Genomic DNA, 144,179 nt, shown 5'->3' with positions numbered 1-144,179 from the left:
AGACTAATTGAAATAGAAATAGTGTTACAAAGTAAAAAGTAATTGCAAACTCAGGTGGAATGTGTAGATGATACCAGAGTTATCAAAATACCTAAGGAGATGTAGCCCATACATTAACCACAAAAATGAGTATCAAGTGGTCTGCCATGGGATCGCTTCTGAAATGTCTTTTGGAGGACTTGGTGGCTTTCTCAGGACGTCTCCTCAAAGCTGGTCTGGGTCTCAAGGCTCTCAGGGTGGCTCTGAGCCCCCTCACACAAGTTCCAGTTGGCCACTGAGCTGGAAGCCCCCCAGTGCCCCTCAATGGGCACAGGGCAGACCTCTGGGGCTGGAACAACTGGAAAGGGCAGAGGGCTCCTTGTTCAGGTGGTGATTTTCCCTACTGGAGCAACAATTACACTGTAGGGAAACTGAGGAGAGGGATTGCTGGAAGATGGTTTTCACTGTGAGTTTTCACTGCTCGGATGTCGCCGCATTTCACAGAGAAAAGCAAGGCACAACTTCCCAGAAAATTTCTGGGATTCACATTCTCTAAACCTCAGAGAAAGGAAAAACAATTCTTATCTCATTTGCTGCCCCTGTATTTGTTCACAAGTGGAATGCATTGTGGAAGATTGTTTACCTGAGGGGAATTGATAATTGGATTCTGGTGTGAGTGTTTTGATTCACTGACCAATTGAATCCAGGTGTGTGTGTCAGGACTGTCACTGTGCAGGGGAGTGCAGTTGAGTGCTTGGCAGATCCACTTTAGATGTAATGTAATATAATGTAATATAGTATAGAATAATACAGTATAAGAAAGTAATTAATTAGTATTCTGGTAAGATGGAGTTCTCCTCATCATTTCTCCCTGCCACAGGGGTTGTCCTGTTTGGATACTCGAGCTGGCAAGGTGTAGGACAGAGGTGCAGCCTTGAAGGGTGGGCAAGCCCTGCATTGACCCAAGACTGCAGCAAGTGCAGTTACAGCCAGATGCACAAGAGCTGTGCTCGTGCAACACCACACATCCAGTAAAATTCACAGCATCTAACTGAGCTTGGACTGGGGGAGGTGCCAGGACAAGATCTGTAAGGGTCTCACCTTCAGCTGCAACTAAGGAGCAGCTTCCTCCTCCACGACCTGAGCAGTAGCTCTCCATCTGTGCTGTCTTGCTATTTGGCAGGAACTCTTAGGAAAAAATAGAACATAAGCACTCCAACAACACAGAACAACACACTCTTTGGCAGACCCCTTCTTAACCAGACATGTCTAGGTCTGCAGCAGTGGGTCTTCTGTGGCCAGTGGACATTTTGGAGAGTTGGAGCATGCACCTGGAACAGCCCCAGCCCGCTTGCTGCATTAGCAGAGATTCAATCCATCATCACTTGGAAATAACAACAATGGAGAAGTGGCTGGAAGCACAGGTGCAGATTGAGGGCTGACAGGAACTTCCACCACAGTCATAAATCTGGGGGGAGAAGCAGATGCTCACACCATCCCCAAAACTGATTTTCCCTAATGTGAATCAAGCCAGGCTTGAATTGCCCACAGACAGGTTATCTGGTGGGAGCTGCCTGGACACTGAAAGCGATGACAGGGAAAAGTAGTGTGAAGATGCAATTTTCCAGAAAACCTCTTGTGCTTCTGAATTCTCCTCCCAAATACCATTCCTTTGTCTCTACTTCTTCTGCACTCCCTCTTTCCACCTCTTTATTGGCAGGGGGCCCTGAAGTGGGAACAGCAGAAGGAGTTGGTGGAAGAGCTGTGGTCTGACCTCTTCTGCAGGAAGGTGTCCCACCAAAATGGTTGTTCATCTACTGCTCCTTTCCTCTTTTCATAAATTTGAAGACATGAACAAAGACCCTTCCCCAGTCATCATCATTCAGTAGGAAACAGAAAGGATGGGAAAGGAAAACAAGATGAACACTGCACACATAATTTGAAATTTATTTGCACTGTTTAGAGGATTTGGGAGATTTGAAGGCCACCAGTCTCAGCATCTCTGCATGCTTTGGGATCACAGCCACACAACAGGGCACTCTCCCTGCTCAGGGCAGGGTCAGTGCTGCTGTTAGGGCACATGCAAGGTCTCTGCAAACCCAGGAGAGTTCTGGCAATGGTGCCAGGGTCTCTGCACTGCAGAGTGTGGGCTACATTAGCCAGGATTGCTGTGCATGCACTGCTGATCTCATCTAAGTCTCATCTGCCCCTCTCCAGACAAATGTGGCAGCCTGTGCAAGGGAAGTGGTGGAGGGTGCATTGAAACACATCTTAGTTTCCTGGTTTCCTGGCTCATTGAGACAGATCTGGCTGGAGCGTTCAGATTTTGGCCACAAAGTTTGGGCCTTGGCCTGTGCAGATTTGGGATGTGAAAAATGTGCACACCTATGTGTCAGAGTTCAAAAGGGGTTCTGCATATTCCCTGAGCCAAACACAACCCGAAAGCCTGGTCCCCAGGAAGAATCAGGGAAGATACTGAAGCCTGAGCTCAGGAATAAAAGGAAATTAAACCTGTCTGGGTTTCTTTAGTGGGAATGCAGTGCAATTCCAGTGCATTAGCTCTAATCCCATCTACAAGGCAATGTTACACACTCAGGAGAGCCAAGAAAATGCTCTCAGCAGCAGCAGCAGCAGCAATGTGAGTCTGAAATTTAGTATTTATATTCTTCTGACAACTCAGATTACTCAGTATATCAATTAATGTCCCTGTGGTCCAATGATGACTCTCTAACTGTGTTAGCATGTTTATGGGAACAAAGTACATTTTGTGGCATGTTAATATATGTGAAGTATTTCACATGCTGGGCCTTAAAATTAGACCAAGCACGGTATCAATCACCCAAGAGCTATAGTCTCTTATTAATTTATGTTAAATAGGAAGAATAAAATCATATTTTGAAGACAATTTGGTAGACTATGAAAGGCATATCAAAGGAAAGACAGCATTCAGGACTTCTGGCCCCTATCACTGAGTTATTCTCTCATACATTTTAACACTAATATTTTCTAAATAATTAGACCTGTGCCACATAGCTAGTTATCTCCACATCAGACAGGCACAACACAGTCACTACTTCAGAAAGCATAACATTTTATTATGTACATGTGAGCCAAAGAAAGGTGTTTGAATAAGCTTAACTTCTGATTAAGTCTCAGATTCCAAAATAAAAATCCATCTTGAGCCTTTTCAGCTAGGAGAAAAAAAAATTAACATGGTTTGGACACAGTTAAAGTTCAGTGTAACCTTTCCTAAGGAAAGCTGAAAGCCACTAGAACAGCATTGCAGACAACCTTGTACCCTTGCAGACATTTTTCCAAAGGGCCTGGTTTACTGTGCCCAAAGCACAGTAAACTGAAGTTTACTGAAGTCCAGGGAAAATAAAGTAACAACCCACGTGAGACACCATCAGTCTCTGACTCCAGAAGATTCATGCAGCCCATGGAGATTACACTGAAAACTGCTGCGACTGAGAAAACAAGGTCATGTTTCAAGAGTGTTTGACTGGAATAGCTGATCAGACATTGGCTTTGGCCTTTCCCCCAGGAACTGCAGCAGATTTATTTGGGTTTTTGTTTATGTAAAGCAATAGGCTGAAATAGGACCTGTTTTCAAAGAGTGTAACATAACACTTGTTGTCAGAAGATGAACTAACATCTCTGGTCACTGAGGAGCTGCTGCAGCAGTGCAGGGTAGGTAGTGAGGGGCTGGGTATGTCCAGTGCAGCACTCCTGTCTGCTGACTTTCCTGATTTATATTGAGGCATAATAGTATGAGCAGCATCAGCAGGAAATCAAGCAGTTGAAGATTCATTTTTTGCAATGGGAAAATCTCTGATCCCATCAGTTTTTACTTTGGAACAAATTAAGAAAGCTAATTGCCTTTCTTTGCAGAGCAATAAGTAAGATAAATCATTCCACTGGGATACACACTCCAGAAACAAAAAGCTGCCTAAACTATTCCTGATTCCTGTTTGCAATGATGAACCAGATTTAAGTAGCCCATATCTAGGGCTCAAAAAAGGCAAAACTAATAATACAAGAATCAGTTACCTCAGCAAAGGTAATGGCAAATGAGGGCAGTGATTTTCAAACCAGACTGTGAACTGGATGCTGATTTCCCAGGATTTGGGTGAAAAGGATCACATGATAAGAGAGATGAAGATTAGCATTTAACCTTTGTGTATTATCTGACCCAAGGACCCTCCTTTTAAAACAGGGTAGGTGGTATGTGGTTCATATTACACCAAAGTAATCTTCCTGAAAAAGTTGTTTCTTTCTCATCCCCACTTGAGCCCAAGAGTTGTTCTGACACACAAAAGGTGTGCAGGGGCTCACTTACCTGCTGTGCAGAAGAGGAAGTAAAAGACAGCACTCAGTTCTTTCTATGTGGTTTTTTATCATATATTTCATGTGCATAAATACATGACAAAAGATTGTGAGATGTTCAGATACACATTTTCATGGGGTGCAACAGAGCTTTAGTCAGATATAAGCAGTCCTGAGACTGCTTTCCAGGTTACCTCATTCCTTCTAAAGGACTTCAGTCCCTTAACTATTCAAAATATGCTAGGATAAACCAGATTTTACCCCTCATTCATATTCTTTAAACTGCTTGGATGTCAGGGTGTAGTTTTAAAGACCAGACAGAGGTGAACTGTGCCTACACCATTACCAGAAACAGTGAGCTCGCTCTTTACCCATGCCCTGCTCCAAGCTCCTGCTCTTCCCTCTCAGCCTCCACGGCCATACAGAGAGGAAGGTGTGCACTGAAACACCTGAGTACCAACCCATCCCACCCCCAAAACCCATAAAAATAACCCCCTGAAGCTGGTGTTAAGGCATTGTCCCCTGTTTGTCCCTGGGTCAGCCTTGCAGCCCGGGAGCTCCTGTTGATCCTGTGCCAGTGGGCACACGGAGCTGTGGGAGCAGCGCTCCAGAGACCAGGACACAAACACACAGCAGGTGGAAATGGATGAGAATATCCATCACACCAGACTCAGAGAGCTGAGAAAAGAAAGAAGGAGAGATCAAAAGGCAAACTGAGAGCTGTGCGGGAGACAGCAAGAACAGGTGAGGACAGGAACACAAAATAAAGGCAAATAATCTGCCCTGAGGACAGACAGGGAGCTATGCACCACATGCACAGAAATTCAGTTTGCTGGATGCACAAGAAGCAGAAATGGAGAAAACAGTCAGCGTAGCTCCTCACAACAGAAGAAGTGAGGATGAGCCAGAAAAAGCCATTTGCGGCAGATACAATTTACTAGTTAATAAAAGAAATGAGAATGTGCTGAATATTGAGTAATGCACTCTATACCTGTTAAATTTATTTATAGGCAGAGAGCTATATTCTCTGTGCTTCCTCAAAAGAATACACTGAAACATACTCTGCAAGGCTTAGTGCTCAAATTTTTAGTTTTGTGCAGAAGAAAAGATGGTCCTGCGTATTTTGCTAATTAAGATTATGACCTGACTGAGCCAATGAGATTGAAGTCAACAGGATTTTTGTCATTGAATACGCCTCATTGTTTGCTTTTGCTTTTGAAGACTGATGGCCAACAAAACCTTTTAGAAAAATACAGGAATATAAATAAAGTGGTGCTGAAAGGAGAGGTTCTACCTCCAGGTTATTGATTTTAGGAAATAAGAGAATATAATTTGTATTATTAAGAGATAAAAAAGATACTGCCACTCAGACTAAATTCTTTCTCCTTTTCCCTTAATTCATATTCACCATTTGGGACAAGTAACATCATAGCTAAGAAAAAACTTCTGGTACTCAACACACTCAAGCGTGAAAAGTGTTGCCAGACCATACCTCCCATGGAAAACAGAGGAAGCAGAACAGTTGTAGAAAGGCTGAAAAAAGAATTTAAAAAAAGGTCTCTGCTATGCCTCGGAAGATTTTTTGTGAGTTTATTTCCCCCATGAACTGACTTGTTTGTACCATTTGTGTGATTCTGTGAAGAAAGAGCACATTCTGTTTAGTAACATTCAAATCTGGAAGAGAATTGACTGTGCCATTGTCACACTAAGTGTGTGTTTCCTAAAAAAACATTTATAATATTTTAAGATGTCACAAGACCTCCCTATCCTGCATTTTATTAATGCAATCACTTATTCCCAAATCAGAATATATTATTTCATTCCTTTTGGGTTTTTCCCCCCTCTGTCCACATCAAGAAAGTGCATTAATAGCAATATAAGTGTAGCCTGTAGGATTCCAAGCGGGAACATAGAAAATCATAATGGATTAGAAACTTACACCTAAATGCCTGCTTTTCACTGTGACACCCAAGGACCCAGATTATTTAATGAGGTATTTTGCATAACTGAAGAGAGGAAGTAATTGCTCTAAAAATGGATACAAAAGATCCATGTGGACCAGGTGGATAGAACAAGTGATAGCCTATTGAGAAAACATCTAAGAAAAATCAAAAATTAGGAATGATCAGATTCTACAGGTTCTGTGGGTCAGCTCTGCACAGGAGGCAGACTAAAAGGATTCAGGCAGACTTGGACAAACGAAAAATAAAATTAACCTGAAACTGACTTTAAGGAAAGTCAAGTGCCACAGAAAGACACATGTACATCTAAACATTATTCTATCTACATGTTTAAGATAGATTTTGATACTTGTTTGGTAATATTTTTTAAGAATTAACTAAGAAATTGCTCTCTAGCTACAGCCACTTTTTATCAGTCATATGTTGCTTAATTTGCAGATCTTCCAAAAATAAGAAAAATATTATTAAAAGCTGAAATAAAATATTTTTGAATTATATTTCAATAAGCTAAGAAAAGATACCCAGGGCCAAATTAATCTCTGTTGCCATCACACTGACCACAACAGAATCACATTTGGAAACTTCTGCTTTAGCCTTGCCAGCCATGTATCCACATCTTGCAAAACTAGGAACCAATCCAACAGGACACATTTGTGGTGCTATTCACTATCCTGAAAGTTCACTTTCTGTCACAGCCACTCAGAAGGAAACTTTGCATTTCAGTTCTGTCACTGCGTGGGTCAGAACTGCCAGTTGTCAGAAGAGAACAGAGCTGGGGCAGGGTGTGGATGGGGCAGAAGTGCTGTGAGGGGCAGCTGAGGGAACTGGGAGTGTTTACCTGGAGAAAAGGAGGCTCGGGAGAGGCCTGATCACTCTGCAGCTCCCTGACAGGAGGGCGTAGCCAGGCGGGAATTTACCTGAGTTCCTAGGGAACGAGTGACAGGACAAGGGGAGAGGGCCTTGAGTTGCACCAGGAGAGGTTTCGACTGCACATCAGGAAAAGTTTCTCCACAGAAGGAGTTGTCAAGCACTGGAACAGGCTGCCCACAGAAATGGCTGAGTCACCATCCCTGGAGACATTTAAAAGACATGCAGATAAGGCACTTAGGGACAGGATTTTGGGGCGGGTTTGGCAGTGCTGGAGTCAAAGGTTTTTTCCAGCCTTAACAACTCTGTGATTTTTACATATGAGGACCATGTCTCTGTGCTTCACTAATGAGTGAAAATGTGAGACAGGATCTGTAAGAGCCCTGACTCTTATAAAACTGCCCTTGAGCCAGACCAATGGTCCATTTTAGTCCACTTTTACATATCTGGCAGTAACAAATGAGACACATGGCCTCATGAGAATGGTACTTCCCGCTGTCCATTCCTCTGTCCTTTCCCAGTGTCCAGAACCAGGGATGTTAGTGAGTACATTTCTCCTCGGTTTCTCCCAGATTCCCTTTATGCTCATGCCTTTGTCGCATCCATGGAACCTGCCTCCACCATCCCCTGTTACAATAGGTTCCCAACGTGTTTTCCTTTTCCTAAAACTGTCTCCAGCTAGCTTCCTCCAGTGCCACCTACTTCTTGTGTTGTGGGAGTTGTGAGAACAGCAATCCCTCATTTAATTTAACCACTGCCTAAGTGTTTCCTAAACGAAGTTGCAAATCTCCTCAGCCCCCTCCCCATGGTCTGGACAGTCCCAGTGTTTGCTGGAGTCTCACACAGGTATGGATCTATCCAGTTGTCCAATTGTCTGCCTCTGAATTAAGCTAGTGGTCTTCTTAGTTTATGGCAAAAAGAAGTAGGCAGGAATTACCATTTATTTAGTAAATATATACTCAGGATGTAACCCAGATAGAGAGTAAGGTTTGAAAGGTAAATATTCAAGATTCCATTCAGTTTTTGAAATATTTTTTCTACTAGCATACAAAGGAATCCATCACTCATGTTTAGGGACTCATACTAAAGGTACCAGTATTGCTCTTAAGCACAGACAAGATGGATTTAGCTAAAATAGGAGGGTAAAGCACCTCCCATAGAAACTCTGTGAAGCTTGTGACCACAAAACTGCCAGCAGTGGTAGATTAGAATGCCTACCTGGAGCTGAATTATGCTCTCAAAGAAGATGAAGCCCAAATAATAGCCTTGCCCTGGGAACAATCAAAGTGTACTAAAGATCTCTGTCATCACCTTGTCACATTAGGCCTTTGCAGCTGGGTCTAACAAGGCACTCAGAATGTCAGGCTCTGCTAGGTAAAGTAAGCACAGTAAAATGAAGTATATAAAGGTCCTCTAGCTGCAATTACTATTTAGAAATTGTCAGTGAGACTCATGTGTACATTATAGGCACTGCCAAGGAATGAAGTCCACAGTAATTGTAAAACACATCACAAAGTTCTCATAGGCTCTGTGGTCAGCAAAAATCTAGTTGATATTATTGACAAGCCTAAACAACATTCTCCACCTAGTTTTTCTAGTATGAAATACTATATTGTAAAACAAAGGGGAAACCAGCTGATATGTTTTCCCCTTCCAGCTGCCCTGCAAAGCCAAGCATCTAAACAAATTGCACTCACATTTCAGAAGTAATCAGCCTTCCAGGCTGAGCTCTCATCCGCTAGATTTTAGCCTGAAAGATACTGAGGGATGGGGGAAAAGATACCAAGTGTAAATTCCTCTGGGCTTTATAACAGAAGCACTGAGAGCAGAACAATATAAATATAACTCTGTCAACCCTGGGTGCCCCACAAGACCAGCTCACTCTCAGTTCCTGATTCAAGATGGGAACTGCTGGGATGTGTCATTTCCAGCTATTCCTTGTGTTATTTGCACTCAGTGTAAACTCCTCCTGAGGACTCGGGGCCTCATTCCTGCAAGTTGATTCTTGTGAGCCTGCACAAAATCCTGTTATCTTCAACAGGGCTTTGTGTGGGTGTAAGGGTTTGCCTCAACAGATCAGTTTGCAAAATCAAAGCCTAAGAGACCTCACTGAAGTGCATTTTCATCTCTCTCTGCTGCCTGCAGCTGGGCCTTAGCTATCTCTCCTCCTAAGACATCCCTTCTCTCCAGCCCAGTCAGTCAAGGCTCATATCCCGAGTTTCTCTGTGCTGAAGTCCAGACATTCTTGCACTCCATCTCTTTACCCCAAGGGCAATATACCCCACTCCTCATTTTTTATTTTCCTCATTACCAGCCACCCCTTTACTCCCCATTAAAACAGACCAGCCTAGAGTCAGCCTCAGCTCATGATAACTTCACTCACAAAGACAGGTCAGAATCATAGCTGGCATTTTCTTGAACTAGAGGACACTCATGATAACAGATTCCCCAGACCAGGACCTGACTCTTGGGAGACATATATTTATGGTCAAATTCTATTCCAGAATAAACTTATTTAGGAGTTGTTTTTGAACTTAAAAAATGCTTGTTTGTACTAAATCCTATAAAATGCATTTCTAAAGAAAAGCTATTTGATTTTCTCTCCTTTGAAGCCTTGTATATTAGACTTAATTTTGAATATTTTATTCCAAGACCAAACTTGAAAAACTGCTGTCAGTATTGAGGATTGTACTGGGTCTCCATGGTTTCTGGGCCTACTTTTCACTTCATTTGCTATTGATTGTGATCATAAGATTCAGGCTGGTTTGTTCTGATTCAAAAGACCTGCTGTTGGAAACAATTTATTATGCAGACATTTATATTTGTTTAATCTTTCATAAGGACCAGTATTTTCTGAAACCTTACACTGGATGTGAGGTCTCCCTTTGTATCACAAAATTCTGTACAGGCTGAAAAGCCTGAAACATTTCACAGTCGCTGGGTTTTAAATGTGAGGAGAGACTATTTTATTTCTTCACATTTCACTGTAAAAAGATAGACAAATTTTTTGACCTAAAATCTCTGTTGGTCAGTAAAAGTATTAGCACAATTATTCTCAGCAATTACCACATGTAAAACTCCTAACTACAGAGAATACTCCTTCTATGAAATGCATCTTTCACATAGTCCCACGTATAATGGGCAGTTAAAGTTGGCTACTCGAGTCCCCCTTCATAGTAAAAAATAACTTCAGCAGCAGATTTATTAATGAAACATGCCTTCCCACTTGTACTATGGGAATCCTATCACCTGGCCTCTGCATTTATTCTACAACAAGCCTTTCCCTGAAGTTTCTATAAGTGCACATGGTAAGAGGTACGCTCATTAAGGTGGACTCCTACAGGGAATTTTCAACAAATCCAAACAACAAAACCAAAACAACCCTTTTCGCTCATTTTTCCTGTCTTCGATCCTACAGAACCCAAGAATCACTGTAATTCCAGTAAACCCGGTGTGCTGGTTTTGGCTGGGGCAGAGTTAGTTTTCTTCACACCGGCTGATGTGTGGCTGCGTTTTGGCTTTGTGCTGAGCCCAGTGATGCTAACACAGAGATGTTTCAGTTGCTGCTGAGCAGAACTCACACAGAGCCAAAGCCTCTTCTGCTTCTCCCCTGCCACGCGGGCTGGGGGTGCTCGGGAGAGTGGGAGGAGACACAGCCGGGAAAGGTGACCCCGACTGACCAAAGGCACATTCCAGACCGTGGAACATCACCTTCAGGGTAGAAAGGGGAGGGAAGAGGAGGGAAGGGGGCATGCTGGCCATGATGACATTTGTCTTCCCAAGTGACACCTAGATGTGGTGGGCACTGCTCTCCTGGAGATGGCTGAACTCCCGCCTGCCCATGGGAAGGGATGAATTAACTCCTTGTTTTGTTTTGCTTGCCTGTGTGGCTTCTGCTTTCTCTACTAAACTGTCTTCATCCCAACCCTCGAGTTTTCCAGCTTTTACCCTTCCAGTTCTCTCCCAGTCCCACTGATGGGGGTGTGAGCAAGCGGCTGCCTGGGGCTTGGCTGCTGGCTGCAGTTAAACCATGACAACCATTTATCACTCACTAAACAGAGGTACTTTGAGACCCTACAAACAAACAGGACCACAATTCACCCAAAGAGAGGCCCCACCTGGGGCATCCCAACTCCCTTCTGTCAATTTGCTGTGCCCAGGAACATGGTCCACATGCACCTACCACAAAAAATGGAGTAGCTGCTTTTACCATTCCTTGGTTCTGTGCAATCCTGCACCCCAAAGAAAGGTGTTATTCACCATAACTTCTGAGACATATAAGTGATTTAACAAAGTCAGGGACAGTGGGACTTCCAGACTGGCAGGATTTAAAGTTCAGAGCTCAGGATGTTTAAGTTCAGGATGGGCACTCTCAGCTTTGGAAAAATGCTGAAGGGAAAGTACCTGCTCACCCTCCATGCAGGGTAGATTCATTCCTTCATGCATATTCATATTCTCCACCTTTCCACCTAACAAACTGATAAAACTAAAAAGATCTTGAAGTGTTTTACAGCTTAACAAGATTGAAAAATTCTGATTTTCCCCATCATTTAGTTGGTCAAAGTTGAACAAATTGTAACCCACACTTTGCCATTTTTCAGTGTTAGTTTTTTTTATTCTCTCTTCTCTTCCCAAAATAACACAAATCATATTGAAAGAAAATGCTGGTGGTTTTTTAATTACTTCTTGGGCTAAGACCAAGTTTTTAAGTGGAAGCAAATTTTTATGTCCAAGTTATAACCTCTGAAAAACAACTTCTAATGAGAATGCTGACACAATTTTCAGTGGAGTGACATGAATGGCACCAATATAATGCAGTCCAAACCTGTGGGAAATAAAGCATTTAGTTCCAGGGGGATATGAATTTCCCAACTCAGAATAAAGTTTACGTCTGGTATTTACTGCATTCTAGCAAACATAACAATTTTGCAAACATGCAAGAACTTCAGGGAGTATAGAATTCAATCACAACTCAAAACCTCCTCGTATCAGACACATTTGAGACAAAGAGATCCATAACCCATGGGGGCTAACTTCTTTTCCTCCTCCAGAAAGTCAAGTGTGATTTACCCCAAGTGAATAATAGTAAGAGATAAAATAGGAATTCAGCAAGACCTATACCTAGAAGAAATGTTCAAAAGCCTACAGAAAACCAAAAATGTTATAAAGCGCCTAAAATTATGCACTGCATAGTAACCATGCAGCATGGGAACCACAGAACACACCAAAAAGGATGAGAACGTGAATTTATATGTCCTTTGTGAGTCAGCAGATGTAGTTTCAATGCTGACACGAAGCAGAGCCTGAAATGAGCTATTATCATGTTATTCTTTATTAGTTGTTAAGCACTGACATTTTATTCAGCTCTTCACCAGAGAGCCCTTGTCCTATTGGATTTACAGTTGCAGGCCCTCTGCCATTTGTTAACTCCTCTTAACTCCTCTCAAACTCCTAATGTCAAGATGGATAAAGAGATCTGCCAAGACAAACCCAATGACTGCACAAAAAGCTACATTGAAGCAACAATACAAGGCTTGAAATGGAGAAAGAGTTAACTGCACTTCTACAAATTACTTACTGTGGGAAATAGAGAAAAAGGAAATGTTTAAGAGTGATGTGAATGGGAAGAGATGGATTAGTAAAACAATGGATTAGTCCTCTCTTGAGGACAGGAAAATTGGCACAGAGAACTGCAGAGAACACTCAAGCTTTACCCAGGAAATAGGAAGGAATAGCTGTCAAAGCAAAAGGAGCACGAGGATGGAAACTGAGTCTACAGGACAGGTAGATATTGTGCCTCCCAGGCAAAGAATGCAAACAGAAAATAGGAGAAAACCTGATGACTCACATTTGTCACAGGGCTGTCCCTCTGCCTTTCTTTAATCTTGCCCCCAGCTGCACAGTCTCACCCTTGGGCTGACACAGGCACTCGTGTGATGAGAGAGGGATCATCTTCCCAAAAGAAAGCTACTTGCTTGTTCCTGTTGGCTTATTTTCTATCAAATTAGCCACTTGAAGAGCAATGGAGAGAATATAAAAACATCTCTATATCTTGCCTACACCAGTGAGTCACTAAATCAGTTTAGCCAGCTTCCCCCCAAATGTGGGGGCAGCCCTAATGTGCACACAGAAGTTCTCCAGCCCTTCCATGGGGGCTCCATGGTGTAAAAGATTTTTTTCTGACAGGGAGCTGCCTCATTCACTCCATTGACAGACTCACACTTGAATGCAAGCACAATTGAACTTCAGAAGTCTCATTATGAAATCTTTGTTCTCACCCATTTTAGAAGGTACTGGTGTCTTTTTCACAATGTCTAAAAATGTGGGAAGTAATTACTAAGATTCACCCTGGTATGCTGCGAGCCACACAGGTGTCACTGAGCATTTCATAAATATGAAAGCCTGTAGCCTCTAGGCACTGGTCACCAAGTCTCATCAACTTCACATCAGCACATTTTAAGCAGGAATGGCAATAGGTAGCACAGCTGTTTATTTTTAAAATAATGCTGACATCTAGTGGCTGGCAGCACTCACAGAGGTCTGTGCAGGTCTGAAAGATTCATGAGTGTCATCAGCCACACTTTGGAGACAAGAGGCTCCAGCTGGAAATGTCACATCTATCCCAACTATCCAAACTGTGCACTATTCAAACAAAGAAAATGCATAGTGCTGCAGAGAACATAAGCTAAATTTAAAAAAAAATACAGGCACGGAAAAAAAGAATTCTCCCTCTTTTGTTCTTGCAAATTACTGTGTAATAAAAGAAATTAGAAGCTGGATGATTAAAAGATAATGTGTCGAAGTGAGGGAGTGACCACCTTTTGTTGTTTTTTCGCATCTGACTCCGGTTTATTCATCAATCAGGCACTTTTTATAACCGTGTTAATTAAGTTCATGCATATTGCAAAATCTGAGCTCCTGACAGGCTGTAGAGAAAACTTCAGCTCCTCCTTTTGTTTACAATACCTGAAGTTAGTTTACTGAAACCAAGATCAGTGTTCCCACCATAATATGAAAGGTTCTCAAAACCTTCATATCTATTCCCAGATTGACTGTTTGTTCCCAGTAGCAGCCAAGGACAGAACGGTTTGAGAATCTTGTTGTTTATATAGAAGGTAGCTGAGAACCTAATTATTTACAGGATCAAGCCTGGGAAAGGCTGCTTTTACAGCAGGCTTCTATATTTCTTTAAGGCACCTATCGTTCTTGAACCAGGCTCTCCACAATAATGGAGTCAAAACTGCTGTCAGCTGAAGCTGAAGAAAAATGAAGAAGAGACCAGACTTTCCCAGAAATATCAGCTGTCTGAAAATAGTGAGATTTGATGATCTGGAGAGAGGCACATTGAATACTAATCCTACCCCATCCTCACTGTCCCCTGAGAGCACGGCTGCTCCTCCTCTGGCCAGGGAGGAGATTCCTGGGCTGAAGTGTCTGAAGTGACCCGCACACAAAGAGAACACAGGCAGGAGAAACCAGACTTTGAGAAACACCAAAGACAGCCAAAGAGAAACCTGAAACATGGCCTGGGCCAAGATTAACAGTGTCTTCTCCTGTCTTATCTGTACAGTGAGCTTTCTGTTGAGAGACCTATAGGCTGCAAATGAAATAAAATTATACAAGGTTGAATCTCTTTCTTATGAAGTCCTGCAAAGAAAAACTGTACATATCTCATTTTGGCCTCATACAGCATCTCTGATCACTTTAACTGCCAGAAAATTGTAAAAATCTTATAGATATATCTCCTACAAATGATGATCACTGCTTGTACACCTCTCCCTCACTGCATTTGCCTTCTGATCAGAAAGCAAGATGTATCTTGCTTATGCAGCACATTTAACAATAACTGAAACATCTGGTCTTTGAAGAAAAGACTGGAAATATTTGTATATTCACATGCTGACTAAACTGTGAGGCAGTTCCCTCTCTTCAGAGTTATGCAAAGCACGTCTGAGATTTTAAATAAATATTAGTTTTTAAGAAGAGCATAGGATGATCCCGCCTCTCTCCTGGTGCAGAGCAAAACAGACAACCCAGAAATGAGCAAGCCAGCCTTCCTCATGCCCAAATTGCAACTGTGCCATTTTCTTATGGCAGGATGTGCATGTTTGTGCGAGGGTGTACTGAGCCTGGAATCCGGCTAGCTAGTGAGGGGCGAAGGCCAGCACTCTTGCACATCTGAAGCTAGCTTTTCTCGGCGTCTTGGCCTCGGGCTGAGCTGGGAGGTAGCTCGGAGCGGCACGAGTGTGAGACGAATTAGGAGGCGACCACTTGCTGGAGGTAGGCTGTCGGTTTTATTACAGAAGCACTAACAAATATGGAGACCACTAGCAAATGGCCCCGAACAGGGGGCGAGACAGGGTTTTAAGGGAAAAAGGGGGGAAAAGGTAGGGAAACCCAGCTAACTAATAATAATACATATTTGGAGGTCTTAAACATAATTGACATACTTAAATAACTAACTAATATTAAGCAAAGGAGGGGCTCCGGGGCAGCAGCCAACCATAACTCCCAGAGAGAAGAAGGTTCTCAAAACCTGGGAGGAGAAAGGGGGTGATTGACTGGACCTAGGGAGGAAACAACTTTCACTTATAAGGGAAACCAGGGGAGGAGCAATTACATATGAATAGCGGTTACTATAGCAACTTAGCTGGCAGGCTAGCAGTGGCGGGAAAAACTGGGGGAACGAAACCATTTTACACATAATAGGGGAGAACAATACATAAATTGGGAGAATAACACAAGAAACTTAACAACACACTACAACACATGTTCATCTGCAAACAAGTTACTGGAGTAGGAAACGGACACCCATCTGGAGTACTGTGCTCAGCTCTGAGGTGAACAACATGTGAATGTCTTGGATCTGTTAGAGTCCAAAGGGGACGTGAAGATCAAGAGAGGTGTAGCACCCCTCCTATGCAGACCAGCTGAGAGAGCTGGGGTGGGTCATGCTGAAGCAAAGAAGCACCAGGGAGACATTACAGCACTTTACAGTACCTAAAAGAGCTACAAGAGAGCTGGAGAGGCACTTGTTACAAGGACAAGTAGAGATAGAACAAGGGTAAATGGCTTTAAACTGAGAGATGGCAGGTTTAGATTAGGTGTTAGCAATAAGCTCTTTACCCTGTGGGTGGTAAGACACTGGAACAAGTTGTCCAGAGAAGCTGTGGATTCCCCATCCCTGGAATTGTTCCAGGCCAGGCTCCACAGGGCTCTGAAAAACCTGGTCTACTGGAAGGTGTCCATGGCAGGGGAGTTGGAATCTTTAAGGTTCCTTCCAACCCAAATCATTCGGTGATTCTATGAAATACACTTCATACACCTGTTGCACTACTTTCTTCCCCATCAAGAAAAGTCCAAAGAGGCTTGCTGTACTTTGCAATAGTACCTGGTTTCCTTTCAGATCAGACTTTGCCTTTAGGAAGGCTTGTGTCTGCTTCTTCCAGGTGCCAGGGAGTGCTGGAAGGAACAGGCAGCAAAGCAGAAAGCAGGCACCCACAGGTGCCATTGCTCCTGCTATCCCAGCAAGTATGCAGACTGGCCCTGAAAAGCTGACTGGGATGAAAGATAGTTCAGGGAGAATCCCAAGAAGTAGGACTATACCAAGGTTACTGATCATTCAGGAAAGCCAGCACAGAGTAGAGACATGAATTCACACTTCATGGCACAAAAAAATACTGTATTTCAATACTAGAAAAACAGATACAAGTTGAGCCCATCTCATCAGATGACAAGCCAAGAAGTCCAGATGTAGCCATCCACCTTCATCAAAATGGAACATTTCATAAATCTAAGAGCAGTAAATGCTTAGTGTTATATGAAATAGCAAAGCCCTAAGACAACAGAGGCACTATGTGATCTGTGTGAAATGTGCTGGTTTTCATCTCATTGCTCAGACAGCTTTCCTACAGGTTGAAACAGAATTCTTAGCTACAGTAGACACTTTATTCTAAATATCTTGAACAATGAACATTGTCTTAAGAAATTGCATAACAAGACAAAAATATATGTACAAAACATTGGGCCATTAACTCAACTCAAGGAATTGACACAGGAACTTTTTTCCTGAGCACTAGCAAGAACTGCTCTCTAAATCCCCAGTTCCATCATTATCACGGTAAGAAGGTGTTATTTAAGACAATGTTTTTCATTTAAACTCTCATTACTTTGAAAACAATGACTCAAATCCCTGTCCAACCAAATTCAAAGTATTTACTGAAGATTCATGTCTCAAGAAGTGGAAAAAAGTTCTCCCACAGATGTTTCATTTCTGAGTGCTGCAGGTGCCTCAGCACTACTGGCAGCCAACAGCACAGAGAACTCAACTAGCTTTATTCACAACTATTGGCCATCCTTACCCAATACTCCCTATAAAGGTGACTATAATGTTTTCTCAACAAAGTCCTCCACAGAACATGGAGGATGCTGACTAAAAGAAAAGAAAGTATCTGGAATGTTGAGAAAGATTTTCCTACACAGTAATGCAGTGTTACTATAGTGTTACCATACACAAGCAGCTGTCCAGTTCTACAATACATACTTGCAGTGACATTTTCTACTCTACAACTCCACAGCCAAGAAATCCAAGTGCATGGAGTGACACCCAGGTATCACTGGTGATTTATCAAGTCAGTGTTGAGTTGTTAACGAAAATAATTTGATTAATTATTTAATTACGATCAAATGATAAGTAATTGATGATTGACTAGAAATTAGATACTAATCAAATGGTGATAAAGTGATCACTTGAGAGTAATTAATGGGTGATCTGACAAAGACCTAGATGATGACTCAGCAATTCAGACAGCTCACTTGTCTGAACTGTTACACACACTGCTGAAGGTTTGCCAACAGTTGTCATGCTCTTTCATATGAAGGATTTCAATTCAGATCTTGCATGCATTGAAGTGAAAAGCAGTGATATGAGTTATTTCATTCTGCTTCTCTACCCTTTCCATACATCCTGCATTCAAAAGATCCGTAATGAAAAAAAAATCTGTTTGGAAATAGAAAAGTATTTCCCTACCTTGCATGAGGACTTCCATCCTAAATGCTGTATGGATTGATGATGCCAATGAAAGTACATCACCAATGACTCAAGCAGAAACCAAATGCAAAATATATCTGAACATTATCTAAACTATACTATCAATTGCAGAATTAGGAATTTCTTGATTAGGTGCTAATCTCAATCCTCTTGAAGACAAAACCACAAGAAAAAAGAATGCTAAATATATGTGCAAATTTTACTTTGGTGGAATACAGAAAAAATTCTTAAAACAAGTCTATTCTATCCTTCATTTGATACACCAGACCAATAGTACCAAGGCTTTGACCTAAAGCAGATCAAACTCCTTGCCCAGAGCTCTCAGCAGCCCCTTTGTCCCAAACCTTCCACACAAGAAGTTAACAGGTCTCTTCCTTCAACCAAGGATGTGACATCCACTTGTGGAATGCTTCAAAGTTCTCACAAAGCTTCCTAGAAATTTACCTATTTAGTTAAGATAATTGTTTCAAAGTGTCAAAACCACAAAATCAGTTTAAAGTTATATCTTGGTATAAATTCACTTAGCTTTAACAATTTTGTATTGGTAGATGTAGTGTTTATCTATGAAGACCTCTTCTAACATTACTATTAGGTTTTTCAATAGCAATTCATAAAAAGGACACGTTTGATGAATTTGTGTTTGAACACAAGTTCCAAAGCAGTTTCAAAGTTAAATGGAATGCTTTTTAGTGGTTTTAGAGTTATTTTGCCTTTTGCCACTCTATTTTGCCTTCCAAATGCAAACATACTGTTTCCAGATCGCATTCTGAAAAGGTTCTAATTTAGATAACTAATTTATCTATAAATTTTCCTCTCCTCACCTTCTCACAAGGCATTACCACAAGCTTGCAGTTTAAGACTCTTTTCAACAGTTACTCAGACTACAAAGCAAACAGTCGTAGATAACAATCTAGTAGTCTAGCAGAAAATGCACCCAAGCATGACCTCTGCAAGCTGGTTTTCAAAATCCAGAACTGTAGTACTTAGTTAAAAATAAAGATTTTCATCGCTCCTTAAGGATCACAAGGACAGAAGTTCAATTTCCCAAAATAAAGTGCCAAAAAATCAAAACACCAAGGCACAAACACATTTATAGGAGTGATGGAAATACCTAGGTAACTCATTTTTTGGGTTATGTAGAAAGAGGCCTATGGCAAATTAATATTGTTAAAAGGTTTCTTTGGACAGGAGGCCAGTCTTTATATCATCATAAAAGATATCCATGTACTACTGGTCACTTTAGGAACTTTTCAGGCAACACACACACACAGGTTTTCTTTCCATTGACTAAACCATTGCAATTAGAATCACCCTTGCTGACGAGGATATCCATCCATGTGACAGCTCTCATCACTTTTTCTCCAGGAACTATCTCATTGGTATTCTCCAAGCTGCTCATGATCACTTCGTGGGGAAAAGCATTTGTCCAGTACTTTCACTGCAGACAGTAATCCAAGTATGAAGAAAATTACTTCCATTGGGAAGTATGCATGTTGGCATGAGTAGTTCAACTATTTTAAGAACACTTTATCACAGTGCTAAAATTTATACAGACACACATTGAACTTTATTAGCAATAGCAGCTTTATCTGCCAATTACCACTAGGATACAGTCTTGGAGATACTCCTTGTCCTGTGATAGCATGAGTTTAGCCAGAGATATCTGTCTTCTAAGAGGCAGATGGATGATTCCAGTCAGAATATAAAGAGCAGAGGAAATACAAAAGGAGCTGCAGATCTCAGTAAGTCATGGCAAATGTAAAGTAGAGGAAACAGCAATGCCATTTCACATTAATATAGCTAGCAAAAACCTTAAAATGTTACATAAAACCAATGCCACAAACACACTGAAAACTACATTGCAATATACACTGCCTAGCTTTAATTTCAAGCAGCTAGTTGTTACTGTAATGACAATCTCAAATTTGTTCTTAATATACCATCATTCACCTCTCTCTCAGATCTGGGGTGTGAGGCTATTTTGGTGAATAGATAAACTGAGGTTTAAGATGAACTAAGATGAAATGAGCTTTGTTTTCAATAGTGTAAAATCATCCTGACACATTAGGTTATTAGTGAAAGCATAAAGCAATTAATTTCTTAAGGTGTGAAACAGCTTTTTTAGATAACACAAACAGGGTTATGTAAAATCTTACCATTTCTTTCTGATGAAAACTTCAACGGTTTTCATTTCATTAATTCCTCCCCAAGTGAGTGCTGATAACAGCAGTCTACGAGGCATGCTGATCAAGCAGGCATGTTCTTCTTTTTTAGCCTTATCAAATACAGCTAGGGATTTCCTGGAACAGTCTGCTAATTGCACCAGCTTGCCATTCTACAGTAAGCTCCTTTAACCTTTAAGATGGAGAGCTCATCTCCTTCAAACAGATAACTTTTAAAAACCTGAGTCCTCAACACAGCCTCAATCCCTAGCTCATTAGACATCTGATCAATGATGAGCATATGAAATCACTGAAACCAGAATGGAAGTTAAAAAAAAAAAAAAATCAGGCAGATCTTATAAAAAATTACTACATTTTTGTTATACCAAGTGCAATAATACCAAGGGCACAGACGCCAGGCTCTTAGAGTACCCCCATGACTGGCAGCATGTCCTTCAGCTCACATGGCAGCAGAATTAAGCTTCCTTGATAAAGCATCATTAAGCCAAGGACGATCTACCTCTGTTTCCCTGGAGATGTTTTCACACTTGTACGTAACTGCAAGCAGGAGACGCACAGCCTTGATTCACCAGAGGACAAGCAGTGCCTACTGGAATGCTCTTCCGTGCAGGCACTGGAGCTAGAGAAGAGCCCCACCAGTAAGGGGACTGCAGTGAATGCACATTAGGGAGGACATGATGACCCTCCTTTGAGTTCCTCAAACCATTTCTTCCCTTTGAGCCAGAGTTACTTCTGTTTCTCTGGCTAAATTATGCAAAATTACTTGAAGAAAAGTCTGATAGGTTGTTGCCTTCTGATACAAGGCAGGCGGCCTGGTTTCAGGAAACAGCACGGCGACCCCCTTTCCCAGGGTCGCTCGGGCCTAAGAAACACGCGGACACCAATATGGTGGAGGATCAAAGGCCTTTATTCTCTCTTCTCATGGGGTTTTATAGTCTAGGGGGCTTCTACGTCAGGTGAGGGTCTGTCCTTACCATCTATGGTTAGTAGGGAATGGAAAGTTGCTGGGCAAGTGGAAAGTTACTGGCATCTGGTTCAGGGGGCTACATTCCTATGTTAATTTTCTTATCTAAGGGGGCAGGGGCCCTGTCTTCCCATAACATCACGAGATCTTCCGAACACCAGGCCCTATCTGCTACATCTCCCCCCGCTTTTTCACAAATGAATGAGGTAGTCATATACTGAAATGAGGTATAAGGTTGCAGTTCGATAGGAGAAAGGGGGTTTGGTAAATCTGAATAAGTTTTCGCCAGTCAAGGTTAGGACTTGTGGCTGGCAGTGTTCCCTGGTTGGATTCACCGGCCGATGAACAGGATGTTGGCCCGTTCCAGGCGGGCCTGAATGAATGAGACCAGCTTGTTCAGCAGGCAAGGTCCGAAGGTAACCGCTAGAAGCAGCAATGCCAATGGACCTACTAGGGTAGAAATCAGAGTGGTTAGCCATGGTGATTGATTGAACCAGGACTCGAACCAGCCCTGTTGGGCTTCCCTGTCCTTCTGCCTCTGAGCCAGTCTGTTTCTGAGTTCTGCCATGGAGTCTCTTACGACTCCTGTGCGGTCTGCATAGAAGCAGCACTCCTCTCTCAAGGCGGCACACAGGCCTCCTTGCTGCATGAACAGGAGGTCTAGACCTCGCCTGTTCTGCAAGACCACTTCCAAGAGAGAGGAGACTGACTTCTCCAGGAAGGAGATGGATTTCTCGATCCTTTGCAGGTCCTCATCGATTGTCATTTGCAGCTGGGACAGTCCTTGGTGCTGTGTCGCTAGGGCTGAGACACCTGTTGCCGTTCCTGCTGCTCCCAAACCGAGCAACATCACGATAGTTACACCTGTTATTATTTCTCTTTTGTGGAGCCGGCTGGGTTCCTCAAAAAGGTGGTACACTTCTTCGTCTGAGTGGTACAGGACCCTAGGAACAATCAGAACTTGGACACAAAAGTCGTTGGAGTCATCAAATTTGGCAAGGGACACACAGGGACTCACTCCAGATCACTGGCAAACCCACATCCCAGGTGTGGATGGGACTACCCACTTATTGTTTTTCCTGTTAGGCTTGACAACTTTGGTGCAGACGTTGCCTCTCCGCCTAGCTAGGGTTGCATTGCCAAAGCATCTTCCCTGGCCTGTGACTTGACTCAGGATGATTCCTTTGCGGGGGGTTTCCCATCTGCACTGGTGAGGGGCATCGGCTGTGGAGAAACTGAAGGGAGTGTTTAAAGCGATTCCTTCATAAAAGGGAGGTTTGACATCGTAGCAAAGCCAGCAGGATTCGGTTAGGTTAGGGTTGGATTTATTCAGGGATATAAAGGTAGCTTCTAACATACGAAGGATTGGGTCTGAGTCGGACCTGGCTGCGCGGTCTGTCTGAAAGACTTCCGCATGGCCAGTTGGGACTTTGCTAACTCTAGTGGGTAGGGTTTTAGGGTAGGTTGCATTTTTCCCTTTCGGCACGCTTTTAATCACTTTGTTTGGTCCGACTGCTCGGGGCGCCGACAGTTGGAGCCTGATAATTTGCACATTTACTCTTTCTTTTGACCCTTGAAGGATAACTGTCTACGTTCGGCCTATGGCCCAACTGGGGTGATGTGGCTGCAAGACTGTTAAAAGCTTCCCTGGAGGAAGACGGGTGTTTTGCAGCCACTGGGTGCCCAGGTGAACTGTAAGAATTTGTCGGGCTCTTGTGGATCCCACCCAGGCCCCGACGGTCTGGCATCTGTAACAATGGTTTCGCAGCCCCAGTGCCCACAATATTCCCCTTGGCGTGGTGGAGCAGTTGCTGATGGGCGCCTTGGCTGGGGGCAGTTCGCTGAGTTGCTGCCTTTCCCCAGAAGCCCGGGCTAACGCGGTCGTCCCGCCACTGCTTTTTAAATAGAATCCGCCCCGCCCCATCAAAAACCATGCGGCTTATTTGCGTAATATCAAAAGTGCGCAGATCATTATTGTTAAAAAGGTCGTCCACAAGAGTGGGTACTACGGCTGAATTGGCCCCTCTTTCTGAAATCGCTTTGACTTCCCCTGGGTTAACTGGGGTATATGTCCCCCGTTGGTTTCCCTGCGCTCCGGCAACCCTCACCGGGAAAGCGTTCATGGAGGCTGCCGGTTCTCGGTCCCTACAAGCTGTCTTTGTTTTTCCCCAATCGGTGAGTTTGTGTTGCGACCGTTTCCCGATATTGTTTAAAGCTTTATTCGGTTTCGCTCGAAACCGTATTAATTCTGCTCTCTCGGTTTCCGAGTCCCAGCCGGGCTCGGTCAGCTCTCCCGAGCTGTCTGAGCAGCTGTTACTTGACTCTGAGGCGGAAGCTGAATGCCGGCACATTTCCGGCGCTCCGTGCCGTTTTGTGCGGCTCCGACCCCGCTCCTCCCTTCGGGGGTGGTGCCGTTCCCTCCCCCTGGGCTCCCCCTGCCTGCTGCTGGGGGAGGTCCTTGCCCTATAAGGACTTTATTTGAATAGAGCACTCTGATTGGTCTCCCGCTCCACCGCGGGGGCCGCCCCTTCTCCCTCCTCGCCCGTGCATGCGTTGTCAAGCAGACTGACTGCATCTCCGTCCCCCGCCTCTTCCCTTCCGCCCTTGCCATGCGGTTCGGCGCCATATTCAAACGCAAACGGCGGTGATGAGTCCCCGCCGGTCCCGGCGAGGTCCGACAATCTGGCCGCACTCCGCGCCCCCTCTGCCTGTCCCCAGCAGAAGAACTGCGCGTGCCGCTCTGCCTCCCGCGCTGGGCTGGCAACCAGCACGGAAGGGACACATAGAGAAACCGTGGATTTTTCGGAAGGTTCCGCGGGGGGGCTGGGACCCGGCGGGCTCCGCGAGAGGGTCGGGGGGTCCCATGGGGGCTCCGGGGGGTCTGGGCTCGGGCTCGGGTGGAACGCTCCCGGCCCTGGCATATTCCCGCATTCAATCCGATCGCTCTCAGACACTGTGTGCGTCGCGGCCCCCGCCCCCCGCTTTACTGCAAGAAATAAACTTATATGCGCGACTTTCCACGTCTCCTGTTCTTCTAATGCCTTGCGTAGGGCCTCTTCTCCTTTCCCCCACACTCTGAGGCTTTTACCACTGTCTGAGGACTTAGTATCCTGTGCTAAGGCGGCAGTGCGCTTCTCCCACACTTCCGAATATAATATATTTACCGGACGTTCGATCGTCCCGAGCTCTAGGAGCCTTGCAATAGCAAGATTAGAATTCCTGAGCTCACACTTAATTCCCCATTGCTCATGAGCCTGACTTACGACCTTCGCTGCGGGATCCCATGGTCCGTGCTGGTCCGGGGGCATCCCCCCCGCTGTGGTCGGACCGGCCGCCACAGCTGCTGCTTCCCGTCCAGGTGAATCCCCGTTCCCCCGGGCGCTGATCAGCTTCCCAGGTTTCGGCACCAGATGCTGCCTTCTGATACAAGGCAGGCGGCCTGGTTTCAGGAAACAGCACGGCGACCCCCTTCCCCGGGGTCGCTCGGGCCTAAGAAACACGCGGACACCCGTATGGTGGAGGATCAAAGGCCTTTATTCTCTCTTCTCATGGGGTTTTATAGTCTAGGGGGCTTCTACGTCAGGTGAGGGTCTGTCCTTACCATCTATGGTTAGTAGGGAATGGAAAGTTGCTGGGCAAGTGGAAAGTTACTGGCATCTGGTTCAGGGGGCTACATTCCTATGTTAATTTTCTTATCTAAGGGGGCAGGGGCCCTGTCTTCCCGTAACATCACGAGATCTTCCGAACGCCAGGCCCTACCTGCTACAATAGGTTCAAGGCTATGGTCCACTAATTAATCCACCCCCTACAGATCAATCGCTTCAAGGGTGTGAAAAATAAATAACCTTCCTGAAGAAGCCTATGCAGACATAACTGACCAATGATAATAAATGCATGAGATTTTTCTACCTCATCTGTGGCAACATTTACAGTCAAAGAGAAACTCCACTGAAAAGATAATCAGCCAATCTCATAACAGTAACAACATACCAGGCACTTCCCTCCAGGCTGATGTTTGAAAATGTGTTTGTATCTGCTGCTTCTGTATTTACATGACAGCTGTTTTTCATACCCTAGTGAAAAATTTCTATCCCTCTGGGCTACACAATCAGTTTCCTACCTGCAAACACAGACCAAATATAAGATAATGAAGTTTCCAAATTTCCAAATTACAACAGCTGCAAGAAACAGCAAGTACCGTAACATTATAGTGCAGCTAAAATTCTATTAAAAATAACACTATGTCAACAGAAGTCTTTTTATTTCCAAGTGTTCAAATTGTTATTACACATATGCCATTTAACCATTTTTTATTTAACATTAAAGTAATTACAGTTGAAGGGCTCTATTTCCAGTGGCCTCTTTGCATTGGACACTAGAGCAAAACATGAAACATTCCACACGACTAACAATAAGACATTTGAGTTACCAGAATTACAATCATCAACTGTTTTTGCTAACAGATCACATACATACATAACCAGGGCCATCTTCTTTAGAAGAAATACCAAAGTTAGTACTGCATTTGTTTATTTTCAATATGAACATCTATACATACGAGCAACATGATACATGACAGTTTGATTATCACATATACAGTACTTTGGCAGTTCTGTGATGTGTTTTTTCCCCTAAGCTCCATAGTAGGCCTTATTTATAAAACATATTGCTAATATGCCCTGCATAAACACTAAGAATCAAATGTATCTCTCATCACCTAAATGGGAAGGGAGCAGTGCTTTTATCTTGCATTAGACAGCCTCGTCATACATGCACAATTTTCTTCCATGGATACTTCAACACACACCCTAGCTAACACTGTCTGCAAAAAAGAATCTTTAGCCAAAAAAGATTTTAATTTTCTTCTCAAATTAAGAGAAGCTACAGATGATTACATGACAATTCATTAGCATTTATTTCCAAATAATACTGAATGTGTCACACTTTTATAGAGGTTACTTGCATATTACCATCTTACAAGACAGATCAAGTCATCCCATTTTGAGTTCATTTGTGAAACTGACTTGTCTCTTGATATCTACTAATAACTTTGTGGTTAACAAGTACTAATTTCTTTGAATACCTCTACCATCAACTTCCACATGAAAACTAATCGCTATAATAAACCTTTTCACTCAATCTCCCCAGATGAATGATTTTAATTTCCCATCTTCCAGAACACAATTGACCTATTAGCACAGTAATCAAAGTGAGGACAATCTTCCCTCTAATATAACTATGCACTTTTAAGTAGCCACTTCAAAGTTCTGAGGTAAAATGCATGAAATCTGGTTGCAAAATTTTAGACTTAAAGGAACAAAATCACATTATATATATATTACAATAAAAACCACCTAGAACCTGTCTATAGGGATCTGAAGCAATTTATTTCACTCATCTGTGAAATTTTAGCAGCTATTTCATATTTATTCTATTTGGTGCAAATAGCCCTATATGTTGTTAAGAGTCACTCAGAAAAGAATGCTGTGCCCAAAACCACATCTGCTATCACAAACATCTCCTCACCCTTTTATTCACCCTCAACCAGTTCTTAAAAACGTAAGATTTCTTGAGCTATACAGAAACAGATTGAAATTTTATTTGTAATATATCAACAGAGGCTAAGTTAAAAAGCAGTTGAAGATATGTGACATATTTAAATTAAACAACATGCACTTAATTTGATGAAGTCTCTTTTCCTCAGCCTTTAATACCGATTTGCATTGAATTATGAACTCTGCAGCACATAAACAGCATATGGCACTTACAATCATGTCTGCAATATAAACAAATATATCAAAATGTTCTTTAACTAAACAAACAGTAAATCTTGCTTATCTATACAAAATTTAGAGACTCTGTTATCATCAAATGGGAAAATTACACATAAACTAATTAGGTTGGACATTCACCAGTTTTTAAATCTTCTTTTTCATAAAGCTGTTTTATCTTCTTGCTTTGCTTAATTATGTCAGAAAACTAACTCCTCCAATTCTGCTTCCATTTCTTCACTGTAGTTATTTTGTGCCAGCAAACTTTCATCTTGCACCGTCAACTTCCACCCTGGTGTGCCCCTCACATCTCCAAGTTTTCCATCACATTCTCTGTCCTCCCTTCTGTTGTTAGGGACTCAGCATCACCCATAAGCCCTTCCTCCTGGGCAGCCTCTTGTGTAACAGAGCTTCCATGACACACAGCTCCACAGAACCTTTTCCATCTCCAGTGGCAGAGGCTGAGGCTAGAATTGCTGAAGTGCAGGCTGTTGATTTTCAGGGCTCAGTAACAGAGAGTGGTATTTCAGATGCAGGCCGTGATCATGCTGCTGAGACTCAGGAAGGGAAACACACTCTGTCAGCCAGTCAAGAGGAGCTGCATATTGGTTTATCCACGGAAATGCAAAATGGCAGTTTGTCCTCTGAAGGAACAGCACAGGCAGGAGCGGGGCCAACCTCGCCGTCACCGCCGGGCAAAAATAGCAACCTCCAGAAGCCGAAATATTGTCACATCCATAGAGGGTGGCACCGCTGTCCCATGGGGACCGGATGCGGGACGTGCCAGCAAGGGGTGAGTTTGCATCAGGTGACAGCACAGCCCCGGACAGCTTGCTGGCCACCTGGGGAGAAAGGCTAAAAGAACTAAAACCCGCAAACTCCTTGTTGTAAATTATAAATACAGGCTGAGGTAGCAGGGAACCCCCTTAGACACCCCCTAACACAGCGGTCCCTTCCCCCGGTGCAGGAGGGCACAGCGCTGATGGCAGCAGGAGAGGATGAAAGCAGTGAGATGCTCCCAGAGGCTTTTCTGTCCAGGGTACTGGGGCTGACCAGCCAGGCTTGCTGGGTCATGGTGTGCTGTGTACCGGGTAATCCCCCTGGGCTCACTAAGCGCCTTCCGCAGAGAGATCAACCAGCCCTGCACACAGGAGCCACAGGGAGCACCCCGAGGCCTGGGCAGAGCGTGCAGGAGGCAGAAACATGACAGACAGAACGACATTTTGGCTGCAGCAGTTTTAATCCTGTTTGATTGCTTAACCTGTGTTACAGTCTAATTTAAGCATCATTGTTTATGCAATACTTTCAAATGAATGAAAACCCTACAGACAGGTAAACCATTCCTTTTCCATAACTGATTATGCGTTCCAGAATGAATTTAATGCAAACCTGGAAGAGTGTTCTAACTAATAACCACATTTGGAGCCTTTAGATACTGTCTTACTCTGAGGTATAGAAGTTAATGTTTCACATCCAAAGTCCAGAAAAAAGGCTACTTGAATTTTGTAGGTCAACCAAGCTTTAGAAAAATGGGAAGAGAGAGCATGTGTTTTGTGTTCAAGTGTTATTGTTTAGCATAATGCTTCATGCAAGTAATGCAAAACAAGCTATATATTCAAGACTGTTAACATCTTAACCCTTAACATAACATCAAGACCCTTAACATAAATAGGGTAAATTAGCAAACACAGTATTGAAAATTATCTACAAAAAATATGTTTTTCCAAGTATTCACTGTTTGTATCAAGTCTTAAAGCAGACAGCTGTAGGGCAATACCAAAGAAAATTGAGTAAAAGAAAAAGTGAACTTGAGACATCTCAAGAAATCCCCTCATAAAACAAATGAATATTTACTGTAAACTAAACTGAAATTAAAACAACTGCTAAAGCTATTAGGTGGCCTTATCAGCAAACTCCTTGAATCGAAAGGCCATAAACAAGTATGCTTTACATATTACTTAATTTGTTTATTTTACACCATGAGGTGAAAGCAACACAATTCCTTTTAGTAAAGTATACACAAATATCCTCACTCAGAATACACTTTTAATGCACATAAGAAAAGTATTCATCTTACAAATTGTTTTGCTATCCAAATATACAATAGCTTGGAAAACAATATTTTAGAAAACTAAAGCCAATGTAAAAAGACTGCTTAATACAACTAAATGATATAAGTTTTTGTATGGCTCTATCTTTAGAGTTTTCTTACTGCATCATCAATATCAGAAATCTGTTCCTTCAGCTGGTTCCACTGTTCTGGATTTAAAGAAATACCTGAAAAGCATTAAAAATAAACACTTAAGACAGAAAGAAAATTGTGATGCAAGATCTTGTGCAATTATTGTAAAGGCTGTTTTCATACACTAAGCCTCTGTTATACTATTAATACTTGAGTTACTTCAACAACCATCTTAGTTACAAACTGAAACTACTCACTTCCAAAGCTTCAACTGAACTTCAGGTCATTTCTAGACAAGTTTACAAAGAAAAATGTGTGCAACATAATTGTACAAGTACTAGGTAAAAACAAGAAGTGAAACAACTTTGGCCTTGACAGAAGGCAGTACAAATATCCTGGGTGAGAAGAAGGAAATAATTTCTATTCCTGTTGGCTCTTAAAAGCTGTACCTATGCAGACAGGTCTGCTGTGCACTTTTCCATTACTGTAATTCTGAGGGGGAATTCCCCTTTTTGTTTCTTAAACTACTACAAATAGCAGGTGCTGTAAGGAGCCTTTTGGAGAGACTCCCTCTCTACCACTCCCTAGCACTCACAAACCAACACCTAAGTTACTTTTTACTTCAAGTTCTCTACAGCTTCTAGTGACACTCAACCAATAATCATTCAGTACTCCACAAACCATTATTTCAGTTCTAAATTTGATCTCATCTTCCCCTCAAGCAGATGTTTCATCTGTGCTTTGGTCTACTCATTCTTACCCAAAAATTTCTAGAACCACTCTTTGGAAAGTGCAGGCTCCCAGGGCTCCCAGTCATCTCTCTTTTTTTCCTGTCAAGCTCTTCCAACTAATTATTCCTACCCTCCTCTCCCAGTGATAGCTTTCCTTCATTGCTTTCTGCCTGAAGGTAGAGCAGGACCTGAAAACAGCTGAAACTTTGAATTCCATTTTTGGAGCACATAGCCTTTTCTTTTCCATCACTGTCTTATCAGAGCACCATCACAATTTAAAACAGCAAGTTGTGTACATGGGGCTTCCCTAAGCAGTCTTCCACCAGTCTTTGGAGGGCAGGTTTCATCTGAAAACAGGTCAGATGTGCTAACCTTTATCAGGGGATTAAACATCATGAAGATGTCCCTCAATCACAGACCAGATGAACCAACCAAAATTCAGACCTGCTATTTAAGACACTGACAGTAATTTAAACTGCTGGGTTTATTTTTGTTCTATTACAAAATTTTGACTGCTTACACTGGTTTCAGGATAGACAGACAGACAGATAGATAGATAGATAAGCAGCTTATGAGTGCATCAAGGAAACATTCGACTCACATTGTATCAGATTATTTTTATCATAACAAAATTCAGACTCCTGCTGCATTGATGAACACTTCTATCTACATCCTCTCATTTTTGTCACTTGGCCCACCCATCAAATCCTGTTGTTTGCCATTCCAAGTGCACATACTATTGAATTCTACCTTGAAACACAGAACATGAAGTCCTTAGAAGTAACCTTTTCCGTTAACTAGCAACAAATCCAAAACTAGCAATTTTCCTGCAGAGCACCAGTATAGCTATTAATGCAAACCTATTCTCAGTGGTTATTTAAGCAATGTTGAAAATGCTTCTCAAATTTTCTAAATGACTGCTTACTGAGTTGCTACTGAATACACCAGAAGAATGTAACAAACCTTACAGTGATTGTACATTAGATTTCTTCAAGCTTAGCAGCCTGCCAGTACACAAGGCTGGGGAAGGACTTTTTGCAACAGCATGTAGTGACAGGACAGGGAGGAATGGGGGTGGGTGGAATGGAAGTGGATAGATTTAGAGTGGGTATTAGGAAGAAATTCTGTACTCTGAGTGTGACAATGCACTGGCACAGGTTGCCCAGAAAATGTGGATGACCCATGCCTGGAAGTGCTCAAGGCCAGGCTGGATGAAGCTCTGAGCAACCTGGTCTAGGGGAAGGTGTTCCTGCCCATAGCAGGGAGTGGGGTTGAATGAGATGATCTCCAAGGTTCCTTCCAACTCAAACCACTCTGTCATTCTGTGAATCCCCAGGGCAGAACATTTCATACTTACCTTTCACTGATGCTGTATGAAAATGGATAAAAAGTAGGCTTTTCAAAGAGAAGCAATATAACATTAAGCAGAGCACCAGCACTGCCAACTGCCCTACAATCCTCATCTTGAGATGTGGAAGTTCTGAAAATGGTACACAGTGAAGCCTTGCCATGAAAAGCAACTGTACAAGCGGCAACTAGAAGTACTATGGCTTGTGCTGTGCTACAGATTACAAACTTGGGACACTTGAGATATTTCTCCTTCTACTAAAACATTTTTTAACAATTTTTAATAATTAGTCACATTAAATGTTTAGGTTATTTTAATCTAAAATTTAGTAGAAGCTGAAGGACATGGTTGGTTTAATAAAATTTAAAATCTTATGAAAATGATTAAATGTTTTCAGCTAATTCTGAAAAAAGAAATCCAACCATAAGAGGAAATTCAGTTCATTAAGTTAATCACTTGGGGTGGGGGGAGAAGAAATATGGCAGTGGTGTAAATATGTTTATAACTCCCCTACCAAATTTGCTTGTATTTGACATCTTGCTTTCCATAAATCATGGAGGATCTCTTTAGGAGAACAGACTCACTTAAGATTTTATCCATAACCTACAGATAAAACTAATCCTTTGTGAAAATACAAATCATAAGAAAGTGAAAATAATACTCAGTAAGTATAATGCACCAACAAAGGAGAAAAATATTATATAGGAAATTCTACTGCAAAGTGCAGACCATGTTTCAATACAAAGTAACATGAAGCAGAACAATACCTTTTCTGCCAGGCTTCATTTCACCTTCTTGATCCATCCAGTATTCTCTAATATCAATTAAGACTTTCCCTTTAAAATCTCGAACACTGACATACCTCATTTTGCCAATCTGTCAAAACATACAAGGGTCTATTAGGTATTTTACATATTAGAGCATTCACTTTCCCCAGCAGCATTAGACTCTGACATGTCACACTGCAGCTTATTTTAGATGCCACAGAAACAACTAGATTAAATGCTTAATTCAGAGTAGTCAGTAGGCTAATAAGTAACGACTTAAAACTGGTTGAGCAGGCAATGCTCAAAGCAAAAGCAGCTCTCCTAGAATAAAAATACATGTATTCTTTACATACTTGTTTCTAGCAAGTCGTGAATTTATTGTTTTCTGAAAAAAATTATTTCCTTTGCAAAAGTTCTAAACAAAAAAGGACAAAGGGAGCAATACTCCCAAATCTAACTTTTAGTCCATTCCACAAGTTCAGAAAGCAAATTAAGATATTCACATGTGATACCTTCCCCCCTTTTCTTTTAACACAGTAAATACAGATGGAAATGAAAATTAGCCACCAACTGTCCACACCCACTCCCAAGTCTTCATGGGCGCCTGACTGTACCACCAGCTCTTCAAAAGAACAGTCAAATCTTTTAAGTTTACCAGTGTGTAGCACAGTACGAAATTTTGGAACTTGGACTTTAGAATTCCATAATTTTCAAATCAGTGTCACAACTAAATTACATGAGTACCTCTTTTTTTCTGGGGGGGGGGGGAGAAGCTGGGGAAGAATCATACTACCAACTATGCAATACACTCTGAATTTCGGCTTATTCAATATCTTCCCAAACATGATAAAAATCTATCTATTCAGATAAAATCCAAGTACAACATAAATCTGAGAACCAGAAAATATATAATTAAAACATAATCAAGTAAAACTTCTTGCAATTCTAAGAAATCCTTTTTATTCTGCATATATCTTCTGGATACATTTTATATAACAAAAGAACAGATTCTAAAGTACACAATTTTAAAATAAAGCATTCCTTCCTGGTAAAACACTAACTTTCAATTTCAACTTCCTTTATCTCTCCATGTTGCATTTTGATACAATTTAAGGATGGGCCCTACACTTCTGGCCCAAAACCACTAGAATTAAGTTTGACCTGTAAGACTGAAGAACTCTCCAACCAACTACAAAAATTCACAGATGTTTAAGTCATATCCTCTCATTTCACAAAATAGATACAAATATGAATACTTTATCTTTGCTTACATGAATTTTTCTTTTTCTGCAGATACTATATAACATCTAAATTCATTTTAGAACAATTAAGATAATGTAATTCTGAAGCACTTCTACTTCAAAGCATCCTTTAAAATTAATAAGACATTACTGTTCATAAGACAGTATTTTCAATGTATGAAGTTACAATACAGATTTAAAACTCCTGTAATGTTATGGCAGCTTAGCTCTTTCAGACCAAATCTGCTACCATGCCCAAGTCCACCTGCATTCCTGGCAAAGAATAGGAATAGAAAATAGCCTACATGGACAACATTTCTAAGTTTTACCCTTTAATGCTCCAGTAACTTTTAAGGTCACCTCCAGGAACAGCTTCAACTAGTAGCACTCTGCAGCACCCTTTTTTTCCATGGCTACTGAAGAATATTAGTGCCTTCTCAGATTTGTTATAAAAAATAAAATCTAATTCAACATAGCAGATTACAGCTGCAAGTACAGTAGAAGGGTTTAGAATATCATTTTCAAGGATAAGAAAGATTCTGTCTTACTTCAACTACAGTAAGGTGAGGGGCAATAACGCCAAGTTAACTCTCAGTCATGAAGTCTATCTTAGATAAAAGCATTTCTCTATGTAAATGCTGAAATTAAGTTAGACTTCACATCACATCAAGATTTCAGATTAATGTTCCAAATGAATTTCAGATATTTAGTTGAATTCTATGCAAAAGCTGCCACTACTAAAATTATTAAGCTGGGTTCTAAAGTACAGTTCCAAACATCTACACTCAAACAAAATTTAGACTTAACTCGTTAATTAAGTAAATTAATCATCCTTGATACTTAGCTACCTGCAATTCTGATACAGGTTAATTTCTGAATATTTCTTTTTTCATGCACCTGCCGATAAAGATAAGAGTAATTCCAGTGATTGAAGGTATTTTTCTGTCTCTATAACCATTCTAAGAGCGGCTGTACTGAGAGGAATTCGTTTTCTTCACACCGGCTGATGTGTGGCTGCGTTTTGGCTTTGTGCTGAGCCCAGTGATGCTAACACAGAGATGTTTCGGTTGCTGCTGAGCAGAGCTCACACAGAGCCAAAGCCTCTTCTGCTTCTCCCCTGCCACACTGGCCAGGGGTGCTCGGGAGAGTGGGAGGAGACACAGCCGGGAAAGGTGACCCCGACTGACCAAAGGCACATTCCAGACCGTGGGACATCACCTTCAGGGTAGAAAGGGGAGGGAAGAGGAGGGAAGGGGGCATGCTGGGCATGATGACATTTGTCTTCCCAAGTGACACCTAGATGTGGTGGGCACTGCTCTCCTGGAGATGGCTGAACTGCCTGCCTGCCCATGGGAAGGGATGAATTAACTCCTTGTTTTGCTTGCCTGTGTGGCTTCTGCTTTCTCTACTAAACTGTCTTCATCCCAACCCTCGAGTTTTCCAGCTTTTACCCTTCCAGTTCTCTCCCAGTCCCACTGATGGGGGTGTGAGCAAGTGGCTGCCTGGGGCTTGGCTGCTGGCTGCAGTTAAACCATGACAACCATTTATCACTCACCAAACAGAGGTACTTTGAGACCCTACAAACAAACAGGACCACAATTCACCCAAAGAGAGGCCCCACCTGGGGCATCCCAACTCCCTTCTGTCAATTTGCTGTGCCCAGGAACATGGTCCACATGCACCTACCACAAAAAATGGAGTAGCTGCTTTTACCATTCCTTGGTTCTGTGCAATCCTGCACCCCAAAGAAAGGTGTTATTCACCATAACTTCTGAGACATATAAGTGATTTAACTAAGTCAGGGACAGTGGGACTTCCAGACTGGCAGGATTTAAAGTTCAGAGCTCAGGATGTTTGAGTTCAGGATGGGCACTCTCAGCTTTGGAAAAATGCTGAAGGGAAAGTACCTGCTCACCCTCCATGCAGGGTAGATTCATTCCTTCATGCATATTCATATTCTCCACCTTTCCACCTAACAAACTGATAAAACTAAAAAGATCTTGAAGTGTTTTACAGCTTAACAAGATTGAAAAATTCTGATTTTCCCCATCATTTAGTTGGTCAAAGTTGAACAAATTGTAACCCACACTTTGCCATTTTTCAGTGTTAGTTTTTTTTATTCTCTCTTCTCTTCCCAAAATAACACAAATCATATTGAAAGAAAATGCTGGTGGTTTTTTAATTACTTCTTGGGCTAAGACCAAGTTTTTAAGTGGAAGCAAATTTTTATGTCCAAGTTATAACCTCTGAAAAACAACTTCTAATGAGAATGCTGACACAATTTTCAGTGGAGTGACATGAATGGCACCAATATAATGCAGTCCAAACCTGTGGGAAATAAAGCATTTAGTTCCAGGGGGATATGAATTTCCCAACTCAGAATAAAGTTTACGTCTGGTATTTACTGCATTCTAGCAAACATAACAATTTTGCAAACATGCAAGAACTTCAGGGAGTATAAAATTCAATCACAACTCAAAACCTCCTCGTATCAGACACATTTGAGACAAAGAGATCCATAACCCATGGGGGCTAACTTCTTTTCCTCCTCCAGAAAGTCAAGTGTGATTTACCCCAAGTGAATAATAGTAAGAGATAAAATAGGAATTCAGCAAGACCTATACCTAGAAGAAATGTTCAAAAGCCTACAGAAAACCAAAAATGTTATAAAGCGCCTAAAATTACGCACTGCATAGTAACCATGCAGCATGGGAACCACAGAACACACCAAAAAGGATGAGAACGTGAATTTATATGTCCTTTGTGAGTCAGCAGATGTAGTTTCAATGCTGACACGAAGCAGAGCCTGAAATGAGCTATTATCATGTTATTCTTTATTAGTTGTTAAGCACTGACATTTTATTCAGATCTTCACCAGAGAGCCCTTGTCCTATTGGATTTACAGTTGCAGGCCCTCTGCCATTTGTTCCAGCCAACTCTTAACTCCTCTCAAACTCCTAATGTCAAGATGGATAAAGAGATCTGCCAAGACAAACCCAATGACTGCACAAAAAACTACACTGAAGCAACAATACAAGGCTTGAAATGGAGAAAGAGTTAACTGCACTTCTACAAATTACTGTGGGAAATAGAGAAAAAGGAAATGTTTAAGAGTGATGTGAATGGGAAGAGATGGATTACTAAAACAATGGATTAGTCCTCTCTTGAGGACAGGAAAATTGGCACAGAGAACTGCAGAGAACACTCAAGCTCTACCCAGGACATAGGAAGGAATAGCTGTCAAAGCAAAAGGAGCACGAGGATGGAAATTGAGTCTACAGGACAGGTAGATATTGTGCCTCCCAGGCAAAGAATGCAAACAGAAAATAGGAGAAAACCTGATGACTCACATTTGTCACAGGGCTGTCCCTCTGCCTTTCTTTAATCTTGCCCCCAGCTGCACAGTCTCACCCTTGGGCTGACACAGGCACTCGTGTGATGAGAGAGGGATCATCTTCCCAAAAGAAAGCTACTTGCTTGTTCCTGTTGGCTTATTTTCTATCAAATTAGCCACTTGAAGAGCAATGGAGAGAATATAAAAACATCTCTATATCTTGCCTACACCAGTGAGTCACTAAATCAGTTTAGCCAGCTTCCCCCCAAATGTGGGGGCAGCCCTAATGTGCACACAGAAGTTCTCCAGCCCTTCCATGGGGGCTCCATGGTGTAAAAGATTTCTTTCTGACAGGGAGCTGCCTCACTCACTCCATTGACAGACTCACACTTGAATGCAAGCACAATTGAACTTCAGAAGTCTCATTATGAAATCTTTGTTCTCACCCATTTTAGAAGGTACTGGTGTCTTTTTCACAATGTCTAAAAATGTGGGAAGTAATTACTAAGATTCACCCTGGTATGCTGCGAGCCACACAGGTGTCACTGAGCATTTCATAAATATGAAAGCCTGTAGCCTCTAGGCACTGGTCACCAAGTCTCATCAACTTCACATCAGCACATTTTAAGCAGGAATGGCAATAGGTAGCACAGCTGTTTATTTTTAAAATAATGCTGACATCTAGTGGCTGGCAGCACTCACAGAGGTCTGTGCAGGTCTGAAAGATTCATGAGTGTCATCAGCCACACTTTGGAGACAAGAGGCTCCAGCTGGAAATGTCACATCTATCCCAACTATCCAAACTGTGCACTATTCAAACAAAGAAAATGCATAGTGCTGCAGAGAACATAAGCTAAATTTAAAAAAAATACAGGCACGGAAAAAAAGAATTCTCCCTCTTTTGTTCTTGCAAATTACTGTGTAATAAAAGAAATTAGAAGCCGGATGATTAAAAGATAATGTGTCGAAGTGAGGGAGCGACCACCTTAGTTGTTTTTTCGCATCTGACTCTGGTTTATTCATCAATCAGTCACTTTTTATAACCGTGTTAATTAAGTTCATGCATATTGCAAAATCTGAGCTCCTGACAGGCTGTAGAGAAAACTTCAGCTCCCCCTTTTGTTTACAATACCTGAAGTTAGTTTACTGAAACCAAGATCAGTGTTCCCACCATAATATGAAAGGTTCTCAAAACCTTCATATCTATTCCCAGATTGACTGTCTGTTCCCAGTAGCAGCCAAGGACAGAACGGTTTGAGAATCTTGTTGTTTATATAGAAGGTAGCTGAGAACCTAATTATTTACAGGATCAAGCCTGGGAAAGGCTGCTTTACAGCAGGCTTCTATATTTCTTTAAGGCACCTATTGTTCTTGAACCAGGCTCTCCACAATAATGGAGTCAAAACTGCTGCCAGCTGAAGCTGAAGAAAAATGAAGAAGAGACCAGACTTTCCCAGAAATATCAGCTGTCTGAAAATAGTGAGATTTGATGATCTGGAGAGAGGCACATTGAATACTAATCCTACCCCATCCTCACTGTCCCCTGAGAGCACGGCTGCTCCTCCTCTGGCCAGGGAGGAGATTCCTGGGCTGAAGTGTCTGAAGTGACCCGCACACAAAGAGAAACCAAGACAGTTATCATGATTTATAACCAAGTATTTAGTGCAGTTCAAGCTTCACAGAGAAGTTCATATACTTTTTATTAAATAGCACAGATCCTTAGATTATATTATTCTACTGACTTAAATAAATAAGAAAACATTAAAACCATTATTTCCTGGTTTCTGTTTCTTAGAATAAAAAGCACTGAATGTATCTCTGTTCCTTTCGGAGATATGCAACAGACTTCCTCTGTGCGTTTCAGAAGCACCTTCTTCATCCTTTTTCTTAATTTCACTTTCTCTGGATTAAGCTATACACCCACAGAGCAATCATAAACAGCAAAAAATCCTCTGCCCTAGCCAATAACCATATGTAAGGAACACAGGAGTCCTGTGAACAGTGACATCTGCAGCAAAGCAAATTGTGAAATGCATCGGTGACCACCTAAGTTTCGTAATTAGTGTCCTAAACCAGTAACAGTTTCAGAGCATCATGAATTTCTATGTTTACCTTCTTTCAGGAGTCTATGATAAGGACACTGGGAGATTATACTGGAAAAATCAAAGAACTTATGCCTCAAAAGTCAAAGCCCAAGTATGGTGAAAACTCAAAAAAACAACAAAAAAAAGGGGTTGGGAAGTGGACAGAAAACACAGAGACAACTACTGAAATAACAATTTCAGTTAAATGCATGATCATGCCATGTGGCTCTGCTCTGGGTAGCCATTAATGAATCCTGACAAACCTTCTCCAAATCAGGCATAGGTAGATGATACGATTAGTCAAACTAACCAAAGCACATGGTGCAGAGCTCAGGTTGGCTTGAAGCCACAGACAGGAATCTAATGCAGCAAGGCTAAACCCTTCCATGTTAACACAAATTATGCCTGTCCTTAGGGCCTCCAGTAATACACCACACATGGGAGTAACAGAAATTTCTGCATCCTAACAGCACACAAATCCTTCATCAAGTTCCAGAGTATATCAGGTACCCTATAAAATCTAATAAAGCAAAGGCATGCAAATACATAGAATACACCTTGTCTCTTACACTGAACAAATTGTCTTCTCCTTACATTAAAACCATGTTTGTAAGTACTTGCAAAAAAAAATTACACCAACAATTTCAACAAAAATGTAAATGTACATATTTATGAAAACTACAGAAGTCACAATGAGCTCTATATTAAGGGAATCTGTGTGCTTCAAGAACACAGCCTGAGGGTATAGAACAAGAAGACTCTTGGTTTCACATCATTTGCAGCCACTCCCACACACAATATGGACACCACAGAACTTGTGACTATCCTATGAATGCTTTACAGCCCGATTTCCATCAGCTTAAGCCCCTCTGGTAAAGCTATACTGCAAAGTCACTTCCACATCAGAGATCATTTTACTGCCTTGAGAAAGAAGCTCTCCAGAAAGGTTTCTAGTATCATTAAGACGCCTAGAACAAACAAAACTAGATCTAAAAAATTAACAAGCATGCCCTCCTGGATAGGGGGGGGAAGAAGGGGGAGTATCCTCAGACCCACTGTAGTTTTACTTCTATAGTTTAACATCTGCATGTTAGTTACTGCACAGAAGTTTATATAGACTACAAAAACTGACAATGCTTCACCACAACACAATCAGTAGTCTACAAAATATTTTATTGTTGATTACTTCAAAGGCAGGCACAGACTGGGTAATGCTGGTATTTTAGGTCAAGGTGATATTTTAAGATCTGTGTTCTACTCGACACCAGCAGAACCTTGTTCTTGTCAGAGTAATGTGAATCCTCCACTGTCTGTTTTTAGTAACTTTTTATTATCTTAGGTCGAAGAGGTTTCAAGAAACCAGATCATGCATACTTTCGCTTTTATTTGAAAGGATCTGGGCGCATTTTTGCATCAGGGGCACTAAAAATTTTTAAGTTTTCTCCAAGGCTGGAATTTCTGAACATATGACAACCATAGCAACTAGAATTTCTAAACTTACTACAAACATAGCTTTAAGTTTATACACAATTCTTTAGAGTTCTACTTGCAGTTCACTTACTAAGTTGTAAAATTCACTATTTCATTTTTCCTACAGGGTTCAAAGCATGTCCAAGCAGAACTAAAAATATTATACACTTCCTTCAATACAGAAGTCCAGACACAGCCTTCAAGCAAAGTTCTCCCTTCTAAACATAACTGAGAAAGTAAGAACTTGGACATTAAAAATAACTGCTCTGCATGGCAGTATCAGTTAAGCAGGTCTTCTCTCTAGAACAGACTTTTCTTCCCCTGTACTACTTCACACTGCTACAGCCCAGAACCATTTCATTTACATTACTCTGTGCTTCAGTCATCTCACTAGGCACCTTTCCCATACCCTTTCACAAACTTGAGACTCAAAGGCCCAAGAATTTCAGTTCCTTTCCAGCCAGCTAGTCAGAGACCTTTAATAGATCTTGATCCACATCCCCAAAACAGCTAATTCCATGCTGTGTATCAACGCTCAGCACACACTGCTACTGCCTTGGCTAGCCCTGGGAACTGCAATACCCTGAATTAACAAATGCATCTTTCTGCTGAAAAAGAGACATTCATCCAATCTTAAAAACAGGCAATACCACAAGTTACTATCTTCATGGATGTTCAGTGATAAGATCCTACATCATAACATAAAGGAACAAACAAAACTGATTCCAAGATGCTGTAATAACACAGGAGGCCAAGCTGCCCTTGACCTAGTTAAATAGGAACGAAGAGTCCACATTTTGGTTTCCAAGAACATATTTTTCAAGAGCCCTAATTAAAAAAACATTTCCATGTAGAGAAAAACCTGATCTAATATTTCAAGTATACTGACAGCAAGTGCTGTATTTACTGACAAAATGACTACCCACAGATACCAGGAGCAAAGTCATGAGAATTAGATCAATTGATACAACGCAGATTCTTTTACTCTTGTTGAAACCAGACCAGGCTTTTCTGAGCACCTCATGTCAACGCCAGCCTCATAATCCCCTTCGGCCAAGGATTCCAGGAGGCCAAGCACTACACTGTCAGAAAGTTCAGATCACCTCGTAAAATTTATACAACATATGATGTAACATGTTACCTTAACCAGGCTCTATGAGTCATCAATTTTACCTGAAACATATTCTCATCTCTGTTACTGCTTTGCTTAGAAGAAGCTGCACCTTTTGAACTTTCACCAGTCTTTTGTTTCTTTACAGTCTTTTCTGGAGTTACTTGCTTTTTCCGCTTTGCCTTGGAGTAAAACAAAAAAAAAAAAAGAAAAGCATGAGCCACAATCACTCTGTATGCTATAGATAAGTTTACACTGTATATCACAGCCTACTACCAAGCAATGCACTTCATCACCTTCTTGCTGTGAAGACAGGAATTCAAGACTGTACATTTAGGCTGGAATTTAAAGACTTCAAAATGAGCCTGATTCTGTTCTCAGTGAAGTAACACTTTGGCTTTGAAAATAATTTAATCACATCAAAATACATCTCAAAAATCCTTCTCTTTTTGCACAGTAACACAGTCAGTTCAATAGTTTTAATAAAAAAATTAAGTCTGATGGAAATGGCACCCTCTTTTCCCCTAAATGGAACAAAAAGTATAGAACAGCATAGCTTGCAACGCCTCCAAAAAAAAAAAACACCAAAAAAAGAACACAAGAACACCTAGATAAGATAGTAAATAATCCAGAAAAATTATTTATTAAGATAACTAATAAGACAATAAAAAAATCTGGAAACCACATCTACCAGAGACCAGTTTTTTTACTAAGCATCTAACCATTGCCCACAGCATGATAAATTATGCGACATTTTAAAGCATTCAGACCATATCACCTGTAAATCAGATTACACAAAGAAGCTACAAAGTTACTATTTCTACTCATGTAAAAATAGGAGACCAGATCTCTCGATGTACTGTACTACATTAAAACACCTGGTGTCTGTGTTACCACCTATCATTTCTTTAAAAAGATAAATTAACTGGTTTTTTTCTAAATCACTTTGATTTCTACAGTCATTTTGCTTTTGTTCAACATGACTGATACATCCGCACAAACTTCTAACTAAAATAAATATTTAAATTAAACGGAAACATTTGATTTATACATTTACAACAATCATCTTAAAATTTATCCACTCAAAGACACTCAGGTTGGCTCAGCTTCTGAGTGAGAAACTAGGAGATGGTGTAACAGCAAATAAAAGAAAATAAAGCAGAGAAAAAAACCCATGCAAACAAGTAAGCAAGTGACACAAGGAGCCCAGGGCAAGTGCAGATTTTTGTCATGGAGAAGTAATCCATATATTAAAATGGCAGAGGGTGGCTGTAGGCATGTTCTCAAGTTCAAATTCTTCCCACCAAAGCAGTTGATACAGAAGTGTTCAGAAGCTTGCCACAAAGCAGCAAAGAATCACAGGGAATTTGCAATTATCATATGGAATGGCATGAAGAAAACAAAGTGCAACTGAAAAAAAAACTTTTCTTCAGGGAAAAAATAATGCAATCCACCCACACTTGGAAGGTGGATTGTTTGGTTTTTGTTGTTGCAGTTGTTGAGATAAGTGAGTGGGAGAGAAAGTTTCTTAAAGTGTCTGATAAATTATACAGAATGACATGCTTGTTGCAGCACAATGCTCACCTAATTCCTTAACCCAAGCCTGAAACAAAAGAGTTAATACAGTAATGAATTGTATGTATTGTTCACCTTTTTGTCAACTTCACTATCTGAATCACTGGCAGATGAGCTTGAAGATACAAGTTCCTTTGATTTAGGCATTCTGGGAAAAGAAAAATAACATGAAAACACTATATAAGGAATGACATTCCACTTCGGCTGGAAAGCAATCTTCAAACCTGTTTGTACTGGCTCATCTTCTTCAAGCCCTCCTAAAGATTTTCCTATCCTTTCATTTAAGCTTTAAATATGCACTGCAGATGCAATATCAAGCACTCTTCCCTCTTGTCTCTTTTCCTTTTTTTGCTGCAACTGCATTAAAACACATTTAGAGCACATTAAATGCAGTGGTTTGGCTTCTGAGCTGTCTACAGCAGAATGATTTTTCACGATTTTCATATATCCCTGCACATGACAAAACCCACAATGTAAAACACACAATACAATAGTGCCCTCCAGCTGAATCCTTTCTGTTACATCCACAAACGTGAATTATTAACACTCTAGGAGTATGTACATTATGTCACAGGCATTTCACCCAGTTGGATTTGCAAGCAACATGCAGCACAATTGTCACACACGTGACGCTTGAGCTCACACCTATAATGTAACAGTCTGAAATACACCTCAGCTGTAAAGAGCTACAGCACTGCAATTAATATTTTCACTGCAACTTCAACACATCAGTCACTGGAGACTATTAATTCGCCAGACAAGCGGACATTCAGCATTCCTTGAATGCGTGCTGCCAGGTGTCCTTGCACGTCACCGTAGTATGCAAACATGTGGTTAGGTATAGCGGTTACACATCGTCCCTGCTGCTAGAAACTTTGAAACAAAAATACCGCTCATTCGGTCTTTTAGAGTAAAATTAAGCATCCCTGAAACTGTACAACACAAACATCGGCTAGGAAAGGCCAAGATAGCATTACAGAGTATCTCAGGAAAGAAAAAAGGAATAACAGTGAAACGGGCAGTGAAATAAAACCCCCACATATGCAAATGAAAAGAAAAAAAAAACCAAAAACACCAACAAAACTAAACAACCAAACCGGAGTCCAAATAATGCTAATGGATCAACGTAGTTCTAAAGCTGGCCAAGACCTGTGGTAATAACTTGTAGCACAAGGACGGAAGCTGCAGCACTGCACAGGATACAGGGTGTGAGGAAGCACACAAGCCACGCTCTAGGATGGAGGCAGAGGAGCGCTGGAATGGGACAATGTGAAAATAAGCAAACGGATGACACTGAGTCGGCGAGCCAAACGATGTTTCGGGGGATGACCCCGGGGTCCGCATGGGACGGAGAAAGGGACAATATGGAGGAAGGTGTGGGCGGAAAGCGGAGGAAAAAGGGATGTGGGGTGTTGGGTGCTCCCCAGGAGAGGCCGAGCCTGAGGAGACACCGCAGCGCCGGCGAGGGGGACGGGATGAGCCAAACCAAAGGAGACTAGGGAAAGGTAAGGAAAGGAAGACGAATCGGGAACTCCAGGTAGGCGGATCCCAGCCGCCATTTTCCTCCCCTATTCCTCTTTTCAACGACTCGTGTCGCCCCCCGAAGATAAGAGTCGAGACCCGAACAAGGGTGGGGGGCCAGGGGGTGGGCGGGCGAGAACGTCCAGTTCTTCCCGGGGCAGGGCAGCAGCGAAGGGACTGCGGGTTACCCGCGGCTGACTGGGTGAAAAGAACAGCACGGAAACTAACGGGCACGGGGTCGCCGGCGGGCTGGGTCTACCCCCGGCCCCCGGCGCCGGGGGGAGCGCGGCCGGGCGCCATCTTATCCCTCTATCAGACTCTGTGCCCCACAACATGGCAGCTCCCCCTCAGCAGCGGCGGCTCGCTCCTCCCGCTCCACAGCAGGGTATCCCCCCCGCTGGGCACCGCGGGCACTCGAGGAACAAGGGGAAGCCTCGCCTTGCGGCCACCGGTCCGCGGCTGTCCCGATCGGGCCGGGAAGTGCCGCGGCGGTGGCGACGGTAGCGGGGGTCGTGGGAAGGGGCGCGCAAGAGAAAATGGCGGCGTGGCGGGGGCGCGCGAGGGGACCCAGCACTCACGTCCTGCTCCGCGCGTGGCTCCTCCGCAGCGCGACACAAGCGGAACTGACGCGGCTGATAACGCCCGCCCCGGGCCGCTCACGTGGGGCGGCGGGGGGCGGCTTTAAAGGGGACGCGGCCCTTTGTCCCCGTGGTCGCTCGTTCCCGCCTCCCCTGAGGGGCGGAAAAGGGATTGTGGTGCTGGAAAGGAGATTTTACAGGATCACAGAAAGTCCCGAGTTTGTAGAGACTCACAGAAAACATCGACTCGAGCTCCTGGCCCTGCACAGGACACTCCAAGAGTCATACTCTGTGCCTGAGAGCGTTGTCCGAACGCTTCTTGGTGCTGTGACCACCTCTCTGGGGAGACTGTTTTAGTGCCCTACCATCTTTTGAGTGAAAAACCTCCTGGTATCCATCCTGAACCTCCTCTGACTCGCTGTTGCTGGCCATGAGGGTAAAGACATCGGTACCTGCCTCTCCACTTCCCCTCGTGAGGGAGCTAGAGACTGCCATGGGCATTAGGAAGAATTTCTTCACAGAAATGATTAGCCATTGGAAAGGGCTGCCCAGAGGGGTGGTGGAGTCATTGTCCCTGGAGATGTTTAAGGAAAAACTGGAAATGGCACTTGGTGCCATGGTCTGGTTGACGTGGTGGTATTGAGTCACAAGTTGGACTCGGTTGTCTCCAAGGTTTTTTCCAACTTGATTCTGTCATTTCCTGAAGTATCCCCTCAGTCTTCCCAAGGCAGAAAAAAACCCCTACACTAATTCATAAATAGCAGGGTTTTTTCACGCTCTGCAGCCGTTCCTCGATGCCGCTCGGAGCCGCCCGGGCAGCGGCGTGAGGCGGGGTGCGGCTGCAGTGGGCGGCTTTGCATAGCGAAACCACGGCCCCGCCGCACCTGGGGCGCCGCTCGGCAGCCCCTCCTGATGCTTCCCCTCCTGATAGTTTCCTTCCTGATGCTTCGCCTTCTGCCACCGGATCCGCCTTCTGCCACTGGTGCCCCGGTTTTCCTTCTCTTACCGCGGGGCTCTGCCGCTGAGGGCACCTGCCCGGGAGCTGGAGCACCGCGGATAGAAGGTTAAAGCAGTCTCAGCGCCTCTTTAAAACACCTACATTTTAAAAGTTGTCCAAGCAAATAGCCTTGAAAACGTGCTGACAATGTTGGGGGGTTTTTTTCTGTAGCATGTTCAAACGGTTTATGCATCCCGAGCGCCCTGCTGAGGAGGGCTTGACAGGACTGAGTTCACCTAGACGAGTTCTGCTTCTGAGACACACCGAGACGGGAGGAACCTGAAGAAAGGGCCCTCTGTCCTCAGCTTTGTAAAAGGAGACATTTAGCAGCCTTTGCAGATTGCGATGGACCAGGCATGCTGTCAGAGCACGAAGTGGCTTCATGTTGTCTTCTCTGTTACCTGTTGAGTTTATGATGAATGTAATGTTTCAGTTTATGATTAATGTAATTCTATGAATGTATACAGAATATAATGAATTTAATGCTATTACTAACATTAAAATACGATCATGATTCACATAAAACTAACACAGCTTGCTCCTATTTGCTGATCACTGTTTGCAGCAATGGGTCATGTGTTGCAAGTAATGACAATTCTTCAGACACCCAGTACCAGTTAAGTCTTTTCCTCATTCTTACTAACTCTAGACTTAACGCTTTTGCTACCACAGGAGTACAAGATTTTTGTAAAAAGTGCAAGCAAACTATATAAAATAGGAAATGGACTATAATCCCAGTCCTAGCTTCCAGATAAAATTGATACAGGCTGAGTGAGGTAATAGCTTATCAGCCTTCATAATTCCAATAACAAACATCTATTAATAAAGTATTGAAAAACAAAAGTCTTTGACTTTTTTTTTGTTTTAACTGCAAAGATCTCTGTTTATTAATATGGGCCAGAAAGGCAAACAACATGTTTCTAGAGGGAATAATCGTCCAAAATCAGCATGAGCAGCTGCAAGTTCTAAGCAGTGTTTCTGAAAAAGTACTTAAAGGAGGTGGACAAAGGTTTTCAGAGGGAATCTATGAAGTCCTTAGAGCCCTCATCATGAAGTAAACTGGTTTATGCTGAGAGAAGTGGCTTTCACTTCTTCCCTTTAATAGCAGGAAAACAGGAAGGAAATACCAGAAACAGGAAGCGTACTCATCTAAATAATCCTTGCTAACTTGCAGTTTCACGGTGTCAGTGTCATGTAGACCACAAAATGAATAGAAAAAGATACAATTCTCACTACATCTCTGACCTTTGGAAGACAAAAATGCAGTTGTTTATACAAACAGGGGTCAAAGCACAGTAAATGAAATGCAGGCAATATAGTAATTATCATCACTGCAGCAATACCTGGTTTGTCAAGCCATGTAATTGTGGAAGATGAACAGATAAAATGTAACACTTAATGTTTAACTCCAACAACAAGATCATATCAAAATAAGGACTATTCAGTTGTAAAAAAAACATAGTTACTCTTTTCAACAAATTTACACTAATTTTTCATGTTAGAGGCATAATGAGAGTTTAGGTGTTTGTAATCCATATATGCTTTGCCTTTTTACAGATCAACACTTTGTACACAAAGAATGCCCAAATTTTTATCAAATCATCAAGGAATTGTTTATTCAAATCAACAATTCTTTATGCACTTCTAATCAATTCTTTCAGTCTTTACATAAATCAAACTGACTAAAAGAAACATTTTCTGCTCGCTCTTAATGAGTTAATTTCTCCCACCTGCAGTATTTCCTCCAAAGCAAGCATCAAGTTTATTTTTATAGCTGAATTCCTAAATAGCAGGTCAGTAAGAGGAAGGGAAGGTTTGCTGCAACTGGGATTTCATGTTCTGCTTTTCAGGAAAGATACATTTCTTCAAGAAATATTCTGGTTATTGAGTGTAGCAGCAGTTTGAGCTTCTGGTAAATTACCTTCACTATATTTTATTGTATTTAGAAAAGAAGAAATAAGCTACTAAGAAAAAATGCTGTCTTTAGAACAGTGGGAAAGGAGCCATAATTTTTCCAAGGTAAATCTCTGCTGTTACCTTCTGAGTGAGTCATCTATCCCCCCAAGGGGTATAGTTCACTTTCTGAGCTCTTAAAATAGACTTTTGTAATGGGTTTGTTCCTTCATCAGACACTTTCCTTCTGTAGCTGCCTTAAAAGGGCTTAAATTCTTCTAGTTACTGCCTGATTGCCTCATTTCATATCCCACATGTCTTCGGCAGAGAAGAATGTTGAAGCATTTGTTTTTTCTTCAGTAACAGATTTCAGCGTGCAGATTTGAACGGGAATGCTGAAAAATACACATTAGTGCTTCTGATCACATAGCAATTACTAACTGCAAAGGATGACTCCTCTAGTTAGAAATAGTAGAGCTAGCAGGAAAAGCATTTTGGGGCAAACCTTAACTGGGACAGCTTTTAAAGCTTTGGTGTTTCTGTTTACTAGTTTAAAAGGTGGAAGAAGAAATCTGCCGTGAAAGGCAGATTATAAGGTTAGCTTATAATATGGGCAGTAGTTTTATTACAGTGTCAAGAAGGAAAGAGTAAGGGATGCTACCACACAGTGGTTTTGTTTGTAGAACTGGAACTAGTTAATTTCTCATTTGTATCGTGTAATTTGAGTTTGCATCAATACTTGCATGACTTTCTGTTATGCTTGGAAAGTCGGAATTTTTTTATGTTGCAATTTAGTAAACTAAACAGTAATAACTTCCATCAATAGTTTAATAGGTCTGTTGTTATGGTCACTGTACAATGTCTAAACCCTGTTGTTAAAAGTAACACTTTTTTGTTTTAATAATTGAAAAATGTGGGGGCTTTACTACTTTAAAAAATGTAATTTCACTGTACAATAAGAAGGTTGATAAGCTGGACAATGTCTTGTCTTTCTGGCTATCTGAAATAATTTCCAGGTGAGAAGATAGCACTGGTCTCCGTATGCTGATTGTAAATCTCTTTCTATCTAGAGCATTTACAAAGAGAGCACTAAGTATTAAATTACCTTTTCAGGAAATAAAAGCAGCTTTTGTTAACATGGTCTGCGCTGTGTTGGAAAGCTTTCACCTTCTGCTGAGTGGCCCTGCCCTCTGGTGGGCACGCAAAGGCTGGCTGAGAGCCTGCTTTTACATAAACTGGAAGGTTGCCTCCAAGAAATCTTACCTAATCTTGCAAACCTTGAGAATTAAAAACATTTAGTTATTTAGTTTTACCCACTGTGTTCGGTCGCAATTTTGCAGTCCTGTGCCAGCAGCAGAAACATTATCACATGCATGTTGGGATATTAAAGTAAAATAGTAGGATTGATGACGCTTGTTATTGTATTGCTTTCTTCTTCTCACCGAATTGTGGCAATCTCTCCTCAAATGGTTGAAATGAAGCTCAAAAATGTGTTTTCCTGAATGCCAGCTTGCTTGCCATTTTTGTCTGTGATATTTTTAGACGCTTTGAACTTTACACAGATAGAGTATCTGCTGTATATAATTCCAAATTAAAGATTCGTGTTCCAGCATATGTTTTCATTCTGGAACTTCTTGGCTGTTCTTCTGTAATCTTATTAGGACTGGGGATAGAGAAGTTTCTTTTTCCTTTTTAAAAAATACCTTTTCCATGTTTCACTAAAGCTTTTCTGTCTTTCTCCCTGTGCCACAACTAGCACTTTATCACTCCATGGATTATCCTTCCAGTTAAAGATATAGAACTCAGTAAAGGTCAAAATGCCCTTAAGAATCTAATCTGAATTTATTACTGTTTTATTTTGAAGCAATCTGATACATGTCTTAAGGAGATAGAATCTTGTTTTATAATCCACTGAGGTTTTTAAGTATAGACCACGAATCTGATCCTGCAAACTAGTAGTAACATAAATAGATGTTATGTAATGGTTCACAAAGTCACCAGGAAGCATCAGGTTCTTATTAGGAAACTGCTCAGGGAAAGACCTGTATAATACTAGTGGTTTGGAGCTTTTTTCCCAAGGAGAAAGGAAACTTCTGGTTTCAATTTTTTTTTTTTTGTCACGTTTAAAAAGTATGACTTCTCATAAACTATGTTACAGTCTTTTTAAAGTTATGTATGCACTCAAAATGCAAAATTCACACAGGAAAGTAATTTGAAACTTCTGAAATTGCAGCTGAATTGGGCTACCAGATGGGAGCTTATGCTCAGAAATATGCAGGGCTGAAATCACAACATAAAGAGAGTAGTATTTGAATTTTAACTACTAGAAACTACTTGGATGAAAAAAAGTTATGAAACCTAAGTCAAAAATCTCAGCTGTGAGTAAGAAAGCCTTGGGGTTTTTGTTGTTTTTTTTTTCTTTCTGTTTGTTTTTCATGGAGAGAAAGTTTAAAAAAGCATAAATATTCCAAGTTTATTTGGAACATTATAATATAGTATACATATCAATAGAAGTATATATTAATAATTTTTATATACATCTGTGGAGAGAATCCACAGGAGCATCACAGAGTTGATGAGAGAAATTGGAGCACCACTCCTCTGAGGAAAGGTTGAGTGAATTGGGTTTGTTCAGCATGGAGAAGGGAAGGCTGAATGGGGCCTTCCAGTACCCAAAGGGAGGCTACAGAAACAATGGAGAGAGGCTGTTTACAAGAGCCTGGAGTGACAGGACAAGGGGGAATGGCTTCAAACTGAAAAGGGAGTAGGTTTAGCTCAGATATTGGGAAGAACACATCTTTACTGTGACGGTGATGATGAACTCGCAAAGGTTGCCCAGAGAAGGTGTAGGTGCCTCATCCGTGACAAAGCTCAGGGCAGGTGGGATGGGGCTCTGAGGAACCACGACTAGTGAAAAACGTTCCTGTCTATGGCAGGGGAGTTGGAATCAGATGATCTTTAAAGTCCCTTCCAACCACAGCCAGTCTGATTCCATCATTCTATGAAGTCCATCTCATATGAATAGCAATGACAGACTACCTACTTTGCAAAAAAATAGGTTTAATGATGCAGTGATAAAAGGTATGTGAATGTCTGTGTGTATGTATAGATGCTTATATTTTTAATGAAATGTGTATTGAATATTGTCTATTTATCAGAATATTGGAAGGCTTATAACTGAAAAAGCTTGAACTTAACTGAAAAGCTTAACTGAAAGACAGTGGAAAGAAAAAAAACTTGTGTTCTCTTCTTGTCCAAGCAGCATGATGCAGTGGTCTGATTATGAACAATTTTTAATAGAAGGATAGATATAAACATCTATATAAATCATTAATCTATTTATGATTTGTATCTCCTGAGTCAATTGATATTTTCATGACAGAGGTCATATTCTCTAAGTTCTTCTACAGAAGGTTTCTGTAGACCCTTCTCCTTGAGTACTCTCCCATGGAACTGTGGATTAAGGCTTTTCTTTCCTAATCTATAGCAATTAAATATTCACTCAGTAGCCACTTTCTTCTCAGAACAGCACTTTGGGCAGAACCAAGGAGATTTCTTTTACTGTTGTGCTTGATTAGGATAAGAATGAACAGGAGGTACAATAATATTCAGTTCCTATGCAAAATTAATAATAATGTCCAACAAATTATGTTCAGTGAATTGGGAAGGATGTTTGGCATTGCGAATGGCTGTACTTCATATGCAGCTGCAATAATGTTAGCTATAAGATGAGAAAGTACTTTCCTCTTCCCATTTTATGAACAATAATATCCTTGCAGTCCTACTGCCTATGACCACAGCCACTGTGGGATGTGGGAATCCCTGCTTTTGTTAGGACTGCAGTAGGGCATCCCAAACAGGTGTGTTTTGAGGAGGCTTAGCTTACAGTCCACAAAATTATATCTGAAATTATACATTATACTGAATCCAGTGTTTATTAATAGTTTTATAAGCCTTTATTAGTTTATGAATAATGCACACTGGAGCACATGCAAAATACATAAATAGGATGAAAGTATTTAAGCATTCAAGTTTTGCTTTGTTCAGAGTTTTGGGGGACAGCTGATGCTCAGAGGGAAGGATTTGCCGGAAGGAGCGGCAGAGCCGTGAGGAACGGACGTTCATTCAGTGCCTTTGAACGGGAGGGTGCTGCACTGGCCGCAATGTGCCGCCCAGCGCGTTTCAGGAGTGATCTGACGGATTGCTGGCTTCTGGAACAGCCACGGGAACGGGCGCTGTGTGGGTGAGGATGTAGCAGGGTTGCAGTAAGCACACGGGAGCCATGGCGGGACCTTTCACGCCGTAAATCCATCCATGTGCGCGTCTGCGTGTGCGAGCGTGTCCAATGGGCGCCGCCAGCGCGCCTCCCCATGGCCGGCCTGCGGGACTACAGCTCCCAGCGGCTCCCGCGCACATCCCGCGCCTGCGCATACGATCCCCGAGGCGGAGGCCGCTCCCCGTTCTTTAAGCGGGAACGCGGCTGCGGCTGGACTGCATCTCCCAGCGGCCCCCGCGCACATCCCGCGCCTGCGCAGGCGGAGCCGGCCCGGCCGCACTCCGCCGTTGTCGCCGTCGGTGGGTGGGTGGGGGAAGGGAGCGAGCGGGAGGAGGTGGAGGGAGGGGGGGGAGAGTTGAGAGTTCACCCGCCGCCGTCGCTGCCAGGCCGGACTCATGATTCCCATATGCCCGGTAGTTTCGTTCACCTATGGTGAGTAGCGGTGCTCGGCGTGTCCGTGCGTGGGGAGAGGGCGGCGGGCGAGGGTCGATCCTGAGGCGCCGAGTCTGACCCGGCGCTCCCGCGCTCTCTCTCTCTCCCTTGTCCCTCTGTGTGTCCCGTTCTTTCCCCACCGTCTCCTCTCGCCGGGCCTCCTGTCATGGCCCCCGCCGCCGCCGCCGCCCCTCGGTCGCCGCCGCCGCCGCAGTGCCCAGCCGGCTGGGGGAAGATGCCAAAATGGCCACCGGCAACTACTTTGGATTCACCCACAGCGGGGCTGCTGCCCAGTACAGGTGAGCACCGCCGCGACCCCCCGGGACCCGCCCAGGGCCCCTCTCCCCGGCCGGGACCCCGGGCAACTCCCGCCCCTGGCCCCGCGCCGTGGGCCGTGCTCGGACCCTCCCGCCGCGCCCGCGGGTGTGCGTTCTTATCCCCGTGTGCCGGGGCTGGGCACCGCCGAGCGGGAGGAGGATGATCAGCGACAGATCGGGTCCCCAGGCCCTTAGATTAAAATGGCCACTTGCAGTCAGTCAGCCAGCATCAGCGGCGAGTCACCGTGTGCCGCCCCCAGGCCCGTCTCCTGCCTCAGCTTCGGGGAGCACCGGCCTTGCTCCCCAAGGCTTTGCTGTTGCTGTGGGAGCCCAGAATCCCTTCTAACGTGGGTTGAAAACCAACCTAAGGGAGGCTGGATGGATCAGGGAGAGATGGAGCACCGGAAAATAGCAGGGGACTTAATCCAATTGAAGTAATGTGTCTAAGAAAGTATAGAGGAGGTACTTTCATGGACAGGTACCTTTTTACAAAAATGTCCTACTCTGATTTCTAAGACCAGGAGCAATGCTGTAGTGGAACTTGAGGACCCGTGACTGTGTTAGACTGTATACATACCTGTGTCTTATGTGTCTGGATAAATCTATCGATACAGATCTCATACAGACACACTGCCACAAGTCTTTGTATCTTTGTAGTTTTTGTTTATCTAAATTGTGGCCAGAGTGTTAAAAAGTAATTGGTAGCATCTATTATATCACAGTTTCTGACATCATAATACTTAATTTGCTAAATACAGTCAGGAACATCTTTTCAATTTTGGCTTGTATTGGAGTCACATCTTAAAGTCCACATTTGAATCTTATGTTGCTCATTCCGTAAATCTGTAATAAAGACCTTCCTCAATGCCTAAGTTGTGGGGAATATGATAAAACCCAAAAGATTAAAGCAAATATATCAGAGATTATTAACAAATGAATGCAGAGCTGTGCTAGTAGCTAATAAAAATTGCATTCTTAATGTAGTTTTAGGAATGTACACTTTTGTGGAGGTGTTGGAATAACTCCGTTTTTTCCATTGGTTTTTTTCCTGAAAATGAATGTGAAGCACACTGAATTTAATGTACTCTGGTGTTAATTAGAGGATTAAATTTAGATAATCTTCTAGTTCCTTTGGGTGTTCACAGTGCAAGTATGTGTTTACATTTTACATGACGTTTATAGTGAATATTTAGGACATAGATATAGAATTTCCTTTTAAGTATAAAGGTTTAGTGAATAATAAACCAAGATCTGTATGTCTGCAGTTTTGAAGTGCAGATGAATTTTTAAAATCATCTTTTATTGCAGGGCTGAGGTGATCTTTAGACTAAAGATCCTGAGCAATTCCTTTGAAGTTATATAATTGGAATAACATTCAAGTTTAATAGCTGATCCTAAGTGTGTTTTTGAGAAAATGGAAAACAGATCAAAAGAACCTTTTTCTTTTGCTATCACAAGTTTAAGATACTGTTTAATTTGCTATTGGTTAAAGACTCTACATCCTATAAATGATTTGTGTGTTTACCACATTTGAAGGTGAAGACACACAGCGATCAGTGTTTGAGTAGTCCTTTCGTAAGAAGGAATTTAATATTTTGAGCTGAAAACACAAGAGTCACTTCAAATGTCTGAGGGAGCTTACTTTTACCAAGCGTGCTTGTTAGGTCCTTACTGGTGTGTTTACAGAGTGCTACAAGTCATGTATTCCACTCCAGTATATTTGAGAAAAAGATGATGGTGGCAGAGGAAGGTGGTGAGATTTGATTTTACAACAAGTCTTTAAGTTTTTTTCCAGTATTCAAAAAGTCAGTTCACAGAATAAAAAAATCGTCTTATTGGAAACCAAAGCAATAAATAAACAAACAAATGTTTTTTTTTTACCTACTGAATACACAGGTAAGCCCCATAAATCTTGAAAAATAAGAGGTGTTTCTGGATGCTGAACTAACCTATGGATTCTTAAAAAGTTGCTCAAAGTAACAAGTTGTTTTATGAGAAAAAAATCACATTGCAGTTGAAGTCTTTAGTTCTTTATACATACACCATTTGGAAGTTCCGACACTGTAGTTTTTATAGGAACGAACAGAAATTTTCATAATAAACACAATATTGGTCGCATTTTTAAAGGTTCTCTCCTGCCAAAATGGCTGTGAAAAATTCTGGTAGTCTGGTATTAGTCTGCAATTTTAGATGACTCAATACTCCCTAATGATCATAATCAGAATTTTATTGATTTCAGCACTTAGTTCAAAAATTTGTGCAATTCTTTTTAGCATACACACCTTTCTTGTAATGTCTTAAAGTATGAATATCTCAAAATATATCAGGCCTTCATCTGGAAACAGGCAGAGAAAATAAAAAACCTAAACTTTGCATCAGAAAGAAGACAGTCTAAGTAGATTCTGTTCACATTCAAGGAATAGAAGAGACTCTTCCAGTTGGACCTACAGTCACTGTCCAGTTTGCCCACTCAGGGCAGGCCAAGTTCCAGCACGTTGCCAAGGGCACTGTCCAGATGCTTTTGAACACAGACCGGGCATCAACCGCTTCCCTAGGAAGCTGTTCAGTGCTTGACCACCCTCTCTTTATAGAAATGCCTCCTAATGGCCAGGAAAGCTCTCCTGGTGCAGCTGTGAACTGCTCCCTCCTGTCCTGTCCCAGGATTACAGGGAGGAGAGCTCAGCATCTCCCCGTGCCCTTCCCCTCTTCAGGAATGCACAGAGAGCAGTGGGGTCACCCTTCATCTCCCTTTCCCCAAACTGGACAAGCCCAAGTTCCTCAGCTGCTCCTCACAGGAAGTTCCTTCCAGCCTTCCCACCAGCTGTTTCCCTCCTCAGGATGCACTGAAGGACCTTCCCCTCCTTCTCCACCTGCAGGGCCCAGCAGGATGAGGCCACCCTGAGGCTGAGCCCAGGAGCCCATCCCCTCCCTGGGCTGGCTGTGCCCTGCTGGGAGCTCTGGGATGGGCTCTGGCTGTGCCCTGCTGGGAGCTCTGGGATGGGCTCTGGCTGTGCCCTGCTGGGAGCTCTGGGATGGGCTCTGGCTGTGCCCTGCTGGGGGCTCTGGGATGGGCTCTGGCTGTGCCCTGCTGGGGGCTCTGGGATGGGCTCTGGCTGTGCCCTGCTGGGAGCTCTGGGATGGGCTCTGGCTGTGCCCTGCTGGGGGCCCTGGGATGGGCTCTGGCTGTGCCCTGGGATGGGCTCTGGCTGTGCCCTGCTGGGGGCTCTGGGATGGGCTCTGGCTGTGCCCTGCTCAGAGCTCTGAGATGGGCTTTGTCCTTGGGGCTGCCCGGGCACTGTGGACCCACGCTGAGCCCAGCACCAGCCAGCCCCACCTCCCTCTGCAGCTGTCCAGCCACTCCTCTTCTACTTCATCCCTGCGCTTGGCATCACCCCATCCCAGGTGCACAATCCAACATTTGAACCTGGTAAATTTCACTCCATTTATGAGTGCCCAGTGCTCCAGTCTAACTAGATCTCTCATCAAGGCCTCTTGTCCCTAAAGAGCATCCACAGAACCTCCCAGTTTGAATCATTAGCCAAATTGCTAATGGTGCACCCAACTGTTGCTTGCCAGATGAAGCCCCATTCAATACAGCCCTTCGAGTGCTGCCATCCAGCCAGAGCTCTGTGAACCTGCTCATCCCACAGCTGGGCAGCTTGTTGGAAAAGGATGCTCTGAGGGACAGTGTTAGCAGCTTTAGTCAAACTGGAACTGCATCCACTGCCACCCCTTCATCCAGGAGGCAGGTGATCTTATGATAGAAGGATAGGTTGGTTAAAGAGGACTTCCCTTTGTGAAACTGTTGACTTTGGGAGATGACTGCATTGTTCTTTAACAGTTCTTTCACCTTCCGGTATCACTTAGTATCTCCATAGTTTTTCCAGGAGTTGAGGTTACGCTAATAAGTCTGTAGTTCCGTTTCTTGCCTCACGCCTTTGTAAACGGGAATTACACTGGCAAGCTTTCAGTCAGTAGTGACCTGCCCAGACTCCTAAGGCCTCCAGTAGATGATTGAGAGGTCTTGCTGTAACAGCTGCAGGCCCATTCATAATTCAGAGGTGAGTCCCATGAGGGCCCACAGAGATGTGGGAACATTCACTTTATAAGCTGGTCCCTCAGAATTTGAGTATTCACAGTTGTGGATCTCCCACTCAGAAGACTTAAAGGAAAAATTCTGCTCTATTAAGTGATTGCTGAAAGGTGCTTTTAAGGAAAGTTTCTGTATTTAATTCTAGACTTATTGCAGACTGATATAAACTCTTTCTGAACTGAAGTTCCTCAAAATGACAGTATTCTAATTTGTGTTATTAGCAGTGAATCATAGGATCATAGAATATCCTGAATTAGAAAGGACCCACAGGGAACATCAAAGTCCAACTCCTGGCCCTACACAGGACATCCCCAAGAATCACACCACGTGCCTGAGAATATTGTCTAAACATTTCTGTAACTCTGCCAGGCTGGTGCTGTGACCACTTTCCTAGGGAGCAGTGCCCAGCCACTCTCTGGGTGGAAACACCTTTTGCTGATACCCAGCCTAAACCTCCCCTGGCACAACTTCAGGCCATTCCCTCTGTCACTGTCACTGTCCCCACAGAGCAGAGATCAGTGCCTGCCCCTTTGCTTCCACTTGTGAGGGTGTTGAGGGCCACAGTGACATCTCCCTCAGTCTCCTCCTGGCTGAACAGACCAAATGACCTCAGCCACTCCTCACATGGCCTCCCCTCCAGGCCTTTCACCATCCTTATGGCCCTCCTTTGGACACTGTCTGTTAATACTTTTTTTATATTGTGGCACCCAAAACTGCTCCCAGCACTGGAGGTGAGGTTGTCCCAGTGCAGAGCAGAGCAGAGCAATCCCTTTCCTTGCCCGGCTGGTGATGCTATGCCTGATGCCCCCAGGAGAGGGCTGGCCCTCCTGGCTGCCAGGGTGCTGCTGACTCAACTTGCCATCGACCTGGAGCCCCAGGTCCCTCTCTGTGACACAGCTTTCCAGCCTCTCCTTCCCCAGTCTGTCCGCACATCCAAGAGTGCCCTGTCCCAGATGCAGAATTTAAACAAAGAAGACAGTGGAACATAGAAGTCACTGTGTCTTCCTAGAATTCCAACTTATCCATGGCCGTGGTGGATCATTTAAATACTCTGTCATCCTTCACATGGAGAAGAAATTAAAATTTGTCCAAGTCCTGACATTAAATGCTGATATTTGAAGTGGTTATAAAGACCAGGTTGATAGATGCTTAGGTGGTAGACTTTGGATTTGGAAAATTCAGGAGTACTGGGTTATTGCTGTTTAGCCCCAGCCAGCAACTAAGTACTGCACAGCCTCTTGCTCACTTCCTACCCACCCTGGTGGGGAGGAGAATCAGAGAAGTAAAACTCCTGGATTGAGATAGGAACAGTTCATAGTTGAAAGAAAATAAAGTATAATAATATGAATTATAGCAATAATACTAATAAAAGTAATAGTAGTAATGAAGGGATTAGGGGGAATAAAACCCTAGAGGAGAAGGTAATGCACAGCACAGTTGCTTATCCCCTGCTGACTAATGTTCAGCCTGTTCTCCAGAAACAATCAGCAGCTCCTGGCCAAGTTGCCCTGGTTTATACTTGCATGCATGGTGTTCTATGGCATGGAATAGCCCTTGGCCAGTCTGGGTCAGCTCTCCTGGCCGTGCTCCCACTCTGCTTCTTGTGCTCCTGCTCACTGGCAGAACACAAGGAATTGAAAAGTTCTTGACTGGGAGTGAGCCCTACTAGGAACAACTAAACCATCTCTGTGTTACCAGCATAATTCTCTTACTAAGTCCAAAACACAGAACTGAACCAGCTGCTAAGAAGAAAATTAACTTTACCCTGGCCAAAATCAGGATGGGCATGGAGAACTTGATAATATTTACTGTTGTGGCAGTATAATCAGTAAAGTTCCTTCAAAGAAGAGGAATAGATTACTGTATTTATTAGTTCATAAATACTAATTTTCATAAAACATACTTGAAAACTTGTTTCATATTTAATCAAAGACAGCAAAAGAGCTAAGTGCCCTTTAAACGTGTAAATAATGTATTAGAAGCTTTCTTGTAACTTTCAGTGTTGTTGCTGCGTGAAATTTCCTGCTATCCTACTCATAAAATTGTTTGTGTGCTCTACCCAGTAATAATATTGTGCTTTACTGAGGAAAACATTAGATTATGCAATCTAATGTTTTCCTCAGTAACATGCAGGAGATTTCTCTGAACATTACAGGACCTTTACAGTTTGTGCTTTCTGCTAGTGGTGGCATTAGGGCCTCAGGTTATAAACCTGCATGCAATGCAAACCTCATTTGTTACTTATTGCAGTGACTGTACTAATCCATCTGTTTAGGAGCCTAAAATAAATGTGGAATTTGGTGGTACTAGACTTCTTTGTGTGTGTGTGCATGCAGTGTACCTTACCAGAACCCCTGTGTGACTACTCAATTTGAAATTAACAGCCTAATATTGGCTTGTCTTTCCAATGTAAAATAATATTAGCATTCTTGGTTCAGTGCTGGAGAAGAGGTATAATTATGCTTCTAATCTCAAATTGGCTGGTTAAAATGCTGATTGAGAGATAGGGGCATTGAGTAACGTTTGGTCAGAGAAGTGGGCAAATGTGATTATTTCATTTAATTAATCTTGTATTATGGTTTTGGTTTCTGTTAAAAAGGTGAAGAATCTCTTAAGTGTTGTGAGTTTCATCTTGGTGGTATTCATACTGTGTCTTGCTCTAATGAGACAACACTGATGGGAGATGCTTGGGTGGTTAGGAATGATTTGTTAACTTTGAATTGCCTTCAAGCAGCTTGAATATTACTGAGTGTGGTGAGCTGTCACAGATAAAGGCAATTTTAGGAGTCCAGGTTAAGATGCAATCTTACAGGCAGCAGTATGGAAGTGAGCTTTTGCAATTACAGCTGGTTTGGAATTCAAATGTAGTGCACCATATTACAGCATATTCAAGTGGTGCAAAACAACAAAAGAAAGTGAATTGCTACACATGGATGAGTTGGCTGTTGAGAATTGATTGGGGGTGGAGTGTGCTTTCACAATTGCTAGTATTTGTAATTACTTTTGTCTTCAATATCCTGTCCCAGTTAACTCTTCATCTAGATGCTGGTTTAAAAAGAATTGAGTCTTTCAGAGATATTAGGGCTGTGGTTCACACAGGCATACCAGACTAAGCTTAAGTTATTACTAAACATAATTCAGTCTTGTGTTGGTGAAAATGGGATGGTGAGGACAACGGTGGGTAGGACTTCTTCTGCAGACAGGATGTACTACTAGACTTGAGCAGCAGTGAAAGTAATTTAGTTTTACCACAGGATGAAGCTAAAAACTCAGAATGCTTGCTCATTGTGTACTTAATGCCCTTGAGTTCCGTCACATCTTGACACATACATAATTCTTAGCAGAAGAGACTTCACTGAATATGGTAGAGCTCTGTGAAGCTGATTCTCTTTTGGTCAATGGATGCTAGTGTTTAGTGCTGTAGTTAAACATGCTGTTGTAGCTCAATGTACACAAGAAGCCTCCAGTACTTTTGTTTGTGAAAGGATTTTGATGCACTTCTTTTCCAATCAGTGAAGTCCCACTCTCAAAGGAGATATTTCAACATGAGAAAGGCAATAAGTGGCTCTGGGTTTATTAACATGGATTGTATGGCAGTATTGTAATAGGCTATAACAGGGAGACAGAGAAGGTGGTAAATCAGGGGGAAAGGTGCCTTGAGTTAAAGAAGCCTTTGTCATTTTAAGGAGGGCAAACCTGCCAACTATTTGAAATTTGCAGCAGGTGCTTGTCTTTAGGAACTGACCACTTTGGGAAGATTTTCTGTTAATGGTATAGCTGTGTCCTTTGTATCCTCAGAATGTGTTGGTGTTTATAGGCTTAACTGTGGGGTGTTAAATTATGTGTGAAATTTTGTATGCTACTAAAATACAACAATGGTAGCTTAGAGCATAGTTACATTATTGATGCTAGAAAAGCAAAGTAGTGGTTTAAGGCAGGAAATACAGAATGTCTTAACAATTTAGTACAATTTTCCATACTAGTGAAGTTTCCTTCCTTTTTTGGAGAACTTGCCAATTTCAGCATTTTTTCTGTTTAGCATCTTCATTAATGGTCCAGATGTTAGGGCAGAATGTACTCTCAGCAAGCTTGCTCATGACAGAAAGTGATGAGGAGTGACTTACGTGCCAGAGGGTTACAGTGACATCCAGAGGGACTTCAAAAATCTGGAGAAAAGGGCTGCCAAGAATCTCGGGAAGTTCAACAAGGGGAAGTGCAAAGTTCAGTATGAAAGAACAACCCCATGCACTAGTATATGCTGTGGGCCACCCAGCTGGAAAGGAAGAGGTCCTGGGGGTCCTGGTGGATGCCAGACTTGAGTGTGAGCCAGCAGTGGGTCCTTGCAGCAAAGGAGGAGAATGGCACCCTGGGATGCATTAGATAAAGTATTACCAGGTGGGTGAGGGACGTGATCATTCCCCTCTTATACAGTACCAGTGAGGCCACACCTGGAATCCTGTGTCTGTTTTTGGGCTTCAGTACAGGAGAGATATGGACATACTGGAGAGAGCCCAAGAGGCCCACTAAAGCTGCTGAGGAGTCTAATGAGAAAAGGCTGGGAGAGCTGGGACTATTCAGCCTGGAGGAGGGTGGGGAGGATCTTAATAAGTATAAACACCTGAAGGAAGGCTGCAGAGAGGGCAGAGTCAGGCTTCTTCTCAGTGGTGCACAGTGCTAGGACCAGAGGCAATGGGCATAAAATGGAGCACGGGAAGTTCCCTCTGAACATGGAAAAGTACTTTGTGAATACAAGAATGGCTGAGTCCTCATGCAAGAGGCCTAGGTAAGTTGGAGTCTGCATCCTCAGAGATGCTCGGAAGCTGTCCGGATATAGTTCTGGGTGTTTGGCTGTAGGTGATGCTGCCTAAGTGGGATTGGACCCTGATGGCCTCCAGAGGTCCCTTCCAATCTCAGCCATTTTGTGATTTTGACTGGGATGATGTTAGTATTTGCTCCTTTTTTAAATAGATGTAATCTCTGAAGCTCAGTTCTTTTTGTTTTGCATCTTATCATTTAATGAAAAAATGAACTTTTTAAAGAAAGCAATATGGACAGTGGGCTGTCTGTTGTGTGTAGCCAAGCAAGGAGAGGTTGATACAGAGCATATATTACATCACTGTTACAGACACCTGCAGTGTATATGGGGAACAAAACATGGCAGAATTTGATAAGATTGAAATCAAGTTGTGAGAGTAAATGTAGAGATTATCAAAGAAGAAAGGATGTTTTGAAAACATGTAGCTGTTCATCTTTGGGGTGAGTTATTGATAAGTGTATGGTTTAGTTATCTAGTGGCAGTCAGTAATTTATAATGGCATGATGCAATCAAGTTTTTAGAACAAGGAAGGAGAAGGGAGAACTCAAAATGGCTACAAATCCCTGTCTTTTTGAGGCTTTATGTAGTTAAACTGCTGAAATTTAGCAGAATTCATGAGGGTATAGCACATTTGAATGCCTTCAGGCCTTTCTGGATTCCTAGTGCATTAGAATAGGAAAAAAGTTATTTTCCCTAAAGTTCTAAGATATTCAAATATTGAAAATTTTATGCCTGTAGTGAGTGACAGGCTCCAGAAATACAGGGGCAAAGTCATTCCTAAAGTGCAACCTACTGTAGTGTGATATTTCATTTCACCATTTTTTGCTGTTTATTGTCAAGTGTGTTTAGGAGAATAAAGTTCACCTTTTTTTTCTTGTTGATTGTAATTTTGGTTTTGTTTTGCTCTGTCCATATTCCATTAGCACATCTGAAACTTCATCTGACCAGTTATTCAGGAGTGCCTCTTCCTAGGTTAGGATCTAAAGCAGTAGCAGATTGCACTGCTTCTAGCAGTTTTTACAGAACTAGAACATACTTGTTTCAATCATCGTGTTCCTGAAAGAACTGCAGAGCTGTGTTTTTGCTATTCTGCTATTAATAGACTTATCTGTGAAACTTCGAGAAACCTGGCACTTAGATTTCACCAAATATGGTTCTTTAATGCTAATGTGTTCCAATGTTCGTAAAAGGGACAAATCAAAAAATACATCCTAATTAGTGGAAGGTTTCATTCAAGATACTCATATTTTTAAAAGTATTTTAGGACTTATGTTAAATGTTGTGCATGGAAATAAAAAAAAAATAAACCCCTGGAAGAAATATATTTTAAAAGTTGTGATTTCTGAGAAATACTGTCTTTTGGGTAGAGACATACTTGGTTTTAGGCCAGATGCTAACTGTCTATCAAAACAGCACTTGTCAGAAAACTGAAACTGAAAAATCAGAGATGTTCTTTGCCTTTTGGAGGAGAGTTTTCAGGGTTCAGCAAGATAAACAGAGCTTATAGGAGCATATGAGCAGCGTTTGTGTGCATGTGTTGCTTGTTAATACAGCAGTGTGCTGACGATAAGCATGTTATGTGCATGAGTAACGATTAATTTCTTCTTTTTTATTGAAATAAATGAATCAAGTGTGATAAAAAGCAGGGCTTGTAGGGAATGTTTTCTGTGCTTCCTATATACATACCTTTTGTGTGCTATATATCTTACTTGGAAGTAGGCTGCCTTTTCCTGAAAATGTATTATTCCTCTGATGGTAACTGCCACAGATGGATTATCCCATTTCTTAATGCATGACTTACTCAGCAAATACCTTAATTGTGGAAAATAAAGTGTCTTACAATCTTCATTCATCATAATGCAAAATAGATAGCATTATATCAAAATGTTCTATTTTCTTTACATGGCTAACATGAAAAAATACATGAAGTTTTCTACTTCCCATTTAGTTTTAAACAAAAAAGCCTCCACAATTTTTTCTAGAAAAGGGCAATAGCTGGAAATGAAAAAAGACATGACATAAGTGTTTTGCAGGAGAGAATTCAATATTTGTTTCAGATTTGCTCTGAATACTGTGTAATTCTTTGGAAATGCAGATCTTCTTTCAGTGTTGCTGTTGGGAAGTAACTAACAAAAGTTCTCCTGTATTCCATCTAGCAAGCTCTTATCTAAGCTTTTTTGGGGAATAATGCTGCTTATTTGTAAACCTACCTTATATGGCTGTTTAAGGGAGACAAACACATGGTTGTGGAGCTGAAGAACATTGTTTTGCCAAATGGACACCTGTACCTCATTAATTGCTGTTGACCAGCAATTTCTGCTCTCTACAACTTCTGACTAAGTGTGCTGCCAGCATTTTATTTATTTTTTGCTTTGAAAGTCGGTGTTTCTTTTTTGTATCAAAAGCACTGCTACAATGTTCTTGCTGAAGGTCCTTAGGCAGTTCAGAAAAGGTTGTTAATTGCTGCTTGAATGTTGTGCTTTTTGACAAGAGAAATAGAAGTTAGCAACAGAATTATGACATTAATCTAGTTATTTTAATAAGAAATACAGAGTAGTGATTACTAACACCTTCTGTTTTGAGACCTTGTTCTCAAGGTGTAGACTTTTTGCTGCTGATATTTTAATTCAAGTTGGCCAAAGGGTAGAGTTTTCCAGGCTAAATATCTACCTAGCATTACACCAGTTTTTGTAAATCTGTGCTGTAGCTCATTTGATTTTGTGGTGTAGAATTGGGCAAGGAGATCTTGGTAATTATTTGGTGCCTCAGTGATTGCAATGGAGACTTTGCAAACAGGAAGAGTATTTTAAAATACTGTTTTATTTCAGAATGACAGTTCTGGGTTTACACGACTGTGTCCAATGTCAATACCATGCAAACAGCCACTGTATTACTCGTATATCCAACTTTAAAAGTATCAGGGTGAAATGTCCACCTGCTTTGAGAAAAGATACTTACATTTGATGAAAGGAGATTTGTGCACAAGATAGCAGTGTGGATAAGGCCAGTTTTTGCTTTGGCCTTTGCTCTGGGATGAATTTTGCAAGATTGAGAGACAGGGTGGCCCCTCATCCCCACCCCTAGAAAATCAGATTGTCATGGAATTAGAGAAACATACATGGTCACGACTCTCTGCAGTCATTCTTATCTAGCAGCTTTAATATCATAGTGGTGTTTTACAATATGTGGCACTTGTGCTGATACTAATGCAACAGAAAGATTGGTATTTCCCATTGTTGGTGTCAGAAGGAATTATAATAGATGTTATTCAAAGATTTGAGTCAAAGGTGTTTCAGAACTGTTTTACACAGTAATACAGTATTGCTTATAAAGAGTTAGCCTCTTGTTTTCTCAGAGTTATTCAGTTAGACTATGAAAGATGAGGACAAGTTATATACTGTGGTAAAACTATTTAATAGTGGTGACCTTGTTTGAGAAGAGGAAATAAAGAGAATGAGGAAATAGTACCATAGATGTGGAAGTTTAAAAACAGGTAAGGAGAGACAAAACACTTTAGGTAAGGTCCTGCAAATGACCTTCTGTAGTTGACTGAAATATATACCTACAGAATCTGGAGCAGAAAAATTGGGGACATCATGTGCACTTCAAACTGGCTCTGGATGGGATAGGGAAATGGAGTAACACATGCACCTGAACAGGAAGATAAGCATGGAAGAGTATATTGTTCCCAGGAAACAGAAATTAAGTCAGCCTTGTAGGGAAGCACTATTTCTATTACAGTCAGAAACACCTGAAGACATAGGTCTGGTATCAGTAAAACACATTCTTTTTGAATGAAAATTTCTTGTGGAAGATCTGGTATAACAGTAGTACAGCAGAATACAATTGGAAGCTACTTATAACTTACTAAATTAAAGAATAATTTATCCTGAAAGTGAATTTAAACACTCCAAGAATTGTTACGTGAAGGTGCACTGAATTGAGTGGTCAGAAACAGGTTCTGCCTTTGTAGGTGTTGGTTTAGAGCTCATTTGCTTTTGAAATTGGAGCTTTAATAAACGAAGGAAAAAATTTTTGACAGGATGCTCAAACATCATATGCTGGTTTTGGCTGGGGTGAGCAGTTGATATTAGGCTGTGCTTTGGATTTGTGCTGAAAACAGTGTTGATAATACAGAGCTGTGTTCTTTATTGTTGAGCAGTCCTCACAGAGAGTCAAGCAAGGCCTTTTCTGCTCCTCACCAGTGAGGGACCTAGTGGTGCACAAGAAGGTGGAAGGGGACACAGCCAGGACAGTGACCCCAACTGACCAAAGGGACATTCCATACTATATAGCATCATGCTCAATGATAAAACTAGGGAGAGAAGGAGGAAGGAGGTGATGTTCAGAGTAAATCAAATGGTATTTGTCTTCCCAAGTAACTTTATCTGGCTTTCTTGAGATGGCTGAACACCTTCCTCTTTTCTGGGCATAGTGGCGTACCTCAGTGTTTTGTGTGGGGCCCAGAACTGGACACAGGATTCAGGGTGTAGCCTCACCAGTGCCCGAGTACCGGGGAGAAATCAGTGCTCTTGTCCTGCTGGCCACATTCCTGATACAGGCCAGGATTCCATTTGTCTTCTTGGCCACCTGGGCACACACTGGCTCATGTTCAGCCACTGTTGACCAGCACCCCCAGGTCCTTTCCCGCTGGGCAGCTTTCCAGCCATTCTTCCCCAAGTCTGTAATGTAGCCTGGGGTTGTTGTGACCTAAGGGCAGGACCCAGCACTTGGCCTTGTTGTGCCTCATATCATTTGTTCTGGCCCATTAATCCATCCTGTCCGAATCCTTGTTTTGTTTTGCTTGTGTATGTGGCCCTTGTCTTTCATATTAAACTGTCTGTCTCAACCCACAAGCTTTCTCAGTTTTACACTTCCAGTTCTCTCCCTGTTTCCAGTGTGGAGGAGTGAGCAAGTGGCTGTGTGGGGCTGAGTTGCCAGCTGAGGTTAAACCATGGCACCCTGGAACAGGTTGTCTAGAGCAGCCTTGGAGTCTCCATTCTTGGAGGTGATCAGCCCCTGAGCAGACAATGCCCTGAGAAACTTCTAGGTTTGAAATAAACTGTCTTTTGAGCATTGGATAAGAACAGGTGACTTCCAAATCCTTGTTTAAACCTAAATTATTCTGTGAATTTTAAACTCCTCCAAGTTAACAAAGCAAACTGAATCAAGTGTATTTGCAAGAGAGCCTCGACTCAAAAATGCTAGTAAGGGATATTAGAATTTATTTTGGGGAAGAGAAGAATTGATCTACAAAGAGAAGTGGCTGCATCAATGAGTTAGCTGCTTTCTCTGCAGTCCTGCCATACCTGTTGGTGTATTCTTAACTCATAGAACCTACAGAGTAATTAGTATAAATTCAGCTTTTCCCCATGGTGTTGAGAGATGTGGTGAAGAAAATGCACGCTGACATACTGTATTTCCTTGGTGTTCTAATAACTTGATAACATGCCTAGATCTTTTGGAGACTTACTTATCAAGACTAAGAAGAAATTCTTGATGTGGTGCAGTATGAAAAATGACTGCTTAAGATAGAGATTAGTAAAATAATTGTAGAGAAGGAGCTGGTAGAGGTCCTTAGTAGAATTAGAAGAACTATTATCAAATAGCAGTACTTGCAGTGGAGTTCACTAGGGATTCGTTATGACTTTATTATTTCTACTAGTGTGGCATATGGTGCTATTTGATGTGAGGAAAATAGAGTCAGTACACAGGTAACTTTACAAGAATCTTTACAAGAAGCTAGACTGCCGGGAGAGAAAGGAGAAAGCAGTTGTCTGGAGTAGAGTGGGTGGCACAGCTGAAACTGAAATGACGCATGAGGTTCTTGCCATCTGTAGTCAAAGAAAAACAGATAATATTAAGATAGGTGCACAGATGAAGGAAGAGTGGAATAGGGAGTTTGGCAGAATAATCTAGGAGGAGCTAAGTTCATCTCAGCAAACGTGGTGAGGCACTGATCACCAAATCAGGATAAGAACTCTTGTCAGTTAATTAAAGAAGTTGGCACAAGGATATTTTTATGGAAATTAATTACATTGAAATGTCTGCTTGTCTTAAAGTTAAAGGCTTTCAGGAAGACCACGGAAGAGAAGAATGTCACAAATTTAGAGGAGATGTCACCATTAATTTCTGTTACATAATGTAACACAACTTTTAGAAAGGAAGAAGCAGTCAGTGATAGAATACTTTTCCTGCAGTCTTGCAAACTCGATTACTAGCTCTGCATGATGTTGCAGAAGCAAGGGGAACAGGTTTGCTAAAATAAACATGATCATGGAACCTGTATTAGCCTTAGAAATCTAATTATTTGGGCTGTTAATTCTGTGCCGTGGCAAGGAATTTTGCTGCTTAGTTGCACAAGAAATGAAATTGTCTGTGCCATAATCTTGTTAATAGTTCTGCTGGTAATGTTCGTAATCTCTTCACAATTTTAAATACTGAAAACTATCAGGTATCTTTAATCATACGTATTCTGAGAACTAAAGCATTTTCTTTGCTTAACTGACTGGTACTGTTACTTTGTAGTGCGTTGTGAGCACTGTATCTTGTTTTGTAACAGTAACAAATAGTTTCATGAAACGTGGAAAAACCACGCTAGCGCTTTTGCCCAAGTCTTCTGCTCCCTTTTTGCTCTGTTTCCCTGTATATATATAATTTTGTTCTGACTCTCAGCAGACCTATTTTGTAAGCTGCTGTGTTTCTTCACATTTCTGCCACGCTAGGATATGACCCCAACAAGAAACCCTTACATTGTTTTCTGCTTGATTAATGAGTTAAATCAGTGCACTGAATGGCTTGACGAGTAGCAGAATTAGCACCAGGGATGGAATAAAATGGCTTAGCTGGGATTGGTGTTTGGGAGAAGGGAAGACTAAGAGTGGGAAAAGTGTGAAGCAAGACTTACCTTGTTGGCAGTATTAGACTCCTGATGTGTTCAACTGCAGTCAGTTAAGCAGTCTGCTGTCTGTTTATTCAGTTTAATGTGATTTTAGTAGATATATATGGCCATGAAAATTATCTCAGATTTGGTGACTATTTTACACTTCTGTACTGTTAGTTATGTAGATAATGAGACCTAATTTTATAGACTGTCTTTAATTTCTACCATCATAAAACAGTCTTCCTGAATTTTGTGATGGAGTCCAGTTTCTCATGTTAAGTAAACAGAATTTTCCTGTGAACATCAGGGAGGAGGAGTTGCAAGCAGCGATGTGAGGTACATCCAAGTGATTTAGGTCTTTGCATTTTGCTTTTAGGCTAATAATTGAAAATAACATAAAACATTATTGTATCTGCAATTCACAACTGTAGTAAAATTGGATAGAATGCAAGTAGTCTTTAAGCAGTGAGGGACATGTGATGGGAAGAAGGTGGAGTCCAGGCTTGGAAGTCCTTCAGTAGTAAAATTTTCTCTATTTCTGCTGTGAGAATGGTTGGGAGGGGGAGGAGGCTGCGTGTATGTGTTTTTTAAATTTATTAAAGTAAGTGGGTTCTGCTGTAATTGAAATGACAAAATCAGGTTTTCTAAAAATAAGTAGGAAAAAATTACTGAACTCAAGGGAGTTGTGGAAATTACTTTTGTGAAATTAAAAGTGTATGGATATAGCTATTATTGAACAGCAGTGTGGGAAATGTACAAAAATAATCGGAATTATTACTGAATCCCCCTTGATGTCATTATTCCAGATAGTGATATTTTACATATATTTTACCTGCTTCACTTTATTTGCTTAAAAATCTAAATATTCCAACCTTCTAATCATAGTCCACAGTTATGCATCATAATAGGACAACATCATGCACAGTTACATATCAGTACAGGACAGTAATTCTTGTTTCTGTTCAAGTAATTAAACCTTTGAAGCAATCAGTTTTTATTTCTGCTGTTAGTATCTGTGGATTTTTAGTAAATTGATAAATATTAGCTTCCTACCTGCAAATTTTAGAGAGGCAGATTAGTCTCAGCAGGTGCCTGGGAGATTGCCAGAGTGGTTTTCTTGCTCAGTGTGATTGTCTGCACTTGTGATGCTTTGTGTTGCGTCAGTGGACTTCTGCTTGGGCAAGTGGGACCAGCTCCTAAAATTCCAATCATCTGTTGGAGAAGTCCCCTATCATCTGTATGTGCCTAAGTAAATACAGCAGTTCTGAGCTGATTTTCATGGCTGTCTTTAAAATTTAATTGCTTGAATATGGTGTAATGAAAAACTTTGTGTTAGTACGGGTTAGTAATGAGCTCTCACAGAAAAGTAGCGTTCTTCTTAATTTGACAGGTATGTCACTTTACTCAAGAACTACTAAAGTATTTAAAACTTGCTAGTCTGGAAAAGCTATCAGCTTGGGACTGCTGCATTATTTTGAATGAAAGACTTGTGTTCTGCTGCTTGGAGAAAACTCAACACTAACACCTCCCCTTTATGAAGTAAATAATCATCTACATGAAATATGAGGAACTGTAGAGATGGAGCACAGAGTAACGGGTACAAATTGAAAGAGGGGACATTTGAGTTAGGTGTTGGGAAGACGTTCCTTACTCTGAAAGTGGCAAAACAGCTGGAACAGGTTGCCCAGGGAGGTTGTGGGTGTCCCAACCCTGGCAGCATTGGGCTTGAGTGATCTGGTCAAGTAGGAATTGGTGTGGAGGTTGGGAGTAGATGGTCTTTAATGTACCTTCCTGTCTGTTAATATTCTGTGATTGTGGTCTATGTGTCCATCCGCAGAAATCAGAGAATGATACAGCCTTTTTCACGGGGATGGAAGATGGTTAATAAAAGGCATTAAGTAAGAGTATGCACAGATAAAAGGCTGCTCGAGATCTGTCTTTAGAACAGGAAAAGTATTAATCAAATCTGGGATTTTGAAATGTATAGGCATTAGCTTTGTTCATTGGATTAATTACTTTCTGTCTTCTGCCAATACAGCCAGCAGCCAGCGTCGGGTGTAGCCTATTCCCATCCAACCACAGTTGCCAGCTACACTGTCCACCAGGCGCCGGTGGCGGCACACACGGTCACTGCAGCCTATGCCCCGGCCGCAGCCACGGTGGCGGTGGCCAGGCCTGCCCCGGTGGCCGTGGCAGCTGCTGCCACAGCTGCTGCCTACGGGGGCTATCCCACAGCACACACTGCTACAGACTACGGCTACACGCAGCGCCAGCAAGAGGCTCCGCCGCCACCACCTCCTGTCACCACACAGAACTACCAGGTAGGTTCCTGCTGTGTGATTTTTAAGAGCTGCTTTGAGAGGTGGAAGCCTGTTTGGAAAAGAAAATGTGATTTTCCACAACTGCTGCTGTAAAGAAAAGCGCTGTCTTCTGTTAGCGTAGATTTTGGCTTGGTGTGCAGTAAACTGGGTCATGGAGCTGAAAAGACTGTTCCAGTAAAAAATTTCAGTAGAGGTAGAAATGGTTCCTTTGTCAGATTCCTGGGTGCCACTGGAGTCTAATACCAAACCTATGAGGTCAGAAGATTGCTCTAGGAGATAAACTACCCTGTGGGTAGTTTTTTGGATATCCTCTTCTGAGATCCCTGCCTAACCATCTGTGGATACAGGCTCTTGCGAAAGGGCCTTTACTCTCTGTCCCCTTTCATCTTGAAATACTATGTTTCTTGCAATAGCTTTCCACCTTTCTAATTCTGAACTTACCAGGGCATTATCTAGATTCTAATTAGCATTTTGGTTTGTTTGAAAGGACTATATTATTGCTGCATGTTCTCAGTTCTTTTGTATAGCTTCTGCAACTCATTATATATTATGAGATCAGTTATTAGATACCTTTGGAAAAAAAAGATAGTCCCTCTAAACTAAATAAAATAATTTCTGTTTACACAGGTAGGACGAAAAAAGATTTTGTTGTTGTATTTCTTGGAATTAAAAAGGATTTTAATACATTAGTGTATTTCAGCTCCAATAGGTCATGCCTTGTTCCCCCTCAGTTGATCAACTCTTTGTGTTTTGCCATAAACATGGAGAGAATGGGAGAATGTATGTACATGCATGTAGTGGCTTCCAGGCATCCCCTTCTAAGCTTATTAGAGATCTACTGTGTGGTAAAGGTATCAAATGAGCTACTTGCCTTACCTTTGAAGGCCAGTTATGTTTCCCTAATGAACTAGTTGATACCAAAAAGTAAAAAAGGCTTTAAAAATACCACTTTCATTCTCCAAAAAATTTAACTAAGAAAAATGTTGTTAATGGTAACATTTTTAAAGCTGATACAGGCTTATGTTTCTACCCCTGAGATTTTATTGGCCCTTGTAGAAATTCATGTTTTGTAGAGATCTGTGGTAGATTTTTTCTTAATATTTTACAGAAATAGAATCTGATACTGTCATTAAAAACTATTGAGAGTAGATGCTTTTCAAAAATAATTTGGTAGAGAAAGGGATTAATAGCATGAGGATAATTCCAGTATTCAGTCTGTAAAGGGCAGCTAGGGCTGTTTCAGGCCTGAAGTATCTATGAAAGTAAATTAAATTTTCTCTAATGCATTTATTTGTATATACTGTACATGTAGATGAGAAGTTTTTATTCTACTTGAGTAGGCCACAAGATGGTACACTGTTAATTCCACTCTGCTGATAATTTCTATTACTCAAGCCATATACTTACAGGTGGTTTCTCTGTTTTGAATCCTTAGGATTCCTACTCTTACGTTCGATCCACCGCCCCAGCGGTGGCGTACGACAGCAAACAATATTATCAGCAGCCAACCGCGACCGCTGCAGCCGTGGCTGCTGCTGCCCAGCCACAGCCCTCGGTGGCTGAGTCCTACTACCAGACAGGTGGGTGGCATGATTCAAGCTGCTCTCGTTACTCACAGTCTTGTTGACTACTTTAAGCCTTAAAAATAGTTGTTTGACTGCTTCACGTTATCTTTTTCTGTTTTAAGTTTTGCCGCGTAATCTCTGTCACTGCGTGGATAGTTTTTCTGTGCCTAGAACTTCAGCACTTCTGACATTGGTATAAGTAGCTGCCTCTGAATTTTGGACTGCCACTAAATATACTTGAAACATACATCTAGGCAAAGTTCCTGCTGATTTGTCTAGAAACCTTGCTGAAGTAGTTGAGATAATCAGTGTTGTGTTCAGATGATTACTCAGTTAGAAATACTCGTTTGATTCTCTAGGTTCTTCATTTATATAATTCTCTTAATTATTCGTATCATGGTTGCTACAAAGCTGAATCCTGCATAGTATTTTTTTATGTAGAATTAAGAGGAAAGTTTAGGTGTGCTTTGGTTTGGAGTATTCTAGTAAAACTGTTACATAGGAAGGTTGTTTAAAACCTGTTTAAAACTGTTAAAAACATGATGGCACGGTTAAAAACAAATAAATAACTTTAAGGCTCACTTCTGTGAGCTGTGACTTGATTGAGATACATGGTATGAAATGCATAGCTATGACAGTAAAGCAACCAAATGTATGCTAAAAAGTAAAACAAATGAAACAAAACTCCCAAAACAAACCCCCACTTCTTACACATTTTTTCAGAAACATGTTGTTAATTTTCCCTTAGTATGGTTTCCATTTCACTCAACTAAAACATGTCAATATTTCTACACTTGTATTTTCTCTCTTCATTAGCTCCAAAAGCAGGATATAGCCAAGGGGCAACTCAGTACACCCAAGCCCAGCAAACACGGCAAGTGACAGCTATAAAACCTGCAACCCCAAGTCCAGCAACAACGACGTTTTCCATATATCCGGTGTCCTCGACTGTGCAGCCAGTGGCAGCTGCAGCCACTGTTGTTCCATCCTATACTCAGAGTGCAACGTACAGCACAACAGCAGTAACTTACTCTGGTAAGACTTTTGCATATTTTCTTGCTAGGATATTTGGAGTTGCTGGAGAAGAGGCTTTCAGTGCTCAGAAGTTTAGCACTTCAGGCTCAATTACATCGTAGTCTGCTGAGAGGTAGCAACCAGTTCAGTCATTGCTATGCCAGAATGTTTTGTGGCATCTTCAAAATAGTTTTGATGTCTTATGTACCTATTTTGATAGATATGAGAATATACAGAGTGCTTACATAGCTACCAAGCAGTGACTCATTGTAAGGTGAAAAGGAAAAAACAGGGAATACAAAATGTAACAAAATGCATCCACACAGATGTTACTCCCAGGAAATGGGAAGGGTGCGTGCAGTTACAGAGACAGGGAGGAACAGTTCAGTATAAATCTTGTAAGTTTGGGCTGTCCTGACCCAAAATGGAATAAGAAATGTGTGCTGGAAAGACTTTATTCAACCATTAGGAATCCAAAACATAGTTAAAAATGAAAATATGGTAACTTCATGGCCATAGATGGTAATTAACTGGCATGTTATACCTACCCTGAACTTTTTGTTTTCTTTTGTTTCTTGCTTAAAAAGGGATTTTAGTACTTCCTTGACACAGAGCCTAGTTTCCTTGATTTACTCAGCTAGAAGTCAGGGACTGTATAGCCAGGTTTTAGTGAGTGAAACATCTTCTCTATACCAAAACAACTTAAATCACTGAAATAGGATGTAATAGCACTAGATGTTCTGTCTTTTATCTTCATTTTTTTCCCTTCCTCTCTATATTATTAGTCCTTGCCATTTAGAAACATGAACAGCAAATCAGATTCTAGAAGATTGCTTGCTTCATGTAGCCTTTGCTAAATCTTTCATTAAAATTTTTGTTCAATCATACCCAATCTTACCAGATGCACCAGGAACTTTTGTACGTTCTCTAGGGATGCTTTGCTATATCTAACTTAACTGTGTGTCTGCAGAGATGTGTCTAGAATTTAATATATTCCCACACAATTGTTGGCTGTATATTTGTCTACTGTGAAACACGAAACCAAATTCAAGACTGCCTGACAAGGTCTCAGTGAATTAATTACATCTTGCCTTGCCTCTCAACTGTTATGCAACATGATTTGAATTAGTGCATTATGTAATTGATACATTAAATATGGTGATGTAACATTTGTTTTTATTTTCACTTTTCAGGTACCTCCTATTCTGGCTATGAAGCTGCAGTGTATTCAGCTGCATCGTCCTATTACCAACAGCAGCAGCAGCAACAACAGAAACAGGCGGCAGCGGCAGCTGCGGCTGCTGCTGCGACAGCTGCTTGGACAGGGACCACCTTTACTAAAAAGGCACCATTCCAAAATAAGCAACTGAAACCAAAACAGCCTCCCAAACCACCCCAGATCCACTACTGTGACGTTTGCAAGATCAGCTGTGCTGGACCACAGGTATCTGTATTATGTATTATTCTACTGTGCTTTATTCTACTATACTTTATGAATAAACTTCTTGAGCTAAAAAACCTTACCCTCTTAAGAGTCATAGAATTGCAGAATGGCCTGTGTTGGAAAGGACCTTGAAGACCATCTGGTCCAAGCTCTGTGCTGTAGGCAGGGACACCTTCACCAGAGCAGGTTGCTCAGAGCCCCATCCAGCCTGGCCTTGAGCTCTTCCAGGAATGGGGCACCCACAGCTTTTGTGGGCAGCTGTGCCAGTGCATCATCATCCTCACCATAAAGAATTTCTTCTTAATACCTAAACTTTCTTTCAGTTTGAAGCTATTGCCTCTTTTCCTGTCACTCCATGCTTTTGTAAAAGGTCTCTCTCCGTCTTTCTTACAATCTTCCTTTATGTACTGGCAGGTCCCAGTTAGGTCACCCCAAAGCCTTTTCCAGGCTGAACAACCAAATTGTCTTAGCCTTTCCTCATTGGAGGGGTGCTCCATCCCTCTAATTAAGAGTATTTGTTAATTTTTAGACCTGATTCTATACTTGTACTAAAGGAATAATGAAATAAGAATGCATACTATTATAGAAAGAGCTCCTGTTGGAAGACATAAAGATATATCCCCTGAGCTTGTACAGAGGAGCTTCACCTGACTTCAGAATTATTTGAAACTTTGAATGTGATTTGTTTTTTTAGCATAGGAAACTTCTTAGAAAATATTGTTTTGAAAGCTTTGGAATTACACAAGTTTAGTGAATGGGAAGCCTGAAAATTTATTCTTCATTATATTCCAATTTCCCAGTTTAGTGTCATGGTGGGTAAAAGTGCCTAGAAAGTGGATAAAAAATCATGCAGAATGTTTATATCTGAGTCTGGCTAAACAGTTCTTTTACTTTAGATAAACATGTCATTATATCCTACCCTGTCTGCTGTAGATTGCCAGTGTTGATATAGGAACTAATACCAACTTCTGCATTTCGTTTTCAGTACAGCTTTACTTGTGCCCCACCTTCTTTTAAATTGATTTTTCTGTTTATCTGGATACACTTAAAGTTTGAGGGAAGCTGGAAATCAAGAATAATTTAATGCAATGTAGGAAACTGCAGTTTCTCATCCTGTCAACTTTTCAGTGGTGTGAAACTGTTGACCACTACTTGATTGGGAAGTTGAGAAATTAGAGGAGAAAAACCTGTATTGTTTTACCTAAGTGTGGGATCCTGATGCTGGAGAAGAAAATGTTCTGGTCTTAGAAGTGGCCTGTTAATGCATGCCATACCACAGAAATGTTCAGTGTAGGAGGCACTTGCTAGGTAAAATGTGTTTTCTGCCATGTTCTGTATTACATGTATTCACGGGAATGATGAACCAGCAGTACAAAGACAGCTTACTGTGTGTTTTGTTTATTTAAACAGACTTACAAAGAACACTTAGAAGGCCAGAAACACAAAAAGAAAGAAGCAGCATTAAAAGCTTCCCAGAACACCACCAACAACAGTACTTCTGCTCGTGGAACTCAGAATCAGTTGCGCTGTGAGCTCTGTGATGTGTCTTGTACCGGGGCAGATGCTTATGCTGCCCATATCCGTGGAGCCAAGCATCAGAAAGTAAGAGATTTCTCTTGTTCTTGCCATGCAAGTCAGTATATACATTTCTCCTCATCATTTTTATCATTTTAAGGAAGGAGAAAATATGCAAAACAAGTATAATTTAAATTATTTTATTTAAAAATTTTAGTTCTTCTTTTCCTTTCAAATTTGTCTTTAGGCTCACTGTTAGAAGGGCATTGTTGAAAAAAAAGGGGGAAAATATTGCAATGGCATCAATGAAAAGAGGATATATTAGGATGTCACCCAAATCATAGGAAGAAGGTGTGGAGTAAGATGAGGGAAAGGTACCGTTGAGGATGTGTATGCTTGTGCCCCCTAATTCTTCTCAAGACTGTTCTTGAGATTAATCTTACTTGTCTGGCTCGGACAGTAAATCTTCCAGTGCACTTTGAAACACTGTAAGCTAAGCCAGTGCAAAGAACAGGCATCATTCTTTGATGGTTCCTGCAAAGAAAACTGTCCTCTGGAAGCAAGGAACAGTGTCCTGTGGTAGACTTTATAATGACTATGTTTAGAAAACTTATGGTACATGTGTTTTTCTTGTTGTCTGGGTGCTCTTTTGTGGGCATCCTGGAATAAAAACTGTGGGCTGCACTGAGAAATGTGTGACCTGTGTTTTAAACTTGGCCATACAACACTAAGTCCAATGATAGGTAGGATATGTGTTTAGAAATTACAGATCTTCCTTATAACTCTGGGAAGATTAATGCCACTAACAAATACAGTATTAATACCCTGCTTTTATAGCTCTTTACGTCTCAGGACACAGGCATCACTAACATTTTTCCTACTAAAATAAATAAATCTCATAACATGTTTAAAATTATCTTCCTCTAAGAGCAAAAATCAAAATTTAGAGAGACTTTACAGAACTTGTCCAGTGTTCTTCCTTTAGTAAACTGAGCTGTTACTTTCTTGGGTTGTGCTCCATAACACAACTCTATAGGTATATGCAGTATAGTATATATTATCCTTGTATATTTGGATATAGTTTCCTTTTGTCATAGTTGCAAGCCATTGCTGGGTTTAGGTTCTTTCACCGGTGTGTAAATGGTATCACAAAGGACTCCATTGCTGTGGTAACTAAAGAACTGTGTGCATTCTACTGGAAAAAAGTAATTTTGAACAGTTGCTTGAGTTTAAATTTATATTATTGTGTGACATTAACATGTCAGTATTCTGATAGGGAGCATAAAAAATAAGAACAAAAGCCTAAAAAATTAATTTGGATAGTTGTGTGCATATCATGATTGTGTATATGTTCACGTTTAAAGCATGTCTCACAGGTTTATATTTTTTTACTGCTGTTTTCAACACTCAGTCTTTAGTTTTGATCTTGCATATTTTTTTCATATAGATTACTTGCATTGCTTTTTCAGATGGTGAAAAACACCATCTGAAGACACCAAAAAGAAGTATTATTCCATGAGAGACATATTATAGAAAGGCCTGTGCTTATTAATGCTAATAAGCATGTACCTCTTTACTTTCTATGAGATACTGAAGAGCTCTGAAATACCTCTTGAATCCTCCTTAACTATTTCTAAGCATTAGGATGAAAGGGAAAAATGGAAGGCATTTGCCTAAGGATTCTCTTCTGCTTGGCTAAATAACGTGTAATGTCTTTCAAGATGAAGACTCTTGAAATGTAGCAATCAAAAGACACAGTGTTGCTGATGCTGAGTTAAATGACTCTTAGTTACAAATATTGTTTTGAACCAAAATATTTAAATGTTCTGCCCTTTTGAAGGAGACTAAAAAGTGACCAGACAACAAAACAGATACATTGAAACACTAGGAGCAAAATGTATTCTTGAACTTATCCTGAGTTGTAAGCTTGTGGTATTTATTATCTAAACAGTTGTGGGAATAAATGCCTGGATTTCTAAAGGGAGTAAGCAATGTAAGATAGCAAGTGCTTATTTCCCTGTTATAGGTGATAAGAGCTTTTACACATCCGTCTTTTTTTCTTTCCTAAGACCACTTTTTGTAAAAAAACAAGCTAACTCTTTATTTATATTGATTTTTTTAGATATTGATATTTTTGCTTGTGATAGCTGTAAAAATAATGTATCTCAGAGAGATCATGTTATGAATTTCTCTTCCTACTTACAGGTAGTAAAGTTGCATACAAAACTTGGCAAACCCATTCCTTCGACTGAACCAAATGTGGTTACCCAAGCCACATCCTCGACATCCACATCGGCTTCCAAACCAACGGCCTCTGCTTCAAACATAGCAACCAGCAGCAGTACAGTGAACTCCTCTGTTGCATCCTCTGCAGTGAAAGTTCTTACTCCCACGGCAAACACCACACTTAACACTGCATCCAACAACAAAACATCTTCAACCGCTGCTAACATAGCAGTAAAGAAAATATCTACACCGAAAATTAACTTTGTGGGCAAGTACAGAAGTCAGTCTTTATTTTGAAACCTAACCTATTCTGTAAATTTTTCTTAAGAACTAGTGTAGCAGACACAAATATATTTAGGTAACTCCATGCATGAGTTACTCTGCTGTGTTTAAGGGAATTACTGATAAGTGAGAATTTCTATAAAAGTTTTGCTTCAAAATTGATGTTGGTGTTTTCTGCCCAGTTGTCTCCACCTAGCCCCTCCTGAATACTTTTCCCACTTTCATAAGAAGCCTCTCACCTTTGGTTTCTTATGTAGCTGCTGCTGGAGTATTGCAGTTTACAGTCCTAATTTCAGCTCACAGCCTGGGCTGTTAATGCACATGCAGTAGATTGGCAGTTTGTGATGGGCAGCTGAAACATCCTTTTTCAGTGGAAAACTGACCATGTACACTTTGAACTAAACGTAACAGAGATGGGAAGCAGCTGTTCCGCAATAAGCTACCCTGCTCTTCAAGGAAAGAACTATACAGCTGCAATGCTAGGAGTATACTGCCTTTGGTAGTACAAACGTTATAAAGTTTTGAAGTACTGTTTTTTTTAATATATAAATTTACAAAATAACAACAAAAGAGATTATTAAAATACATTTTCTGAGTTGTTTCCCATTCAGTCCTGTCCCTTGAAAAAGCAGGAAAAAAAATAACAAAAATGGCAATTTTATAAAGCAGAAGTTTTTCTTCTTGGAATAAACGACTTCAGTGTTTAAGTAACCTGAATGTTGTTAAATTTACTGTTAAAATGTTTAATTGTATTGAAAATATATTTAAGTTTTGGGTGATTTTAAAATCCAATAGATTTTAAAAGACCTATAATTCTTTGCTCAAATCATAGGCATTTGCAAATAAAATCTTCAGTTTGCACATTATGTTTAATCACATTCTCATTTTATGAAGAGCAATAATTTAACTTTTGTTTGTGATTTCTAGGTGGTAATAAGCTTCAGACAACAGGAAGTAAAATGGAAGAAATGAAATCAGCCGAAAGTGTTAAAACACCTCCTGCTGCTACAGTGCAAACACAGGAAGTAAAGCCTGACACAGCAGCTGAACCAGTGACTCCCACAACTCTTGCTGCCTTGCAAAGTGATGTCCAACCAGTGGGCCATGACTATGTGGAGGAGGTATTAATATGAAAATATGTATTGTTTTTAACTGTTATAGTGAACGTAATCATGGAGTGATTGAGGTTGGCAGGGACTTCTTTAGATCACCTGGTTCAGTCACCCTGCTTAAGAAGGACCACCTACAGCCAATCACCCAAGAACATGTCCAGATGTTTTTTGAGAATGTCAAAGGATGGAGACTCCATAACTTCCCTGAGCAGTTGTGCAAGAGCACAGTCAGTCACAATAAAACAGAGTGCTCTGATGTTTAGCTATTTTTCACTTGGTGCTAATTTGCCCTGGTCCTGGCACTGGGCACCATTGAAAAAAGTCTGTCTGTGTCCTCTTGGCACCCCTCCTCCAGGTATTCATATGCACTGATATGATCCCCCTCAGCCTCCTCTTCACTAGGTGAGACAGTTGAGGTCCCTCTGGATGTCGATGCAACCCTTTGGTATATCATCTCCTCCTCTTAGTTTTTTATGTCATCAGCAAACTAGCTGAGGATACATTCTCCTCGATCACTCAGAGCATTACTGAAGATGTTACAGGACTGTATTGATCCAGGGGCTGCATTGCTGGCTCTTGGCCTCCAACTGGGCTTCATTCTGCAGATCACTACCCTTGGCCAGGTTGTCCAGACAGCTTTCAGTCCAGCTCACTGTATACTTATCCAACCTATGCATTAGCAGCTTGTGTTAGAGGATATTGTGGTGAGACTGTGTCCAAGGTTTTATTGAAGTCCATAGGGACAATCTTGACTGCTCGGCCTTCATCTGCCAGGCCTTCACCTTGGTGAAGTCATTCTGACTGCTCCTGATGGTTTTCTTGCCCTCATTGTACCTGGAAATTGTTTCCAGGATTAGTTGCTCCATTGCCTTCCCAGAGATCAAGATGGGGTTGACTGTAATTCTCTGGGTTCTCCTTGAAGATTAGACTGACAATGCATTGAATCTACAAAGGCTTGTGCATATATTTACATTTTTGTGTTGTGCGTATTTCTTTTTTCTTCATGCGGTTGGTATGACATAGGTGGATCAGCTCTGATGTGAATTTGGCATGATACACAGGTCTGTGATTTATTAGCTCACTATGTTCAGGTTTGAATTTAGAGCTGTGTACTCTTTGAAATGGAAGGACCTTGTTCCCTGCTCATTACCACGCACAGTGATGTGTCTGTCAGAAATGAAGGTTCTATTTTTCTGTTTTGCCGTCTTTCAGTTATTGTGTGAACTTCTTAACATGTTTTAGGACAGATAGACATTATCCAGTGGCACTGGATAATTTGATTCATAGATAATTTAATTTTATATCAGCCTTATAAAAAAAAAATGACCAAATATGTAATAACTTTATTTTCCAGGTAAGGAATGATGAAGGAAAGGTGATCCGCTTTCACTGTAAACTCTGTGAATGCAGTTTCAATGATCCTAATGCCAAGGAGATGCATTTGAAAGGGCGGCGGCACAGACTTCAGTACAAGGTAAAAATGCTAATGCTTCTCTCTGAAAGTCAACCACATATCAGCTAACTGGTCTTGTCACCTGCTCTTAGGTTTGAAGATTAGACAAAAGTAGGCACTCTGAGTAAACAGCATGTAAAAAAAGATAAATATATTTCATAGGCAATGTAGTCTTAAAAGAACAATGCAAATTGTGAAATTGTTTTGGTTGAGGCTTTTTTAAATGTTTCGAGTGTTGCTTATAGTCTAAGCGATGCTTAGTGAAGTGAAGCAGCAATAGGTTCTTTATGTTGTTTGCCATGAAGTTCAAAGAGTATAAAAAAGTATTGCTCAGTGTTTTTGGTAGGATAAACAGCACACACTCTTTGTGTTGCAGACTTTTTAAGGATAAGTGCATTTGTGCAGTTCTAAAACTGCATTTTACTCTTTTTGATTTTATTGTAGATGGAGTAGTGTATGTTAAATATGCCAGAACTACTCCATAGCCTTGAGATGAGGACAGGAAAGCAACATTTAATTCATTACTTTTCTGATCTAGAAAAAAGTAAACCCAGACTTACAAGTAGAAGTGAAGCCCAGTATTCGAGCAAGAAAAATTCAGGAAGAGAAGATGAGAAAACAGATGCAGAAAGAAGAATACTGGAGAAGGCGAGAAGAGGAGGAACGCTGGAGGATGGAAATGAGGTAATGCATTATGTTTCATGAATGAATGTGACAACCTGCTGTCAGATTGTCTGAAACTAAGCTCCATAGTTACTTATTTTAAATACTTTAGGGAGCTCTATACTGTTGTGTTTTAAATTGTCATTCTCTCACTGGGATTTTTGTTTGCTATTCTTCAATCCTTCTGAGTAATGCAGAGTTAGTAGAATTACTTTTCCGTAAATGCGGACCTACTTTTACAACAATAATTCATGTTGTTACCATCCCTTCATTGTTATTTGCTCATGGCTGCTAGAAGTTGTTGAAGACAGAGAAGAATCTTTCTAGAGCAGTGTCAAGTATTAACTGCTGTATTAAAAGAATACTTTGATTGATGCACTTCAGGCGATATGAAGAGGACATGTACTGGAGGAGAATGGAGGAAGAGCAGCATCACTGGGATGACCGTCGCAGAATACCAGATGGAGGATATCCTCATGGCCCTCCAGGACCACTAGGTCTGCTGGGGGTTAGACCTGGAATGCCTCCTCAACCCCAAGGACCAGCAGTGAGTTTCTTACCTTGAGAAAAAAATGTAACCATTCTTACCAGGAGGCACAGTTAAGAAATATAAAATTACTCAGTGCTACTGCACTTGTGTCTGGTGTTTCTTAATAAAGGATTTGGAAAAGAGAGGAAGAAATTATATGCTAATGAAATAGTGTAGGTGTACTAGTCCTCCAAAAGAAGTCCAATGAAATGACAAGAGGATGCTTTAAATACTGCTTCTTATGAAACACAAGTCATACTGAATTTTTCTATATTTTATTTGATTGTGTTATACAATATTATTTACCTAATTGTGGACAAATGTAAAAAGTCCATAAAAAGTATCTGGGCTCTCAGATTTTGCGAATAATGGTTAGTGGTGCATCATATTCTAGCAGTGTGAAGTGCAGTACCACACTGCACATGGGTTGATTCTGGCATTAGACTGAAAAGCACCTTATCAAGGATCTGAAGGTTTGCAGCTGGCATGAACCTGAATCACGCTGGGATGGGGAGAATAGCTGATACCTTGGATGGCAAGGCCACCATCCAGAGGCACCTAGGTGGGCTGTAGGAGTGGAACACTATGGAATTCTGCAAGTACAAGTGCCTAATGCTGCACTCAGAAAGGAAGAGCCCCTTGCATTGATTGAGGCTGGGTAGCAGCTCTGCTGAAAGGGATCTGGGGGTCCTGGCAAACAGCAGTGGGCATGTGCCAGCAGTGTGCCCTGGCAACAGGGCCAGCAGCTACCTGGGCTTTAACAGGAGCACATTAAGGGAAGTGATCAGCTTTCATTAGACCCTAACTTCAATGCTACATTTCATTTTGGGCTTTCCAGTACAAGATACATAAACTATAATGGACTCAGAATAGTGGTAGATGTTCAGGGGTCTGGAGCGCTTGCCCTGTGAGGAGAAGCTGAGGCATCTTGAGATTGTTCAGCCTGGAGAAGAGAGAGCTTCAGTGGGACAGAGCAGCCTTCTAATAGCTGTGCTTTATAAAGGAGACAGGCGCTTTATAGTCATGAGAGGGTGAGATACATCCAGCTTAAGCAAACACAAAGGAGATGTAGAGTGAATACAGGAAATCTTTTTTTTGTACAGGTGTTGTGCAGCCACCATCTTTGAAGGTTTTCAAAAACTAACGGGCTAAAGCCCTGAGCAACATGATGTGGTCTTACCGCTGACCATGTTTTGAACAGGAGATTGGACTAGATGACCTTTTGAGGTCGTCCTGTACAATCCTGTGATTGTACAAAAGAATGAATACTTCATTTTGCAGCAATATCCAAGTATTTCCCAGTTGAGGAGTGCCTCTGATCTTGGGATTTGGCCTTAGTTTAATTTTGATACACTTCTTGTCTTTTCAGACATGATTGATTGTGACAGTGTAGGCTGTTGAGGAAACTTCATGTTTTGTTAATTTCAGTGATGTGAGGTTTGACTATTCTGTTACTTAGCCACATGTTTGGGTTTTGGTATTTTGTCTCATTTGTGAACTTGGAAGTGCACCCAGGTTTCAGAAGAACACTTTTTATGTCTGTTCAGCCTCTGCGCCGCCCTGACTCCTCTGACGACCGCTACGTGATGACCAAGCATGCTGCTATATATCCAACTGAGGAGGAACTTCAGGCAGTCCAAAAAATTGTTTCTATTACTGAGCGTGCTTTGAAGCTGGTTTCTGACAGCATGACTGATCACGAAAAAAGCAAGAACAAAGAGGGAGATGACAAAAAGGATGGCAGTAAAGACAGGTATTTTTAAATTACTTTTAAAGAATTTTCTTGTTTTTCCTTACCCTGTTATCAGTGTTTTTAGGATCTCATTTCTTTGTGCTTTTATGCAGTATTTTGAAGTCTCAGAAAGATGTGGAGTACAATTTTATTTTACTTTTCTATCTTCAGGATTATTTTTACGATTTTTACATTATTATTTTAAATGCAACTTTTAACTACAATTCACAGAGCTTTGAAAGGCGTTTTACGGGTGGGCGTTTTGGCTAAAGGTTTGCTGCTCCGTGGAGACCGAAATGTCAATCTTGTTTTGTTGTGTGCTGAGAAGCCCTCCAAGACATTACTCAGTCGTATTGCTGAAAGCCTCCCTAAGCAACTTGCAGTAAGTAGAATTTAGATTTTTGGATTTGACTTTTTGTAGAAGTACTGTGAAAATCTGTCCTCAAGTTAAATATCAGCAGGACTCACTGTGCTGCTACATGACATAGTTCAGCTTCTTTCCATTTCCTGAGTGTTTTAATCTGAATTCAGAAACTGCTGCATGTTCTGCTTCCTCCATATTGTGACCATACAAGCGTGTGCTCTAGCAGTGTGTAGTATCAATCACCATTTAACAGATTTCTTTTATTTGGGAAATAGAAATGAGCACAAGAAAGATCCTTAATCAGTTACTAGCAGTAGAGATAATTACAGCACATCTGCTGCCTCAGGTCAAAGTTCTCCATTAATGCCAGTTTTTTGTACTTATGTCTTGTTTCCTTATTATATGTGTCAGTGCTTTATTGTTCAAAATTAGCCAGCTAAATCTAGTGTGGGGTTTTTAGAATTTAGACTGTTTAAAAAAGTAAACGTGCAGTCTTAGACCATTTAGTGAAATACAAACCCTTTGTATTTCCACAAGAAAGTATAAAGTGTCTGCTCTTCTGCTGAACAAAGCCTGTCACTGTAGAGTGCTTGTCACAGCACCAGTATTTCAATGCAGTCTAGTAAAATGCTTGACAGAATCACTGGCATGATAGAAGCTTTAGCAGGATCACATTATTGAAAAAATAGTCTCAAGTTTGCTCTTCTTTGAAGTAACAAAGCAGAAGTAAATTTAACAAATGGACATTTTGGTCTGTCTTCGTGGAAATGTTCTCACCAAGTATGTAGAAGGTGGTCACAGAGGGGCCTACAGCTTTCTTTTGGGGCTATTTAGAATTATTAAATAAAGTTGCAAAAAGCAATTAAAAATAAACACTTTATTAGTCAGACTTAAATTTTTTTCCCTGGTGCTTATCTTGCCCTTTTTTCTTAGCATATTGTGACACCAAAGCACAGAATATACCTAGCAATACCCATTTGTAATTGTGAGCTTGAAAAATAAGCATCTTTGCTTTTCAAAGACTTCTGTGTTCCAGTGAGAAACACCCTGCTGACATTTTAATTGGCTCTAAGGCTTTTCTTTATTTCAAAACCATCAAGATTCTTGTTGGTTTATAATAATAATATAATAAATATAATGTGTATTTATTTCCTTTCTGGGCAGTTTTTTTAAATTCTAACTGCTTGGTTGTATATTTGCATTAATAATTTGGAAACAATATGCAAGTCCACATATCTTTATACTGTGTAGTGTGGTTCTATGGCTACATAGGTATCTGTTTCATATAATTATGTTGTGTTTCTGTCTTTCTGTTGGAAAAAGAGTATGTTGGAATCCTATTTCTTCCTGTTACTTTTAATGGCCACATGCTAATAGAAATTTCTGTTTCTCGATATTTAGGTAATAAGTCCAGAGAAATACGATATCAAGTGTGCAGTCCCAGAAGCAGCAATAATTTTAAATTCGTGTGTGGAACCCAAAATGCAAGTTACAATCACACTGACATCTCCAGTCATTCGGGAAGAGAACATGAGGGATGGAGGTTGGGAAGTTGTTAAAGATGTTACTTATTTCTCACCTGTTTTTTTTATGTTTATCTATTCTGCTTAAGATGGCACTAAGGTCCTGGAAGGCAACATGCTGGCACACATATTTGATCAAAACTTTGTTTTTCAACAACCAGTCTCTGTAGAGAACAGTTGGTTAAAATAACTGTGTATATGATGCTTTTATTTAATTTTTAAAATTTCTAACTTTATGTCCAACCTCAGCTTTCTGGAAAAGGTACAAGCTTGATTTTTTTCCCCCCTTTTAAAATTATGTGGAAAACTAAGTATTTTATAGCAAGCGGCTATAAACTGGCTTTCTAGAGCAGTCTTGCCTTAAGAGAAAGATTATATGGATTTAGAAAATCAAATCAGAGGTTTTTGGGTTCGAACTGGGTCAGTATTACCATCACTTAGACATTCTGAATAGTGCCACTTAAAATGCACTTTTACAGTACTTTTGACAGTAACAGTGCTTTTAACTTTAAAAGATAATGCGATTTTTTCCAGCTCTCTGAGGTTGTTTTTTTGGTCTGGAGTGCTTTTTGAGTATATTTAGGCTCCTGGTATTACAATCACTCTACTATCCAACTGGCAAACCCAACTAGTACAATAAGAAATGGCTTTGTCTTTGAGCTGAAGCAGAAGGTGGAGCTTGGGAATCAATTTATGTTTGTGAAGTCCACAGTTTCTCTGGTGCCAGCAGTGTTGCTTTAGGGTCTGTTCTGTAACACTTTCAAAGCTCCAAAAGCTTTTAAGCCAACAAGCATGATTAATGTCTGCAGTACATTGGTTCTTTTTATTTACGGGTCAGATAAAATTAACTTTTGTTTCCTTTTAATCCTGTATTTTCGTAGTTGAAAGAGATCATAGCAAACAGGGTTCTGGTGTTTGACAGTGAACCTACAAATAGGAAATCTGAGGCTGTTTTAAGACTTCTCATATACAGGTTGAAAGAAATTTTATGTGTGTATGTATACATGTGCTTGTGTATATACGTATTTATATAAGCCACTGAGGTTTTTTTTTAGATTTCATCTCATCACTACATGTCCTCTAAAACACTTGAGGTTTTTATATTGCATTACTAAGTGTCCTGTAGCTGTGACTAGTGCATTTATAAGCAAGCTATGTTAACAAAGTCATCCTACATAATCAGAAAGAAAAATTTTCAACATGCATTTTGTGGTTTGGATGACTTCCAAAGAGTCTTAGAGTGCTTTTGTTTTAAGCTGTTCATTTTATTCCTAGCTATAAAGGCTTTGTATGTGTACTGTCACACCCAACCATTTTTACTTGGTTTTGGACAATCTGAGTATAACATGACTCTGGGCTGAATCAAGTTTATTTTTTAAAAAAGCATTTTATCATTAAATTAGACTAACCATTTAATGAAATGAACCTTAAACACCATGTGTATTTCTTGATGTACTGTGCAGAAGTGCCATATTGATTCCTGCCACTATACTCAATTCAACTAAGTGGTTTCTGGCCCAAAATTCTGTGATGAAGACTAAAAGTAAAACAAATTTCAAATTACTACCATCAGTCCCCTAAGTTATGCCGCCAAAAGGAAACAAATCTGTATTTTTGTCTGACCCACACTTGAGTTAAATTATCTTTGTGAGTTTATTCACTGCTGAATGCAGTACTGCCTCTAGGCAAACAAAATCAAGTTAGATTTCTCTTCAAGACACTGAGCAGTATAAAATGGATGTGCAGAAAAGTTCACTTTTGAAACTGGAGCAAATAGAAGACTGAATTGCCAATTATTGCAGCAAAGAAGTTCCTTATTCCGAAGACTGCTGCTTATTTGCTGCAGAGTAACAGTATGTGTTTGTGTTTTTCTTACTGCAGCTTCTCATGCTCTGTGTCTTACATTGGTTTGAAGTTTTCATTTTCCTTAGCTCGCTTGGGGAGCTAGTTCAGGTGTTAAGGAAGGCTTTACCGGAAGAACCAGTTGGAGTAAAGATGCAACTTGAGTCTTGCATGTGGAGTAGAATCATGTTTGATGTGTTATTAAGTAAAAGGCTAAAAAAAAAATCCAAACGGTGAAATGAAATTGTTAACCGCATAGCTACTGTTGCTTACAGTATTGTGCGTTTGACAGTTGACCGAATCTGGTACATTCGAAGAGCTCTAACCCAGCTGTGGAGTCTTCCTTCGGCAAACAGAGTTTACATACCCACCAACGCCTCTGCGTGTGCGCGTGTGTCTCTTTCATCCTTAGCTAACAGCCCCGGTCCAAAGCCTTCTAGCAGAGGGACTTGATTCCTGTCAGGGGTTGCTGCCAAGACATCGGAAGGATTTTTGACCAAGGTTTTCTAAAGCTCAGTGTCACACCTGCCATGCTTTACAAAGGAGGGGTTTGGATGCATAGTTCTAGCATCTGCTGTTACTTTGTGTTTGGTTTTTGTTTTGCTTTTTTCTTTTCGTCTTTGTCTCTCTCCTAGAATGAAGCAGTGTTCACACTAGTCTTATAATAGTTGACTGGATAAAATGCATTTTACATAATAAAACTTACCTAAATTGACATACCTGTTAACTTTTAATGAAGAGGTAGTGTGGACACAGCATGTCTAATTAAAGATTAACCCCTTATGTTTAGGCTAGTAATAAGTTATACAGGGTAAGAATTCATGCCCATGTTTTGTAAATTAATTCCATTTTTGCCCTAGTTTAGTAGGGTGGTAGGTTAGGCATCTGATTTTAGTTTTACAGTCTTTAAGGGGTTAATCCAGAAATGTGAAACATATGCAAAAATCCACAGAATAAATATTACAGGAGTTCCCTTTATACGTATTTTAGTCAGTGTTTTTTCAATGTAGTACCTTCCTCGGCAACTTCTGACTTTCAAAGTCTTTCTAAGTTCCAAGGGTATTCTTATGACAGCTATTAGGAACCCATTTTAGATGAACATTTCCAGCACTGAATAAGATTCTTTGCTGTACATTTAAATTGCAATTCTTCTCAGTAAAACTGTTTTAGAAGTTGAAGGTTTTCAGAGGTAGAAATTTCAAATTATTAATGAATTATTGTTCTAGAAGTTTGCGCAGTGTCACCTATTTGCATGTTAATTTTAGAAGAGTGTATGTAATTGACTGATTAGACTATTGGCCCCACAGCACATATTTGCATTTTTAATTTCTCAACCTTATTTTGCCACTTTTTCCTGTGATGGGTCTTCTCAGGATGTACCCCTTGTCTCATATATCTGGGTTGTACTCCTTTAGTCATTTAGCTTTTGCTGGCACCCCTCTGGTATAGGTTTGGAGGGGATTTTTCATTATTGTTTTTACTTTGAAAGAAACATCACTTCAAACATCTTCATTTGCTCTGTAATTGCATTGTTAGTGAAGATTTTTATTTTTACACCTTAATATGTAGTTGTAAGTTTAAATATCTGTGTGAGAAGTTACCTATGTTCTTCTCAGCTTTGCTGTTATCAAGTCTTCAGCTTTTTATCCTGGTGCAGAGCAATGGGACTATCCTGTCAAAATGCTCGAATCTGAATATAGTACTTCACATTAAATTTAGTTACTGTACTGAAAAGCTATAATATCATTTTCATTCGTGGCCTTTTTGCTCTATAGACTAAAGAATCCAACTAGTATGCATTTGTGGTTTCAGAGCACAATTTCTGCAACATACCTAAAAGCTTCTCGTTGCAGGCATATTTCATGAGCCTCATTATTTTTTATTGTATTTTATTCCCTGGCTTAACCTAAATTTAGATCTTGAAGGAGTAAACTGTACTGTTCCAAACAGCTAGCTCCTGTGAAATGTGTGCCATTCAGTGAGGGCTTTTTGTTTCATCTTATTTGGTGTATCACCAGTTATGCTAGCAACATATGTTGTGACTAGTCACCATAGCCATTTTCAGAATGAGTAAAAAATTAACTTTTAATGGTGATCACTGATTATATCTATATAGTTTTCAAGTAACTCAAGGATACCATTTCATATTGTTCAGTGGTTCCATTTTCACTGATGAAACCACTTCTGTAGTCTCTTCATTTTTGGTAGGAAAGCAGTTTGGTAATCAAATCATTTTCTGAACATTCAAATAGAAAATGTCTGCTGATTTCTTCATCTTTCAGACATTTTGCTTTGTTTTTTAGACTATTCCTTGCTTTTCTTTGTCTTGGTGAGTCTTTGGTAAAGCAGTCCCTTTTCAGATTCTTCCTTGCATCCTAAGTGTTGCTGGAACATATCTATTATGGGCTGAGGAATTTTATTTATAATGGTAAGAGAGAAAGTGCTAGAAAACAAGGAACTCTGTAATATTGAAGAATATATCACATTCCTTTAGTCAGTTTTTTAAAGTAAAATAATTTTAAGGCATGATAAAAATAACATGATTACTAAACATTCAGCACTTTTAAGATTTGTTATACTTAGATTTTCTTTCAAGAATAGGTCCCAAATAACACCTGACAATTAAAATTTAAAAGAAACTAAGTTTGAATGTTTCTACTTGGTTAAAGTGGATTTTTGTGTTCCTTCTGTCTTGTGTTCTCTGTGCTGGTGCACTGTGTCCAACCATCCTTCCTTCAGTATTTAATTTTAGGGGATATGTGTTTTTCCACTGTTAGCTGAAATAAAGAAGTACTGTGCATTGCATAATCAGCAATGCAGTTGAAAATAACTTCAGAGCTGAAGTTCATTATGCTCTTGATCTTTCTACTGGGTTGATGCCCTAATCCCAATTGAGCAACTACTGCTGAACATTTACATTTCTCATTCAAGGGTTTAAACTTTAAATGGCATGTGTGACATTGAAGCTATTTAAGGAAGTGTCTTGCTCACCTGGTCAAACACCCATTCCTCACTGCATTTTGCCAATTCAATCCATTTTAGATGTAACCTCGGGTATGGTGAAAGACCCACCGGACGTCTTGGACAGGCAAAAATGCCTTGACGCTCTGGCTGCTCTACGCCACGCTAAGTGGTTCCAGGTTCGGAACATCATTTTACTTTCTTCTTGTAGCCTTATGAGAGATTAGTTCAGTTGCAATATGAATGTTTAACTGTGTGAAAACACTCAGCGTTGTTCATGCTAATAATACTTAATATTTCTCTGGTCCCTAAATTTAACTGTAGGAGGTTGAGTATGGAGGAGCTGCTTTATGCAGTTTTTGCTCATTTGACATCATTTTTTTTTCCAGTCATTGAGAAGGCGATGTTGAAAGCTTGACTCGCTTGGGGTGATCATATGTTGTATATTTGTTATATATTCCATAAGGCTGCAGAGTAACTTCGCTTTAAATAATGGAATATGTGTTTAAAGCTTTGTGTTTAGATTTAAGACTTTTTTTTCTATTTCTTTTAGTGCATTAAGTGTAGGGAATGAAAGGTGAGAAGCAACTGTTTGGTTTAGTGACTTTGCATTCTGGCAAAGGCACAATAAAGAAACCAAACAGATTCCCTTGACCTTTCAGTCTCTATACCTATTTCTTAGATCTTTACTTTATCCTTTTTATTTCTAATATAGAAAGATACTGTATTTATTGTTTCAAATGAACATGGGTCAAAGTGTATAGGGGATCAAGAAATGTTGTTCTTGTATAACCTGTGCACTTTGACTTCTACCACCTTAAATTACTAACCCTGTATAAAATACTGCTGTAAATGGCAGCTCACGGAATAAAGTTGTAGAATGATTTATTTCAATCTTGTATCTGAGCTTCCATTGAACAGCGGTGTTTTAGTCTTTCAACAACTCCTGTTTGCTATGGGTGCAGGGGTTGATTAATTGGATTTTGTATTGCTCTCAAGGCTAGAGCTAATGGTCTGCAGTCCTGTGTGATTATCATACGTATTCTTCGTGACCTCTGTCAGCGGGTTCCTACTTGGTCTGATTTTCCAAGCTGGGTAAGTAATGTTTTCTTAACGAGTCTTCTTAATAAAGATGTTACTACAAGGAACTTATAGGGAAATGTTTGTACAGTTCTTAAATTCAGACATTTTCAACACATAGTGTAGGATTTTGTTTAGGATTCTGGTTTTTTTTTTGTTAACAAGTACTCCAGATTCCCTCTTAAAATACAGTTTTCTAAGGTTTTTCATTTGAAGCTGGAAGTTACCATTTTTTCCAAAAGAAATTTTCTTGTTCCTTTCTGTTTGTGGGTAGATCCCTATTCTAAGTTTTAACATTTTTTTCCTTTACTCTGTATGAAAGAACCTATTTTTTCCTAACTACCAACTCCGAATTGCTTGGAGTTTGCTGAATTGTATTTAAAATAATGCTGGCTGTGCCCAGATAGTTCTGTGATAACAGAAAAAAGTCAAAAGAAAAAATCACAGTAATTCTTATGTTTATTATGTCTCTTTCACAAGGTGAAATACCACAGTACTTCAGTACAGCCTGTGGTTGTGTCATCATCATATTTTAGTCAATGTCAGTTAAATCTCTGGGTTGTATCAGGTCACCTTTCTTAATTCAGTTGAGTGTTCTTGGAGCACTCTTTTTGTATTGACTACCTTACAAATGCTCCAAATACTAACAGATGTACAATCTGTGGATTGGATTAAGTTATTCTGAAACAAATACCTGAAACATGCATCATGTGGAAGTAAACCTAGCCCTGACTGTTGTGTTTTGCAGACCAAATCCATTTGCACTGTGCTGCTTCCTTCTCAGTTTTGACAGGAAGAACACTAACCGTGTTTTGATCAGTTGACTTTATTTAGATGAGAAATAATATACAACTCCACTAAGGTTGCAGACAGTTTTATTAAATTACTTCCAATAGTATTTATTGCTTCTGGAAGGGAAGTGGAGCAGTAATGTCTGTTTTTTAAATATTTAAAAAAAACTAGTGGTAGTTTCAGTACTGCATTTCATGAAAAGTACGCTAAACAAATACATCTTAAAAGATGCTAAGTGCTCTCTTAATATCACTGTGATACTGAGTTGCCAGAGAATGAACCTTGGCTTACTTTCAGAAAAGTATCCTTACAACTGTTGCAACACAGAGGAGGGATATGGCTGAAGGACAAGGAGTGTGGCTTCTTAACTCTCACATTATGTGTTCCAAGGAACATCCAGAAGGAAAGAGAGATATGAAGCAGTGTGTCAGACCTTGCTGTGTATCAGTCCTCTCCAAAAGTGATTCCTGATTTGTTCCTGATGCATTCTCAGAGACATGGACCAGCACAGAACTGTAGTCAGCTGTTCTTTTGGCCTGTAGGAAAAGTCTTACTGATAAAAACAATGACAAAATGAAAGTGGTGATTTCAGCCAGTACAGATGGAATTTCACATATTGGAGTAGTACAGTTTTCTGAATACAGATATTCTCCTACCCTCTGTGCTAGAAACCTTTTGCAAATGAAAGATGACGAGCTGGTTTAAAAAAAAACCATAAGTAGTTGTAAAAATAGAAGTTAATAGGAAGCCTGAATGCTCACAGTAATAGCATTTCATGTACCTAAAAGTAGAAACTAAATTAAAACAATTTTGTCAGATTCCTACACATTATTCAAATTTGAAATCCAGCCTTTTATGCACATAAACACCAGGACATTATAACTCATATTTTCCTAGGACTGAGTTATAGACTTCAGTGTATTATATGTAGATCCAAAAGAACTAGATTTTAATATATGCAAATCCAAGGTCTGCTTTTTTCTCTTTACTGATGTACTTTGTTTCCTGCTTGAAAACATCTTAATTACTGTTGCCACATCCTGACTGATACAGGAGGAGTATGGAAATAATATGCTCAAAAATTGAAATCTGTCAGTTAAATGGAGCTAAAATAGAAAGAAATGGGGAGCCTTAGTGATTAGCACTGCCTGTAGTTACTTGTATACATCAGAATAAATATTTACACCTTGAAATGAGGAAGAAAAAGTAGTGTTTGAACAACTGTAGATGTGGTGAGGAGGACAGGGTCCCAACAACAAGTGCCTCCAAAAAACCTATCAAAAACTATTGTTTGAGAATAAAACTTGCCAAAGAGGTAACAGTGAAACATCTATCTAATTCTGGGAAAATTAGTTCTAGGAGAAGTTAGTTCTTTCTTTTACAAATACTTTTATAGGTTCTTCTGGGAAAAAATAATGTCTAATAAAAGCGAGCAATGGAAATATTCATGGGAAAAAAATCAGTACTTAAAATACAGCTAATGATTTAAACCATTTTAACTAACATCAAATAATGTATACATTCCGAAAATGAAATGTATACATTCAGAAAATATATTTATATATAAGGCTATATAGAGGTTTTTTTATACTTGCTTAACATATGAATTACTGTTGCTTGCTAACTAGGAGAAAAATTGCTGTGAGCTTCATTTTTTCTAAACTGAAGGACTAGTGAGGATACAAAGCATTTTAAGGACATTAAATGTTTGATAATATAAATTTCTGTAGTCTTGTGGAAAAACCTATTTCCATTTTTCTGAAGCATCCTGTTTCATTAGGTGTACCGTGTACTGTGTTCATGTGGCTGACAGAATCAAGTGTCCCAGAGTGTTTCATAGTCTCAAAAATGGCTGGACAAGTTGTTTACCTGTGTATGTAGGCTACTACTGTATAAATTTCCACAAAATTCCTGAAAAACTTGTGATGGGAAGAAGCCCATCATAGAATCACTGAACTGTTCAGGTTGGAAAAGATCTTGAAGATCATCAAGTCTAATTGTTAATTTAGCACCACTAAACCATGTCCTTAATTGCCATATCCACATGTTTTGTGAACTCTTCCTGGGATAGTAACTCTTGTCAGCTCCCTGGGCACGCTGTTACAATGCTTTACAACCCTTTCAGTCAAAACTTGTTTTCCTAATATCCAATCTAAACATTTTCTGGTACAACTTGAGGCCATTTCCTCTTGTCCTGTCATCATTTATGTGGGAGAGGAGAACACCCTCCCACCTGGCTACACCCTCCTTTTAGGTGGTTATACAGAACAATAAGGTCACTCCTGAGCCTCTTTTTGTCCAGGATAAACAACACCAGCTCCCTCTGCAGTTGGTAACAGAACTTTGTGCTCCAGATCCTTCCCCAGCTCTGTTCCCCTTCTCTGGACATGTTCCAGCACCTCAGTCTCTTTCTTGTGAGGGGCCCAAAACTGAGCCCAGGATTTGAGGTGTGGCCTCTCCAGTGCCCAGCACAGAGGGGCAGTCACTGCCCTGCTCCTGCTGCCCACACCACTGCTGATACTTTCAGGATGTCCTTTGGCCTCCTTGGCCCCCTGGGCACCCCCAGCTCATGTTCAGCCACTGCTGACCAGCACCCCCAGGGCCTTTCCCACTCAGCAGCTTCCCAGCCACTGTCCCAGCTGGAGCTGCAGGGGCTGCTGTGACCCAGGGACAGGAGCCAGCACTTGGCCTGGTTGAACCTCACACAACTGGCCCTGGCCCGTGGGTCCAGGCTGTGCAGATCCCTCTGCAGAGCCCCCTGCCCTCCAGCAGATCAGCACTCACACCCAGCTTGGTGCCATCTGCAAACTGGCTGAGGGTGCTCTTGATTCCCTCATCCAGATCATCAATAAACAGGACTGGACCCAGCAATGAGCCCTGGGGACACCAGCAGTGACCAGCTGCCAGTATCAGCACTCATTGTTCATCTGGCACCACCTTTCTTTTTATTCATCTTTACAAAATAACTAACTCTTAATCAGTCTTCTAATTTGGCTAAATCCTCCTATTTTGGTCTAGGCTATGGAACTGCTTGTGGAGAAAGCAATTAGCAGCGCGACTGGACCACAGAGTCCTGGAGATGCACTGAGAAGAGTTTTTGAGTGTATATCTTCAGGAATCATCCTTAAAGGCAAGTTGCCTTTTATGTATATGTACACTTAACTAATCTGTAATCTTGATCGTGATAAGGTAAAGATGTGTTACTAATTAGCCTGATTATTGTAGGTGGGCCTGGCCTTCTGGACCCTTGTGAAAAAGATCCTTTTGATACACTTGCTGTAATGACAGATCAGCAACGCGAGGATATTACTTCAAGTGCACAGGTAAGGGAATGTAGTTGTGAAGTAACTAAATTCAATGGATGGCTTTGTTTTGGTTCTGGTTTTTTTTAATGTAGCTTTATATTGGACATGAATTTTTTTTTTGTCCGCAGAGTGTAGTTGGATCTTACCAGCCTTAAGCTAAGCATTGAACATATCACAGGAGAGGGTGTTCATAGTGCTCATTATTGCACTGAAATAAATGTATTTTCCTGAACAATTTATAGCATTCTCATTTATATCTACATATCTAGATCTAGATCTGCGAACAGGCTTTTACTCTACAGCAGCATGTTACTAGATTGGAAATTTTATAAATACATCTGTGTAAGATTCATACAATAGTTATGACCATTCATGCTTGCAGTTTAAGAGGTTACTGCCTCTGCCTCTTCATTTGATCCTTTTGCTAATGATTCCTGATCACTTGTCACCTAACATGACATGTGACAAGCCTTGGCTCCTTCCGTGCAAGCCCAGAAGCCCAAACACAAGTACATTAAGCTAAGATGCTGCACTTACAAAAGCAGCAAAAGTGACATACACATTTTATTGTATTGATTTTGTTGGGGGAATAGAAAGATGGAATAATTAGAGATAAGGGTAATATCACACATCACTGATGTTCTTCCCTAATTGTTTGATATAGTGCTCAAAATGGATGTTTGTTTGTAACACAAGTGATTTTTGTACTGTTTTTCTAGTTTGCGCTGAGACTCCTTGCGTTCCGTCAGATACACAAAGTTCTAGGAATGGATCCGTTACCACAGATGAATCAACGCTTCAACATCCATAATAATCGTAAAAGGAGAAGGGACAGTGATGGGGTTGATGGGTTTGAAGCAGAGGGAAAGAAGGACAAAAAAGATTATGATAACTTCTAAAAATGTTGGTCATCATTGCTAATATTGATGGTAATGAAAAGTCCATTTGTTGCCTTGCTTCTACTTCATTCATAATGATGTCTGTTTAAAACATCCAAAACCGGCTTCTGAATTAGATTTGGAAGAGAACAACTTAGCTCTTCTGTGAGATTCTGAATATTTTAATTGGATGTACTGTACCAGACAAATTATGGATGGAAAGACTGCAAATGGAAACTTGTCATAGGAAAACACAGTTTTCCCTCATTGCATTTTCTTTAAATGTGTTGCTAAGTTTAGTATCTTTTCTTCTTTTTTTTGTCTTTTTTATTAACAAGTGCATTGTTTTCCTATCTTGACTGTATTTAACGCAGCATTTGTGCTTCTGTTGCTATGTGTATTTTGACTTTTTATTTAGGAGTATTTTTGTTTCCTTTGACACTAGTTGTATGAGATACTTTGTGTTAGGTAGTAAAACAGTTCCCCTCCCAATTAATATTTTACAGAAGTTTTTTTTTCCTTTTTTTGTAAAGTGAGACTGCAGGATCATGTTTTTTCCTAAATGTGAAGGGGTTACAACACATAATTGTCCTGCCATTTGAGTGCTCAGAATTAAATGTTTTTGCCAATCTTGTGGCATTTGTCTCCTTAGTGTGATATAACAGTGTAATTAAGACAAATTTGTGTTAATCTAATCGAGTTTGCTGTTAGTTGTGCATTAGCAGTATAAAAGCTAATATATACAGTATGGTCTTGCAACAGTTTTAAAGCCGCTGCATAATTGATCAAAGATTTGCATGATGGGTTTTGGTTTTTTTTTTAATAGAAGGGCTTTAAAAACTATAATCTTAGGTTAAATGCTTAGGTCTTTGTATGATTGACTTCGTGACATAGCAAGGCCAAAAATAACTTTCTGAATTTCTTTTCTCAACATGCAAAGGTGGGCATTTTCCATTTAGACAAAGTTAGTCATTCTTTTCAGTCAACTTTGTCAACATGGTACTAATGCCTCTCAGCCCTTAAAATAAATGTTTGTCATATCAGTGCCTGTGAGGTTATTCCTTATATCTGTTCCTGTATAAACTTTCTGTGATTTTTTTCAATAATTCAAATTTTGAAAGTGAAGTATTACTTAAAAAGTGAAGGTTATCAAAGAAAAAAACCCAGAAATTTATTTGCTGTGGCCATAGTGTATGCTTATGTCTCTTTCAAAAATCTAAATATAGCAGTGGTGTAAGTAAAGTTACATCATACTGTTGATGTATGCTCTGATACACAGGTGTGATTTGTTGTCACAGCACTACAGTGGAATACACAAATAAAAGTTAAATTTTATTAAATGACTAAAATTCATTACACACTGGAAACTGAAGTTTCACTTACTCTGTTAAATGTGTATTATGCTTTGTTGCAAACCCATAAAACACAGATTGACATAGACTAACATTCCGGTAGCTACTTTATTGATGGCTGTAGGAGAGTGTCACATGTGACAAAGATGATTTGTTATTTCTGATACCGTTTATTAAGAAAAGCCCAACTTCTGTTCCATTTCAAGGTCGAATTTATCTTTGACCTTTTTAATAAGCAACTATCGGAGCAGCGGGCATGTTTCTATTCCCAGCATCTACTGCTAACCAGTGTGGGCATATGGAATAAAAATACAACATTTTAGAAAAATAGAGGGAATCTAAAGACTTAAAGAAAAACACTTAATAAAAGTGTTCTGCGAGCATCAGAGTGCAATTTTCAAGGGAGTGATTATAAGGGGTTAGCACATAAAAGTAAAGCTTTCTCATTGTAGGAAAGCTTTCTAAATAATTAGAAATACAAAAAGCAGAAATGCTTTGAAGTTACTTTAAAAAAATTACACTCATTTTGTTGTCCAGCCTTCATGCATAGCTCCAAGCATATGCTTGTTCTAGGGGATATCTTGCTGCCATCGTGTCTAGTTAGCCATTACTATTTATTTTGAAAGCTACAGGTGCTATTCATGTGGCTAGTTCAACTCCATACCAAAGTTTCTTTCCTCATATGGCAAACTTGTCTATTCAGGAATGTGACCCTAAAATATAGGATTAAAAAGGTCAAAGATGTATTTTAGATTTTCTGTATTTTTGTTCTACTGGCTTTTAGCTCCTAACCAGTTTCTGGATCTTTTGAAATATTGTATACTTAAAGTGATTCCACATTAAATATGAAGCTGTGACCATGATTTTTGTGCTGTGTGGTAAAAGCTGAATTTGCAGTTTGTTTCTGGTGTTTGTGCCCATTTTAATGGATAACTTCTGACACTTGTTAACAAATCCATGAATGTAAAAACAAGGTTTTCAAGAGTACAGACCTAGCTTTGACTTAAATACTACACTGTGCACTTCGGAAGGCAAAACTGACTAAATGAGCATTTAAATACCCTGTGGTTTTGTAATACTGGCAGTTTACTAATAAGCACTGTTTACATTTTTTATTCAGCAATGCTGTGTGTTAAATCCCACAATTACAAACACTGTAGTCGTCATTCACAAACGGGAAATGTACACAGAAAGGATATTCCCCCCGATGCTCACTTCAGAGGAACAGCTTGTGAACATGTGAGCTGTTCTGTTTCAAAGCTTTTTTGAATTTTGACTTGTCTTCCTAGTCCATAAGCGTGTCCTGTCTGTGAGCAGTGTGGTTTCAGAGGGATCTGTGCATACAGACACTGGTAGAAATTAAAGTCTGTTAGCCATAGTCCGTGGACTTCTTGCCCTTTTATGAAATTCTAGATGAACAGTTAAACTTGCAGAACTATTGAATATGATGCGTTCATTTGCAGCTTCTATTTTTAGGCCTTTTACTACTTAAAATTTTTCTGCCTAGAAAACTTCCAGCAGTTGGAATCAACTTTAAATATTCCTGCAAAAATGTGCATGCATATTTAACATTGCTGGTTGAATATCTGCTGATCATTAGTCTGCTAAGTAGTCACACAATGCCAAATTAATATTCAAACAGATTTGAATTTCATAGCATTAATAGTGGTGGGCAATACTCAAAGTTAGCAATATATTTCAGTTTTACAGAGTACAGTGATAGAGTCAACAAAAACATCTGTTTTCCTTCATTTTTTTTGAAATGATAGCTGTAAGCCCAGGAACTTGCTAGCCAAAAAGACTAGCAAATTAAATTTCTCCTGAGAGATTCTTCTATAGATCTCAGAAGATCTTTTTATCCTTCAGTGTGGTATTTCTTAGACTTTCAAAATTAAAGAGATAGCTGGTCTTTTTGGGAAAGAAAAAAAATCAAAGGAGTGTTCTCTATGGATTAACTACAGCAGTTTTGATTTATATCAAAATCAGACTTCCATTCTATAAATATCTGTATTCTTACATTTTCTTCCACTTTTTTCGCTTGCATTATGAAAGTCTGAGAGAAGCTTGCTGTTTATTGAACTTTCTGATTGTTTACAGTTTGCATTTTAAGAAACATTGCCCTAATAATTCTCAACAAGTGTCCAGCTGCTACCAAGGGCAAAAGTCACTGTTCTTCAGGGACTGGAAGCTCTTGCTGGGGGTGTTGACCCTGCACAGTGCACACCTTCCCACATGTCATGGTCCTTACACACCTGTATTAGTAAGGATCATCATTTGGAAAGATCTTTAACACCTGTGTTTTCTTAAACTTCTGCAAAGCCATGGCCGCCAGTATTTATTGCAGGGTAGCTTAAAGCTACCAGCTTGCAGAGGCTCAGCCACTAGCTTAAATACTTTCATATATATTCTGCATCAGTCCTGTTTGAGGTTGATACCTTGAATCACAATAAACATAGGATGGCATCAAGAAACCTTTGTGGATTTTGTAAGTTTTCTGTAATTAAAAATTTTAAGACTGCAGAATGGAGTAACTGACCGAGAAAAAATAATTTTTTTTAAGAAGTTACTTTAACATTAAAAGTGAGACAAAAGGCCTCTGGTTCCGACACAAGAATCACAAGCCTTGCTCTTTATATCACTTCTTTTGTTTCCTTTGCTGCATGCTGTATTGTGTTTGTATCAATAGTATGCATATATAATCAAACTGTATAAGACAGCCTTATCACAGACTTTACTTCTGGCACACATTTAAGTTTGACAGTAACTTTCTGGTTATACAAGTTAATGAACACCATGGGAGGAGAGAGGAAGGTGCCTGAATACATGAGTTTACTACATGCTACACTGCTGGGCTATGTGCTGCTACAAAAGGGGATGGGTTTCATCAGAGCTGCAGGCCCACAGTTGCCAGTCAGCATGGCTTAGGATGTTGTAAATGTCACTGCTTAGGTAACTACTTCATATTTTCACATGTGAGAGAAAAGTCAGGTACATCCAAGAACTGGAGCTAAGAGTAATCCAGGATGTTGCCACCATAGTCATGTGAAACTGCAGCTTCAGGAAGGTGGGATAATCATGGTGGTATCAGCAGTAGAAGGTGCTTGTGACAAGAAAAGTGTCTGTGATAATTAAATGACATCCCACTTTCTACCAATAACTTCAATAATTTGTTTTATTAGCAAGTGGAAAGGGACCAAAACACAATAGAACAGACTTTCCTGTATTGTCAGGAAGGGACCTACAGTCCATTATCCAGTCACTTGCCTGCCCACTCAGGGCAGGCCAAGTTCCAGCACGTTGCCAAGGGCACTGTCCAGATGCTTTTGAACACAGACCGGGCATCGACCGCTTCCCTAGGAAGCTGTTCAGTGCTTGACCACCCTCTCTTTATAGAAATGCCTCCTAATGGCCAGGAAAGCTCTCCTGGTGCAGCTGTGAACTGCTCCCTCCTGTCCTGTCCCAGGATTACAGGGAGGAGAGCTCAGCATCTCCCCGTGCCCTTCCCCTCTTCAGGAATGCACAGAGAGCAGTGGGGTCACCCTTCATCTCCCTTTCCCCAAACTGGACAAGCCCAAGTTCCTCAGCTGCTCCTTACAGGAAGTTCCTTCCAGCCTTCCCACCAGCTGTTTCCCTCCTCAGGATGCACTGAAGGACCTTCCCCTCCTTCTCCACCTGCAGGGCCCAGCAGGATGAGGCCACCCTGAGGCTGAGCCCAGGAGCCCATCCCCTCCCTGGGCTGGCTGTGCCCTGCTGGGAGCTCTGGGATGGGCTCTGGGATGGGCTCTGGCTGTGCCCTGCTGGGGGCCCTGGGATGGGCTCTGGCTGTGCCCTGCTCAGAGCTCTGGGATGGGCTCTGGCTGTGCCCTGCTGGGAGCTCTGGGATGGGCTCTGGGATGGGCTCTGGCTGTGCCCTGCTCAGAGCTTTGGGTTGGGCTCTGGCTGTGCCCTGCTGGGGGCTCTGGGATGGGCTCTGGCTGTGCCCTGCTCAGAGCTTTGGGTTGGGCTCTGGCTGTGCCCTGCTGGGAGCTCTGGGATGGGCTCTGGGATGGGCTCTGGCTGTGCCCTGCTCAGAGCTCTGGGATGGGCTCTGGCTGTGCCCTGCTCAGAGCTCTGGGATGGGCTCTGGCTGTGCCCTGCTGGGAGCTCTGGGATGGGCTCTGGCTGTGCCCTGCTGGGAGCTCTGGGATGGGCTCTGGCTGTGCCCTGCTGGGAGCTCTGGGATGGGCTCTGGGATGGGCTCTGGCTGTGCCCTGCTCAGAGCTCTGGGATGGGCTCTGGCTGTGCCCTGCTGGGGGCTCTGGGATGGGCTCTGGCTGTGCCCTGCTGGGGGCTCTGGGATGGGCTCTGGCTGTGCCCTGCTGGGGGCTCTGGGATGGGCTCTGGGATGGGCTCTGGCTGTGCCCTGCTCAGAGCTCTGGGATGGGCTCTGGCTGTGCCCTGCTGGGAGCTCTGGGATGGGCTCTGGCTGTGCCCTGCTCAGAGGTCTGGGATGGGCTCTGGCTGTGCCCTGCTCAGAGGTCTGGGATGGGCTTTGCCCTTGGAGCTGCCCGGGCACTGTGGACCCACGCTGAGCCCAGCACCAGCCAGCCCCACCTCCCTCTGCAGCTGTCCAGCCACTCCTCTTCTACTTCATCCCTGTGCTTGGCATCACCCCATCCCAGGTGCACAATCCAGCATTTGAACTTGGTAAATTTCCTTCTATTAGAAAAGGCAGGACGGGAACAAAACCAAAAAACCAATCAAGAAAAATGGCAGCAGAAAGAACAGAACTAATTAAATAGGTCCAGCTCAAGATAGGGAAGACCATTAGAGAGCTACAAATCAAAAGTAAAATAAAAAGAAAAAAAACATCAATACTCAACAACAATCAGCTCCAAAAATAGTGTAGGAAATCAAAGAGAAAAGATCTGTTTCATCAGAGAGCATGATTGGCCACTCATGCAGCAACTGCAGCACTCCACAAAAACATAGAAGAAAAAAGAAGCTCCAGGTGATTAAGGAGTTTAAGACTGAAGTGGTTTAGGCCAGTGGAACTGAGGTGTTAAATATGTTACATTCCATGTACAGCAAGTGAGCTGTGGGAAAAGGTGGAGGTAAAGCTGAAGAGTTTTTACTGACTTTCCATGCAGCTCTCCTGCTTCACAGACAAAACTACATCTGGAGTCCATGCCTTGCTCCCTTGCCTGTGAATGAAGAGTGTTAAAGAATGTCTGAGGACACTTCCCCACACACTTGCAAACCTAAGTGAATGCTCCACAGCCAAAAAGAAAAGTGCGGCTTTATGCGCCAAATCCTCAGGGCTGTTTGAGGCGTCCCTCAAACAGCCTCAGCTGTGTGTGCTCCCAGCAGCAGAGAGCGCTGTGTCCTCAGCAGCAGCTCCCACTGGAAAGCCAGAGCTCGTTCTCACCTTCCTGTGACAAGCACGAAGGGAAAACTGTGATGTTTTAGCTATTACAGCGTTCCTCTCTATTGCTAAAGTATGCATTTTAAAATAATTTTAAAATAATTCTTTAACGATGCACCAAAGTCTTCGTGGCAGCAAAACCCCAAACAAAATTTGCTAGTGATTTAGAAGACAGCAGTGGTTAGAAACAGCCAGGACTATATCCTGAATAAATTAGAAGTAAATACTTTAGGGGTGTAAAGAAATTACACAAGACAGAATAGGCATAGCAGAAGGAAGAAGAGAGACTCCATTTTGAGTCACTGAGGGCTGCAAAGAAAAATTTTGCAAAGTAAGGATTCCCACTGAGGAAGGCTACCTGAGAAAGAGGTTATTAAGGGGGAGTTGATAAAATGTGTGTCAAAAGACTTTATCTGGCAAATTATAGAGAACAGGAGGAGAGGGGCACCTCAGATAAAAATCTTATGTGAGGAGGTAGTGTGTGGTTTTCCTTTCTTGTATCTATTTCTTAAGAATTTTCTTGCAGCTGCTGTCAGGGGTGATTTCAGGGCAATAGATTCAGGATAAGCATTCCTTACATGACAGTGGTAAATCATAAATCAGGATTCTGGATGCTTTAACTAACGTCCCCAGCAAGTTGTCCAGCATATCCAAAGGCATAAGATGAGCCAAATTACAAGCTATGGGACCAGTTCAGAGCTCCTGTTACAGGAGTAACCAGGGCTGAACTGTTTTCCAAGAAGCAGCGATGTATTCAGAGAACACAGATCTTAAACCCAATGGTTTGGGACAAAGTCCACGCAATAAAATTCCACCAGTCCTCTGCTGGTTTATATATTCTCCCTGAGGAAAAGTCCCTCTACAAATTTCACCCACACACCAGGAAAAAATAAATTTAAAATAACTTATTTCCATAGAAAAACTTGGAGTTCTGGAAGGGCAGGTGATTTCTGAATTCCTCAAAAAAAAAGTTTCCAAATACCCCTCTGACATTCAGGCATGACATTGCCATATGGATATCAGCAAGAATATTTTAATTCTAGCATCAATACATTTTAATTCTAGAAAGTTTGGTCAAGAAACTTTCCAAGAGCCTGAATATAAAAACCACAGCAATTGCAAAGAAAAATATTCTATTAAATCAGAAGCATTTGCTAACAGGGATACATGGATTTATGAGATTTCTTTTACAAGATTTACTGCTTCTATAAAGTTTGCTGCTTCAAAGACTCATTTGTCTTAGCCAAATAGAAGTGTGCCTTGCTTAGACAACGGCCTTTTTGAAGTCAGGGACAGTAAAGGGAAGCTTCTAGACTCATGTTTGTGTTTTGCCATGAGTTTCTGTTAAAGAGCATGTAGCCTTCCTGCAGGGGTAGGTTTGTGCCTGCTTCTCAGATTATCCGGGCTGGATTTTTTAGTTGCCACAGCTGTATGGGAGGTGGGGATGACAGCATGAGCTGGATGGCTTCTTTCATTACCTGACACCCATGATTACTGAAACACACGCATTTTGCTTTAGGAAATCAAAGCCAAGAGTAAGTCAAGGGCCCAGTGGACAAAGTAAAACCAGCACATTTTCTCACTGCGGTCATGCACTGGATACAATTTTCACTGATAAAGGAAAGAACAGAAGAGCCAGGACACAGCTCTTCTAAGGTAAAAGAAAAGAGGTTAAAGCTTTCAAGTCTGTATGTGTCCTTCCCAAAGAGAAGAGGTAACTGTGTAGGCCTCATAATGAATATTTCTCCCCATGGATATGCTAGAACTGACCCATCCTGTACCCTGTAATTCGAACACTGGATGGGTCTCACTAGCTTTGCTTTGCTTCTCCTCATGCCCAGCAGGAAGAGTCCTGCACAAGAGCAACTGTTTAACTAGATGGACCAGATTCCTAGCGAGTGACAGACAGCTGGATTTCTTTCCCAAGGACTTTTCATATGCATTGCATTTGGAGAAATTACTTGGGAAGAAAGAACCAGGGCTGTCCAAGGACACCTTGGCAGATTTTTTCCTCCACCCAACTTAGGGATAATCAATTGGAAGCTGAATGTTGGGTTTTTTTTCTTTTGTGGGATTCATTCCAATACAGAAGGGTCAGTTCACATCCTTTGATATCAGAAAGGCCACACTTAAATTTATTGGTCTTGTTATTTACGAGCTCATGATCCTTGGACCTCCGTTTGCACTGTGGGTTTAGAAGAAACAAGGGTGGGAGGAGAGCCCTGATGTAATTTTGCCTCACATCCAGCCATGGTGTAGGCTTTTTCTTGATACAGGTAGGGTTTGACTCACCCTTTGTGTACTGCTAAGGATAAGAAATACCCAGCCTGAAATAATTTCTGTTCACAGCATTTTGGAGAATAAAATAAAGTTCACCACGTGACAAAGAAGTTTGTGTGTGCGCCCACAAACAAGTAATTGTGTTTGCCTCAAAATAGCTAAAAAAGGCAGGGAACTTCCCTAACCCTTGTATTCTTGTTTGTGACACCCATGCTTTCCTGGGTGAGTTAGAGTTATTAAAAAATTACTCACTTCCTCTTCTCCCACTTGTAGCTATTAAGAGAAGGTGATTTTGTTATTCAATGTGAGGAGCTTTGTTCCCTGAGTTTTCACAACTCTCACAGCAATATTTTGTTTTCCATCTTCAAGTTTAGAACATGTAATTCCCAGCTGCATCTCTATGGCTAAAGTAAGCACTCTGGTCCAGGTTGTGTTCTCAGCAGTTAATGCCTCTGTCCTGCTCTCCATGGTGTAGTTGTTAATTTGGTTTTGCACTCTTCTTTGTGGATATTTTGGAACTGTATATCCCAAATGGCAGATGAACCTCCCTGGTTAGAATGGTTAGGAAGGTTAGCTCTGGAAGGCCCTGGTAGAACAAAAACATTCAGTAATGAAGGGATGGACACAAACTGGCACTGGTCTGTATTGCTACGCCTGAAGGAAGTGCTGTTTGCCTTCTGAGTCACGATGTGTGGCTGTGTGGGACATCCCAGATGGCTTTACTTAAGAAAAAATTGCATCTCTTCAACCACCTTCTGCAGGAACTGGGCACATAGTGTCTCAGGACTGAGACGTGGGATGGAACAGGAAACAGAGCCAGATATTTCAGCTGAGGAGAGCTAGAGTAGATCTGCTTCCCCTTTACCCAGAGTGATTAGGTTCTCACAATGAGGAGTAGAAAACTGCTTAAGAAATTTAATCACACAACATCCAGTAGAGAAAGACCACTGCAACAAAGATAAAACATAAAAGGTTTATATAGGACAGCATTACACAATCTCTGACCATATACTTCAAAAATGAGCTCATTGCAAAGGTGACCAACTGCAATCTGAACCAAGTTCAGAAAATAATTCCCAAAGGACACTGAAAGTACTGGAAAATGAAAATGTCACTGTGAGTACAGTATTAGAACTAGCATCTGAGAGCGGGCCCCTTTTATGGTTTTTGTTTTTGTTTTCTTCTTTTAGAATTGTCTTAATTTGTAGAAAGCTAACATTCATGACTTTTCACAGAAAATTCTCTTAGCCTGTATAAAGCAGAGGTAGCTGCTGGCTCTCTGTAGACTGATTTGGTGACCTTCTCCCAGAGGACATCTCAGTACATTCCTAATTTCTGATTTTTTTCCCTGCTAGCTCCCAGTAATCTGACTTCCAGCTTCATCTTAAGTCTTCTTTATTTCTTGGATACTGATTTCAGCCACTTTAGTGTGTAGTCTTAAAATGCTAAAGTCCTAAACTGAGTTACTTAATTGAACAGTACAAATATCAGACCCAGCATGCATGGCAGACCTCTGTAGACTTGAGGTAAATCCAACACTTTTGGGACAGCTCCTCCCTTCTGAGCTGCACACAAGCATCTGCAAGGCTCTGTGAAATGTCAGAGTAAACGTATTGGTACACCAGAAATACCCAGATTCGCACACCTAAGTGCAGTTCCTCTGGTAAGGCTCTCAAAAATGTGAAAATAAAAAAAATCAAACTGTACACACAGGTAGATTTTCTGAATAGAAAGATCATGAAACCTTGACAAATGGCAATTGTTTGAGATCCTCTTTTGAGATGGTACTTCAAATTCTTCACCTCTGTCACCACTGGAGTTGCATGTACTAAAAGTAGTGTCCAGACCTGGATCCAGCCATGATGAGAGTTCAAAAGGGAGCACAGCTGCAGATTCCTGCCTCTGATTTACCACTCTGGAATGGGAGTTATGCACACCTGTGACTTTGCCGCTCTGCAGCACAGCAAAGACTCCCTCTATTTTCTTCAAAAAGAGGAAACGGAGAGTAGAAATTAGACATAGTCATGCAAGTTTGCTCAGCACTCATGAATGGCTTTAAAAGTTCACTACATCTGTCCTACCTATACCAAAGCACCCACAACACACACTGGCCTGCAACCCCTGAGTATCCAAGCAACCTTTGCACTCTCCAAGGCACTGAGATTTACAAAGGCCCAGGCTCAGAAAAGCTGAAATGTGATACAAAGAGCTGTGTTCAGTGATCTTCACCAACTGTGCTCCAGATCCTGCCTAGGATATCCTTATCCAGGATACTTCCCATAGCCAAGGAAATGCTGACAAGGAGGACTGCCACAAAGAAAAATATGAGATACCACTTGCAGCTAAGAGGATCACTGAAAGAAAACTGCTAGAGAAGCTGCAAACAGATCCTTGTGTCTCCCTTCCATCAGCTGTTGTGCCACGGAGCCTGTGCACAGCTGAGAATTCAGCCCAAATAATTATTCAAATTAATAGTCTGTGAATTTTTTAAACCAAGTAATCTGTCTTTATAGAAAGAGGAGAGCTGGTTTGTGAGTTTCCCTCCTGCAGGCAGCATTAGATTCTGTGGTCATACTTCTAGAAAACGTATCAATATGAAATGGCAACAGTTAAACGCCATATATTCTTCACCCACTACACACAAACTAGAACTTGGCTTTAAAAAGTTTTACTGTTCTACATTTGCATGATTGCCATTGATTTACATACAAAATTGAACAAAAGTAAATTACATTATTTGATAAGCTCTTTTTCTTTTTAATGGATTGAAGTCACTGGCAGCATGGAACAACACTTCCCATTTAGAAGAAACATGGGAAGACCTATCCTGTTAATACACCATTCCAGGAACTTCAGTTTGTTGCAGAAATTTTATTTTAAAAGTCTTTATGAGTGTAGAGAACAATCCCAAATGATTGAACATCATTGAACTGTCTTCTTTCCTCATCGGTATGGAGCAATTTGGAACAACACAGAGTGACAATGCTGAAGAGAGGGACTGTATTAAAATGACAAAAAAGTAAGCATGTAAATATATAGGTGAGAGGCAGTAGAGGACTATAGGGGGAGTGCAAAGACAAGGAGGGGAAGGAGGGCACTTTGAAAGGCCAACTTCAGCCTGGCCAAGCTGAATTCCTGAGGTGCTCTGAGCACTGGACAGTCTTAACAAGGAATTTACTTGCTGCCCCCATTGCCTTTAGAAGGAACCTATTTCCCTCCAGTGTCTGCAGGAAGAATCTACAGAGATGAGGTGGCTGGGCTGAAGTTGGCTTTTGTGAGTACTCCCCACAGATGCTCCAGATTTTAGAAAGCTGGTCCTTTCAGATCCTAATGTTTTTCTCTGAATTAAGTTAACTTGCTATAGTTTTATTTCTGCCATTCCAGAAAAGATGAACTAGGGGGGGGATCCAAATCTGGCCCCCAAATTCTAGCAAAAAGGCTTCAAATCCCTTCTGCAATGGGTTCACTCCCACACATTTTGCATCCTGGAGAGCAAACCCCAGGATGAAGCACACCCTGTTCATCCCATGCTGACCATGTGGGTATTTTGCTGATAGAGAATAGCAGTTCACTCAGAGGTTTTTTTTATGTATGTCTTTTTTTCATGACAAGATGAAGAATGAATTCCCATGTGCTGTGTGGGAATTAAGGCTCCTTTTGCACTTCCGATCAGAGTTAAGACTCTGGCCTAGTGTCAAAACATCCCTTCCTCTTTGAGAAATGCTATGTCAGTAAGTAGCTGATTTTTGCTTTAGTGTGCTGTAAACCTCAAGGCGTGCTGTGGTATTCACATTATTCCCACTCTAAATTCAGGTATTTTAAAAGACTTTTTAAATATGTAATTCTCTTTCTTTAAGTACTTAATACACTGGAGAGCACAGAGGTGGGGTCCCACATTTCCCCTCACCCTGGATTTGCACCAGTTGAATCCCATGGGGTGTACTTTTGACCTTTGCAGCTGAGGTCAGATGCGACATAAGGAATGATGTGGAAGCAGCTGTGGAGAGAAACATGAGAGCTCTTCAGCATGGGATCCCATAGCAGGATAGCCTTTGTTGTAAAACTATTAATGAAAGCTAATCTCTGGGTTGTTTTGAGCTTTTTTTCCAGAGAGAAGGTGATTAAATCCAAAGGACTTCTCATTCCTTGACTCTGAAAACAGGGAAATAGCTTTATTTCTGAATTGAAACAGTCCCTCTATTTAATTTTATAAATGCTGTCTTATAAATATGTAACCTTTTTTCTTCCTGCTGTAGTTTTCCTAGGTCTGGGTTTGGAGCAAGGTAAATAAAGTGAAGTATTAAAACAGAAAGTGGGGGGAAATGATAGGGAAAGTGCTTATCACTAATGTTTGAAGGAACTGTTGATATTCATGTCCTATGGTCTACTGGAGTTTGTAAAGCATGTTTTATTTTTGTAAAAATATTTCCATAAAGTTGATTCTGCACAAATTGTCGCCTGGGTTACCATTTGCCATTTGAATTGCTGGGTAGTCTTGCTGCATTGCCACGGGCCGTTTACAATATTTGCATTGTTCTGTATCCATATAAAATGAGGCCTTTAAAAGTAACCTACATATCAGTTAAACCTGGTGTATATTTACAGCTCTGATTATACAGCATGCAAAGACGACATTCCAGGGAGGCTGTGGCTGTAACACATTAAATAGACATTGGGCAGAGGACTTCTTGAGGTATCAAGAAGTATCAGCAGTCACATTTTAGAGGGTTTTGAGGATTATTTAATGGAAAGTGTGTTTTATGTCATTTTTCTTGCACTTCTCCTGCCATAAGTAACACTGCATATCGATGCCTTGTTTAGATTTTCCTTAATGCTGAGTTGCCTTTGAGTGTGCACAGATACAACACAGGCATTTGGCAGCTGAGTGAGAAACAGTGCAATAGATGAGTTACACGAAGTTTATAGGCGATGCTAGGAATAAAGTCTCTGCTGTGAGGGGGGTAAGGCAGTGGCGCAGGTTGCCCAGAGAAGCTGAGGATACCGCATCCCTGGCACTGCTCAAGGCCCGGCTGGATGGGGCTTGGAGCAACCTGGCAGAAGGTGCTCCTGCCCACAGCAGGGGAGTGGATCCAGATGAGCTTTAAGGTCCTTCACAACTCAAACCATTCTGCGATTTTATGACTCTGTGGAAGCGACGGCTGGGTCAAGGAACAGGCCAGGAGCGGGAGGTCCCTGCAGCTACACAGAAAGGTACGTGGTTACCCCGAAACTGAGAGAGCGGCGGGGGATCCCCGTTGGCTCCAGAGCCCTGTTGGCTCTGTCCTCAGCCGCGCAGACCGAGGGCAGAGCTGAGCGGAGCATTTGCGGGGCATTTGCGGGGCATTTTGCGGGGCATTTTGCGGGGCATTACACGGGCACCCAGGCCATCCCAGACCCCCGCGGCCGCTGAGGGCACGGGCCACGCCCCGTGAGGGCGGGGTGGCTGGGAGGCGGTGCCCACAAATGGCCGGCGCCGAGCGGGGCCGCGGCTGGGGCCGGGGCTGTGGCTGGGGGCGGGCATGGGCGGCGCCGGTTCTGTGATGCGGCTCGGCGTCGCCGCGCTGCCGGGGGATCGCTCCTTCCGCTGCCTCCCCGCTCGGGGCAAGCGTTTGGAGCTGCCGCCGCCGCCGCGGGCCGGGGCCATGTTGGGCGGCGGGGCCAGGGCGTCCAAGCCGTCCTTCGTGTCGTACATCAGCCCGGAGGTGCGGGGCCGGGCGGGCGGGCCGGGCAGCTCGGTCACCCCGGCTGGGAGCTCGGGGCGCGGGGCGGGCGGAGCGGGGCCGGGGCGCCAGGGTTAGGGCTGGGGCTGCCGCCGGGCACTGCGGGGCTCAGCCTGCCTGGGCTGCCCCGAGGGTGAGCGGCGTGGAGGAGAGCTTAAAAAATAGAGCTGGGTGGTCAGCGGAGTTGTTTCTGTAAGCCGCGTCCAGGTTTACAGCTGCGGCTGCTCGGCCCGTAAGGTCGGACTTTCCGAACCTGTTGTTCTTATTGTCCCTGAACAGCATCACTTCACGTTCTGCTCGGTGAGCTCCTTGCTCTCAGTTCCGCCAATGGAAAGCGCTGGATGTCCTTCCTTAACAGCTCCGTGTTGAATTCTTGGGAGTGTGTATATTTCTGTGTGTATCTTTGGTATTGTTCTGCCTGTTGTCCGTTCACTTATTTGTCGAAACTTACGTTGACAGTTTGATCAAAGTTACCTTAGGCTCAGTTTACTGAGGTCATCTTGTTAGCGCATGGTATTAGGTCAGTATTGTTTTTCTGTATTCCAGCATTCTTATTCCTGGTAAACAGCTGTTTTCTAGGAAAAACATTTGATGGCTATTAGCCATAAGTGTTGGGATTTTTCCACTCATAGCTCTTTGTAATCTGTGTCAACCTGATTCTTCTTAATTGTTAATTCTCTTGAGAACTTCTTAAGGAAAAGATTTTTGCCGATCTTGTTAGTTAGTGCAGAGTCTGTCACTGATAGGACCTCGGTGAATCTGGTGGTTTTATTTTGCATTTGATCTGAAAGAACATTCAGAGTTGTTATGGCCAAATTCAGCTGTGGTATTTAAAACTTATGTCCTTAGCTGGTGATAGCAAATCCAGTTTTTACATGTTTTTCACACCCTGTGTCTTGTAGTTTCATCAGTTTACTTTGAAAGTTTTATCTCGTTCTTGTATTTCCAAGTGCAAGCAGATGGAAATGATAGGTACAAGTGTTTCTGGAGTCAGCAAATACATCCCTGACGAGGTCACTTTTTCACCTTTGGAAAGTACCTCATACAAATATACTGGGAACTGGAAACAACTTTATTTGTTAGGCTTACTGGAGGACATTTCACCATTTAAATAAGTTTGGTGTATGACTAAAGCTTGCTAGAAAAAACGGGTGGTTGAAAAGAGCAGAAGTAAATATATACATAGTGCAGCAAGATGGCAAACAGTAAAGAATACTTTAATTTGATTTTAAGTGCAGTGATGTAATGTTTCTAATATGATCCTGATGGCTGCAGGAAGAGTAACTAAAGTGTGTAACACTGGAAGGTGAGGCTCTTGATGAAATACCCTGATTCAGTAGACATTGGTGTCATTAACTCTTTACATGTTCTTGCTGCTTTTACATGTTACACTTAAATTTAAGAATTTAACTTACTCTTGCAGCAGGAGGTTTGTGTTATAGATGTGACTTCTGCCATAGGATGGATGTCCCTTTTGTTCCTTCAAAGACACAGTGAAACTGAGGTCTGATGTGATTAGCAAGTAAAGCAAGTCTGACTCTGCTGTTGACAGCAGTTGACTGCCTTAATGGTTACACAAGAAACTGAAGACTTTAGTGGCTTTTATGAGGATTAAAAATAAAATTTTAGGTACGTGATGAAACCTGTGAGGCTATTTTGGTGTCTAGAAAAAGCCTGTTTATTAAATATCCTAAAGTAAGCAGAAATGAGCATCTCTCACAGTGCTGTGTGAGAGAAAAACAACTTTGTGAACTCAGGTTTCCTGTGCAAGTTAACTTCCATGTAGTTGAGTTTTAAAAGGAACTAATTCCTTTTGGGAAAGTGGAAATTCTGATTCCTTCTATCTGGAGCATAGTTGGGTTAACTGGGAGCTTTCATCAAGGCATTTTAACTTCCAGGTGCTCAGGGAAGAAGTACTGGCCACAGGTGTGATGCTTCCTCTGGCAGCCCATGTCAGAAGGTGGGAAACAGCAGTTTGAGATTTCAGCTGTGTAGGATTGGAGTTAACGGTGGACTTCTCCATGCATTTGCAGAGCCTTGCCTTGAATCTTTTTGCACTTCCAGCCTGAGGCAAGATTTCCAGTCAGCCACTATGCAGTTCAGAGCAGTAGAGTCCTGTTAGCTGTAGCCTTCCCTTGCGTGCAGCCTCCAGCTTCTGTGGTCTCGTCCAGGTTTGCTTGGGAAGCTGTTTCAAGGCCTTGAACTGCTGGTTCCAGGTTAGGGGAGCCCTGCAATAGGGAAATTAACAGGTGGAGCTGAGTTTTGGTTTAGTGCCACCTTGTTTTCATCCCATTTTCAGATACCTGAGGGACACAGTAGGCAATATTCTGAAAAATAAAATGAAGTCAGCTTTAAGTTGCTGTGTGTGCTGATTTGAATATGAAATTAATCAGGAACTCTATTCCTGTTAATATATGACCAGATGGAAGCAAGGAGTGAAAAGAAAATGCTGGTTTTTTAAAGAAACAGAAGTAATTTTTGCTGTGAAACCCCAAAATGTCTGGAAAAACAGTGTTTTTAACATCTGACTAAATATAACCTAGTTAGGCTCTGCTGTATGGAACTGCAAATCAATCAGTGGTCTGTTGAGAGTGAGACCGTAGGATGTTGATATTAATGACACACTTCCCCTCAGGACAGTCTTGGCTACCCTGCAGGAAGTGGGGTGAATACTAGGGTATAAAGTCAATGTTTTGGCATTTCAGATCACAGGCTTAGAATATGTGTCTGTGGAGACAGTGAAACAAGGACCAGTGAATTACTTCATGATTTGTAATTCTTTCAGACTTTGAAAACTGAAGTTATTTACAAGTCAAACAAGCTAGATTGTATTTTCCAATAAAACTTCAATTGCATAAAAAATTAGATTTCAAATTTCATTTCAAGCTCCAAGTTGGTATTTTTTCTATGCATTCTTTAAAGCTAAATCCTTCATATTCATTCTTATGGGATGTTTTTTCCTGTGTTAGCCTTTAAGCTATGGAAGAGGTTCTTCTGCTTCATGCTGCTTGTCTCTGAAATCTGGGCTACACCACAAAATGCTGAGGGTAACTTCCATGCCTCATGTGCTTTGTCTCTCAGATTCTGCACTGTTCTTAGCTCATAAGCACTGTGAATACTTCTTGCTTGTAAATCCCAGTACGGTATTGTGATCAGTCTTAAAAACATATGTCCCTCCTTCAAAATTGGGGTGGTGGAGTTGAAGGGGGAAATAAGGAATTGAGTTGGTGGACAGCTGGGCTGACATGGGGGAAACCAGGTGTTGATGTCAGAGGAGATGGACAGGACAATGTAAGGAAAGAGGAAAGGACAAGAGATGAAACAGCTGGGGAAAACACATGCTATGATCTAATAGACTTCTGGATGAGGCAGCTGTGAAAGGAAGGAAAACAAGCAGTTAGAGGTTATTCTCAGCAATGTTATTCAAGTGTAGTAAGCATGTGCTGTGGGTTGTATGGCATACAACATGGGATTAGGCTTGTTTGACCAACAAAGAGTTCTTCAGAAAGTACCAGGTATGTAATGTGGTTTGTTTCTGGATGCAAAGTAGATACTCAGCATTTGCATGGGTGTTTCCTCTTTTGCATGGAATTCGAGTGGAGCTGTTCCACCAAAGTTTATTTTACTCAGGAGCACTCTATTTACTTGTTGGATTGCCACAACTGATATGCAGGTCTTTTGGTACACAGTTTGACTTTCACAACTGGTAACTTTCTTAAGTATATATTTATCTTTATCTCACCCATCTTTTTAGTGAAGCAAACACAAAAAAACTAGAGGCACGTCGCAAACCTCACCAGGATGTAGGTCTTCCCTGCGCAGAACTTACTTGTGGAAAACTATATAAAAGCATCGAAGTGTTCAGTGTTCTTGCAGCACTATTTGACAGGTTTCAGCTTTGAAACCTGTCAGCTTTTTCAGACAGTACCCTTGATAGCCTGGAAGTGATCACTTGTTCCTTCATTATTTGAATCTTTCGGACATATTTTCTCAGCATATTTAGTAAGTCTTGTTTTTAATTTGTGGAATTACCTGTAGTGCAAATGTCCAGCTGTGGATCAGTGGAAGCATTCCTGTGGGGTGAGATAGGTTCAGAGTTTAGTTTGAAGCAGCAGGCTGTGTGTATGGTGTCTCTGCTGGGGCTGATGGGCAACATCCAGTATCAGTAGGTACATATACGTGTATCTGTATGTCAGTGATGATGAAAAAAACCCCAAAGAGATTCTCTTATCAATATCTGGATTCTGGCATGCAGGGCATGTTTTTCTCTCTTTACTTATTTCCAGTACACAATTGTTTACCTTCCTGTGGAGTGAGAGGAGTTGCTTTCAGTTGTGGTGACACTGTAGGACAAAAAGCAGAAGTAATCTGGGATTCCTTTCCTGCTCCAACCATAAGGACCCTGTTACGTTATATTAACTCGACCTTCTTGCCCTAAACTCTTGCCTCACTTGTGCTGTCAGCACTTGGGGAAGACTTGTCTCCCCAGACAGGCTTGAGGAAAATACTTTAACCCCTTTAAATACACTTTTTCAGAGGAGGGTTGACTGTAGTCCCTGGGTATTGCAAACTGCGCAGTTGTTCCTTATATTTGGGTAAAAAACAAGAAGAGAACTTTCCTTAAGGAAAGAAGGTTTTTTTTTTTGTTTGTTTTCTGTTAGCAAGAAGGGGGATGTATTATGAATTAATTTGGTGTGACATGTCAGCTTGAAGTTTTGGCATAATTTGGTACTCTCTACTGTTAAAATTGATAATTAAAGGGCATTGCCATATTTCCTACCACAGTTTGAGAACCTGGAATAAGGAATATAGCACAAGGTAAGTGCACAGGTGAGAAGCATCTGTTAGAAAGAAGTGTCTAAAGCCTTTAGAGGCTGAGGTTCTTGTATCAGAAATGTCAGAAATGAAGTTAATTTTCCTCATTTGCATGGTGTCCTGTGGGTGACTGCTTTTAAGTGTGGCTGGTAGTAGGGCTTCCCATTTGTATCTTAAGTAAGAAGTGACAAAATGCTTCTTGGGGCATTCAGAACAGGGGAGCTACAGATGAAAGGCTCTTTCTAGAGGTTTGCATGGCTTTCAGTGGTCACATAAGGAAAGTACTTGCATGCTTAGCTCAACAAATAGTCAGAGGGTGAAGATTTCTGATGTCCAGATGTGTTCAGTAGCTTGCAGAAATGGGCAGGCTTACTTCTGCTGCTTCCCTTTCTTTGGTTGTGTGCTCATCTGACCTGTTGATGAGCCAGTTCTGCTAACAATAGGCACTAACAATAAAACCAAATGTAGGACAAGTACATACTTCCCAGCTGATTTTACCAATCAAATTACCTCACCCTCTTGTCAGACAAACCCAGGGATAAAGGACTGCGTGGGTGACTGTGAACGTGTGACTGATTAAAGGGGCGTTGAGCATAATGAATTGAAATGGGCTCTTCAGTTAGTGGTAAGATCTGTGTTGCCCCAAAACTTGTATCCGTTATAAAAATAAAACTGAAACAGAGCGGAGATGGCAGCTGAATTTACATGTGTGTTCCTACACAACTTGAACTGACTCATGGTGAGTTAATTTTTCTTGCAGATCTTTACCTTCTCACTGAAAAGAGCAAATACAAAATGTGACAGTAGTAAAATCTAATGTATTTTCATACCCTCCCTAGGAAAATGAGTGCAGCAGCATGGATTCTTCAGCAGCACTCATGGCTTGAAGTCTAGCTATCTCTTATCTAAATGTATCAAAACCACCTTTAATATGTTTATTGATTTACTGTGGGAATGTAAGTGTTGAATTTCAAATATAACTCTTCTGGAGACTTAACTCTTGGTGTCTGTTGAATATTATAGGAATTCTGCCTATTATAAGCCCTTCAGTGTCTGTAGGCTTTTTTCAAGAAAGTGAAACTGGATTTTACAAGGTGATTTCAGTGTTTGTGGTCTCTGATCTGCTGTGATGCAATTTGATTAAACTTCTAACTCCATTCAGAAGATAATCAATTTTAACCTGCAACCAAAAACTTGTAACCACTTATTCAAGATTATTTGCTGTTGAAACCCGTTATAAAAGCTTAATTACATTTTAACAAATGGGTGTGAGCTCAAAGAACTTCTTTGGGGTCAGATTTTTTTTTTCTTCAGTTCTTCCAACACTAGCATAAGGTGGTACTCATGGCAGTGAGTATGAACCGTGTGTGTGCAGAACAGTAGTTATTACATTCTTTCTGGCACCTCCCAAAGTCGGAGGTGCTGGAAAAAGCACCTGGCTGGTATAGCTGTTACAGTTCTGTGGGCGTGATTGTTGGCATGCAGTTTTCTGAGCAGTGTTGCATGTAGTTGGACACAAAGAGTGATTGTACAAGGCAGAGCTATTAAAGGCATTTGTAAACCTAACATTTAGTTTAAAGCTACCATTGGTGAAGAGACCATGCTGGGGGAAGAAAAGGTGTATATATTCCTCCTCTGAATGTAGAAGTATTCAGCCGAAGTCATAGTAGCATTTTAGCTAACTTTTTACCTGACAAACCTGAGCTTTGAATATTACTTCTACAGCATCCACACTTAGACAACAAAGACAGCAAACTGGGATTTGTTTTCTCTATTAGCTGTCAGCTGTAGTTATGGATTTCTTTCTTCACACCACTACTACTTTCATTTTGTAACCTTCTTCTCTTTATGGCCTATCTTGAACATCTCTGCTGTTCTCATGACGTGGTTTCCTGGTGGTTTTGCTGTGCAGCCTTCAAACTTAGTTCTAGGTCTTCTGAGTATGGAGTGCAAGTGTTTATATGAATGGCAGAGGCTGTTTATTTTTGTACTCTCAGGGGCTTTTGTTTCTCTGTATTTAATCCAGCAAAATTATTATTGCTTATATCTTCTTTTGATTCTTTTCCTTGAATTGGAGTAGCTGACTGGATGCTGGTGACAAACTAAAATTAGCTTGCTTACTGCTGTGCCCCCGGGGGGTTTCCAGTTAACTAATGGTTTTCCAGAAAGACTCCAATGCATGCAAAGCGATTTGGGCTTGGAGGAGGAAGTTCTGAACAGGCTGAGCAGGAAGGGTGTAGCATCTCCTCTAGTTTAATAGTCTTTTGGCTGGAGATTTTAGCCCAACTGTCAGTGCCTAAAGGCTAAAATAAGTGAGACAGAGAAATTAATATGTTTGTTTTGTGCAATTTGGGTCCAAACTGAAGAGTCTCCTGTCATCAGGTTTTACCTCTTTACTCTGAGATCCTGAAATACCTTTCCATATAGTCATGTCAGTGCTGTTTAGGTAACTTTTGTACTTTGGTTGAAATGTATGTAAAAATCAGAAACAGGGAGTCATGGATGAAACTTGAAAAACTGAAGGGTACATTAGAAACAGTAGCAAGTCGTACATGGAACAGCTTATGATTGAGCTGGGAGATGGTGCTGTAATACTAAGTTTATGCTTATCCATTTAGGTGTGCTGAGAGAACTTAAAAATATTGGTAATGTTTTATTTCTGTCTGTTGCACAAATAGTGCATTTTTTGTGTGTTCACAAATGCATGTAACTGATACTGTGGATGTCAAAACAATTACTTAGCAAATAGACTTCTGACTTTAAGTGGGAAGATCAAATTGCAGACATAAACTCCTTTCATTTAGGAGGCTTTTTTCCTTAATTTTTATTTGCCAGGATGTGAGGAATTAAAGTGGGAAGGTGTAGTTCTTTACAGCACGTGTTGAAGGTATGATCTTTGCAAAGTAATAATTACTCTTTCTTTCTTTAGGAAATACACATAAAGGAACCCATAGAAAAGGAAGTAAATCCTCACTTACTGCCAGGTAACTGTTGTATATTACTACTTCTAAGTAATAAAAATTAGTGATTAATGAATAATACTTAAATATTTCCATGTCTGCAGCAAACACTTCAGTGTGACATCAGTGTCACAAGTAGTAAATACAGAGTTTTGTTTAAAAACACATGCAGGTTGAAATGTTTTTAACATCTCTATCTGCATGTGATGTCAAAAACTCTATAAAAACAAATTTTTTACTGAGGTCAGTATCCTCAGGTAAGCTGCATGTGGAGAGCTGTCAACACTTGAGTTCGCCCTGTTTCTTAGAAGTTAAAGTTGGGTGGGTTTTGTTTGTTTGGAACTGAAGACAAGGACTAGAGGAAATTTACCTTCTAGTGGCTTTGTCTCTGCTGTGAGTTACTTGGGCCTTCCAATGTTTCTTATACTGTTAATATTTTCTTTTGTAATTTACAATTACTTCTTGTTTAAAAGTATTTTCTAAGATAAGGAAAGACCAAATACATGTAAAAGTTTACAATAAATTAGTGTTCTTCTGTTGGGTTTCCTACGCTTTTTAGGAAAGACCAAGTGTCTGTCTGATCACATCTATTAAAACTTTACTTTTTAAATTTGAAGTTCAATTCCTGTGAATTCTAGTAAGACAACTTAATTGACTACTATTTATGCAAACCTGTATTTGAGACTTCCAAAATAGCCTTGGGACCTGTAAAATAGTCAAAGGTATGAAAAAATAACTACACTGAACTTGAAATAACAAGTTCAAATGTTTCAGCATTCTTAAAGTTTAACAGTAAGGAAGATTGGAATAATTTTCTACTTGTTTATTGACTATATAAACTGCTCTTGCTGGGTTTTGGTTTTTGTTCAATTACACACTCTAATGATTGCTATTTTTCTGCCGTTTGGAGTAGGCCATGACACAGGTACCTGTGGCTACAGAACTCCCAAACATCTGCAGTTCAGGCCTTCTGGAATAACATTAGTAACCTGGGAGATTAAGATTACCACTAAGATTACAGCTGATTCCAGGAGCTGCCTCTTAGTGGGTTTGTGTAACAGTGATGAACTATCTTTAGGCATAGAGTTCTGAGAAACTGCCAGGAAGTTATTGCTGCGATTGAGATAACAATTTAAATAATTCAATTGTAAATGTCAGTTAATGTTGCAAGTCAGTGTTTCTTCTCCACAGGTGAACTGCTGCTCTGTGAAGCCAGCACAGTGTGCAAGTATGTGCAAGAAGATGGGTCACATCGTGGTACTTACGGGAAACTTGTCTGCACAAACTTTAAGATTTCTTTCCTTGATGATGATTCTGCTTCAGATGATAATGTAAGAAAAGAAGTCTTCTAATTATGACTAAACAGGCTCTGCATAAATCTTTCCCTTATATAAAGATGCTGAATGAGCATAAATGTGTAAAATTTGCTAATGGGTGCAGAATAACTTGAATTAGTCTGCATCTGCTTGATCCTTTCTCAATCTCTAATGACTATTTTAAGCAGCAGCAGTGCAAGCATTTATGTGGACACTTGGATTAGACATAAACTTCACCAACTCACAAAATATAAAGAGTTATGAACTAAGTTAAAAGAACCCATTGTTTTGAAAACTAATCAACAGTTTGTTTAAAGGTGATTTCTGACTGTTTGTCTTGGTAGCATTTGTGGAAGTGTGAATGTTTGTGATGGTGGAAAACATCTGCCTGATTTGACTTTGGGCTACATCTGCAGAATCATTTCAGGCTGTACAAGACTGAGTAAGCTAATACTCAGCGGAAATGCTCTGAAAATTTATGTAGCTCAGTGAAACTCTGAATTATTTCATTCAAAGTCCAATGTGTGCTGAAAAGATTTTAAAACCTAGTGCTGTTGAGCTTGCAAACACTGAGAAAGCTAAAAACTCCCTAAATCTTAAAAATTATTTCAATCTTTTTACCTTTGGTTTAGGTACTCAAATTGAGCTGTCAGAGGAGAATGGTAATGCCACAGTGCCATCATGCTTTTGATGAGCTTAAGCATTGAAATAGTTTAGTCCATTTAGGTGCATTAGAAGTGAAAAGGGAGTCCAGTGGCTCCCACGTTCAAGGTGATCTTAACAGTTTAAAAACAATGAGAATAATATGATTTGACACATATTGATTGTAGTCAGAAGTTTATTGGGGTTAAATTTCACGAAGTTTAAATATTAAACTAAGGCTTCTGCAGCCAAGTACCGGCTATTGGACCTTCTGGAATTAATTAAGACAAAGCTGCAGAATCTTTTGACGTAAATCTCAAATGATCTGGGGAAAGTTGGTAATAACCTTGCTAATTTCTGTTCCTGGCTTTAAACCTCGGGTTTATAACATGCCAAGTCAACTATATTTCTTTTAACAAAAGTTCAGGATTAGTTACCTGCTTCAGAGTACCACAGACCTGGAAGTAACTTGAATAAGGTTTACTCTCTTCACAGTAAAATATAATTTGCTGATGTAGTGTACATCAGCTCTTTGGTAACAATATTGAAACTAATAGTGTTTAATTGTGTCATTGCTAAAAATGCCAATTTTAACTGTACTAGTGGAAAGGTAGAAGTGAAGGGAACTCCAAATCACTTCAAGTTTGGTTACACAGTAGATTAGGTAGTTGGGTTGTGTGTGTGTCTTCAATTTACCCAGTCATAAATCTGATTTTAATGTTAGTGTGTTCTTGGGATACTTGTTCTTTTAAGAGGCTTTGTGTTTCCTGCCAGGTTCCCATAGCAAGGAAACTTGTCATAAAAGGGCTTGGATCACATGAAGCTACTGTATTTCCTGTTTACTGCAGTGATTCTTGTTTGAAAAGTGACTCTCAGTAAAAATGTATGCTTTGAAGCTATTTGAAAAGTAAAAACTGTATCTACATTTCAAGCATGGCTGAGACTTAAATAAAGCTATATTGTGTGTATAACTTGCATTTTAATAACTGTTCTTCAGTGTCCTGCTGTACACAGCTTCTAGGAATAAGCAGTAATGCTGATAGTAAAACAGTGCATGGAAAGCCTTTACTTGGCAGAAGGTGGTACTGTAGTGTGATGTTTCTATTTTTTCCTTCATGTTTTTAGGAGCCACAATTTAAGAATAAGATTGTAGGAGAAAATGACATAACTCTGCAGTGCGTAGATCAAATATATGGAGGTAAGTCAGCCTTTTAACCCTGGGGGACTTGGAGTGCTGGTGCTCCTTGTACAAATACATCCTTTTTAGAAAACCAATACATTATTAAAAAGCAGCTCCAGTTATCTTTAATAATGAAATGACAGATAAGACTGGGTTCTGATAAATTTCTTATCCCTCAAGCTTGTCAAATCAATTTTAATTTATTTGATTAATTGTCCACTGGAACAGACAAAATGATTCCTTCAAAATGCAGTTGTTCAAAGAAGAGGGTGTACTGTGAAAAGTCCCTAAATTTGGAAGACAATGATCTTCCAATGTATCAACTGTTTCTATAAATATGGATATATTCGTTTCATTTGAGCAATAGCAGTACAGGTACCAAATTCTCAAACAATTCCTTTTGTTTGTCTAAGGGAGCTTTGCTTTATGAGATGCATGATATCTTCACCATATTAAAGGAGATACAAAAGGAGGTTTTAAGTGCCAGCTAAATCAAGCACTTTGCATGGGAGCTTAGAGATGTGCCAGTATTGCTAAAAAAGATAAATGAGAATGGGATGGATCATTTTAAGTATGGGAAGGCTTTATTGAGAATCCTGTTCCTGGACTAATTATGAGTATTCAGTGTGTTTATAAATGTTGGTGTAGATTTCTGAAAGAGTGAACTGAGGCAGACCAGTGATGGTTGTGAGACACTTTAGTTTTATATCCAGTGGCCGAGCTGGCAGCACTTGAAGTTGTGAAATGGTACATCCTCAAAGAGAAATGAGCAGAGGTTTGCCTTGGGGACTTCCTGGTGGTTAAAAAAAAATTAAGGAACTTAGAATGATCTCAGATGTCTGGGGACTTCCCCTTGGGTAAAACTACTTAATTGTTCTTTATGTGTCTTGAAACTTTAAACTTGGTGTGCAATCAGTATGTGAATAAATATAGCACTGACTAGCTGGTTTGCTGCAAATTTGCCATTTACCTTGTATGAAGTAATTTGATGGGTTTTAAAAGAAAAGGTTGTGGCTTGTCAGCCTGTGTTCAACGATGCTTGCTTTGTCTTGAGAAAACTTGGGCTTGAATTAGTTTCTTGAGAATTCTGGAAAGTCAGTCGGGGACAACTTTATCAACATTACAAGTCCCTTTTTGATGTTAACTTTTCTTTTTCATTTTGCAGTTTTTGATGAGAAAAAGAAACTTCTAACAGGACAGCTAAGAAAATATCCAGAGACGTTAATTATCTACTGTAAAGACCTTAGAGTATTTAATTTCTGCCTGAGATACACAAAAGAAGAGGAAGTGAAAAGAGTATGTATAGTAACTTAATTTGCTTTTCTATCTTTGACTTGGTGCTGGGTGTTGTGAGGATGAGGGAAGGATGAAATTCACCCTGAAACTTGGAAGTGTTTTCTGATAATTTCCAGCTAAGACAGAAAGTAAAAGATTGATTTTATTAAACATTTCATTGTGCATAGCAGTTAAAAAACAGGTGCAGTGGCTCTTTAAAGAAAACTGGAACTTGGGAGTGCTACAGGAACTTAGCTCCAACTTGGACAAGCTGTGAAGCTGTTCTGTTTGTGACATACAATTTCATTTTATTTTAGACTTCAGTATAGTGTTACTTTCCTGATAACTTTGGGTTTTTTGAGAAATTAGTCTCTACTCCAAACTAAGAGTCAACTAACTTTATTTAGGTAAAGTTAGTTTAGTTAGTTTAGTTTATTTAGTTAACTAACTAGCTTATTTAAATAAAGTTAGTTAACTAACTTTATTTAAGTGAGAGTAATTCTGGAGGTTAAACATATGTAATGTTACTTAGATGATGTAGGTACAGTGTCTTGCAGAAAACATAGAAACTTTCTGAAAAGTCAGGTTTCAGCTGTTGAGGATAGAACCCATTACTTTTGTTTAAAACCTAGATGCAGGGGTTGGTAAAAAAAATAAAACAACTTTTTTTTTCCTACACTGACAGTCTTGGTGTGTGTTTGGGTGTTAATTTTTGGTCCTTTTTTAGATCGTCAGTGGTATAGTTCATCATAGCCAGACTCCTAAGCTGCTTAAACGTTTGTTTCTCTTCTCTTATGCATCAGCTGCTCCAAACAACACAGGTAAATGGTTTTTTTGATCTGTTTGTTGCACAGTTAGTTTGTTAAGCAGTCTGGGAGGCCTACAGTTGAGTTTGTGCTCAACTTACGGCTCTGTCCTGCTGGCAGGTAGCTTCAAAAGATTAATTTTTTTTTGTTGTTGTACATTGTTAAACATGTTGCTAAAAAACTCTAAATTGTCTCCTTTTGGTTTTAGTGTCCTTCAGGAAGTTGCACAGAAAAAGTAGCACAAAAAAAGTAGCACACTTTTGCACAAGCAAAAGTAGCATTCCTAGATTGAAAACTTATTGTGATTAAAATGTGCAAATGCTTTTCACATGGTTCATCTAGAAAATACTTTGCTTGCTTTATCAGTGTGGTTTTTCTGTATAACTGCTGTGAACTAGACTTCCTGCTCTTAATTCTGAACTTACTGCATTTGCAGTGGCATCCTATGAGAAAGTACTTCCCCTTTTGCTCTTATTTGCAACCAATATGCTTCTTCCAGGCAATTGCAAGAAAAGCATAGGTTTGACTTCCCTTTATATCTGACTTATTACATAATCTTCCCACTTGATCAAACTTGGCTGAATAGTACATTAGGCTGCAAAATTCAGGATAAAAACTTGTCAGTGTACTTTCTGGCATTCTGTAATTCAGACTTTAGTGGAAATAATAGTGGTGTTTCGAATTAGGAACCTGACCCTTAATGCACCAGCAACACCAATTCCCTTCACAGAGGAAGGTTTTGATGTGTGCAAGGTATTAGTCAAACACCAAAATATGTCAAGGAATTTCAGGATCATTGAGGTTAGAAGAAGCCTCTGGAGATTATCTAGTCATGTTCTTGTCCATATGCCCCTCTTCAGAGTAGGGTTAACTGCACCAAGCTGAGTCATGTCCAGTTGGGTTTTGAGTTTCTCCAAGTATTGAGACTCCACAGCCTTTCTGGAGAGTCAGTTTCATTGTTTGACCCTCCTTGTAGTGGAAAACATTACTGTAATGTGTATTTGGGATTTGCTGTAGTTCAGCTTGTGCATAACTGCCTCTCGTCGAGTCCCTGAGTCTGGATCCATCTTCTGTACTCTCCTCCCCTGTTCCACCCCCAGTGTTTATATACACAGGGAGATTGGCCCCTCCTGAGCCCTCTTCTCCAAGTGACCCCAGCTCTGTCTCTCCTCATATCAGGTGTTTTGAGCCCTTTAATGATCACGGAGGGCCTTCACTGGACCTGGTCCAGGAGCCTTCAAACAGGAGCCCAGCACTGGGTACAGTCCTCCAGCTGAGAGCAGTGGTGGCTTCATTCAGCTGGTACACGGTGGCTTTGCTAAATGCAGCCCAGGAGCACACTGCCTGTGTGCTGCAAGGAAGGCACATTGCTGGCTCAGGTAGTTCCTGCAGGCTTCACCTGAAACCGGTGTTCTGTTTCAGCTACAAACAATGGAAAAGACTGCAGGCATTTCCAGGTAGAGACAGAGCCTGGGAGAAGCCTACTCTTTAAAGCAACACCAAAGTGCTGTCCCATAATTCTTTCCTATTTTAATAGCTGTGTTCAGTAGTAAGTGGCTCAGTGTCATTCTTCATAAAATTAGTACAGGATAAGACAAATAGACTGTAGACATTGTTGTTTATGCCTTTCACAGTCTGATACCTCTAAAATCCTGTTTCCAAAAGCTCATCAATAATGTTCTCTTCTGAGCTGTAAATTTTTCATCTACCTTATCTTCTTACAGTGAAAAGTTTCAAGTTACCATTGTGTCTTCCATGGAAATTATAGCTCTCTTTGCTATTTCAGGTTTAGCTGATATTGTAGAATGTTAGTCAATTAGGATGTGTGCTTAAAACAATTGACATTACTCCATAAATTATATGGTTATTATACAAGATTTGAAGCTGAATCAAGCTGCTGTCTTAACTGTTTCTGAGGTGGCTAAGTGGAATTACAGGGAAGAGTCCAAATTGAAAGTATTGAGACTGAATTGCTGTAATTAATTTTCTGCTCTTACTGAGTGCCTGAGATGTTCTATTCAGTGCAAAGCTATTCATGAGGAAAAAAATGAACCTTAAATGAAATGCAGTAGCTGAAATTTTGTAGAAAGGTTTTTGGTATGATTGTTAATTTTGGTATGATTGTTAATATAGTGATGCCAGTCAGCTGCATTACTATAAAATGATATTAGCTGCATTTTAGGCTGGGTGTGAGGACAGCCCCAGATGTGTGGAAGTTCTGTAACAAATTAATCATTTCTGCAGGAGAAACTGTTCCTGAAGTTATTAGTAACAGCTGTATCTGATATTGCTGTTGTTGACGATCAGACTGAGGCAGTGTGGTGTACAAAGACATTTTGTCTTTGACTCGAGATTTTTGGTACGCAAGAGGTTCTGCTTGCTTACCTTAACTAACACATTTACTTAGGATTGTTTTTGTGTTAGAATTCCTGACAGTCTGCAAAGTTAATTTTATTGATGTCTGACAGATGGGAGGAACCAAACTGTGATGTTTGAAACCTTGGAGGACTGGCGTGATGAGCTGGAGCGGACCAAAGGGAATGTGAAATACAAAGCAGTGACCACCAACGAAGGCTACAGAGTCTCTGAAAAGTAAGATTGCCCTGGTTAATAGTGAGCTTTGGATGTGTGAAAATCAGTGCTACTCTTGATGCTGGGGATTATACAGGTTTTTGGGAGTCTTTTTAGAATATGATTTCCATTTTTATTTAGGGAATAATTTTGTTTGTAATCTCAGGAGGTGATCCTGCACAACCTCTGATTCAAGCAGGGTTAACTTCAACTATTCAGTACCTTGGTTAAATCAAGCTTTGAGTATATCAAGAAGTGGAGAATAGAAAATACTTATGTCTGGGACCTACACTTCTGTCATACTCGTTAGGATGACACTTTCTCAGTGCTGTACTTTTACTGTGGTAAAATTTCAAGTTACAGGCACTGGAGATTTTTCACTGCTTTTGTTGGGAGCAGGCTGGATGGGGAAAAAGTAACTGGTTTGAAGTAAATCCGCAGAATGTGCTGGTGGAAGTTAAGTTGTGTTGCCTTTAGGAGAAGGTTAACAAAGTTTAGCTGAGCTTGGCTGCCAGTTTAGCGGAGTAGCATTTAGTGGTGAGCTCTTTAGGATGTATACAAGGCATTGTATACTTCTACTGCTGTTTCGTAGTCAAATCTTGAAAGAGTTCACAGACCTTGGAAACTAGTATTTTTCAGAGTCTTAACTATTTATTCTAGAACTCTGTCTTGGGAGACCCAAATTGAGTTTAAGTACTTACAAGCCAACTTACATTCCTTCTCTGAACTGTGAACATAAACAGCATTGGTTGATGCTGGAAATCCTTGATAAAGTAAATTACATTCTTGAATTAGGATGTGAACTGCTTAACAGGTATGGAAACAGAGCTAGTTATTTAATACTGTGGGGGTATCTTTTGAAACAGCAAAGCATGAGAGAGCCTAGGTAGTCTTAGAAATCAGTCTTAGAGGTTACAATTAATAACACCTTTGTGAAGGCAGGGGAGTGTTGCAATGAAAATAGTTCAGACCTCAAGGCTGGGAGAAAAGCCTTATTCAAGCTGAAAATAAAGGCACAGCTTTGAGGACAATAGAATTATCTAGTAGGAAAGATTATTGTAGCAAGGTGAATATATAGTTAGAATTTGAGTTAGGGCACTTACTGTCATTAAAAGGAACTTTGAGATTATTCTTTGTTCAGTTTTTGAGACCAAGAAACTCTTTTTTGTTGTCTTAGGCTGCCTTTGTATTTTGTTGTTCCCATATGCATTTCTGAAGAGAATATCTTGAAGTATGAAGGCAGAGGCATTCCTGTAAGTATATGTGTATGGCTGAGGGTAAGACTCTCACTGAGATGGCATAATTTCAATTAACATTTCAGATGTTAATGGCATATTGTTTTCAGAACTTTTTTTTAACAGTTTACATGTATATCTGGTTATCTACAGAAGGGAAACAGATGTTGGAAGGAGAAGTGCTTGATACTGTATTTCACTGAACAGTGTAATATGTAGCAAAACATATTTAATATTTACATAACAGCAAAATATGTATTTACTGTTCGCAGTTCCCATTTATTAATGTCTTATAGCCTACGTATATTACTAGCCTGTCTGTCCATCAGCCTGTTTTTCATGAGACTGTGCTGAGTGGCATCTGGCTGGGGCAATATGTAGGCCTTGAAATGCTGTTTGGATATTGAGGTGAAGATGGTGCATGTAAGGTGTAGCTGAACACCTCCAGTTACCTGGCTTGGGTTCTGGTAAGGGCTGTGGCTGTGATGATGCAGCATTTTTACAAAGTCAGGTAACCCAACTGAAAAACTAGTTCTGCAAGTCTAACAGAAAATGAAGTTAAATACACTGGGTTTGCAGCCTGTAGCAAGCTGGGTTTGGCTTCCTGCCTTTGAGTTCAAGAACCAGTAAGACAGAGAAGATGGAAACAAGGATCAAAGCAATCTCACTTGTGAGGTCTTACCTTAGTGTAAGCTTGTCCATTAAATTTGCCAAGGAAAACCATGTTCGTTTTGTGCTCTTCAGTTAATTAGTCCATGGAGGAGATGGTACTGTACTGTCCTACCTAAAAGTCAAAGTAGTGTGGCAGACTTTTTCTCAGAGAGTCAGAGACCTATTACACTGGCTCTTACACAGAAACAGAAATATTTGGGATTTTTTATTCCATCTTGTGTTCACAGAGCTGTAGAATAGTTTGGACCTTTAAACAGGATCTCATCTAATCCCCCTCTGGAATGACCCGAAGCATCTTCTCCTACATCAGGTTTTGTAGAGCCCTCTCAAACCTGGCCTTGAATGTTTCTGGGCTTCTACCACCTTTGTGGACATCCTGTTCCATCCAGTGTTCCAGCACCCTCCTTGTAAAAACTTTCTTCCATATGTGTAGTTCTAAATCTACCCTCTTTTTGTTTCAAATCATTACCCCTTGTCCTATCGCAGCAAGACCTACTAAAAAGTCTTTCCCCATCTGTCTTGTAAGTCCCCTTTAAGTAAAGAAATGCCATAAAAAGATCCCTCCAAAGCTTTCTCCAGGCTGAGCAACTCCAGCTCTTCAGTGTATCCTCACACGAGAGGTGCTGCAGCCCTGTGACCATTTTCTTGTCTCTGCTCTGTGCTGGCTGCAGCAGGTCCCTGTGGTTCCTGTGCTGGGAGCCCAGGGCTGGATGCAGTGCTCCAGGTGGGTCTCAGCAGAGCAGAGCAGAGGGGCAGAATCCCCTCCCTGCCCTGCTGCCCACGGGTCTCTGGGTGCAGCCCAGGACACGTTTGGCTCTCTGGGCTGGGAGTGCCATGGCTGGGCCATGTGCAGCCTCTCACCCACAGCACCCCAAGCCCTTCTGGGCACGGCTGCTCTGGGGCTGCTCCTGCCCAGCCTGTGCTGGTACCAGGGGCTGTCCCAGCCCAGGGGCAGCACCAGCACTTGGCCGTGTTAAACTCATGATGCTCCCATGAGCCTGCTTCTTGAGCTTGTCAGGGTCCCTCTGGATGGCATCCTGTCAAACCACCTCAGCTTGGTGTTGTATGGAAATTTGAGAGTGCACTTAATCTCACTGACTGTGTCATTGATAAAGGTATTAAATGGTCCTGGCCCTAGTACAGACCCCTGAGGGACCCCACTCGTCACTGATTTCCATCTGGACATTGGGTAGTTGACCACTACTCTCTGGATGGGACCATTCAACCAGTTCCTCATCCCTGAACAGTCCATGCATCAAACCTCTCTCTCCCCAGGTTTGAGAGAAGGGTGTTGTGTGTGACCATGTAAAAGGCCTTACATATGTGCAGATAGATGATAACATCTGTAGCTGTCCACTGTTCAGAGGCCTTGTAGAGCTCTTCTAATTATTTCCAAACTGTTTCTGTGAGGGTAGTGTCAAGATAACTGGGCCATATTGAATTGGTTATAGAAGGTAATGGAAGGACAGTGTAGTAATTTTTTCCACTCTTGATGATTGTGAGGTTTCTGTATCCTTCTGAGGTGCACCTCTTGGTCACTGTAAATTGGTAGCAGAGCTTCTACTTCCTGATTTCATTTCATTCATTCCTGATGAAAAGGATTCTTACTCCCTGTTTCAATGCAAGTTTACAGATCATCTTGAGAGCTTCAAGGAATAAGAAGTATTCATGAGGAAATCAGGTCTAAAGGGAAGTACGAAGCTTTGAGGACTTGTTTTGCCACAAGAAATACCTGTGACCATGCAATCTGATTTAGCTTTGGAGTGTTTAATACATTATTTCATATGCCTTGATTACTCTTTATGCATAGTTCATATGGAAAATTATCAGTGCATTTATTGTGAGTTATCTCAAGGCTGAGCTAATAGAAAAATCCAATAGTGGAGAAACTGATGGATAATATATATGTAAGTTACTTACAAGTTCTATCTTGCTGTGGCATATATTCCAACATAGTATTGCCACAGACTTTTTCATCAATTTTTTTTTTTACCTGTGAGGGAAGTTGTGAAAGTAATGTTTTGGCATAATCTGTCATTTTATATTTCCCTGTGCCTGTGTAAACTCTAACTTAAAACTTGCAAGTGGTAACATAGTGTACTCAGGCATGTAATTTTGGTGCAGGTGTAGGAGTTTGCTTCTGTTGATGGTGTTATTAAATACACTAAAAATTCGATGAAACAAAAGCACAGAGAAATTTTGAAATCACTCAATCACTTGAGCAAATACCTTGTATAGGAGAATTTACTTATTATTCTCATCTGATAAATGTCTTTCTGCAGATTTGGTGTTGGTCTTGCCATAACGGTGCTGCTCTTCTCAAAATGTCTTCGTTTCCCAAAGAACAGGATGACAGTGCTTCACAAATGCAAAAAGCCTTCTTGGATGGGTCAGTAATAGCTATTCTGTCCACAACACTTTGCTTGGTATGGACCTTGCTTCTCTTTTTTCCATATATGCTATATCTTTTAAGCTTTCACACAGCAGGAAACAAGTTCTGTATCTGAAAGTAGTTTGCTGTAGTGGAATCTGTTAAAGCTCTTTTCCCAATGTCATTGATCACTTGTGCAGGGTTGGAACTTCACCGAAGGTCTTTTCTGTGGAGCTGCATACACATACATTTCTGGGGAATCTGTACTACCTGTGGTGTATTTTTTAGGTAAAGCAGTAGCAGAGCTTGTAGGGTTTAATGGCTTAATTGTTTTGCAAGTAAGAGAAATGTAGACTCTGCCTGTAAACGTGCATTTACAAACTGAGTTTGTAAGACTCTGCCACCTTCTGAGAGCTATGTTCATGTTCTTAAATAACTCGAGATAAGGTGTCCTAAAATGTCTGAGGCAGCCTGAGCAATTCACCACTGCAGCTTTCAGGTGTGAAGGCAGACAGCACTTTTTCATATGGGGTAGTGAACTGACTTAGTTCAGCAGTTTAAAAAATGACAAGTCTAACTTAAGGGAAGGAGCACAGCTGTCTGTTATGGCAATGACATTTTGCCCTTTAATTTTGGCCCTTTTTTTAACTGTTGTTTGTCTGAGACAGAACTTCTCTCTCAGCAGCCGCCTGTTAGGTCAGACTCATAGGTACAATCTGTACATTGAACATTGGCTCCTTGCTCCTCATAGATGGAGACCTGTTAATCACACAGAACGAACAGAAAACAGCTTGATTGGGCTCTAAAAACTTACTTTGTTTATAAAATTAATTATACTTGCATAGGAAAGAGTTGTGGCCCTTCCTGCAGGTTCTCTAATATTTCTACCCTGAAATGGGAAAGATTATAGGACTTAGAACTGTCTTTAATGCTATTTTGTGATATGAAAGTAAATAAAACTAGCAATAAGCTGTAACAAGGTATCTATCCCCTGATGTTTTGATCCCTTCTCTGTGGCCACTTCAAGTTGGGGCAGTATTGCTGTTTTTCTTTGCTGTGCAGTACTGGTGTTTTAATCGCTGGAGTCTAAAATATATCTACAAATTGGCCATCAGGGTGTGTTCAAGTGCCATTACAGTAATAGTCTGAACTCAGGCACAGAGCAGATGTTTACAATTAGCAGTTTATCTTTTTAAAAAAGCTGTTCAGAGCCTGATCTTGCAGCCTAAGTTCTTTGCTGTGTCATTTAGAAAAAGTACTGTATTTGGCCAGCAATTGCTCTCCCTCACTTCCCTGATCTGATGCATCTTCCAGTAGGTCTGGTAACTCATGTTTCTGATGTGGACTCCTGTAGTTCTCACCTAAACTAGTTTTCTGTGCTATAGCTTGCAGAAAGCAAAGCACTCTGTCCTGCCTGGAAAACTGCCCACAAGACCTCACTTCTGAAATATGAGTTAAAGCAACTTTTCCCAGGTCTTGATAATAGAGAGGACAGTGTGACAGCAGATGTAGTTACTACATTGATGTTCATCTGAGCTCTGGAACCTGAATGAGAGGGAATGCTCTGGGTCCAAGCCAAAGCATCATCTGGCCCTGGTATTTTTTCCTCTCCTTCCAGGCAAAAAAATCTGTATATATATAGGGAAATGCAAGATACATTGTCTTGTTTGAACCCAAATAATTTCTTTTGCTTGTGTGTTTCATTAGAAGATCTAGCAGCTTGGCATCAGAATCTAGTTGGCAAAAGTCAAGAGAAACTCTAAGCTTCTGTTGGGAGTTTTGGGTATTTCTATCCATCTCTTCTTTTAGGATACGGCTGTAGCGGCCTCCTAGTAAAGTGATTTTGGTATGTCTAGTGAAGAAAATACTAAAGAAACAGTAGTAAAAATCAAGTAGTGCTTGTAATATTCATAACGGCACAAATAGGCACAAGTATAATTTTATTGGTGTCATGGTTAAGAGCATCAAATAGTGTTATAAGCCTGTGGGCAAGCTTCCAATTGGTACTTAGAAATGCATGGAGGTCACTAGCTTTCCAGAGTGTCTATCTTCTGGTATTACAGCTCTTTGAGAAATCATGCCTATTAACTTTGTCTTCAGATAATAGTTGATGCATTATTTGACTTGTGAAGCAGAAAGCTTTAATCTCTTGATGGTTTGATTTAGAATCTATAAGACAATTAGCAAACCTCCCTATGAGCTCCTGAGGATGGATGACTTGTCAAGCAGCCTTCCATCTCTGCAAGATATCCAGACTGCATACACAAGATTCAAACAGCTGTTTTTGATAGGTAAGTCAGACTTTAAAGCAAAGCATAACAATGATGTGCTGTGACTCCTGAGTGTAGTAATTTTCTTGATTGGTGCCTTCATTTTGAGAGTGGTTAAAAGCAGGTTTTAAAATATGTAACTGAAGACTGTGCTTACGTCTGGGATGTGAATGAAGGTTTGTAGTTCTTTGACTTAACCACCTCTTGCTAAGCTGTCACAGTATCTGAAAATTACTTTTGAAGGAGTGAAGTCTTATGTGTTAGTTGGATTAGACTAACTGGAATGAAGTTTGTGGGGAAGATTTTCAGTCTTCTGTGGCCAAACTTTTAGCCTTTGGGCTCTGTCAAGAGTAGACACTGATAATTATTTTTTGCTCTTGGTTTTGTTACACACTAGTCACATCTCAAAACATATGAAGCTGCTTAAATTCTGTCCTTTAGAAAGCAATCAAATGGGAGCCATGTGAAAGTATGATCTAGGCTTTCAGACTTCTTTCTTCTGAGACTTTCCAACTATTTTCCTGTCATGAAACACTTTGACCCCACCTCTTGAGATGAAAAAAGCTCCACTTGACTTCTAATATAAGGTGTTTGAGTTTCACACTGAAGATTTTGTCTAGAATACACTGTCAAATTGACAGTGAATCTTAAGAGCTAAAAGTAATTACTTTTTTATGTGATTTCTGGCAAGTCACCTTCTGTAGGAAAAAAACCTAAGCTTAAATTTAGTCATTTAACCTGTGTCATGAAATACTGTGTATTTCATTGATGTAACTGCATCGTCTTGTATTCATGCAAAAGGGAATGTGTTGAAACTGCCATCTAGTAAGTGTTCTCGCAGTTTTTTAAATAAGGTTTGACAGTAGACTATACCTCACTGAGTACAGCACTATGGACTTTCAGTCTGAGAGAAACATTCGGGTAGTTTTTGCAGAAGTACTAAGATCTTAGAGAAATTTATTACCTTATTACCATATTTTAAAGTCTGAACACACGAACCATTACTTTTATCCTGTACATGCCTTGTTAATATGGTATAGGCAGCTTGTCCTGGCCATGGCACTCCCAGCCCAGAGAGCCAAACGTGTCCTGGGCTGCACCCAGAGCCCCGTGGGCAGCAGGGCAGGGAGGGGATTCTGCCCCTCTGCTCTGCTCTGCTGAGACCCACCTGGAGCACTGCATCCAGCCCTGGGCTCCCAGCACAGGAACCACAGGCACCTGCTGCAGCCAGCACAGAGGAGCCACCAAGGTGATCAGATGGATGGAACAGCTCTCCTACAAGGAAAGGCTGAGGGAATTAGGATTGTTCAGCCTGGAGAAGAGAAGGCTCCAGGGAGACCTTATGAAACCTTCCAGTTCCTATAGGGGCTACAAGAGAACTGGAGAGGGACTTTAGATGAGAGCATGAAGTGACAGGACAAGGGAAAATGGGCAACTTTGGATCAGGTATTGGGGAAAATTTCTTTACTGTGAGGGTGATGGGATTTGGTGAAAACTATGTCTAATGCAACAGAGCATTTGTGGAGAACTAGTTTCTATGGCCAGGGTAAAAGAAGTTGGGAGAGGGGTTTAAATTGGGCAATGAACAGGATGAGGTGCTGCTCCTGTAGCTCTGCTGCATGGAGGCAGCACAGCTACAGGAATAAAACACATGTATGCCTGTGCATTTGAGGCGTAGGTACAAAAGATCCAGCAGAGACAGTAGTGTGTAAATGTGCTGGAATCGAACACTGGAAGTGTTTCGAGAGACTCTGGGAGGTGGGCGGTTACACAGAAACTTGTGGAACTGAAGCTGTTCTGGAAAGGATGGGGGGGAGGGAATTTTGTGTATCTGGTTTCTCACTAGTAGAACTGTTCTAGGTCTTGTGCTTTAAGCTTTGTCTCATGCAGGCAAAGTAATATATTCTGGTTTTAATTGCTTATATCAGCTTGTGAAAGCTTTCCAATATTTGTTGACTGGCTTTGATAGAAATAAAAGCAATGGACACTTAGGTGGCATTTGAAAAAACCTACAAAAGTCCTAGTCATCAGCGTTTAATGACTTTGTGGTATTGAACTTGGCCTCCCTGTTTATGTATTTTAATGCCTTTTTTTAGTTGCAGCAAAAGCTGTTTAAAACATTTTTCAGGTAGTCTTACATTCCATAAATTTTTATAACCTACTTCTAAAACCCATTGGTATCTCTGGTTCTGATGGTAATGATTTTCAAATCCAGTGTCTTTAGGTTAAGCTTTATGTAGATCATCATCTCTGATTAAACTTTTTTATTCCTTTTCCATTTTGTCAACAGAGTTATTTACCTGGTTTGAGTGCCATGAACCTCCAGCTTACTTTTTCTAAAAGGCTATGGTGCTATAAAACTCTGCTGGGTGTTTGTAGGACTACTTCACTTCCTTATTTAGTTATAAGGTGTCAACTTTAATAGCGATTGAGATTTGCTGACTCCTTAGTATTGGTTGCTTTATACTGTTCATAACTGAAGGAATATTCAATGGATGACTGTTAATTATCATTGTGTATGTGTGAGCAAGCCAATTTTTGTTTTTTTTTTTGCAGATAACAGTATGGACTTCTGGGCAACTGATGTGAAATGGTTTTCATTACTGGAGAGCACAAACTGGCTAGAAATAATCAGGTTTGCTGTATCTTCAGCTTTCTGTGTTTCAAACTGTTGGTAATTGCATTTGTAGTGGGTTTTCTAGCTAGTTTCTTGAAACGGAATTCTTTACTGCCAGTAGGAAAATAAATTAGGACAGGCTTATGGCCCCATTTATGGTCCCATTTATATATCTTATTTCTGCAACTTGAGACATGTTTTTAACAGTGCAGACTTGTGTTAAGTGTTCTGCTTTAAAGGATATGAGAAGTAGGAGATCATTTCAATTACAATTCTTCCAGAGAGCCAGTTAAAAATACAGATCCAGTAATTTCCATCCTGCATTGTCACCTTCTTTGCAAACTCAAGGATCCTGTTTGTTTCTTGTGTGAAACTATTCTATGTCTCTGACTGGCCTTGCCACTCTTCTCTGTACTCTCTACTTCTGTAATGTCCTTTAGGATGAGATGTGGTGCAGTGTTCAAGATGTTAGTCCACCAAAGATTTATAAAAGAACTTTTCTCACTTTTGTCCCCATTTTGTGCTGATTGTTCCTTAAGTTCTCTTTTCTTCTTTCAGCAGTCCACAGTGAGTAAGTGTTGGAATGGCGTTGGCTAACTTGAGGCTTGTTGTAGTGGAATGTTGAGGAGTTTTGTTTTCAGTATTACTTTGTGCTAACTCTTTTGTCTGTCAGTTTATTCTGTAATCAGCTAATTACCATGGAGTGCTTCTGCTGTCAGCTCCAGTCCCTCTGGTCTTAATAACAATCCATAAATATTGATAATTATCAACTTGTTAATCCAGAATTTAAATATGTTTATTGAAAGGTTCTAGTGAAGATCATACATGTTGAGAAATTCATTGACATAATGAAGATCACAGGTAGTTTAAAGTAAAAGCCAGGCTGGGTTCCTATCCTTAGGTTGTTTTGAGACTGGTCATTTCCGTACTTGGATCTAGTTGGTTCCTGGATCAGCCTGTTCTTGGCTTTTGTAGTTAGTAGGAATACTTTGTCACATGCTCTAGATGATAGAACAAAGAAGAATATGACTATTCCAAACATAAGAAATAAACTGTCAGCTTCTATTAGTTACCTACGATATTGCAAGAATCCCAATTTGTGTGCTTTTGCTAAGAATAACTAACTTTATGAAAATTTAGATCTAGATGTTATATCTGGTTTTATGTGATCTGTAATTCCACTCAGTCTTCCTTGTGTAATAATGTTCTCTGTATTACTTTTGCCTGAGTGTTTACAAGAGCTGATTGCTCATCCTTCCCTCTCTCGCTTGAAAGCAGATTTTGGAAGAAATGTAGAATGTAGTATGTTAAAACATAAATGTGGCGATATTGGCTCTTTCCAGGCAAAAGATCTGGTTCTTAGGAATTGTAATACTTCAGCGTGTGATGGCTGCTGTTGATTCAGAATAAAGTAGTGTATCATAGCAACTGAAAATGCATGGTTAATGGCCAGATAAAATGTTCTTGAAGCTGAGCAGTTCTTAGTTTACACAAACTGAGCATGGGTTTTGTGTTTTAAGGAACTAGTGGAGTTTCAAGTATGGCATTCTAACCCTGTCTAGGGGAAACTAATATAAGAAACTTCACTCAACTTTTCCTGTACCCAAACAGGAAGGTCTTGAAGAAAGCCATAGAAGTTGCTGAGTGTCTGGAAATACAGCATACAAATGTTCTCCTTATAGGTAAGAATTTAATGAGATAATCTATATATTGATTTGTTTAAATTAATTTTGAAGTAATTTAAGCTTCCTGTAGTTAAAGAAAGTAGCAAGCACAGTTCCAGGGTATGAATGAAAAAGCTGCTGATAAATTGGCAGGAGAGTCTTGCATAAAGAAGAGACAACATTCCTGTTTCCCAGTTTATTTTATTTAAGGTCTTTTAGGCCCTTTGCTGTACTTTAAGGGGCACGGGAACCATATCCACACAAAGGACCAGTAATATAAAAACTTTTAAAAATAACCTTTATATTTTCTAGATACATGTTGGATATTCTGCAGACTCTTTATTAAAAATACATGGAATAATATACTTACTGTAAACATGTTGAGCAGTTTATTTTCCTAGACTGAGTAATCACATGTAAAACCAAATCTCAAGTTAACCATTATGTGACTCCTGGATTGGTAATTTAGTTGAGTTTTTCACACATATTGCCATTTGAGAAACCTAACACAGGCAAGAGGTTTTCTGGAGGCACCTTCTGGAAAGGTGAAGAGTGTATGTTGCATGAGGAGGCAGTTTCACACCTTGTGAAAAGAGGCGTGGAGGGTAGGAAGGGTAAGGACAAATGGCTGGGCTGAGGGGCAGTGTGTGCTTGTGGGAGACTGAAGGGCACAGGCAAGTTACAGTAGGAAGGGTTGGGGCTTGCAGGTTTTATTGTCAAAGTATTTTCCCAGGATAAGCAAGTAAGTAACCTTAAATTTGGAATCATGGATTAACTTCTCTCTGACTTGCAAAAATGTCTGTGCTGCTCTGATCCTGAAATACAATTTTGTTTATGTGAACATGGCAATGCTTTGCTTTCTCACATAATGTTTGAGGAATGGCTTAGTATAGAATGTGGTTTCTGTTCTCCTTTGTAGAAGAGACTGCTACTGATCTGTGCTGTGTAATCTCGAGTCTGGTTCAAGTGATGATGGATTCATACAGCAGAACAAAGTCAGGGTTTCAGAGCCTTATTCAGAAGGAGTGGGTGATTGGAGGACATAGCTTCTTGGATCGCTGTAACCACTTACGCAAAAGTGAGAAAGAGGAGGTATATTTTTTTAAATTGCTTTCCTTACTTATTATTTATAAGCTTACTCAGCATGAAGAGGGATTTACCTGTTAGTCCAGAAGTTCCAGTTACTCTGAGGATCTTCTGTTTTGTTTTGTGGGTTGATGTTTGTACAGTGTCACTGTTTTTGCTGTTTAGAGGTCAGCAATGGCTTTATTATTAAAGAGAACAAATGAAAAATTTCCCAGTCTTGGAGTCTTTCAAAAGTCATGTATCCTGTGCCCTTGGAAACTGTGTTAAATGGTAGTAGCATCCATAGAAATAACTCAAGCCTATTCCTGTCACATCTGGAGGTCAACTTTTTACTGTCTTGCTTTGGGACTAGATTAGATTGCTATTCAAATGGAAGTAATAGGTGTCAACTGACTAATTCTGATCAAGAATTGATATAAACTAGTTTTGCTTTGCCACCTTTAGAAGACTGCATAGTGGCAACCTTTAAATTCAGAGTAGAAGGTGCTCATCTCTTCTGTCAATAATTGGCCGAGGATAGCTCAGATAATGCTTCTTCAAATTTCAGCCAAATGTACATGCAGCAGTTCTGTAGTTAATCAGGCTTCTTGCCTTAAGATTTGTATTTGGAGACACTCAATTCTATAAAATACATAGTTTGCGTGGTGGGACAATTTTAACTTTTTCTGAAACTGATGAAATATTTTGTTTACTTAGGCTCCTGTTTTTCTGCTCCTGCTAAATTGTGTTTGGCAGCTGGTACAACAGTATCCTCCAGCATTTGAGTTCACTGAAACTTACTTAACTGTCTTGTCAGACAGCCTCTATGTGCCTATTTTTAGCACTTTCTTCTTCAACTCTCAACATCAAAGAGACACTAATAAGGTAAGGGTTTGGTATTTTGTGGATGCAGTGTGTTGGAGAATGAGTTTGACCAGCAAACAAAGAACACTCAAAAAAAGCTAATTCCCAACAGCACCATTTTCCTTACTTATTGAACTGCCTTGAGGGGTGAACAATGCAATTTTGGCAATAGGGAGGCAAGTTCAGGACTTAGGAGTTTATGATGACAGAAGGAATGCATTACCTGTAATATGTAGCTGCAGTTTCATGTTTAGTGCCCTTCAGTGAAATTGGAGCTCCTTAACCTACAAGGAATATGCAGCTCTCTGGCAGAATAAGTTATCTATGAAATTCTTGTATAGTGTGTTCTGTTGTATTCCAAAATGAACATCTCCTGAATGTTGATTTATATTTGGTTCATGCTCTTCTCTAGCCTAAGAAGCTGGGAGCAATGGGAGTATCCTCTGCAAGGCTGCACAGAGACTAAAGGAAAAAGTGAAGATTACTGTCTTTCATACAAATAAATTGTTGATCGCAAAATCTAGACCAGTAGCACTGCGTGACTGCAGTTCCAACTTTTGCTGTTTGGAATTGTAACGTGCTGCCTGTGTTTGAGGAATCCAACTCTTTCTGTCTCTTGTCCAAGTTTCAAAATGTCTTTTTTTTCTGAGAATATTTAACTTTATTTTCATCTGTGAAAGTCTGATTGCACTGTTGTTGTTCAGTTATTGAACACATAGAAAGCAAAAGTGTTGTTGCAACTCTGTGGCCTTTTTTCTAAAAAGCCAGTTTCTTTATTTCACCTTGACTTAGTCAGAATTCCCTTCTGGCAGTATTAAATGTGACCTGTTTGTTTTGGCAGAGTGGGGAAAGCATCAAGACACAAAGTGGTCCTTTCAGATTCCTTACTGTGTGGGACTGGTCTGTGCAGTTTGACCCCAAGGCCCTGGCTTTCCTGAACAACCCTCTTTATGCAGAGAAACCAAAACCAGATAGAAGTCAACGGAAGACTTCACGGTTCAAAGTAAGATATGTGCTGCTAAACTGTGTTTTCAGTTCTAGAAATATTTTGCACATCTTATTTCAAATGTTCTCTCAGTGAAAGTATTGGCGCAGACTTTTTTAAATTGACAAAATACATGTATACCTCAGACCCACCTGGATTTAAGAACCCAGTTTGCATGCACCAGAATTGTAAATAACTCTTTTATAGTTCATAGCCATGAAGTTAGGGATTCTTTTCCTTCATACTTCTATGCAAGTCTGTTGGTAAGCCACGAGATTTAATATTCAGGTGAGTTGCAATGATGTGTTTGAAGGGAGTTAATTTAGTTGTTCCATGGAGTACCTGACTGAAATACATAGGTTTGTGATTGCCTCCCTAATTTTAACTGGAGCGTGTGTTTGCACTTGGAGAGGGAGGGGGATCAACAACAGCAAAAAAACTGACTGGAGTATGGAGGATTATGGGTGGACCACCTCATTACTGGCACGTAGCTCAAACTCAGGGAAAAATTCTTGGAGTAGCCTCTTTGAATTGCAATTAATTGGTAAATTCTGTCCTGTATAAAGCATTCTCATTTGAGACACTGCCAGTATGATCTACAGTGTTTATCTGAGATGCAGTGAGGGACCGCTGGATAAAAACCAATAAATAAAGTGCTCTCTGATTTTTAACTGGCTTAAACTAAACATGGACACTGGCAATACTTAAATGTAAGCAAAGGGTTTGGCTTTTTCAAAGACAATTGCTTTATTGGTGTTACTTTTGGTTAGCAGGGAAGGAAGGTGGCGACACTCAGTATGCTCTGTAAAGTATTTGATGTATTGAAAAATAACAACTTAAACAAAGCCACTGCTTCTCTATATAGGTCAAGTGACTATTGCTTGCAAGAGGTTCCTGAATACAACTTTGTTTTTCTTCCTCTTAAAACTGCTTTCTGAAGTCCCATTGCCTTAATATTTATCTGAGTATTTTGCCTTTTTTCCCTCTCAAAGCATCAACGGCAACTTTCTTTGCCACTGACACAGGCAAAGCCTTCCACGAAGAGAGGATTTTTCAGGGAGGAAACAGATCTTTTTTTTAAAAACATTCTGGGTAAAAGAATTGGCAAGTTCATAAATTCTTCAGATGAGCCCCCTAACAGCTTCAGGGAGTTTTATGATAACTGGCATAGCAAACCTGTCGACTACCACGGTCTTCTGCTGCCGCGCATCGACGGCCCCGAAATCAAAGTCTGGGCACAGCGTTACCTGCGATGGATTCCTGAGGCCCAGCTCCATGGCGGTGGAACAATAGCTACAGCTGCCAGGATTTTGGACTTGATGGAGGAAGTGCAAAGCCTGCAGGTAAAAATGGATGAAGAACACAGTCAGGCTGTTTCTGGAGACGTACATTCTGTTCCCTTGCTGAGGAATTCTGCCCGTTTGTCATCCTTGTTTCCATTTGCTTTACTGCAGAGACAGTCTGTCAAACCAGCTTTACCCACTAGCACCTGGAAAGACTTGGAAGATGAAGATGACTTGGTCAAGAGGGATGATGAATTTGTTGACCTAAGTGGGGATATGTTATAACATGTATATAGATTACAGTGTGGATTGTATGTGGCTAAGCACTGAGTTTTAAATGTTGTGCTGTATCTTCATATAAGGAACTTGAGCATCTGCAAACTGTTTAATGGGTTTGTGGGGTTAAAAATCCTTGATTGGAAAGAACTAGTTGCTGTAATTAACTGAGCATGTTTTGAACTTCCATTTCACTCTAACAATATTTATTGCAGAACCATATTTTTAGCATAGGTGTAATTCAAATGGGAGTGTTGGCTGTAGTAACAACATGGCCACTCTGTTAAAAAAAAAAAAAAAGAAAACCAGAGAAAGAAAAGAAAACCAAAAGAATACTTTCTGCTGTAAAGGTAGAATGACAAATGCATATGGCAACAAGCATGCTATCTTAACATCTCTTTCCCCATACTGGGAGTGGAGTACTGTGATTTGAAAATTCCCCCCACATGTAAACAGTGAAAGATGCAACTAACTGTGCACTCACAAGTCAGCTTTTGACAGCTGAGGAATATTCTTGTAGTCACCAGGGCTTTTCTGTCTGCTGTTGGATCAACAGAAGTCGTGTGCTTGCCCCTTCCCCTTTGTCAGTGTTGGTCTTTGTGGTGTCGTGGTCACAGGTTGGCTGCTCTGAGCCTGTGCATGCACTTAGCTCAAGGGTCAGATGCAAGAGCTTAATGACACATTTCAAGTCTTAATGTATGGCTGCTGTGCTACATGCCCTTGCTGCCTTGGAATTTTGTTTGCTCTTAATTTTAACGAATGAGATTTCAATTTGCCATGAGTATGTTTTCTCCTTTTAAGTAGAGGGAGACTTTCATTGGAACTTTTCCCCCACTGATGCCCGTTGCCTTTAAGGCTTTCTGTAGCTTGCACTGAGACTCTCCACATAGCAGGGAAGACACTTTTCCTGTAGTCCTGCAGTGAAGCAGGATTTGCAGTCTGTTACCACTTGTCATGAGTTGGTACAGCTTATGAATGTGGTGTTTATAGAACACTCGTGTCCTGTTGCTGGATGTAATAACAGTACCTCAGTGAAAGAAGCCATAAAGAAATGCCTGTTGACTTGGATCTACTGTGTGTATGTTTATACAAATTTTTACTGCAAATAATTATCCTTTGTAAAGCTGAATATTATTTGACTGTCAGATCTGTTTTTAACCCTTAAATTCTGTAATACCCCAAGAATGGATTGAAGTCGTAAAATC

General features: G+C 40.7%; 3 protein-coding genes and 1 non-coding gene across 5 annotated transcripts; 3 read left to right on the top strand and 1 right to left on the bottom strand.

The window, feature by feature from the left end:
• Positions 1–24,843: 24,843 nt before the first annotated feature.
• On the bottom strand, positions 24,844–45,126 carry SUB1 (SUB1 regulator of transcription). 2 transcript variants are annotated; one of them, XM_064735661.1, is made up of 5 exons: positions 45,044–45,126; positions 43,020–43,092; positions 41,432–41,551; positions 32,130–32,238; positions 24,844–29,378 (listed from the first exon to the last, which is right to left on the bottom strand). In XM_064735661.1, the coding sequence occupies exons 2-5, from the start codon at positions 43,089–43,091 to the stop codon at positions 29,299–29,301; spliced, it is 381 nt and encodes a 126-aa protein (XP_064591731.1). In that variant the 5' UTR covers position 43,092; positions 45,044–45,126; the 3' UTR covers positions 24,844–29,298. The 2 variants fall into 2 exon arrangements, with proteins under 2 accessions (XP_064591731.1, XP_064591732.1); XM_064735662.1 differs by lacking the exon at positions 45,044–45,126 and adding an exon at positions 44,094–44,282.
• Positions 45,127–52,553: 7,427 nt separating this feature from the next.
• ZFR (zinc finger RNA binding protein) lies at positions 52,554–99,566 on the top strand. The gene is made up of 20 exons (XM_064735361.1): positions 52,554–52,641; positions 52,856–52,940; positions 70,789–71,071; positions 72,507–72,651; positions 73,453–73,671; positions 74,844–75,094; positions 76,505–76,696; positions 78,815–79,103; positions 80,045–80,238; positions 81,584–81,703; positions 82,221–82,366; positions 82,730–82,892; positions 84,422–84,627; positions 84,838–84,988; positions 86,372–86,513; positions 91,378–91,475; positions 92,296–92,391; positions 96,187–96,298; positions 96,394–96,491; positions 97,193–99,566. The coding sequence occupies exons 1-20, from the start codon at positions 52,605–52,607 to the stop codon at positions 97,370–97,372; spliced, it is 3,207 nt and encodes a 1,068-aa protein (XP_064591431.1). The 5' UTR covers positions 52,554–52,604; the 3' UTR covers positions 97,373–99,566.
• On the top strand, positions 68,070–68,207 carry LOC135460198 (small nucleolar RNA SNORA66). Its single transcript, XR_010443186.1, has one exon. It is a non-coding gene; the product is annotated as a small nucleolar RNA SNORA66 (small nucleolar RNA).
• Positions 99,567–111,921: 12,355 nt separating the features above from the next.
• On the top strand, positions 111,922–143,256 carry MTMR12 (myotubularin related protein 12). Its single transcript, XM_064736493.1, has 16 exons — positions 111,922–112,089; positions 119,852–119,906; positions 121,074–121,213; positions 122,966–123,038; positions 124,186–124,316; positions 125,023–125,116; positions 127,570–127,693; positions 128,850–128,925; positions 131,862–131,968; positions 134,117–134,241; positions 136,777–136,855; positions 138,449–138,519; positions 139,421–139,593; positions 140,284–140,451; positions 141,272–141,433; positions 142,408–143,256. The coding sequence occupies exons 1-16, from the start codon at positions 111,928–111,930 to the stop codon at positions 142,981–142,983; spliced, it is 2,316 nt and encodes a 771-aa protein (XP_064592563.1). The 5' UTR covers positions 111,922–111,927; the 3' UTR covers positions 142,984–143,256.
• Positions 143,257–144,179: the final 923 nt, after the last annotated feature.

The sequence above is a fragment of the Zonotrichia leucophrys genome, chromosome Z, assembly GCF_028769735.1.
Source record: "Zonotrichia leucophrys gambelii isolate GWCS_2022_RI chromosome Z, RI_Zleu_2.0, whole genome shotgun sequence".
Lineage (NCBI taxonomy): Eukaryota > Metazoa > Chordata > Aves > Passeriformes > Passerellidae > Zonotrichia > Zonotrichia leucophrys.
Note: the sequence above shows the minus strand (reverse complement) of the source record. Positions and strands in the feature narration are given on the sequence as shown.

Excerpts from the sequence above, each read along its gene's own strand:
- SUB1 (XM_064735661.1), bottom strand. The coding sequence starts at position 43,091 with ATGCCTAAATCAAAGGAACTTGTATCTTCAAGCTCATCTGCCAGTGAT. Across the intron at positions 32,239-41,431 it reads GAGATGAGAATATGTTTCAG|ATTGGCAAAATGAGGTATGT; the intron begins GTAAAATTGATG and ends ATGTTTTGACAG. Across the intron at positions 29,379-32,129 it reads AATGAAGCCTGGCAGAAAAG|GTATTTCTTTAAATCCAGAA; the intron begins GTATTGTTCTGC and ends AATGCTTTTCAG.
- ZFR (XM_064735361.1), top strand. The coding sequence starts at position 52,605 with ATGATTCCCATATGCCCGGTAGTTTCGTTCACCTATG. Across the intron at positions 82,893-84,421 it reads CTCAACCCCAAGGACCAGCA|CCTCTGCGCCGCCCTGACTC; the intron begins GTGAGTTTCTTA and ends ATGTCTGTTCAG. Across the intron at positions 86,514-91,377 it reads AGAGAACATGAGGGATGGAG|ATGTAACCTCGGGTATGGTG; the intron begins GTTGGGAAGTTG and ends AATCCATTTTAG.
- MTMR12 (XM_064736493.1), top strand. The coding sequence starts at position 111,928 with ATGCGGCTCGGCGTCGCCGCGCTGCCGGGGGATCGCTCCTTCCGCTGC. Across the intron at positions 127,694-128,849 it reads GGCTACAGAGTCTCTGAAAA|GCTGCCTTTGTATTTTGTTG; the intron begins GTAAGATTGCCC and ends TTGTTGTCTTAG. Across the intron at positions 139,594-140,283 it reads GCAAAAGTGAGAAAGAGGAG|GCTCCTGTTTTTCTGCTCCT; the intron begins GTATATTTTTTT and ends TTGTTTACTTAG.